General features: G+C 59.7%; 7 protein-coding genes, 1 long non-coding RNA gene and 1 other non-coding gene across 32 annotated transcripts; 4 read left to right on the forward strand and 5 right to left on the reverse strand.

Moving 5' to 3' along the window:
- The first annotated feature begins 2,628 nt into the window (after positions 1 to 2,628).
- Positions 2,629 to 5,477, forward strand: HGH1 (HGH1 homolog). Its single transcript, XM_032609351.1, has 6 exons — positions 2,629 to 3,327; positions 3,400 to 3,500; positions 3,599 to 3,697; positions 3,900 to 3,991; positions 4,095 to 4,217; positions 4,303 to 5,477. The coding sequence occupies exons 1-6, from the start codon at positions 2,702 to 2,704 to the stop codon at positions 4,480 to 4,482; spliced, it is 1,221 nt and encodes a 406-aa protein (XP_032465242.1). The 5' UTR covers positions 2,629 to 2,701; the 3' UTR covers positions 4,483 to 5,477.
- Positions 5,478 to 5,730: 253 nt separating this feature from the next.
- On the reverse strand, positions 5,731 to 15,165 carry LOC116742269 (serine/threonine-protein kinase par-1-like). The gene is made up of 10 exons (XM_032609595.1): positions 15,123 to 15,165; positions 14,938 to 15,042; positions 11,604 to 12,207; positions 7,959 to 8,198; positions 7,472 to 7,598; positions 7,112 to 7,305; positions 6,964 to 7,028; positions 6,509 to 6,644; positions 6,320 to 6,435; positions 5,731 to 6,004 (listed from the first exon to the last, which is right to left on the reverse strand). The coding sequence occupies exons 1-10, from the start codon at positions 15,163 to 15,165 to the stop codon at positions 5,778 to 5,780; spliced, it is 1,857 nt and encodes a 618-aa protein (XP_032465486.1). The 3' UTR covers positions 5,731 to 5,777.
- A 10,096-nt stretch (positions 15,166 to 25,261) lies between these two features.
- Positions 25,262 to 79,290, forward strand: MROH1 (maestro heat like repeat family member 1). Of its 14 annotated transcripts, none has more exons than XM_032609463.1 (42): positions 25,262 to 25,298; positions 26,236 to 26,381; positions 31,873 to 32,004; positions 32,398 to 32,560; positions 32,789 to 32,887; positions 37,703 to 37,854; positions 38,234 to 38,374; positions 38,621 to 38,713; positions 42,308 to 42,386; positions 42,616 to 42,729; positions 46,964 to 47,037; positions 48,484 to 48,606; positions 54,158 to 54,265; positions 54,377 to 54,521; positions 54,612 to 54,652; positions 54,964 to 55,105; positions 55,431 to 55,483; positions 56,025 to 56,132; positions 56,530 to 56,649; positions 56,868 to 56,990; positions 57,768 to 57,914; positions 58,007 to 58,033; positions 58,926 to 59,048; positions 59,166 to 59,245; positions 59,313 to 59,424; positions 59,507 to 59,602; positions 60,110 to 60,214; positions 62,158 to 62,293; positions 62,407 to 62,519; positions 63,610 to 63,762; positions 69,464 to 69,618; positions 72,595 to 72,760; positions 73,369 to 73,565; positions 76,274 to 76,411; positions 76,779 to 76,893; positions 77,173 to 77,319; positions 77,508 to 77,696; positions 77,873 to 78,028; positions 78,111 to 78,245; positions 78,320 to 78,422; positions 78,497 to 78,562; positions 79,008 to 79,290. In XM_032609463.1, exons 1-42 carry the CDS (start codon positions 25,277 to 25,279, stop codon positions 79,091 to 79,093), a joined length of 4,923 nt encoding a protein of 1,640 aa, XP_032465354.1. In that variant the 5' UTR covers positions 25,262 to 25,276; the 3' UTR covers positions 79,094 to 79,290. The 14 variants fall into 14 exon arrangements, 11 of the variants coding, with proteins under 11 accessions (XP_032465354.1, XP_032465358.1, XP_032465357.1 ...); XM_032609467.1 differs by having other exon boundaries at positions 76,848 to 76,893; XM_032609466.1 differs by lacking the exon at positions 78,497 to 78,562.
- Positions 49,537 to 49,667, reverse strand: LOC116742829. The gene has a single exon (XR_004346602.1). It is a non-coding gene; the product is annotated as a small nucleolar RNA SNORA18 (small nucleolar RNA).
- Positions 79,291 to 79,369: 79 nt separating the features above from the next.
- BOP1 (BOP1 ribosomal biogenesis factor) lies at positions 79,370 to 100,499 on the reverse strand. 2 transcript variants are annotated; one of them, XM_032609477.1, is made up of 16 exons: positions 100,243 to 100,499; positions 98,579 to 98,776; positions 92,550 to 92,630; positions 82,160 to 82,314; positions 81,944 to 82,061; positions 81,764 to 81,865; positions 81,462 to 81,674; positions 81,227 to 81,388; positions 81,058 to 81,138; positions 80,915 to 80,984; positions 80,704 to 80,836; positions 80,445 to 80,625; positions 80,067 to 80,355; positions 79,909 to 79,993; positions 79,725 to 79,832; positions 79,370 to 79,613 (listed from the first exon to the last, which is right to left on the reverse strand). In XM_032609477.1, exons 1-16 carry the CDS (start codon positions 100,333 to 100,335, stop codon positions 79,460 to 79,462), a joined length of 2,223 nt encoding a protein of 740 aa, XP_032465368.1. In that variant the 5' UTR covers positions 100,336 to 100,499; the 3' UTR covers positions 79,370 to 79,459. The 2 variants fall into 2 exon arrangements, with proteins under 2 accessions (XP_032465368.1, XP_032465367.1); XM_032609476.1 differs by lacking the exon at positions 98,579 to 98,776 and having other exon boundaries at positions 100,243 to 100,393.
- SCX (scleraxis bHLH transcription factor) lies at positions 82,267 to 85,928 on the forward strand. 3 transcript variants are annotated; one of them, XM_032609489.1, is made up of 4 exons: positions 82,267 to 82,405; positions 82,500 to 83,101; positions 83,876 to 84,606; positions 85,550 to 85,928. In XM_032609489.1, the coding sequence occupies exons 3-4, from the start codon at positions 84,034 to 84,036 to the stop codon at positions 85,586 to 85,588; spliced, it is 612 nt and encodes a 203-aa protein (XP_032465380.1). In that variant the 5' UTR covers positions 82,267 to 82,405; positions 82,500 to 83,101; positions 83,876 to 84,033; the 3' UTR covers positions 85,589 to 85,928. The 3 variants fall into 3 exon arrangements, with proteins under 3 accessions (XP_032465380.1, XP_032465381.1, XP_032465378.1); XM_032609490.1 differs by having other exon boundaries at positions 82,318 to 82,405; positions 82,910 to 83,101; XM_032609487.1 differs by having other exon boundaries at positions 82,325 to 83,101.
- Positions 100,484 to 119,999, forward strand: HSF1 (heat shock transcription factor 1). Of its 7 annotated transcripts, none has more exons than XM_032609481.1 (14): positions 100,490 to 100,776; positions 114,625 to 114,733; positions 115,077 to 115,213; positions 115,454 to 115,578; positions 116,876 to 116,951; positions 117,020 to 117,081; positions 117,170 to 117,266; positions 117,347 to 117,483; positions 117,564 to 117,833; positions 118,184 to 118,267; positions 119,008 to 119,113; positions 119,185 to 119,250; positions 119,330 to 119,399; positions 119,474 to 119,999. In XM_032609481.1, the coding sequence occupies exons 1-14, from the start codon at positions 100,660 to 100,662 to the stop codon at positions 119,677 to 119,679; spliced, it is 1,662 nt and encodes a 553-aa protein (XP_032465372.1). In that variant the 5' UTR covers positions 100,490 to 100,659; the 3' UTR covers positions 119,680 to 119,999. The 7 variants fall into 7 exon arrangements, with proteins under 7 accessions (XP_032465369.1, XP_032465374.1, XP_032465372.1 ...); XM_032609479.1 differs by having other exon boundaries at positions 100,499 to 100,776; positions 115,421 to 115,578; XM_032609480.1 differs by having other exon boundaries at positions 100,499 to 100,776; positions 115,421 to 115,578; positions 119,354 to 119,399.
- LOC116742186 lies at positions 104,059 to 107,806 on the reverse strand. Its single transcript, XR_004346394.1, has 3 exons — positions 106,796 to 107,806; positions 105,307 to 105,395; positions 104,059 to 104,771 (listed from the first exon to the last, which is right to left on the reverse strand). It is a non-coding gene; the product is annotated as an uncharacterized LOC116742186 (long non-coding RNA).
- Positions 120,000 to 121,389: 1,390 nt separating the features above from the next.
- On the reverse strand, positions 121,390 to 130,945 carry DGAT1 (diacylglycerol O-acyltransferase 1). 2 transcript variants are annotated; one of them, XM_032609485.1, is made up of 17 exons: positions 130,570 to 130,945; positions 126,347 to 126,434; positions 124,229 to 124,269; positions 124,049 to 124,134; positions 123,914 to 123,966; positions 123,566 to 123,671; positions 123,307 to 123,420; positions 123,129 to 123,203; positions 122,943 to 123,046; positions 122,816 to 122,854; positions 122,673 to 122,714; positions 122,554 to 122,598; positions 122,364 to 122,476; positions 122,211 to 122,276; positions 122,031 to 122,118; positions 121,884 to 121,946; positions 121,390 to 121,792 (listed from the first exon to the last, which is right to left on the reverse strand). In XM_032609485.1, exons 1-17 carry the CDS (start codon positions 130,764 to 130,766, stop codon positions 121,637 to 121,639), a joined length of 1,476 nt encoding a protein of 491 aa, XP_032465376.1. In that variant the 5' UTR covers positions 130,767 to 130,945; the 3' UTR covers positions 121,390 to 121,636. The 2 variants fall into 2 exon arrangements, with proteins under 2 accessions (XP_032465376.1, XP_032465377.1); XM_032609486.1 differs by lacking the exon at positions 121,884 to 121,946 and having other exon boundaries at positions 130,570 to 130,855.
- Between the last annotated feature and the right edge of the window lie 2,079 nt (positions 130,946 to 133,024).

The raw sequence follows: 133,024 nt of genomic DNA on the forward strand, positions 1-133,024 counted from the left end.
CCCGTGCGCCACAACTACTGAGCCTGAGCTCTAGAGCCCGCAAGCCACAACTACTGAGCCCACATGCCACAACTACTGAAGCCTGCGTGCCTAGAGCCCATGTTTCGCAACAAGAGAAGCCACCGCAATGAGAAGGCCGCACATCGCAACCAAGAGTAGCCCCCGCTCACCGCAACTAGAGAAAACCCACGCACAGCAACGAAGACCCAACACAGCCAAAAATAACTAACTAAATAAATAAAAACACACAGAAGCTTCCTTAAAGGGGCTCCCACTGGCCAAATTGAGGATCAAAATAATGACAGTAAAGTATTATATTTCTTTGAATAAACTAGGAATCCATGAGACTACATTGACATAAATAGGTAAAGAGAAAGCTTTTTTCCCTACAATAAATGATAAAATTAGAAAATAGCCATTTGGAAACCATCACAGTAAAAACTAATTCAGAGAAAAAAACAATACATGCAAAAACTAGGGAGTGAAAGGTGGATGAGGAACAGAGTGTTTACATAGCCTCAAAGCATCCCCCCATAAAATACTTACTAAATACAAGAAGAAAAAGAGTAACCTGACAGGGAAGAAGCTTGGGCCACTCCATCATAATTAAGTGATCAAAATAAGCCTCTCCCGCGCTGAGACAAACTGACATTGTGCCACCTGATTGGACAGGATGAAAAGAACCCAGGATTTCCTCCAGAGCATTCCTGCCAGAAATGCACAACCTGAATCTAATCAGGAGACAACCAGACAAATACAAATCGAGGAACATGCTACACAATAGCTGGCAGTGGTCTGTCTCAAGGGCATGAAGAGCTGTTCCCACGTGGACACAAGAGGTGAGACAAAGGTCATTACTGGGGTGACCTGGGAATTTGAGGTCTCAGGGTCAAGGCTATGTGGGGGTTCTTTGTACAGTTCTTGTACCTTTAACTTTGAAATCACTTCCAAACACTTTGGATCTTTTAATTCACCGTGGGCATATTTAAGGCTCCCTAGCTGGTGATTACTGTAAACACATCCTTGATGCAGTCAAATCACGGGCCTGCTCATTAGTCCCCTGCTCACGCCAGTGGGCCCTGAAGGTGCACATTTCTGTCTCAGTCAAAAGTACCCACCAGGGCTTCCCTGGTGGCGCAGTCGTTGGGAGTCCGCCTGCTGATGCAGGGGACACGGGTTCATGCCCTGGTCCGGGAAGATCCCACATGCCGCGGAGCGGCTGGGCCCATAAACCATGGCCACTGAGCCTGCGCGTCTGGAGCCTGTGCTCCGCAACGGGAGAGGCCACAGCACGGAGAGGCCCACGTACCGCAAAAAAAAAAAAAAAGTACCCACCAGAGGGCATCATTTACCTAGGCTATCCACAATATTCTAATTCCATACCTTGAGGAATTTTCAACTCTTATGGCCTGGCCGGGATCTGTGTGTCCCGAGGATGTGGTTGCCTTGGAGAGGTGGCACGTCCTTGGACTCATCCATCCTCTTCCTCAATTTCCATGGGACTTTCAGGAAAGTTTAGATTGGGATTGAGGCTATGGGTCTCAGGCGGGGCAAGTCCCGGCTCTTGGACGTTATGACCGCCTGACTTCAGGGCCATATTTTTCCCTGTAAGTGGCTCTTCTGGGCATCACTGCCCCTAGAGGCTTCGTCCTAGCCCTTAGTGTGAAACAAAAATAATATCTATTAAGAGGCTTATAACCTATGTAAAAGTAAAGTACATAACAAATAACCCATGACTCAGGTAATAAGTGGGGGGAAACCCCGATATTAGAAAAGAAGAAAGGTCTCAAATCAATGACCTCAGCTTCTACCTTAAGAAACTAGAAAAAGAACAGCAAATTAAACTCAAAGTAAGCAGAAGAAAGGAAACAGTAAGGTCAAAGTAGAAATCAATAAACTTGAAAAAGAAAACAATAAAGAAATGAATTCAAAAGGTGGTTCTTTAACAAGACCAGTAAGGGCTTCCGTGGTGGCGCACTGGTTAAGACTCCGCCTGCCAATACAGAGGACACGAGGTCGAGCCCTGGTTCGGGAAGATTCCCACATGCCGCAAAACAACTAAGCCCGTGCGCCACAACTACTGAGCCCGCACGCCTAGAGCCTGTGCTCCGCAAGGAGAAGCCATCGCAATGAGAAGCCCGCGCACCGGGACGAAGAGTAGCCCCCGCTCGCCGCAAACAGAGAGAGCCCGCGCGCAGCAAGAAAGACCCAACACAGGCAAAAATTAAAAAAAAAAAAATTTTCGCAAACTGAACACAACCATATATAAAACCGAAAATATATCACGATCAAACGGAGAGTATGCCAGGGATACACTAGAAAGGCAATCACTGTAATTGATCCTGCTTTTCTTCCCGCGAAGACGGATGTTTGACAATCATGAAGAGGGAATGTAATCGGTCTGCTATCAGCGGCTGGCAGGACCCCCAAGGGACGGTGCCATGCCGGGGCCCAAAGCTTGTCCCTGCACGACCCCCACCACCGCGCAGAGCCCGAGGTCCCCGGCTTCCGGGCGGCAACCAATCCCACAATCCCCCGGGCTTGGCGTGGCCCCGCCTCCGCGCGCCGGTCCCGCCCCTTGCGCAGAGTCGGTAGACTCGGATTGGTCACCGGGGCTTCCGGTACCCTGGTGGGCGGGGCCGCTGCCCACCTGTAGGCGCACCACAAAGCTGAGCTAGCGTGGCGGAGCACGCCGACAAGCATGCGGGAGGACGAAGGGGTCGTTGGTGGGTCAGCCGGTGGCCTCGCCTCCGTAGGGTCGCCGATACTGGAGGCCGGCCCGAAGGCGGAGGCGGCGAAGCTGCTGCCTTTCCTGGCGCTCGGGGCGCGGGCTGACCTGCAGGCGGCGGCGGCGCAGCATGTGCTGGCGCTGACCGGCTCGGGGTCCGGCCGCACGCTGCTGGCCGGCCAGGCGGCACTGCTGCGGGCTCTGGTCGAGCTGGCGGTGGCCCCTGCTCCAGCCCCGGCCCGAGACGCCGCTCGCGCGCTAGTCAATTTGGCTGCCGACCCTGGCCTGCACGAGCCGCTGCTGGCGGCCGAGCCCGGACTACCTGCCCGCCTGCTGGGCTGCGCTTTGGACCCACAGTGGCCCTGGGCCGAGGAGGCGGCCGCCGTGCTGGCTAACCTCAGCCGCGAGCCGGTGCCATGTACTGCGCTGATGGCGGCGCTGGCGGCCGCTGAGCCCGGGGAGTCGGGCCTGGAGCGGCTGGTGCTCGCGCTGTGCACTCCTGGCTACAACGCCCGCGCGCCCCTGCACTACTTGGGGCCGATGCTCTCCAACCTCAGCCAGCGTCCTGCGACGCGCGCTTTCCTGCTGAATCACGACAGGTGAAGCCCAGGGCGCTCGCGGGGAGGGCGTGGAAATGAGCAGGGACGGCACTGAGTGGTCTTTCCCTCCAGGTGCGTGGTCCAGCGGCTGCTGCCCCTTACCCAATACCCGGACTCCTCGGTGCGCAGGGGCGGGGTGGTGGGGACACTGCGAAACTGCTGCTTCGAGCACCGTGAGTGGTGGCGAGGAAGTTGCCGTGTCGGGGAGTGGGAGGAATAGACTGGACCCTGGGGCCCCTCTGGACTGGCCTCCATTCCTGTTTCTCCCCAGGACACCATGAGTGGTTGCTTGGGCCTGAGGTGGACATTCTCCCCTACTTGCTACTGCCCCTGGCTGGGCCTGAGGACTTCTCCGAGGAGGAGATGGAGCGTGAGTGGCTTGGGTTGAGCCTCAGGGTTGGTCTGGCAGGAGGGGAGGCCAGTGGGGGGAGAGGCAGAAGGAAGTGTCCAGATCAGGGCCCCTTCTGAAACCTTCTAGCAGGGAGTTGCTGAACACAGATGGGCCTTACAATGGCAGGGTCTTGCCTAGCAGACCAGGGGCCAGCATAGGGACCCAGTGAATTCACTCCTAGGGCTGCCCGTTGACCTGCAATACCTGCCACAAGACAAGCAGCGAGATCCTGATGCCGACATCCGCAAGATGCTCATTGAGGCCATCATGCTGGTGAGCCGGAGTACTGCTACGTTAACGTCACCCCCCCCCCCCCCACACACACACACTTATATATTAGCACACTGATGTCTGGATAACCTCTGCCGTCTCCCAGCTGACAGCCACGGCACCTGGTCGGAAGCAGGTGAGGGACCAGGGAGCCTACTTGATCCTGCGCGAGCTGCACAACTGGGAGCCAGAGCCCGATGTGCGGGTGACTTGTGAGAAACTCATCCAGGTGGGTGCAGGGTTGGGGGAGTGGTGGATGTCCACAGTGTGCCAGCCAGCTGCTCACCTGCTTCCCCTGCCTGCCCTGCTGGCAGGTTCTCATTGGGGATGAGCCAGAGCATGGCATGGAAAACCTGCTGGAGGTACAAGTACCTGAGGACGTTGAGCGACAGCTGCAGCAGCAGGACCGCCAGGAGCAGAGCAGCGCGAGCGGTGCGGCAGCAGCTGGAGCTGTGGCCCCAGAGACGCGCTCAGAGGGAGCTGCACCCACCTGAGGCCCGCGAAGCCTGCCGCCAGCTCTGGGCCCACCTTTGCTCGCCATCCGTCCAGGCCTCCCAGACCGGGTCTGTGTGCAGCCGCCCGCAGGCCTCTGGGTCCCCTGGCTCTGTGCTCTGTTGGCTCCAGCAAGAATGCTGGTTGCTCAGAGGAGGACTGTTCAGCCAGAGCTGGCCCAACCCTATGACTTGCTCAGGTATCTCCACGGGGATGGCCAGCAGGACCGGACAGAAAAACACTGCAAGCCCAAGGGGCTAGCTGGAGCTTCCCAGTCCCAACGGTGCTACAGGGGTCTGGGCATAGGGGGGCACCCAGGTGCTTGCAGTGCCCCTTGGTACCAGTCCCACCCCAGGCCCCTCCATCCTGGGGCCCTGCCTGAGACCCAGCCTCAAAGGGCTCACCTGTTGAGGTTTTCACCAGCCACAGCCTGTCGTGGGGTCTAGCCAGGGCTGCACCCCTGTGGCCTGTCCTCGGAGCACTTGCTGGGTGTTCCCTCCCCTTCATGCTCCCCACCTTTCCACTTGACCTGTGCCCAAACCTGCCCTTCGCTCTTTGCAAGCTCCTCAAGTCCTATTTCCCAGTCCTGGGCTGAGCTGATGCCCTCGCTCTCCCCCACTAGCTAGGCCCTCTCGCTGGTCAGCTTGCCTGAGCCTCAGCTCCCCAGAGCCCCTTGCCTGCCAAGCTGAGAGCCTCCCTGATGTGCCTGCAGCCTTGCCCTGGGCTCGTCTTTCCCCTGACCACCCTCCAAAGCTGGAGACACTCCACTGGCAGGCCCGTCAAGGCTGGCTTCTTCGTGGGTGCCGGGTGCCTCCCTCCTCTGCGGTCCCCTCTCTCTTCCCTCCCTCCTGCCAGATAAATGAAAGCTCTGGCCTGGAGGTATGTGGACTGTTTTCCAGATGCCCCAAGGCCCGCGGCCCTCTTCCTGCGATGAGAAGTCCACACCGTTGGCTCCACAGAATAAACGCTCTATTTGGCCTCACCCCCACCCTCCCGCCCGCCTTCAGTTAACCAAGTAGTGTCCAGGCACGGTCCGGATGGCAGACATGGAGCATGGCGACAGCGGATGCCTGGAGGGGCTCACCGCACGACTGGCTGTCTCCGTTCTCCAGAGTCCCAGCCCGGCAGGGTCGCACCTCGTCTCGGGGGAGACTCCGTGGGCTCGGGCGCCGGACCAGAGGCACTCTCAAGGGGGGTGCACTGTTGCTGGGGTCGCCGCAGGTGCAGGAGCGGCCTTGGGGGATCTGAGTCCGCGCTGGGCTCCACGTTGTCTGGGGACGTTGGGAGCTCGGACTCCTCAGGCTTCTTTGCAACTGACCGGAGTGGGAGGGTCAGGTGGGGCGCTGAGGAGCCACCCACCTGCCCACACTGGTGGGCATGCAGCACCTGGTGTGATGCCGCTGAGCACGGTGCGGAAGAGCGCATGTGCGGCGGGCAGCCTCCCGTGCTGCGCGGCCACCTGCTGCAGGCCCAGGCGCGCTCGCGGGCGCAGCTGGCGCAGGCCTCGGATTAGGTCCTGGCACTCTGCGGGTGAGGGCTCAAGGATGCGGCCTACAGATGCCACTGCCCTCTCGCGCCCCAGCCCGCAGCCATCACGGCCAACAATGCTGGCAGCTTGGAGGGGTCATCCCATTCAGTCTTCCCAAACGGCCGTAGGGTGCCCGTGTTTCACATGTGGGGAGACAGGCAGAGAGAGGTGAGGCGGCCTGCCCTGGGCTAGTGCAGGGTTCAGGCTTAGCGGGGCCACCAACACATTTCCACCTCTCTGGACCCAGCTCTCTCTTGCCGCCCACCTGGGTGCGGGCTGGGACCGGGGAGGGACACGGTGGAGGCGCTCACCTGGGGACAGGCCTAGCCGTAAGGTGGGGCCCCGGCGCATCAGGTACAGCATGCGGTGGGGCTGGCGCTCCTTGAAGGGCAGCTTCCCGGTCACCATGGCGTAGAGGATGACACCTCTGGGGGCGTGGGCTTCCCAGGGCGTGCCCCCTCCCCTCCCCTCCCTAGGGGTCCTGGAGCCCATGAGGTGGCGCTCCCCGGCTCCACGGGTCAGCCTGCTCCCCGCTGTACTTGCGCGTGAGGACCGCCAGGGCTGTGTAGGCCACAGAGCCGCAGAAGGTGCTCAGCCGCGAGTTCTTAAGCCCCTGCCGATTGGCAAAGCCGAAGTCTGCAGGGAGCATACTGAGAGGGCATGGGGGGGGGCGGGTGAGGGGCGGGGTGTAAGTGGGCTCCTGCGGGGTGGCTGTGTGGTGGGCATGGGGTGTGTGGGGTGACTGCAAGTGTGGCTCTGGGCGAGGGTGGGGTGTAGGCCTCCTAGGGGGATTGAAGGACAAGGCAGACTGGGGTCAGAAGTTTGGAGCAAGCCAGTGTAGACACTGGGTGCCTGGCTGGGGCGAGAGTGGGGTATGCGTGGCCCGTAGAAGTCGAAGACCTCAGTCAGTTGGCGCAGGCTGGGGGCAGGGTTGTGGGCTGGGCCGCAGGCTCACCGCTCAGCTTTAGGAAGCCTCGGTCATCTAGCAGGATGTTCTCATGCTTTAGGTCCCTGCATGGGGAAGCGGAGGTGAGGCTGGGCCTGAGCTCAGGCGGCTCTCTCCATGCGGTGGGCGGGTGGGCTGGGCGGCGCCCTCAACTGCCATGCCTGAGTTGGGGCAGTGCGCGACGGCACTGACTAGCTGCCGGAACAGCCTGTGGGCCCCCTGCTCCAGCCCCGGGCAGCGGCAGTCGTCGGACACGGCATTGGTGTGCTCCGGCAGGTCACCACGGGCCGCTGGCTCCAGCACCAAGTAGGCGCGCCAGCTGTTCCGGTAGGTCTCGTAGAGCTGCACGTACTGGATCCCGCCCGCTTGCCATCACCCCGAGGAGGGGCCGTCAGGTGCACTGGATTGGGGTCTCAGGATGGGGCTGGGCTCGAGCGTAAGGGTCCCAGGAGGGGAAGGCGGCAGGCCTGGGCTGGGCAGGAGGGGACCAGGATGTCTTGGGGTCTCTGCCCACCACGTTCAGGTGCTTGTAGGTAGCACTGAGTGACGAGATCTCACGGGGCAGGAACTTGCAGGAGAACTCCACAGAGGCCTCAGCGGTGGAGACGATCTTGATAGCCACCTGCGGGGGTGGAGGGTGGCCACTGTGCGAAGACAACAGCCCCTCAGGGGCGGGATGTGGCAGAACAGGCCCTGTGGCCTTTGTGCATGTTGCTGACCTTGGCCGGGGCAAGGCTCGGTGAGCAGCGTCCTTGGCGGGCAGCTCTGGTCTCCTGCTCACTCCTGTCCCAGGCACTTATGTGTTCAAGGGATCCAGGAACTGGGAGTCATCAGCCTGCCCGAGCCTCGGCCTTCAGGGAGGATGCAGGACCAGGAGGGGGCCAGAGCACCTGGGAAGTGCCTGAGTGGGGTTAGGACAGGGGCCTCAGGGCTGGGCTGGAGGGTGAACCACGGATCCCCCACCCCATGGGGAGGAGGCGGCCTGCCTCTCCGTGGTGTGGCACGTGCCCCGCAGGTCAGAGGCCAGCTTGGAGTTGTGCTGTGTGCGCTCCTGCGTGGCATAGACCAGGTAGACTTTGGAGAAGGCCCCAGAGCTGATCTTCTTGGAGGAAGGCAGGTAGCTGTTGTCCCTGCATTCGCATACCTGCTCCATGAAGGCTCTCTGGTCCATGAAGGTCTGGTCTGACCTTCCGGAGGTCAGGGCACTGCGGAAGGGGTTGGGGCCATCCAGCTCACCGCAGGGCCTTGGGGATGGGGGACGGGAGGCGTGACTGAGGCCTGAGCTGTTAGCGGGACAGGGGTGATGGGGCTGCAGGAGGCCAGCTGGGACCTGCGCCCCCTCAAGGCTGCAGCCAGGTTTCTGAAGTCTTCCTGGGACTGGGGCAGAGACACGGGAGGGACCAGGACTGAGAACTCGGGGTGGGAGGCTAACACAGCTGCACAACCATAGACTGGCATGGGGGAAGGCAGGCTCTGGGATAGCAGGAGCAGATTCTAGAATGGAAGGTTCTGTAGCTGTACCTGCAGTGTGCCCTCGAAGGGGGTGTCCTATCCCCTAGGACTTGCTTGCCCTAAGAACATCTTGCTGGAACCAGCCCTGCCCTGCGTGAGGCCCGTTCTCTGGGGTGAGAACCCCAAGGGCCAAAAGAGGCGTTTTTTGGACGGTGCTGTGAGGCTTGCAGGATCTTATTTCCCTGACCAGGGATTGAATCCAGGCCTTTGGCAGTGAAAGTGCAAAGTCACATCCACTGGCCTGGCGACTTCTCTGGTGGCACAGCAGCTAAGAATCCACCTGCCAATGCAGGGGACATGGGTTCAAGCCCTGGTCCGGGAAGATCCCACATGCCATGGAGCAACTAAGCCCGTGCGCCATAACTACTGAGCCTGTGTTCTAGAGCCCACGAACCACAACTACTGAAGCCCACGCGCCTAGAGTCTGTTCCACAATTAGAGAAGCCACTGCAGTGAGAAGCCCACGCACTGCAACGAAGAGTAGTCCCTGCTCGCCGCAACTAGAGGAAGTCCATGCGCAACACTGAAGACCCAACGCAGCCAAAAAACAAAAACAAACAAAAAAACCACTGGCCAGCCAGAGAATTCCCAAAGCCACCCAGCCTTCCTCTGCTCAGGCCTGGAAGCTTCTGCCCAGGCCAAGACCTGCTGCAGAGGCCTTTCCCCCAGAGCTGTCTACACACTTGATGACACATCCCCAAGCAAGCAAGTAACCCTCGCCCCCGCCTGGGTCCACCTCAAACCCCCAGCTCCAGGAGAGATGCGCCAGCACGGTCCCTCCCTTCTCCTGGGCCCTGGAGTCTTCCGTGAGTGCTTTTACCATGGGGAGCCAATGTTTCCTAAGCGCCTGCTGTGAGCCAGGTGCTGTTCTAAGGGGTAACTACCAGCTCCCAGAGTCCTGCTCCTGTGTACAGACCGCACCGACGTGCCCGTCCTGTGGTAGGCAGTTCACACCCAGGATTTCAAATCTGAGTAACACCAAGCGATGCCCCCTTTCCAGACGACACAACTGAGGCCCAAGTCGTAGTCTCTCTTCTGTGAGCTGGACGGCACAGTGGCTGGGGGCTGCCGTCCTGGCAGTGGCTGGGGACTGGACTTGTCCCCACTGGGATCCACAGTCCACAGGGTACTCCCACTGCAGGGAAAGCCTTAGAATGCTTGGAATTGAACTGCTGTGACGCATTTTGTTATCCCTGTTGGACTGTGAGCTGCTTGAGAACAAGGCTGGCGTTTGATATTCCGTTGCTCACCCACAACCCTTGTCTAGCAAACTGCCTGGAGTATAGAAAATATGGGCAAACTAACTGGTTTGCTACTGACCTAGGGGTTAGGAAAAGAGAAGCTGCGCCAGGTGTTTCAAGGGGAGGGTAACGTTATATTTGTCTTTCTCTGTCTGACTTACTTCACTTAGCACGATAATCTCTAGGTCCATCCATGTCCCTGCAAATGGCGTTATTTCATCCTTTTTATGGTTGAGTAGTATTCCGTTGTATATATGTGCCACATCTTCTTTATCCATTCATCTGTCTGTGGACACTTAGGATGCTTCCATGTCTTGGCTGTTGTAAATAGTGCTGCTATGAACACTGAGGTGCATGTATCTTTTCAACTTATAGTTTACTCCAGATATATGCCCAAGAGTGGGATTGCTGGCTCATATGGCAACTCTATTTTGGGTTTTTTGAGGAACCCCCATACTGTTTGCCTTAGTGGCTGCACCACTTCACATTCACACCAACAGTGTAGGAGGGTTCCCTTTTCTCCACACCCTCTCCAGCATTTGTTATTTGTAGACTTTTTTTTTTTGCGGTACACGGGCCTCTCACTGTTGTGGCCTCTCCCGTTGTGGAGCACAGGTTCCGGACGCGCAGGCTCAGCGGCCATGGCTCACGGGCCCAGCCACTCCGCGGCATGTGGGATCTTCCCGGACCGGGGCACGAACCCATGTCCGCTGCATCGGCAGGCGGACTCTCAACCGCTGCGCCACCAGGGAAGCCCTGTAGACTTTTTAATGATGGCCATTCTGACTGGTGTCAGGTGGTACCTTATTGCAGTTTTGATTTGCATTTCCCTAATTATTAGCAATGTTGAGTATCTTTTCATGTGCCTATTGGCCATCTGTATGTCTTCTTTGGAGAAACGTCTTCTGTGCATTTAAAAAAATAAGTGTATTTATTTTATTTATTTTACTTTTGACTGAGTTGGGTCTTCATTGCTGCCTGCAGGCTTTCTCTAGTTGTGGTGAGCCAGGGCTACTCTTCGTTGTGGTGTGCGGGCTTCTCATTGCAGTGGCTTCTCTTATTGCAGAGCATGGGCTCTAGGCATGCTGGCTTCAGTAGTTGTGGCACGTGGGCTCAGTGCTTGTGGCTTGCGGACTCTAGAGCACAGCCTCAGTAGTTTTGGTGCACGGGCTTAGTTGCTCCGCAGCATGTGGCATCTTCCCGGACCAGGGCTCGAACCCATGTCCCCTGCATTGGCAGGCGGATTCTTAACCACTGCACCACCAGGGATGTCCTTTCTGTGCATTTTTTGATTGGGTTTTTTTTTTTTTATTGATTTCTATGAGCTGTTTGTATGTTTTGGAAATAAAGCCCTTGTTGGTCGCATCATTTGCAAATATTTTCTGCCATTCCATAGGATGTCTTTTTGTTTTGTTTATGGTTTCCTTTGCTGTGCAAAAGCTTTTAAGTTTGATTAGGTCCCATTTATTTTTGCTTTTACTTTTTTTTTTTTTTTTTTTGTGGTACGCGGGCCTCTCACTGTCATGGCCTCTCCCGTTGCGGAGCACAGGCTCCAGACGCATAGGCTCAGCGGCCATGGCTCACGGGCCCAGCCGCTCCGCGGCATGTGGGATCCCCCCGGACCGGGGCACGAACCCGTGTCCCCTGCATCGGCAGGCGGACTCTCAACCACTGCGCCACCAGGAAAGCCCTATGGCTGCTCATCTTGATTCCCACGGTCTGTTGGCATACTGGACGTGTGCCTCCGGTTTGCGTGTGTGTACCTTTTTGCGGAGGGTTCCTCGGCCCTGGGTCTCTCGGGTGTTGGTTGGGTGTTCAGTGTGTGTGCATGTGTGAGAGATATAGGGCATGACAGTGCCTGTGTGTGTCCAGGTCAGTCCCACCTGGCGTGCGTACCTGGACAGGTATGTGCTTGTGAGAGGACCGGCTTTGGGCGCACTGACGCGCCGAGCCGGCGTCGCCGATGCCTCTCCCGGTATGTGGGGCGGTGTCTGTGTGCCGGGATCATCGCGGTGTAAATGTCGTACGAGGACACGGCAGAGTGGGAAGGGAGCCGCGTCCTGCGCCTGCGCAGTGGCCGGCCGCACGCCTTGAGGCCGACAGGGCTGCCCTACTGGCGCCCAACAGTCAGGTGTGGCGGTCACGGGGCGGCCGGGGGCGGGGCCGAGCGCGAGGCGGAGTTTGCGCACTCTCACTCTCTGGGGTTCGGGGGACCGGGTGGAGAGGGCGAGAGGGCACCTCCGACCAGTGAGCGCAGAGATCGCTTGGGGGCGGGGCCGGGCTGCCGCGCGCCGGGCCACGGTTGGCTGGTGGGGGGGCGGTGGGCTCGCCGCGTGGCCCCGCCCACTCCGGTCAGCGGCAGGCGCGAGGGCGGATCCCGGGCTGCGGCCGCCGCGGCTCCTCAGGTAGACGGGGTTGGGGCCGGGTTTCGGGGCTGGCGGCGGTAACTCGGCGAGGCGCCCCTGGGGGAAGCCTGGGCTGCGGACTCTCGGGTCGCCCCCTTGGCCAGGCCGCCGCAGGAAACCGAGTCAGGGGGCGCCTCTCCAAGGTCACCAGGGGAGCGCGGAAAGGGTCCCGGGCGTTGCGGGGCCGAGCCCACCCCCTCCCCCGGGCTCAGGTGCCGCCCAGCTGCGCGCGGAGCCGCATTTGCCGCGTCACAACCCGGAAGAGCGCCCTGGGAGCCGAGCCGCTCACATTCTTCGTCGCAACGGCATGGGGAGCCCGGCCCCCGTGCCCGTCCCCTCCCAGGGTGGGACTCGGGGTACCTGGTCTCTGTGCCCGTCTCCTCCCTGGGGGCCGCTCGGTCCCCAGTCCTAGCGCCTGTCACTCCGGAGGCGTGTGGTCCACGTCCTTGCTTCCCCGGGGGGGAAAACGGGGTCCTCCCTATGGGAAGCTAAGCCTGAACCCGAGAGTCCCAACGCGCAGGGGCCGTTGTATTCGTTCCATTTTCTCTTTGACTGTAGGGCAGGGAGGTACTTTGTCCACAGTCCTGAGGATTACTGGTCATGTAAGGTAGGCGTGAAGCTAGAGGGCTGCAGGAAGTCCCGCTCTCAATCTAGGTGAGAGCTACGTGGTGCTAGGCCAGGGCTGGCTCCCAGTCAGCCCCTGGGCCCTTAGGCCCAAGTTTGGGTTCTGGTTTTCCTGGAGCACCAGCACAGCTAGGGCCTGAGGTTCCCCTTTGCCGGCCCAGCCGGGGTGGGGGTGGGGCTGACTGGTAAGCTCAAGGGCAGTGAGGCACAAAGGGGTGCGGGGGGGGCAGAGGGGGCGGGTGTGGGGATGTAAGTGGGAGCGGCTGCCTGGTGCGGGGGGCAGGTGGGGTTTGGGGTGGAGGCTGGCTGAGGGGACCACCCTGGAAAGGGATGGTGGTAGAGGTGGGGAAGAAGGTGGTCAGTGAGTCACTGTAGGGTGTGGGGAGGGAGATAGAGGAACAGGAGGGGGTGATGCTGACCTCTGACCCACGTAACTGAGTGCACGATGACACAGGAAAAGAGGCAGGTGAGGTGGGGGTCGGGGAGAAGTCGGGGTGACGATGGTGTTAGAGCTGTTGAGTGTGCGTGGCGATGGTGGTCCAGACGGAGAAGGCCAGCAGGCGCTGGGCCCCAGGAGACCCATGCGGGAATCATCAGTGTGGGACACTTGAGTGGTGGCATGATTGTGACGTGGTTGCCCCTGTGGTCCTGGCAGCCAAAGGGCCTGGGGATGCTGTTGTCTGCAGGGTCTTCGGCCATCATGGCTCCCGCGAGCACGTGTCTCTCGTCTCTCTTTGGTGTCAGAATAGGATCACCTGGAGCTGAGCTGTCTTGGTTACCTTGAAACCGACGTCCACGCTGTGGTGGATTGTTTGGACCTGCGTCTTGCTGTTTCTCGCTCCTCCAGGGCTGTTTGCTGCCTGCTGAGGGCCCTCAGGGGATCAGAGGTGGAGCCCGTGGCTGCTTGCCTGCTCCCTCACCTTCACAGCTGCCGCCTGTGCCTGGAAGCAGGTGTCTGTGCTTAGTTCAGACCCAGGGTCCACCGAGGCCCAGGTGGACAGCCGGCTCGCTGCTTGTCTGTGATCAGCAGCCCCAGATCTCGTGAGCCCCTTCGTGGAGCTGAGTTACTTGATCTTCTCGAGGTAGGGCCCCAGGAAGGCTCCTGCTCGGTGCTCACGGAATGTTGGCTGCTGGACGTCATGAGAAACGTGCTTTCTCCACTGAGCTTGAGGGCTACCCAGTTTTGGGGTGACACCGCTTAGCATGGCTTATGTTGAGAAACGGTGTTCTCAAAGGACTGTGCTTCCTGGGTCATCTGCCCAGGTTCTTGTCGGTGACTCTGGAAGTTGATTCCTTCTCTAGCTCCTGTGCTAAGAGAGGGGAAGACCCTGGGCCTTGTGTGTGGGTGGGGGTGGGGAGTTCCCGTGACCCCCCAGGGCCTCCTGACTTCCCAGTCTCCCCTCACACACCTACCCTCCAGACCAGCTCCTGGCTGCCTCTGGGCTGGGCTGTGTGTGGCCTCCTTGGCCTCCCACACCCACTTCTGACCCCCCTCCGGCTCAGCAAAGTTGACCCAGCACCTCTGTTAGCGTGTGCCAGTTCATGTGGCAGCCATAATACAAGTGGGCATCTTTCAGGCCAGGGGCTCTGTGGGTGGGGGCAGCACCTGGTGGGCATTACTAAATGCCATTGAATGAATGCTCAGTACAGGTGAGCGAGGAGGAGGGGTGGGAGAGGGAGGAGGGAGCTGCTTCCACGCTCACCCACAGCGTGTCCAGTGTGAGAGGACCCTGTTGGCCCTGCTCCGTGCCCTGTGCTGGGAGCATCTGGGCAGGTGTGGAGGAGGGCAGTGCAGGAGCCAGTCCCGGCGGAAGTCCCACCCCATCGCTGACCAGCTGCTGACAGCACGTCCCTCGCAGACCTGCTTGGCCGTGCAGATTAAAGGAGATGGTGCCTCTTCAGTGCATCCTGTGGGACGCGGGGAGCCTCCCAGACCCGTCCCGTCTCTGCACCCCCTTCCCCTGCAGCATGTTCACCTCGATTTGCCGGCAGCTCTGTGCTCACAGGTCTGTCTGCTCCACAGACCTCCTGGCCTGGGGCAGGGGCAGCAGGTGGAAACTTACAAAACCGGTCAAGCCCGGCTCTTCCACCAGCCACGTAGTTTATACTTACTTGACAACCACCTTTTTCCAGTGCTTGCTTTTTAAAAAGTCTAACGAGATCCCTGATTGACACGTGTGTTTTCTAATATCTGCACTCACGGGAGGGCTTCTGTAGACGATGTCGAGAGGCGGGTGACCCCGTCACGCAGCGCGACCATTTGGGCTTGTGGGGGACACTCCACAGGCTCTGCTGGTTGTCCGCACCTGTGTGGTGGCCACGGCACTGACAACGTCTGGTGCTGGCAGAGCGCGGCCGTGTGCAGGCCTCACTCCCAGCGGCTCACTCGTGACGCGGGCGGAGCCCAGTCCTGGACTGGCCGTCTGCATGCCGCCCTCCTTCTTGTTGGTCTTGTTGCGGATGAGCTCCTTTGTGTTAGTATGAGACAGATTAGCCTCTTGATTATGAACGGTTATGAACGGTTGGACCTGCTTTGTCTTCTAGTTACTTTATGCTCCACTGAGGATGGGGTGAGTTGTGAGAGTGTGGGGTTGTGGGCTTAGGTGTATGTGTATGGATATGGTCTTCAATTTATGTGTGTTTTTGACTTTCAGAAATTAAAAAATTTTATATAGTCCAACTGAACAACATTCATCAAGGTGTGTGGGCTTTTGTGTCTGGCTTAGAAAGTCCTTTCCTACTCCAAGACTATAAAACGTGTACTTGTATTTTCTACTTAGGACTTACATTTCATTTTTACATGTAACACTTGTATCCATCTAGCATTTATTTTGGGGTAAGGAAAGATGTAGGGAAGACTAATACTTTTCCCTAAGTCCCTAACTAGCTGTTCCAACACTATTGGCTAATGTCTTCATTATTTAAAACCCTCCCTTTCTTTTTCTTCCTTATTGGTGTTTATTTCTGGACTTTCTATACAGTTTTGTTGATCTGTGCACCTCTTCTTAGAACAATAGCATAGTTTTAATTACGGTAGCCTTTTAATACGTTTTAACATAACATAGGACAAATCCTTTTCACATACTTTTCAGAATTTAGTTGGCTACTTTTGTCTGTTGCTTCTTCATATGAACTTTGGAACCATTTTATCAAGTAGCCTGACTCACATATTTGTAGATGAAGGAAAATTGACAGTTGTACAATATTGAGTCTTGTGGGAGGATTTTGGGTCATTTCCTTCAATGAACAGCTTTTGTTTGTTTGTTGAAATTGCGTGCATACTAAGGATATAAACCACAACTTTTCTCCCCACTCACAGTGCGCTGGAGCAGACTGGCACGCACAACTGTCACTGTTTGGAACTGATGCCACAGTCCCCATAGGAGCCAGGGCCGCAGGAACACTGGGTCACCCGCTGGAGGGGTGTGCTAAGGGACTGGCCCTTGAGGAATGAGTGGGTTTCCCGGGGTGGAGGGGAGGGCAGGGCACGGTACTTGTAGGGACCAACAGAAGCAGAGGTGCGAGAGCCGAAGCCCTGGCCCAGGGCATTCAGGTGCTGGACGCCTGCAGCGTGAGGGGTGAGAGAGAAGCAGAGAGGGGCTTGGGTCTAGGTTGTGACAGCCCTCGTTGAAGGTGTTGGTTTGATTCTGTGGGCAACAGTGAAGATCAGTGAGAAGCGGTGTGACGTGATGTGACCTGCGTTTGACAAAGGCCAGCACTCAGCGTGGAGGAAGTGGCCAAAGGCAGGGTTAGGTGAGGCGGCCAGCAGGGATCAGCTCTCAGAGAAGGAGCAGGGCACCTGCTGTCTGGTGTGCGGGGTGGGGGTGGAGTGAGGAGGGTGGGGGGGGCGCTGACGTTGATCGTGGCATGTCTGTCACTGAGTGGTGGCCTCAGAGGTGTTCACTCGTTCAGTTGCCACTCCCTTAGCAGCATATTCAAAGAGCAGTGCTTGGACAAATGTCAGTTTATCAAGTTTTTCTTTTATAGATTTTGCTTTTGGTGTCAGTCATGGATATTTTCTTCCATGTTTCTTTCCAGAAGTTTTATAGTTTTAAGTTTCACATTTAGGTCTGTGGGTCACTTGGAGTTTTTGTGTGTGATGTGAGGTATAGATTGGAGTTTACTTATTGTATGTGGGTGTCCAGTTGTTCAGTACTGTTTGCTGAAAGACTATCTGTTCTCCACTCAGTTGCCTTTGTACCTTTGTTGAAAACTGGACATATAAGTCCTGAAGTCAGGTAGTGTAAGTTCTCCAATTTTGTTTGGTTTGCTTTTTTTCAGAGTTGTCTTGGCTATTCTAGGTCCTTTGCATTTCCATATGAGTTTAGAAGCAGTCTGTCAATTTCTACAAAAAACATTCTGGGATTTTGATTGGGAATGCCTTCAATCCGTAGATGCATTTGCAAAAAATTGTTATCCTTGTACCATATTTCTCTCCATTTATTTAAGTTTTCTTTACTATCTCTCACCAGGTCCATCTTTTGTCAAATTTATCCCCAAATATTTCATATAATTTTTGCTCAGTGGCAAATGGTGTGGCTTTTTCAATTTTTGTTTATTGTTAGTATATGGAAATACAGTTGCTTTATTGTTCTTAATTTTTTAAAAATTTATTTATTTTTGGCTGTGACCCTGGGTCTTCGTTGCTGTGCGCAGGCTTTCTCTAGTTGAGGCGAGTGGGTGCTACTCTTCATTACGGTGCGTGGGCTCCTCACTGCGGTGGCTTCTCTTGTTGGGGAGCACAGGCTCTAGGTGTGCAGGCTTCAGTAGTTGTGGCATGTGGGCTCAGTAGTTGTGGCTCGTGGACTCTAGAGTGCAGGCTCAGTAGTTGTGGTGCACAGGCTTAGTTACTCTGTGGCATGTGGGATTGAACCCATGTCCCCTGCGTTGGCAGGTGGATTCTTAACCACTGCGCCACCAAGGAAGCCCTGTACGTTGCTTTTTTAATGTTAATTTTATATCCTGTGATCTTGCTAGCTGACTTATTGATCTGGTTCCACTTGTAGGTTCTGTAGGATTTTCTGCATAGATGGCCACATCATCTGTGAATAAAAACAGTTTTACTTCTTTTTCAATTTGGATGCCTTATATTATTGTTTTCCTTGCCTTATTGCATAGGCTAGAGCCTCCAGTATGATAGTGAATAGAATGGGTGAGAGCAGACATCCTTGCCTTGTCCCCCATCTTACAGGGATTGCATTTAGTCTTTTACCATTAAGGATGTTCTTATAGGTTTCCCTTAGGTGCTTTGTCAGGTTGTGGAAGTTCCCTTCTATTCCTGTTTGTTGATAATTTTTATTATAAGTGGATGTTGGATTGTGGCAAATGCTTTTTCTGCATTTATTGAGATGATTATATGGTTTTTATTTTTTGGTCTGTTAATGTGACTTACATTGGCTGCACTTAAAAATACTCAACCAACCTTGCATTCATAGGATAAACCCAATTCAGTCATGATGTATTATCCTTTTTACATGTTGGATATGATTTGATAAAATATTGTCAAGAAATTTTGTGTCTATGAGGGATATTGGTCGATAGTTTTCATTATTTGTAGTATCTGTGTCTGGTTTTGTTATTAGAGTTATGCTGGCCTCAGAGAATCAGTTGGTAAGTGTTTTTATTTAGTTCGTTATTTAGTTTTGGCCGCATTGAGTCTTTGTTGCTGGGCGTGGGCTTTTCTCTAGTTGCGGCGAGCAGGGACTACTCTTTGTTGCTGTGCGCAGGCTTATTGCGGTGGCTTCTCTTGTTGCATAGCACGGGCCCTAGGTGTGCGGGCTCAGTGGTTGTGGCTCGTGGGCTCTAGAGCGCAGGCTCAGTAGTTGTGGTGCACAGGCTTAGTTGCTCCGTGGCATGTGGGATCTTCCCGGACTGGGGCTCGAACCCGTGTCCCCTGCATTGGCAGGTGGATTCTTAACCACTGTGCCACCAGGGAAGTCTTGGTAAGTGCTTTTTATTTTCAGTTTTCCTGGAAGAATTTGTGTATAGTTGGTATTGTTTCTTCCTTAAATGTTTGACAGAATTCCCCAGGGAAGTCATCTAGGCCTAGAGTTTTCTCTGTGGGAAGGCTTTTAACTACAAGTTCAATTTCTTTATTAGGTATAGGGCTATTTAGGTTATCTGTTTTTTCTTGAGTGAGGTTTGATAGTCTGTCTTTCAAGGAACTTGTCTATTTCTCTTATTTATTTATTTTTTGTGGTACGTGGGCCTGTCACTGCTGTGGCCTCTCTTGTTGCGGAGCACAGGCTCCGGACGCGCAGGCTCAGCGGCCATGGCTCACGGGCCCAGCCGCTCTGCGGCACGTGGGATCTTCCCGGACCGGGGCACGAACCCACGTCCCCTGCATCGGCAGACGGACCCCCAACCACTGTGCCACCAGGGAAGCCCTATTTCTCTTTTTAAATTTTTATAATTTTTTATTGAGGTATAATTGACTTGTCTATTTCTTTTAAGTTGTCCAATTTACTGGCAAAAAGTTATTCAGAATATATTCTTACTGTCCTTTTAATATCTGTAGAATCTGTAGTGATGTCACTGTTCTCATTCTTAAGATGGGTAATTTGTGTTTTCTCTCTTTTCCTGATCAGTCAGGCTGGAGGTTATCAAATTGACTGATCTTCTCAAATAACTAGCCTTTGGTACTTTGATTTTCTTTTTCTATTCTTTGTTTTTATTTCTTTGATTTATGTACTGATACTTATTATTTCCTTTTGCTTCTTTTGAGTGTCTAGTTTCTTAAGGTGGAATTTTTTTTTAGAAATAAATTTATTTATTTATTTGGCTGTGTTGTGTCTTTGTTGCTGCACGTGGGTTTTCTCTAGTTGCGGTGAGCAGGAGCTACTCTTCGTTGCGGCACACAGGCTTCTCATTGTGGTGGCTTCTCTTGTTGTGGAGCACGGGGTCTAGGCACACGGGCTTCAGTAGTTGTGGCATGCGGGCTTAGTAGTTGTGACTCGCAGGCTCTAGAGTGCAGGCCTAGTAGTTGTGGTGCATGGGCTTAGTTGCTCCGTAGCATGTGGAATCTTCCCGGACCAGGGCTCGAACCCGTGTCCCCTGGAACCCGTGTCCCCTGCATCGGCAGGCGGACTCTCAACCACTGCGCCACCAGGGAAGCCTCGAGCAGGCAGATTCTTAACCGCTGAGCCACGAGGGGAGTCCCTTAAGGTGGAATTTGATGTTGTTGACCTTAAAACTAAAACAGCCAGTTATTTTACCAGCAAAACGTGTTTACTTGGGAATAGCAGAGAATTGCAGCCATGGTATAGCAAAAACTATAGGCTAGTCCAGCAAACAAAGGAGAGGAAGTTACTTTACAGAGAAAAAGGAGGAAGTTGGGAGGGGCTGCTCTGAAGGAAAGTCCATGGGAGGGATGGGAGAGTTCAGGATGGTGATGGCTTCCCGGTGCCTGAGCTGAGAGGGCTCCCATCTGCTGGGCTTGTTGCCGGGCAAGGAGAGATCGTCCTTCCTCTTGCCAGGGTCCTAAAGTAGAGACATCTTCCTGCTGGGAATGCAAGCCACGACTCTCCTGCTGGGTCTGTGACTCACCTGGAGCGGTAGTGCACAGGAGCTCCCACGCTGGCCTCCGCACTCCCTGCTAAATTAGGTTTCTTTTATTCAAATTCACAGTCATTCTTCTTTTTTGATACAGACACTTGGTGCTATACATTTCCCACAAATTTTGATGTCTTCCTTTTCATTCATTTCAAAATGCTTTCTAATTTCATTTTTGATTTCTTTTTTGACTCATGCATTATTTGGAAGCATATCCCCTAAATACTTGGGGATTTCACAGATAGCTTTCTCTTATTGATTTCAGATTTAACTCCATGTGCTCAGAGAACATACCTTGTGTGACTTGAATTCTTTTAGGTTTATTGAGACTTGTTTTATTGCTCAGAATATGGTCAGTCTTGGTAAATGTTTCATGTGATTTTGGGAAAAATACAGATTCTACTGTTAATGAACACAGTGTTCTATAAATACTACTTAAGTTGGTTGACGGCACTGCTCAGGTCTCCTGTGCCTTTAGCAATCTTCTGTACACTTGTTCTGACAATTACCTGTGTTTTGGATTTGTCTCTTTCTCCTTGCATTTTTGTTAGGTTTGGTTTTGTGTATGTTGAAGCTCTGTTATTAGGTGCATAAATGCTTAGAATTGTGTCTGTAATCCACTTTGTCTAATATTAATATAGTCCCTCCAGCTTTTTTATGACTAGTTGTCAGCCTCGTTTTTCTTTTCCCATTCTTGTACTTTAGCCTTTTTATGTTAACATACTCAGTGTTTCCTGTGGTTTCTTGAATATATGAAATGCAATTATAATCTAAATGTCCTTAACTACTAATTCTTTCCTCTGTATCATTTCTGGGTCAGTGTCTATTGATTGATTGATCCTCATTATGGGTTGAGTTTTCTTGCCTGTTTGCATGTCTGGTAATTTCTTTTTTTAAATAAATTTATTTATTTACTTACTTTTGGCTGCGTTGGGTCTGCGTTGCTCTGCGCAGGCTTTCTCTAGTTGCGGCGAGTGGGGGCTACTCTTCGTTGCGGTGCACGGGCTTCTCATTGCAGTGGCTTCTCTTGTTGCAGAGCACAGGCTCTAGGCGTGCAGGCTTCAGTAGTTGTGGCATGCAGGCTCAGTAGTTGTGGCGCACCGGCTTAGCTGCTCCGCGGCATGTGGGATCTTCCTGGACGAGGGATCGAACCCGTGTCCCCTGCATTGGCAGGCAGATTCTTAACCACTGCACCACCAGGGAAGTCCCCACCTGGTAATTTTTGATTGGATGACAGACATTGTAGTTTTACTTTGTTAGTGCCAGATGTTTTGGTGTTCCTAGTGTTATTCTCAAGCTTTGTGCTGGGTTGTGGCTAAGTTATTTGGGAACAGTTTAATCATTTCAGGTCTTGCTTTTAGCTTTGTTAGGTGAAATCAGAATGGCATTTAGCGTCGGGCTAATCTTACTTGTTTTTTTTCTTTGTCTTTTTTTGGCTGCATGGCACAGCTTGCGGGATTGAACCCAGGCCGTGGCCGTGAAAGCCTGGAATCCTAACCACTAGGCCATCAAGGAACTCCCTAATTTTACTTCTTTACTGAGCTGAAATCTTTTTTAGTGCCCTTCCCAGAACCCTGTGAGTTTCCCCCGGTTGCTGGGAGCAGGCCTGTTCCTGCCTCATTGTGAGCTCCAGGGATTATTTGCTGCTAATCCTTTTGGGTGGCTCCTTTCCTGGCCTTGCGTAATTTCTTCTTCTTTTTTTTTTTTTTTAAATAAATTTATTTATTTATTTTTGGCTGCATTGGGTCTTCGTTGCTGCGTGCAACTTTCTCTAGTTGAGGCGAGCCAGGGCTACTCTTCGTTGCAGTGCGACGAAGACCCAATGTGACGAAGACCTCATTGTGGTGGCTTTTCTTGTCGCAGAGCTCGGGCTCTAGGCACGTAGGCGTCAGTAGTTGTGGCACGCGGGCTCAGTAGTTGTGCCTCGCAGGCTCTAGAGCACAGGCTCAGTAGTTGTGGCTCACGGGCATAGTTGCTCCACGGGATGTGGGATCTTCCCAGACCAGGGCTCGAACCCGTGTGCCCTGCATTGGCAGGGAGATTCTTAACCGCTGTGCCACCAGGGAAGCCCCCGTAATTTCTTCTTAAACATCGTGCTTGTATTGGTTTTCTATTGCTGTTGTAACAAATTACTACAAATTTAGTGGCTTAAACAACACATATTCATTATCTTAAAGTTCTTAAGATCAGAAGGCTGACATGGATCTCATGGGGCTCAAATTGGGTTGCTAGGGCTGTGCTCCTTTCTGGGGACTCTGGGGAGGATCTGTTTCCTGCTGTTTCAGATTGTAGGCAGAATTTGGTTCTTTATGGCTGTAGGACCAAAGTCCGTGTCTTCTTGCTGACTGTAAGCTGAGGGTTGTTCCCAGCTTCTATAGGTACCCACATTCGTTGGCTCAGAGCCTCCTTCCTCCATCTTCAAAGCCAGCCATGGTGGGATTTCTTCCCATGCTTTGATTTTCTCCCCCTTTTTCCATCTCAGCTCTCTGACACAGCTGGGAAAGGTTCTCTGCTTTTAAGAACTTAGGCTGGTCTCACCCACATAATCCAGGGTAATTTCTCCACGTCAAGGTCTGTACCCTTAATCCCATCTGCTAAGTCCCTTTGCCAGATAAGGTAACATATTCACATTCTGGGGATGAGGGCATGGGCATCTTTGGGGACATTATTCTGTTGCCCCTGTGCTGGCCAGTAAGTCAACTGAGTGACCAGGAGACCCTCTGCAGGTCTCTGGACTTCTCTCTGGTACTAGACCCTCCAAACTCCAGCAAGACTCAGGCTTCCCGATATGCTCCCCGTCCTAACTCTGGGCCTTCCTGAGTGTCCTCGGCTGGATGTGCCCTATAGGTGACGAGCTGGAGTGACCTCAGGGTTTCCTGCCCTTCGTTTCCTGTTGACCAACAGCCTGAGAACTATGGCTTCACGTGTTTTCTCCAGTTTCTTAGTTGTTTTGGTTGAGATGGCAAACGGGTCCATCCCTCCCAGGTGGGCTGGGGGCTGACGTCTCTTATGCTTGTTTGCGTTTGCTGCCACTTGAGTCGAGTGAGCACAGCTGTCTGCACTTGTGTGAAGGATGTTCCAGCTGGAGCTGGTTAGCCCCTTTTCTCTGAGGCGTGGACATAGCTGTATCTTTCCACAGGGCAAAGCCTCTGCCCCAGGAGCTGGCTGCTTGCCTTGTAAACTCAGACCAGTTCTGGGAACTCAGGATGTGGGTTCCATGTGTGGGGGTGCCTGCCTCTGAGAAGTGTCCTGTGGGCTTTCTGAAGCCTGTGGCTGGTGCACCTCACACCTGCCTGCCGGCTGTGGCGCTTCTGCCTTTCAGCTTTTCGGGCGGGGTGTTTTCTGCCACCTTCTTGCTGTGCTGCCAGTGGAATATGTGTTTTTATTTCTTGTTTTCCTTGTTATTTTCAGATCTTTCCAGAAAAGGGAAACACCTTGCTGATGCCACCAGCTTCAAACCAGTCCTCTCCACCTGCTTTCTGTCTGCCTAGGATTCCTGGAAGCTTCTGGTCTGCTAATTTTATCTTTTCTTGTTTTCTAGTGCTCTTGTGGGTTTGTTCTTTTAAAACATGCATCTTTTCTGTCATTTCACTGAGGTTTTGGTGGGATGGGTGAATGCTTAGGACCAGTGTGCCTTCTTGATCTAGAATTCTCACTTATTTTTTTAAAAATTAATTAATTATTGATTGCGTTGGGTCTTCGTTGCTGTGCACGGGATTTCTCTAGTTGCAGAGAGCCGGGGCTACTCTTCATTGTGGTGCATGGGCTTCTCATTGCAGTGGCTTCTCTCCTTGTGGAGCACGGGCTCTAGGTGCGCAGGCTCAGTAGTTGCAGCATGCAGGCTCAGTAGTTGTGGCTCACGGGCTCTAGGCGCACAGGCTCAGTAGTTATGGCGCACGGGCTTAGTTGCTCTGCGGCATGTGGGATCTTCCCGGACCAGGGATCGAACCCGTGTCCCCTGCATTGGCAGGCGGACTCTCAACCACTGCGCCACCAGGAAAGCCCTCTCACTTATTTTTAATTCCACCCCCAACCCTGTCCCCGCATTAGGTGACTTCTCACTGCCCCCTTCCCGTGTGGCCGCAACCAAATGAGCACATCCTCCATGCTCAGGAGCAAGGCCAGGCGTCTCTCCTTTGCTGCCTCCACCTTCAGCCTTTTCTGAATAGGTGGTGACTGGGGAATGAAGGGTGGTGACCAGCAAATCGAGGACACTAGCGTGGGAAAGCGGCACTGTACAGGCCCTTGGAAAGAGTGCCATAGGGCAAAGCCCTCAGAGAGAGTGCCATAGGGCAGAGCATGTGACCGCGTGGTGAAGCTGGGAGCCGCTTGCGTATTTCATGGGCTTTATCCTTTGGGTCCATCTGTTGCAAGTGGCGCTTCGAGGCGTGTGGTGTTTGGATCCCGTGTGCTGTTTGGATGGTTGGTTTCAGGCGCCAGGGAGCCCACCAGATCCCTGTGCTGCCCGCCCAGTCTCTCGGCCAGCAGGAGGCTCATTTAACATTGCGCTGGGATCTCAGGCATGGGGAGTCCCGGCCCCGCAGCCACCAAGGCAGTTGCTCTTGGCTCTCAGGGAGGGTGTCCCTGCTCCGCACAGACGGCCAGGAACACCAGAGCTGATGCGCACAGAGTGAAGGGAGATGCTGTAGCTGGAGGTGGTAACACGCTTGTCCAGGCCACCGTGGGCCAATCAGGACCGGCCCTAGTGGGCCGGCCACGCATCGGCTGGGCTGACAGCCGCTGGGGTGGAGGAGAGCCGGTGACCATTGCGGGGACGGTGCCTCCCGTCCTCCGCACGCCTTTTAGCCAAACTGTGGCAAAGACAGTTCCCCCAGGGCGAAATTGTTTAAACCTTGTGTTTTACACAAACACAGTAACTGCTCAAAAACTGAGGAGGCTTATGACTTAAATGTTGCACGTCTTGTTGCTCCAGGTTTGAAGACAGCTGTCCATGTTCACACCGGGCGAGAGGAAGCCACGGCCACAGCAATGAGCGAGTCATACGTGAAGAGTGAGTGTGTGGGGCTCTTGGCAGGTCTCCATGTCATGCCTGCCGGTTTCTGAGTCTGGGACACAGAGGAGCCCGTGGCATTGAGTAAACGTGCTTGGAAGGAATGGCGCTTGCACGAACACACTTTCTCTAAGTTTCCGTTAGAAAAAAAAAGAAAACAAAGCTCTCATCTCTGCAGATGCTGACGCAGAGGTCCAGATTTGGCCACAGGCGCAGTCTGGCGTGGGGGACGGCGTTTGCCTGGCACAGGGGGCTTCTTGCTCCATGTGGGAGGGTCCCTGAGCCTTCGTCCCTTCTTACAAAAGCCCCAGGGCTGGCATCCACTCTGGCTGGCCGCTCTGCTTGCAGCCAGGGCCAGCTGTTTGCTGAGGGCATGGCCCAGGGCGGGGCAGAGGCTGGGAATGGTGTTCCTGCCCCAGAGGTTCCATCCCCAGGGTGAGGGTCTGCGAACCGCTGGCGGGCACACGCCCGGAGCTCTCGGGGCACTGAGGATGGGGGGTCCTGTCCGTGGGGCGGAGGCCTGGATCTGAGTGTGGGGAGTCCCCAGGGTGAGGAGTCTGCGAAAGCAGCTGGTGGGACTGGGGTGCCGCCTGGCAAGCACAGGGCAGAGCGTGGGCCAGAGGGCCACCTGGGGCAGCTTCCGAAGGGGCCCTGAGTCTGCACCGCCTGCCTTTTATAGGAGCTCGGATCCAGCGGGGCCGGAGACATGGAGCAGACGTGGCCTGGGCTGGAAGGTCGGGGTACAGGTGGCTGGAGTGACCTCAGAGCAGGCGGCCAGTGGGTCCCAGAGATCCCGGCCAGCGCAGTGGAGGCTGCAAAGCGGCCAGGCGGGCGCGGCGGTCTCCTCCAGCTGTGGGGCCGAGTCCTCAGAGGCTGAGCGTAGCGATGGTGGGGTCGGGGCTGGGCCTGACTACGCCACTGGGCTTTGTCATGGCAGGGCTGTTCACCATTCTGCTGGACGCTGTCACCGACAAGGACCCTCAGGTGCAGGAGCAGGTGTGTGGCGCCCTGTGCGCCCTCGGAGAGTCACAGCCTGAGGAGGCTCTCCGCGCCTGCGAGGAGCACCTGCGGCTGCACGAGAAGGTATTGCTGCTCCTGCCGGGCGGGGCCTGCGGGGCGGGGTCTGCGCCAGGGGCTGCCGGCTGGCTGGGTCCGGAGTGCAGAGCCGTGCTGCTGTGGGTAGAAAATCGTACCTGCAAGTCCAAGCCCCCTCGAGGCGGGCAAGTCCAGCATAGATGACCCTCTTTGCCTCATGGCCTGTGGGTTGGTCCTGTCGTGGAGGGACCGGGTGGTGAGCACTGCAGCGTCCAGCCGCTCGCTCGCAGGCCCAGTGCCGCCATCCCCTTTCGCTGACCCGCTGGAGCCTGGACAGCCGTCCTCGCCGATGAGAGAGGGCAGCTCGCGTCCACCGCGGTAACGGGAACACGTGGACGGGCCTCGGAGAGGGGCTGTGGCTGGGTGGGCGCGCCGACTGGTCTCCGCAGAGATTGCTCAGAAGGGGCTCTGCCAGCTCCCCCTCTCCCGGGTCTCGGCTCCACGGTTCTGTGATGCTCTCAGCTCCTTGTGGTGGGAAATTGTTTCAGTTTTCCCCAGTGCGTGTTTTAGGCTCATTCCTGGGAGTTCGACTTTCGGTCTCAAAAGACCATTTTTCTTTTTGCTTTTGCCATTTGCTCAGTAAAAGAGAATCCCTATACGATATAAGTTATTTCTCTCTCATCTGTCAACTGCCGTCTCCTGGGGGAAAGAGCCGAGTCCTGCTGAGCGGCTTGGGCTGTGGCTTGATGACCTCTCCTCGTGGGGAGGGTCCCCTGCCCCCGCCCCGCTGTCCTAGCTGTTCTGGGCCTTTTACGTGTTCGTGGACTGCTGTTGAGACTGGGGGTACATAGGACGGGAAGGGCACCCTCGCGCTTGGGCGCGTGTGTGTCTACCCAGGCTCCTCGGCTCACGGAGCTTCACGGTGCGTGCACGCTGGGCGTCAGGGCCCTTGTCTTCGTGGCCGAAAGGCTCCATCATCGTGACCTGCTGAATTCAGCGTCTGATTGTTAGACAAAGATGAGGACCGCCCTGGCTATCCGAGGAGATGGCCTAGGAGTACTAACGGTGGCTAAGAAGCCTTTGTTAGTTCACGGTTCATGGCAGGGTTTAAGTGTGCTTCAAACTTGTCAGTTTCTGGCTCATTTATGATTTTACCCCTTTTCTAGCCTTTTTAGTTTCTTCAACCAACTTTAAAAACCAGCTTCCTTCACAGTGGCCCTTTACAGTAAGCGTGTCTGGAGTTGGAAGCCCTGTCCCTTGCAGTGGATCCCTTCCCAGCGCCTCTCCCCCCGCAGCCGCCACCACTGCCTCATCCATCATACCCTGCTGCTAGCAGCTCTGGGCCACTCACTCGTGTCTCTTCACAACCGGACGTCATTGGGCTGCATCTTAGCATGTACATTTCGAATCCCCTTGATTCTCCAAAAAGACGTGGGATAGCAGAAGAAAGGTGTCCAGCACTATCTGGTCATCGTAGGTCAGTGCAGCGTTTTGAGATGCATGCGATACTTTGTAGATATCAGCTTCTCGAGGCTTCAGTGTGCCTGGGGCGCTGGGGCGTGTTCGCTGCTCCTCCAGCCGGTCCTGGTCTGTGTTCCTGGACGGTGGTGGGCCGCACAGTTTTAGACAGATCCAGTCTCCTTCCTGTTGGCCAAGTCTCAGCATAGGAAAGGTGAACACAGGGGCAAGCAGGCTCCTTCGCAAGGGCTGTCAGGCCAGTGGGCAGGGAAGTGATTTGGGGAAGAGAGGCAGAAATAGTTGTCTTAGCCCGCTCTGGCTCCTATGACAAAATGCCACAGACTGGGCGGCTCTTAGACAACAGACTTGTGTCTCCCACAATTCTGGAGGCTGGAGGTCTTAAGATCAAGGTGCTGGCAGATTTGGTGCCTGGTGAGCGCTTGCTTCTTGGTTTATAGATGGATGTGTCCTCCCTTTGTCCTCACCTGGCAAATGGGGTGAGGGAGCTCTCTGGGGTCTCTTTTATAGGGGCACAAATTCCATTCATGAGGGCTCCACCCTCGTGGCCTAATCACATCCCAAAGGCCCTGCCTCCTAACGTCATCCTGCCCGCAGGTAGCCTAGTCATCCAGTTCGTCCATTTAGTGGACTCAGTCAGTTCTGGGGGTGGGGGAAGGGCAGCAGGGGTGATGGGCTCATTGGCCACCCACCAACACATCAGAATGGTTGAGCCGGAAATCTCACACACACCTGCCAAGGGCAGGTATCATCAGAGAGCTGCCCCACCCCCCCACCCCCCAACCCCGTTCCATTCCCAGTGTGCTACCTGATGGGGCTGTGGCTACATAATGCTGCATGAGGGCCTGGGCGAAACCCCCTCCCTCAGAGGGAGTGCTGCACATCTTCCTTTGACGTGGTTACTGTTCTGCTCATTGAACTCTCAAGAGCAACGTAAAGTGGGAATAAAATCTTAAAAAATAAGCAGCTGTTGCAACTTTGTAGAAGTAGAAGAACCCATCCTAAAATTCATAGGGAATCTCGAGGGATCCTGAATAGCCAGAACATTCCTAAAGAAGAAGGACAAAGCTGGAGGCCTCCCAATTCCTGATTCCAAAATTGACTAGAAAAGCTACAGTAATCAAGCCAGTGTGGCACTGGCATAGACAGACACATAGACCAATGGAGTAGAATAGAGCCTAGAAATAAACTCTCTCATATACGGTCAAATGCTTTTCAACAGGGGTGCCAAGATAATTGAATGCGGAAAGGATAGTCTTTTCAACAAGTGATACTGGGAAAACTGGATATGCATTTGCAAAAGAATGAAGTTGGACCGCTACCTCACATCATACACAAAAATTAACTCAAGGGGTCAAAGACCTAAACGTAAAACCTAAAACTGTAAAACTCTTAGAAGAAAACATAGGACAGAAGCTCCTGGACGTTGGACTTGGCAATGATTTCTTGGACATGACACCAAAGGGACAGGCAACCCACAGCATGGGAGAAAACGTTTGCAAATCACATATCCAATAAGGAATTAATACCCAGGATATATAGAGAACTCTGAAAACTGAGCAACAAAATACCAAACTACTCAATTCAAAAATAGGCAAAGGACTTGAATAGACATTTCTCCAAAAAAGATATACAAATGGCCACTAAGAACATGAAAAGATGGTCAGCATCCCTAATCATTAGGGAAATGCAAATCAAAACTACAGTGAAATACCACCTCACATCCATTGCAATGGATACTATCAAAAAAAGAGAAAATAACAAGTGTTGGTGAAAATGTGGAGAAATGGGAAACCTTGTGCAGTGGTGGTGGGAGTGTTAAATGGTGCAGTGGCTATGGAAAACATTATGGAGGTTCCTCAAAAAATAAAAATAGAATTACCATATGACCCAGCAGTTCCACTTCTGGGTATATACCCAAAAGATGGAAAGCAGAGTCTCAAAGAGATATATGCACACCTTTGTTCATAGCAGCATTAATCACATTAGTCAAAAGGTGGAGGCAACCCAAGTGCCCATCAGTGGATGATGGATAAGCCAGATGTGGTCCATCCACACAACGGAATATTCAGCCTTAAAAAGGAAGTGAATTCTGGAAACTCCCTGGCGGTCCTGTGGTTAGGACTCAGCCCTGTCACTGCTAAGGGCCCAGGTTCAATCCCTGATCGGGGAACTAAGATCCCACAAGCCGTGGTGGTGCAAAAAAAAAAAAAGGGAATTCTCACACATGCTACAACATGGATGAACCAATTTTTTTAAAAAAAATATTTTTATCTAGGGATACATAGGACTTTTAAAAAATAAATTTATTTTTATTTATTGTTTTTGGCTACATTGGGTCTTCGTTGCTGTGCGCAGGCTTCCCATTGCGGTGGCTTCTCTTGTTGCGGAGCCTGGGCTCTAGGCGCACGGGCTTCAGTAGTTGTGGCTTGAGGGCTCTAGAGCACAGACTCAGTAGTTATGGCACACGGGCTTAAGTGCTCCGAGGCATGTGGGATCTTCCCGGACCAGGGCTTGAACCCGTGTCCCCTGCATTGGCAGGCGGATTCCCAACCACTGCGCCACCAGGGAAGCCCCTGAATGAACCTCCTTGAGGACATTTTGCTCAGTGAAATAAGCCAGTCACTAAAGGACAAATACTGTATACTTCTACTTCTATGAAGTGTCTAGAATAGTCAAATTCAGATACAGAAAGTAGAAAGGTGGGTGGCAGGGGCTGAGGGGATGGGAATGGAGAGACAGGGCTCCAGTTTTATAAGATGGGAAGAGCTATGGGGAGGGGTGGCACTGACGGCCACACCACCAGCTGAATGTAGTTAATCCCACCGCACTGCATGCTTGAGAATGGCCGACATGGTAACTTTGTCATGTGTGTTTAACACAATTTAAAAAAGCGACAAACAGAACAAAACAAACCAGTAGGGCTTCCCTGGTGGCACGGTGGTTGAGAATCCGCCTGCCGATGCAGGGGACACAGGTTCGAGCCCTGGTCCGGGAAGATCCCACATGCCGCGGAGCACCTAAGCCCGTGCGCCACAACTGCTGAGCCTGCGCTCTAGAGCCCGCGAGCCACAACTGCTGAAGCCCGTGTGCCACAACTACTGAAGCCCGCGTGCCTAGAGCCCATGCTCTGCAACAAGAGAAGCCACCGCAGTGAGAAGCCTGCGCACCGCAACAAAGAGGAGGCCCCACTCACCGCAACTAGAGAAAGCCCGCGCGCAGCAACGAAGACCCAACGCAGCCAAAGATAAATAAATAAATTTTAAAAAAACCCAGCAGCTGTGAATGACCCCATCAGTAGGACATTGGTACTTTCCCCAGGTATAAGCTGTACGTTTCTACTTGAAATAGAGGGGTTCCTGCCCTCCCCTCTCGCGTGCAGGGCTGAGTGACCGGGTAGTGTGGGCCACCCCCGTGAGGGCTGCTAGCAGCCTCTGCAGGAGGGAGCGTGGTGGGGACGTCGTTGGCAGGGGGCCCGAGGGTCACGAGCACCTTTTCTCAGGCCTGAGCAGCTCTGCAGAGTGCAGCCAGCCTGAGTCGCACCCTTTCTTGCCCTCTTTGCTCCCGTCACGTGGCCTGGGCACTCCAGCTGCACTGAGGTTGTGCCCCCTCGTCTGCACCCCCTGTCTGGACGCTGCATTCCCGGGGGGAGGGGGGAGGGTCCTCAGGGAGCAGCGGGTCTTGGTCTTTCCTGGCTCCCTATTTTCTGTCCTCACCGCCGGTCTCCGTGACGCCCGGGACTCCCGCAGGATGAAGCCCTTCCCTTGGCTGGGCTCTGCTCATGTCGCGGGGTTTTCTGTCATCACCGTGACATGCCCTCCACCTGTCACGGCCTCCGCTGTGGTCTGCGTGTCCTCAGTGAAGGCGAGGATGATGCGTGCTGGACGGGGGCGCTGCAGGGACATGGCTGAGGAGAGGGCTGCACCAGGACATATGGAGAGCTCCCCAGGAGGCGGGCCACCCAGAGCGACGCCGTCAGGAGACCAGGGCTCTTTCTTAAGCTCAGAGAGGAGCCGTGAGAGACAAGCAGGTTCTGGCCCTCCCTCCATGGTTCTCTCCTCAGCTGGCGCATCCGTACCGGACAATGATCCTGAGGGTCATGGAGACGGTCGTGAGCAGTCACGTCGGCGAGCTGGACAAGGGCTTGGCCAGGGCCAGCATCCTCCTGGCCTCCAGCGAGATGACCAAAGTGAAGGTCCGTGGGGCTGACCAGGTCCTGGCTTGGGAGGGAAGCTGCCTTCTGAGGCCTTTCCTCCCAAGTGCCTTAAGGGTGTGGGTTTGTGTCCGGCTGCCTCGGCTTGGCCCCTGGGTCCTGTGCCCTGACTGCCCTCCTGGGATGGGGAGGGTCACCCCACAATGGGAACTGGCGCAGAGAGCAAACTCCCCGAACCCTCAGGGCACACGCGGGGGCGGTGGTGCCCGGTGTGTGGAGGTGCTGGGCTCAGCAGGGAGCCCTGCTCCCAGCAGCAGCAGCGTGTCCCCTGGCGTGACGGAGGGCAGAGCGTCTCGTTTCGCTTCCTGGGCAGTTTCAGGGCGAGGTCTGCCTCCTTCGGTCTGGGTGCCACTTCAGGTCTTTTGGGGGGGGTAGGAACTGGTTTGTGACTGGCAGCAGGCCGCCAGCAACGTCCTGGTGGCTTTGGGAAAGCGTTTCATCAGCAGCGTGATGGAGGAGATACTGAGCAAGTTCCAGCCCGGGGTCCTGCCGCACCATTTTGTCGTGCAGACGCTCGCCAACCTCTCAGTTTCCAATGGTAGGTGGCGGCCCAGCCCCTTCGACCCGTGTTCTGAGCGGTCGTGAAGACCTCTGAGAGCCCGCCGGCCTCGGTCCCAGCAGCTCCACCGTGAGCCCCAGGCTGTGCAGAAGGAGCTCAAGGCGTGTGGCTGGGGTGCCCTCTGCCTCCCCTGGGGCACAGGGCCCGAGGGAAGGACAGGCTGGGTGGGGATGGCAGTGGGGCCCCCGTGACGTACCCCTCTTGCAGTGTTCGGCATGGTGCCCTTCCTCACGTCCATCTTGAGCACCATGCTGCCCATGCTGAGTGCAGCCAAGCCCGACTCGATGAGGGTGGTGTTCTGCTGTGGTAAGACGGGGCCTCTGCGGGCGGGTGGGCCTCCGCGGGCAGGTGGGCCTCCGCGGGCAGGTGGGCCTCCGAGGGCAGGTGGACCTCCGCGGGCAGGTGGGCCTCTGCGGGCAGGTGGGCCTCTGCGGGGCAGGTGGGTCTCTGCGGGCAGGTGGGCCTCTGCGGGGCAGGTGGACCTCCGAGGGCAGGTGGGCCTCCGAGGGCAGGTGGGCCTCCGCGGGCAGGTGGGCCTCCGAGGGCAGGTGGGCCTCCGCGGGCAGGTGGGCCTCCGAGGGCAGGTGGGCCTCCGCAGGCAGGTGGGTCTCTGCGGGCAGGTGGACCTCCGCGGGCAGGTGGGCCTCTGAGGGCGGGTGGGTCTCTGCGGGGCGGGTGAGCCTCTGCGGGGCAGGGGCTGGGTGCAGCCTGTCCACTCCTGGACCTTTTGTCTCCGGTGCCCCTTTGTGGGGCTGTGGGTCCTCCAGGCTGCAGGAGGAGGGCGGGACATTTAGAGGAAGGGTGACTGCAGGCGCGGGCTGGGTGGGCACTGCTGCAGATAGAGACCTGGCCTCTGCCGTCTGACTGCTTTTCTCTCCTGCTGGGGGCCCCCCTGCCCAGGACTTCACACTGCAGTCCCTGAGCCCTGGACGCTTGATGTGGGGCGGGAAGAGACTTACCCAAAGCTGCAGCTGCTTCCCATTTCTCTCCCTGCCCCGTGCTGGGAGCGTGACCATTCCCTGGGCATCTTGGGATGGGGTATTCACTCTCCCACCTTCTGTGTGCGGCCCTCCGCGTGCCTGGGCAGGGGACGGTGCCTCGCGGCATGACTCTTGGGGGAGAGGAGGGCACTCGTGTGGGAGGGAAGCAGAGGGTCCTGAGACCCGGCGGCTGAGGGGGCCTGGGCCTCTTCTAGCAGCCACCACACTGCCCTTGTCCTTCAGCTTCCTGGTGTCCCTAGTGTCCCCACCAGTCTCAGGGAGACTGCCGGCCGGTACTGAGGGGAGGGAGGGAGCATCTAGGCCCGCATGAGGACTGGACCCTTTTTAAGCCGCAGCCCAGCCTGTTAGCAGGTGCTGGGCTTCCCCCCCAGGCTGCCAGCTAGGGAGCATGTGATGAGGCCGTGGCCGCGCTGGGCAGGGCTCAGGGCTGGGGTTGGGGGCTGGTAGCCGGAGGATCGGTGTTTGGGGAGGGTTCCTAGGGAAGCTGCGTATCTTGCACACACCTGGGGACTTTCCTAGCCAGGGCCTAGAGCTTTGGGCCCCAGGCCTCCCTGTTCACAGTGGCTTTGGGTTCAGGGTTCCCCTAGGAGGGGCTCCAGCCCCTGCCAGCCCTCCTCACATTCCCCCGCGTTCCGCATTCTCTCTATTCCCTGCCACGGTCTCTTTGGTGCCTCTTGCAGGCTCCCGACTGTGTGTGATTGGCAGGCTGCTTGGGCTGAAGGGCAGAAACCCTCCTTGGCCTAGTTTTGGCTGAAGAGGGAAATTGTGACAGGATCCCTGATCAGCTGGGTGGGAATCACCGCTGAGCTGGGAATGCAGGAGCAGGACACAGAAGGGGCCGAGGCAGAGCTGAGGGGCTGGGGCTGTACCTCAGGTGCGCCGCACACGGGGAGAAGACCAGCCTAGGACAGAGCCCGTGTCGGAGCCGAGGGCTTAGGTACCGGCCCCAGGCAGCTCCTCTGGGAGGCACTGGCCTCGCTCCGGGAGGTGCAGGGCCCTGCACAGAGAGCTGACTCGCGCTTCTCAGGCGCTCTGGTCCCAGCCCTTCACGGGCCAAAGGCCCCTGCAGTTCCCACCTGTTGGTGTGTCGTGTATGAAGCAAGTGCGTGGGCCAAGAGACCTGCCCGCAGGCTGCCCTCCTGCTGAGGTGTGCGCCCCTCACCGCAGACAGAACGTTCAGGGTCGGGTCTGCAGTTGGAGGGAAGAGTGGTCCTGCCTGCTGGAGGGGCCTCAGTCGGGCCAGGAGGGTCCACAACAGCCCATCAGCGGCCTGGGTGGGCCACGAGAGGGCTGGGGCCTCCTGTCCTTCCAGACAGCCTCTGGTTCTGGGCAGATGTCTGTGTCCACTGCCGGAAGGCGGCACAAGTGGGCAGCGGCGCTGGGCCGAGAACAGGAGCACGTGCACACTTGAAGCTTCTCGTCCAGTTTGCAGTACGCTGTGGCCAGGCAGGGGAAGAGTGGGCAGGGAGACCCAGAGACTGTGTTGACATGCCCCAGGCAGCAGGGTACACGGCTGGCCTGGCCACACTGTCCAGCACCAGTAGCGGCCAAAAATCACTGCCCACGAGGAAAGTCTCTGATAGGAAAGGTGGCCGCAAAATAAGCAGAAACCGAGACTTGGGGAAAGCAGACGGTTCAGGGAGGAGAAGACAGGCAGGAAAGGAAATCTGTGGTTAATGTCCTCCGGGAGCTAAGAGAAGATGCGTTCAGGAAACAAGAGCGTGTGGCCGTGAAGAAGCTACATTCGGAGAATAAAATTAAGCTTTTGGGAATTAAAAACATGATGAAAATGGAAGGCAGAAATGGAACAGAAAGTTGAGGAAATCCTCCAGAAAGTAGAGCAAAAATGCAAATATATGGAAAATAGGAGAGAAAAGAATTAGCAAGCTAGGCCATGAAGCCAGCATTCGAATAAGACAACCTGGAAAGAATGAACGGAGAGAGTGGAGTGGGGGAGTCGTGCAGTAATCCCTGAACCTACCCTGCAGCAGGAGCTGTTCCTGATGGAGAGGCCCTCCAGGCACCGCACCAGGAAGATTTTGCAGGGGTGTGGGCAGGGATGGTCCAAGGGGAGGCTGAGGAAATAGGGTGGCCTTGCCTTCTCTCGCTCAAGCGAGAGCGCCAGAAAGCTCCAGTGGAAGGCACCCTCTGAGAATCAGAGCCCTGCCCAGATGCTACTTGAGCAGGAGGTAAAGGCTCTTGTGGAGAAGCCACGATCAGGAAGGGTGCGGTCCCACATGGGGCCGAGGGAGCCCCAGGGTGTGCGGCAAGAGATGTGGAGGTCGCCTTGGTGACTCGTGCCTGGAGAGCCAAGGAGACTCAAACCGCAGTGGTCGGTTACTCTGGGAAACAAAGCTGCTCATGGACGGAGTGCGTGGGCTCTGGCAGCGTGGGTCTGGAGGGATGGACGGGAAGGACTGGCCCTGTCCTTGCGGGGAGTAGGTGAGGAACATCGTGGACACGTTATTTATCGAGAGATAGATTAAACCCCGTGTTTGCTTCTGGAGCAAGGGATATTGGGCTGGTGGAGGGTGTGTGAGAAGTGCCCTTTACTTTATGCCTGTGTGTGTACCTGATGAAACACTCAAGCCTAGTAACAGGTCCGGGGGTGGGTTTCTGCTTCTGGCCATATGGTAGCCTGTTACCCTGAAAGACCTTCCCACGCAAAATACCTAGGATCCCTGATCAGTTTGACCAACAGCCTGACTGAACAGCTCAAGGAGGCAAAAGAGTGGGGGGACGAAGGGGCCATGGAGGAGTGGGGGGTTGAGAGAGGAGCTGAGGGTTCTCGGGGCACCTGCAGCCCCGGTTTTAGCAGCCGTGTGGCAGGGAGGGGACCAGAGCCCACCTCGCCAGACCCTCCAGGGGCCCATCCTCAGTGGAAGGGCTGCCCATGACACAGAAACCTTCCCCCAGGAGGTAGTTTTCTTTCAGAATTTCTTTATGTTCTGTCTTGAGCACGTGTGAACATGGCTGCCCTCCTGTAGATGGAGGGTTAGGGTTAGTCTTTCTGCTGGGCTGCAAAGCCCAGGCTAAGAAATTAGCCTTACAAGTGGGCCAGCTTTGAGTTGTGAGCTGGGGCAAGTAAAGACCCCTGGGGCAGCTGCTGCAGCCCCTGCCTGGGCGCCGGGCTCTGCCCTCGGGAGGCCCGGCCGGGAGCCGCCGCCTCTCCGGGCCATTGCATCCTCATCTCCCCCTCCACTGCCCAGGCCCCGTGGCCAGGGCCTGGCCTCCGACTCTCCTTCGTGGCCCCATCGTCTCCCCTGACCCAGGGTCCAGGTCCTGCTGACCACTCGCAGGTCTGCAGCAAAGCGAGTCCCCAGGCTTACCCGCCTGGTGTCCACAGCACAGTCCCTTCCACAGACACAGACCCCCAGGCCAGCGCTCCCCACCCTCGGCACCCCGCCACCGTGCCCCCAGGTCTTCTTCCTACACGTGTCCTGGGGGGCCCACGCCTGCCCGGCACAGCGGCCCTTGAAAGCGTGTGGCACGCATCTCTGTGAGGGGAGAGGTGGGCACAGCAGACTGGAGTGGGCCAGGCGTGGTGGCCTGGGGGCATTTTGGGGAGGTTGGTGCCTGTACTGGTTTCCTTGGACCACCTCAACGAAAGACCACAAATTGGGGGGGTTAAAACAACAGAAATGTGTTCTCTACGGCTCAGGAGGCCAGGATTCCGAGAGCAGGGTGTTGACAGGGCCGTGCGCCCTCTGCGGCTCTGGAGAGAAACCTTCCAGGCCCCCTGGTGTCTGGAGGTGCCCGTGCATCCTGGCGCGTTGGCTCGAGGCTGCAGCAGTGCTGCTCTGCCTCCGTTGTCCCCGCGTGTCTGTCTCTCTTCTTGTGAGGACACAGTCCTGTTGGAGTTGCCCCCCCCCACACTGTGACCTCGTCTTGACTCATTGCATCTGCAAAGACCCTATTTCCGAGAAAGGTCACGTTCTGAGCTTCTGCGAAGCATGCGAGTTGGGGGACCCTTCACGCCCGCACAGCGCTTTGGTCCCGAGCTTGGCCGGGTGCTCTGGAGCGTGTCTCGCAGGCAGCATGGCATGGTAGAAGGGGCAGGCGTCGCGTGGAAGCTGTGTGGCCATGGGCCGGCCGCCGCTTACCGCGTGGGTCGCCACAGCTCTGCAGCGCTTTAGCGAGAGCACCCTGGAGTACCTGGCCGACCTGGACCAGGCCCCCGACCCCACGGTCAGGAAGGATGCCTTCGCCACTGACATCTTCAGCGCCTACGACATCCTCTTCCACCACTGGCTGCAGAGCCGGGAAGCCAAGGTATGTGTGGCCCGTAGGGACTTGTGGCCTCACCTAGCTGGCTTTCCTCTCCCACCCACAGCCTGGAGGTACTGCTCCAGTCACCTGGGCCTCTTCTGGGGTTCTCGGGTGTCGGGGGGGAGATCTGTCTACATGTGCCCCTCCCTCCGCTGCCCCACAGGTCCTCACAGAGTAGGGCTAGTTTTCTGGGGCCCCAGCGCTGGACCTCTCCCTGTAGGCCCACTCCCTGCACCCCTTTAGGACCTCCGCTTGCGGTAACCCGGGTCTCCAAGTCCAGCTGTGGGGTCCTTGGGGAAGGGCTCTTTGCACATCTCTGCCTCGGGCTGACGGGCGTTGCCGGCCGGTCCGCACGTGAGCGCCTGTCCCTGTGTCCCCCCAGCTGCGGCTCGCTGTGGTGGAGGCCCTGGGGCCCATGAGCCACCTGCTGCCCAGCGAGAAGCTGGAGGAGCAGCTCCCCAAGCTGCTGCCTGGAGTCCTCGGCCTCTACAAGAAGCACGCCGAGACTGTCCACGTGTCCAGGGTGCGTTCAGGAGTTCAGCTGCAGGGGGCACGGGGTCGGGGGGAAGCCCTGGGGGCAGCCAGCCTCAGTGGGGGGCGCGGACAGGAGCCGGGAGCCAGGCCCACCTGGCCTTGCCGCGCGCCCCCTTCCCGGCCCTTCCCCACGAGCGAGCGCTGGGGTGGAGGGCTGGGAGACTCCCGCAGCCAGCAGGGGTGGGGCTGGGCCAGGAGGAGGCCCTGACGGCCCCTCTCCTCCCTCCTCGAGCAGAGCCTGGGCCAGATCCTCGAGGCGGCAGCGAGTGTGGGCAGCCGCACGCTGGACGTCCAGCTTGACTCACTCCTGGCTGCCCTGCACGCTCAGGTGGGCTGGGGGCCCAGGGAGGGGTGGGAGCACGCTGGGAGGTGCCTGCTGAGGGTCAGGGAGCAGGAGGTGGGGCTGAAGCGCCGTCTGCCCAGCGCTGGGGCTCGGGCCGCGCGACACAGCACAGCCCCGCCGTGCAGGTGCTGGAGCGGGCAGCCAGCAGGCCAGGGGCAGCTCTGGGGCCATCTGCACTGGCTGTGCGTCCCGAGGGCCCGGGCTCAGGTGGAGACCCCCTCCAGGGGTCTTGATGGCTCCGATGGAGAAAGGGCTTCGAGGAGGCTCCGCAGCTGTGCACACCCTGCCCCCCCAGGTCAGATGAGGGGCATGGAGGTCACGGGGAGCTCTGGGGGGACGTTGCGTCCGGGGGACTTTCTGAGTGGGAGAGAAGGCCGGAAAACCAGAGAGAGCGTGGGCAGGCGGCTCTGTGAGAAAGAGGAGCAGGGAGAGTGGACTTACTTCCTTGCTCCCCCGCCCCCGGGGCATCTCTGGGCCTGCTCCACTCCCACACCTGCTGGGATGCCAGCCTGGCCCGCCGGCCTGAGCCCTCACCTGCCACACACCGACGGCGCCCTGCGAGGGCCGGGGGTCGGGCTGTGGTAGAGAGATTAAATAGTAATTTTAGTGTGTGAGCAATGGTAATGAACTTGAAAAACGGTATGAAGTGGATAGATTCCTAGAAAAATCTTTAAAATGTCAAAATTGGCAGAGAAGAAATAGAAAACTTGACTAAACCAGTAAAGAAATGGAAACAACATTCCAAGCCCTTCCTTTCTGAAAGCAAACCCAGGACCCACATGGTTTGAAGGTTGCATTCTTCCAAACTTTTGAGGGACAGCTAATTTCCACCATACACAGGTGGGCTTGGAAATGAGAGAAGGATCCAGAGCTGCCTGATGGATTCTTTGAGGCTGGTCGGGATTCCAAATCCAAGTCAGGACCACACAGAAAAATCTAGGTCTACTACTGTGAGGCTAGATGTGAGGATCGTGTGCTCAGTGAAGGGAGTTGCCCCGCACTGCGCTCCCAGCACTGCGCCCTCACCACCGTTCCCTCAGCACTGTGCCCCCAGCACTGCGCTCCCAGCACTCGAGGGGTGCAGGGCCCAGCCGGGGGGATGCACCGCGCTGAGGCCAGTCAGCTCACCTCATCGTGGAACAAGATTCCCGAAAATGTTCTCTGATATCAATCAATGCAGAAAAAGTTTCTGATAAAGTTCAACACCTATTTGTCGCTAAAGCTCTTAGCAACCAGGATCAGAAAGGAACTTCTCTAACTTGATGAAGTTTAAATACCCAGACTCTCCGCGTACATCATAGTGAATGGGAGACAGGTACGTTTCCTCTAGTGTCAGGAGTAGGAAGGAGCCCCACTCTCAGTGTTAATGGGGAAAGGAACAGAAATGGGGGGAGTGAGGACCGACCTGCCGTTCATCTTCTCCCGGCCACCCACCCTCCGTCCCGGTCCCCTCTTTGCCTTTCCCGAGGTCCCGAGCTCCTCTTAATACACTTAGCGACGGGTGGGTTGCCACTCGGGTCTCCCCAGCGAGAAGGCACAGGCCTGAGGGGGAGGGTTCGCTCTGTTCCGTTCCCTGCTGTCCCAGCACCGGTGTGTGTTACCCGTGAGCACTCAGTAGATGTTTGTTTTATGGATGGTTGATTTATTCATCCAGAAATGCACTCATATATGAAGTGAGTCGGTTCACAAATACCAGAACTAAGTTCGGCAAGGCTGCCAGCAGGGTTGCTCCTGTAAAAACCAGGAGCGGTCTTCTCCGTCAGTAGTGACTAAGCACAAAAAAATGACCATTTACGACAGCAACAGAAACTTACCGTAAAGCATCTGGGAATTCACCTAACGAAGAATGCCTAAGACCTCTATGGAGAAAAAGTTTACAACTCTGAAAAAAAGTGAGAGATGTAGCACAATATCATCTACTTAGTATAAAAATGCTTGCGTAGGATTATAAAAACAAACGATGGTTACCTGTGGGGTGGGGGTGGGGCTTAGAGGGGAAGATAAATATATGAAAGCTGAAAAGGCAGAAAAAATGTGATATTTCCTTCTCTTAGAGCTTTCCGTTCACGTCTTTTGTTTTTCTGTTGGTTTTTAGAGGTTTCTTTCATATTGATCTGTAGCAGTTATTTATAGTCTCATATCACGTATGTATAAATGTTTCTACTTTGTCCGTTATCTGTGGCTCTGTTTATGTTTTTTTGTTTGTTTATTTGTTTTGCGGTACACGGGCCTCTCACTGCCGTGGCCTCTCCCGTTGCGTAGCACAGACTCCGGACGCGCAGGCTCAGCGGCCATGGCTCACGGGCCCAGCCGCTCCGCGGCATGTGGGATCCTCCCGGCCCGGGGCACGAACCCGCGTCCCCTGCATCGGCAGGCGGACTCGCAGCCACCGCGCCCCCAGGGCAGCCCTGTTTATGGTGTTTTTTGCCATATGCAAAATTATTTAGTTTTCACACCATCATTTACTCATCTTTTATGCTACAGTTCAGCTTTTGCTATACTTGGAAAAGGCTTTCGAGTTCTGCAATTAATTTTTAGCTTCTCTCATTTTCCCCTATACTTTTACTGTTTAATCCGTCTGGAGTTTATTTTAGGGAGAGAGTGAGAAGTTTTATCTTTTTTCCAGATGACTACCCATTTGCGCTAGTTATCTATTGCCCTTTGACCGATCACTCCAAAACTTAGCACGTGAAAACAGCAGCGGTTTACTCTCTCCGAGTCACTGCGGAGTCCTGAGCAGCTCAGGCTCCCGCGTGGTCACGGTCACGCATCTTCTGAAGGCTCCCCGGGGGGCGGGGGTTCTGCTTCCAAGCCAGCTCCCTGCTCCTGGGCTGCCTGAGCGGCTGAGCAAGCCCGGGAGCAGGTAGGAAGCCGCGGTGCCTTTTATGGCCAGGTTCGGTCTTTGCAGTGGAAGTGACAAGCAGCACCCTGGGGGCCTGGAGCAGAACCCGGCTGCCTGGCACTCACCTGGTCCTGCACTCACCGCTGGTCACTTCTCACCTTAGAGCCCTGTGCCCGGAGGCCCTGTGGGTGTCCTTTGTTGTGACCTTGAGGGGTTGAGTGGGGACTGGGGTGCCACCCAGAGCTCAGCCCCCAGTAAGTGTCACCCGCTGAGGTGCAGTGGAGCCCAGAGACACATGTGCCAACAGCCTCTGTTTTTACTTTTACTAGTGCAGCTCCTTTTTCTTTTACAATTTTGAACGAATGGACTCGAGGTATTTTGGTTTCCAGTGCTTTCTGCATTCTAGAGGTCCGCGGTGTCCAGCCCAGGATGTCATGCCCAGGAAAGCGGGAAAGTGTCTCCTTTCTCATCAGGGAATGTGTCTTGGGAGTTTGTTTTCCTGGCTGGTGGTGGGAGGGGTGGGGTATAGACGGAGCCAGGACTCTTTTCCCTTGAGAGAGCCAACTGGAAGATGTGGGCTGAGGTCACCAGGGCGCTTCCGGCCACAGGCGAGGGGCTCCTGACCCAGGTGAGAGAGCGCCTGAGGGACCTGCCCCTGGGCCCAGCATCGTCAGGGGACCTGTCCCTCCCGTGGCCTTGCTGGGCCCCTGTGACTGTGCCCTCTGTTCCCGGAGCAGATCTGCGTGCCCGTGGAGTCCTCGAGCCCTCTGGTGATGAGCAACCAGAAGGAGGTGCTGCGCTGCTTCACGGTGCTGGGTACGAGGCCGGCGGCCTGGCTGCTCTGGGGGGCGGGGGGACCCTTTGTCTCATGTGCTGCCCGCCTGTGTCTCTGGGGAGCATACAGCCAAGGCCTGGCTGGGCCGCAGCCCCGAGCGTCCGGCCTCCCTGGCCGCCGGGCCTAGCTTGTCTTGGAGGTGCAGACAGCCAGCAGGGAGCAGAGGACAGCTCGTTACAAACAGTTCTCTGATGAGCGCTTGCCCTGCAGCCTGCTGCTCGCCTGACCGCCTGCTGGCCTTCCTGCTGCCCAAGCTGGACACCGGCAACGAGAGGACCCGTGTGGGCACCCTCCAGGTCGTGAGGCACGTCATCAACTCGGCCGGTAAGTGCCCTTTGTGGCGCAGAGACGGAAAGGGCAGACGCTGTCCAGCTTTTAGGTGAAAAGGAACGTCTTGCTTTGAATTCTTTAAATATTTTTCCCAACTTGCTAGTTTGCAAAATTCCAGACTTTTTGAACAGCTGCAGCAATAGTGCTCGTCTGCCTCCCAGCAGGCGTCCATCGCTGACCTTTGCCCTTGACGGCTGGCTGCGGACGCTGGGACACGGCGCCCCTGACCCGGGGCCCGGCAGCTGCCACGTGCCCGCCGGCCTGGTGGCTCAGTCCCGCTGCCCCGTCACGCTGTCTGCCGCAGCTGCCCCTCAGCGTGGGGTCTGTGCACGGGCATATGTTACCTAGTTGTGTCTTAGACGTGGACCTTTGGGAAGAGTTGAGGCCGGTTCTGTAGACAGTCCCTCAAGTGCCGTGTGTCTGATGATTTCCTCACAATTGGATGGAAGAATTCGGGTTTCTTGCTTTTAAGGCTAATTTTTTTTTTTTTTTTTTTTGCGGTACGCGGGCCTCTCACTGTTGTGGCCTCTCCTGTTGCAGAGCACAGGCTCCGGACGCGCAGGCTCAGTGGCCATGGCTCACGGGCCAGCCGCTCTGCGGCATGTGGGATCCTCCCGGACCGGGGCACGAACCTGTGTCCCCTGCATCAGCAGGCGGACTCCCAACCACTGCGCCACCAGGGAAGCCCTTTTAAGGCTAATTTAATCAGCAATAGGCTTGAACAGTTTTCGCACTTAAGTCTGTTTTTTCCGGTGAGCTTGGTTGCTAAACAGTGGCCATAGCCGTGGGCCACGCCAGGCCTGCAGCCTGCTTCTGTACAGTCCTGAGCTGAGAGTGGTTTTCACATGGCAACGGGCTGTACAAGCAAACGAAGAAGAAGATGTGACGGAGACCGCTTGTGGCCCTGGAAGCCCAAGTGTTCTCTGCCTGACCCTCTATGGAACGAGCATGTGGACCAGGTGGCACCTGTGGACTCGGCAGCTCTCGGGTTTGGGGAGTGAGGGGGCAGCACTCGGCGGGCAGGGCCGGGTCCTGCCGTGAGCCCAGGAGCCCGTGGCTGGTGGCTGCTGGGGAAGGGTGGTGCTGGGACAGAGAGCAAGGCCTCTTACCTGAGCCACAGCGCCCTCGGGAGCCCAGGTGCCTGCGGGCCTCGTCTGGGCCTCGTCTGGGCCTCGTCTGGGCCTCGGCCGGGCCTTCGCTTCCTCTCTGATCTGCTGTCCGTGGTCATTAGCGGTGCTGAACGTTTTTTACGCAGTTTAGCCTCGCTTGCCTCCCCTTTGTTAGTTAATTCTTCTCTCACGATGATGTTCCAGGGTCACTTCGTATCCACTTGTCTTTCACTTTTTCCTTTAAGTTCTTTCTCTGGCCATAAGTGTATATAAGTATATATGGTTAGGACTCGGTGCTCTCACTTCTCAGGCCCCGGGTTCAGTCCCTGCTCAGGGAACTAAGATCCTGCAAGCCACGCGGCGTGGCCAAAAGAAAGATGTTGTACATATAAAAAATGGAATGCTACTCGGCCACAAAAAGAACGAAATGCTGCCATCGCAGCAACATGGATGGACCTGGAGATGGTCATACTAGGTGAAGTAAGTCAGACAAAGACAAATACCATGTGATATCCCTTATATGCGGAATCTAAAATATGACAGAAATGAACTTACTTACAAAATAGAAACATACACACAGAAAATTGTTACCAAAGGGGAAAACTGGGGGGAAGAGATAAATTAGGAGTTTGGGATTAACAGATACTACTATATATGAAATAGATAAACAACGTACTCAGTATCTTGTAATAAACTATAATGGAGAACAATCTGAAAAAGAATAGATACATAGGGCTTCCCTGGTGGCACAGTGTTTAAGAACCCGCCTGCCGATGCAGGGGACACGGGTTCGAGCCCTGATCTGGGAAGATCCCACATGCCGTGGAGCAGCTGAGCCCGTGTGCCACAACTACTGAGCCTGCGCTCTAGAGCCCACGAGCCACAACTACTGAGCCCATACACCTAGAGCCCGTGCTCCACAACAAGAGAAGCCACCACAATGAGAAACCCGCGCACCGCAGGGAAGGGTAGTCCCTGATCACCACAGCTAGAGAAAGCCTGCGCGCAGCAACGAATGCAATGCAGTCAAAAAAAAAAAAAAGGATACGTTTATGTATAACTGGATCGCTTTGCTGAACACCAGCAATGCTGTAAGTAAACTCTACTTCATTAAAAAAGTAAAATTTTTAAAAATTATATATATATAGATAGATAGATAGATGTAAATCTTGCCCTTTTGGGGGGCTTGGCCCTTGGTGGTTTCGTTTGCGTGTTTACAATTGTGGTAAAATACACATTCATAAAGTCTTCCGTGCTCATCGTAGGTGTGCACTCAGCAGCGTTCAGTACATTCACATTTGCTGTGCAGCCGCCTCCAGGACCCTTTTCATCCTGCAAACCTGAAACTCTGTCCCCGCTAAACAACACTCCCCACATTTCGGTCCCTTTTAAACCGCGGGTCTCCTGTGCTCTTTTCTTTCCATTGTAATTTATCCGTGGAAGAGCCTAGGCCATTGGACCTGTGGAGTTTCACACGGTCAGCTTGGTGGGCTGTGTTCTCGAGGTGCAGACTGAGGTTTTCTCGTCCGTCCGGATTTCCTGCAAATTGGCAAGAACTCAGACTCCAGTCGAGTCCCTTTGGCAAGACTGTAGGGGGCACAGTGTATACCGGGCGGCCTTGGCAGCACTGCCGCTCTCCGCCTGGGGCACGGCTTGTGCTGCGCCGATTCGCTGGGTGCCGTGATGAAGAGACGCTCTTCACCTGCCGCTCAGCCATGCAGAAGTGTGGCTCACGTAGGAACTGCAGGCTCAGCTGTTGGCTCCTTTGTTTTGTCAGTTTTCAAGATAATACACTGGTCCCCTATCATCTTCTAAAGGTGACCATTGCTCTTTAAAAATATCAAAGGGACTCATGAATTCAAACATATTGGAGAAATTTCAGTTCATTGCAGTTATCACCATTATTTTTAATTAACTTTTATTGGAGTATAGTTGACTTACAGTGTCATTTTAGATTCTGCTGTACAGCAAAGTGAATCAGCCGCATGTATCCGTATATCCCGTTTTTTAGATTATATTCCCATCTAGGTCACCACAGAGCACTGAGTAGAGTTCCCTGTGCTAGACAGTAGGTCCTTATTTGTTATCTATAGTTATTACCATTATTGGAGCTCAAATTGTGTCATCTCCGGGGAGTGGGGAGACTTCTTCAAGTTCCGAGTCCTTTGATGATGAACTAAGCTCGTTGTGTATATTTCTTGCCCCAGACCTGGAATCAGCCATTCCAGGCTGTGAGGCCTCCAGTTCCCTGCGTGAGGTGGGATCATGACACACCCCTCCCCTGGGGCTGTCCTTGGAATGACAGCGCCATCGCCGTGCTCCCAGTCTCTGTTTTCATTTACAAAATTGTTTTTGGCCACACCACGTGGCTTGCAGGATCTTAGTTCCCGACCAGGGATCAGACCCGGGCCCTCGGCAGTGAGAGCGCAGAGTCCTAACCGCTGGACCGCCAGGAGGTCCCTCTTTGTTTTTATTTTTTTTAATCTCATGACCACTTCTTGGTATTCACTTTTTACCCCCATTTAAATGTCAGAATGCGACTTCCCTGGCGGTCCAGCGGTTAGGACTCCGCACTCTCACTGCCGAGGGTCCGGGTTCGATCCGTGGTCCGGGAACTAAGATCCCACGTGCGGCGTGGTGCGGCCCCCCACCCCCGAAAATAACTAAAATAAATAAATATCAGGAAAGGAAGGGTTATACAGCTGGTTCTCAAAGTGGGGTCCTCAGCGCCAGCTCACCTGGGAATGTGTGAAAAGTGAACGCCTGAGCCCACCTGGGCCTGCAGGTTGGAGTGGGGAGAGGGGACAGCGGCTGGTGGTGCCTAACGAGCCCCGGGAGACCCCCTGACCCTTGCACTTGAACTGGGATACCTGCTCAGCCCGCTCTTTCTCTGCTGCCCTAAACTACAAACCTCCTAGCTTTTTAATTGGGTGAAATAATGTTATTTGCTGAAAAAGGTCATTTCCCCCTCCCGCCCACCGGAGAGAAATGGGTGGGCCTGTGCGTATGCGCCCCCCCCTCCTGCCACGTGGAGGGCCACACTGAGGCCAGAACCCCGGCAGTGTGGCCTTGGGCCTTGTGGTGGCGGGCGGCCTGAGCCATCTCTCTGTTTCCTGTAGCTGCGCAGATGGAAGTCAAGCAACCCTTTATTCTCTCCTCCATGAAGCTTCCTCTTCTGGACACCAACAGCAAGGTAGGTCAGCGGGCAACCCTAGCTCCGCCGTGAGCAGCTGCGGGCAGTGTGGCCACCATGGACCCGGCAGCCACCTCTCAGCCAGGCCAGACCTCAGTGGGCGCGTGCAGGCCTGGGCATCTGGGACCCCCAGCTTCCTCCTGACGTAGTTAACCAAGTATGAAGTTAGGAAGTGGTCCCCAAAACCACCCTGGGGTTCAGTCGTTCTCTAGAAGAACCCCCAAACTCACAAGAGTCGTCATACCCACGTTATGGTTTATTACACCAAAAAGACACAGGCTAACATCGGCCACAGAAGAGGCACGAGGGGCAGGAGGCCCAGGAGGGTCTGAAGTCGGAGCCCCGCTGTCCTCTCCCTGTGGAGCCGTGGGCAGCCTGGGCTCCCTGGCAGTGCTGTGCCGGCTGCCCCCCAGGGAAGCCCCCAGCCTTGTGTCAGGGGTCTCTGTCAGTCCTCCGTCGTGGAGACCTCAGAGTCCAGCCCCTCCTGGCCCGAAGCCCCCACCCTCAACCATCAGGTGGTTAGGTGATTCAGCATGGCCAAAGCCTCAGGGAAGCGAGGACCCAGGGCTCAGGTGGGACATCCAAGGCCTTGGGGGCGATGCCCAGAGCCGGGGGCAGGGCTGCTCCTCCCTCCTGGGCTCAGCGGCAGCAGGGCCCCTCGGCTCTGTCCTGGGGCTGCCCCAGCCTTTGTGCTCATCCTGGGGCCCTGTTCTTTGGGACCTTCTGTGAGAGTTTCAGAAGCTACTGAAATGGACCCCAAACCACCTGCATCTGTTTCAGGCCCCCCGTGCCCTGGGTCACCCCCAAGGGGCCGCACCTTGTGCCTCCAACAGTGTTAGTGGCCAGACGCACTCAGCCTGAGCGGCCCTCGTGCTACCACATCGCCCACTCCCTCCAGACCCGTCAGCCCCACGGTCCCTCAGGACACACGTGTAGCTGGGGGCACAGGGCAGCGATGTGCGACCTGAGATCCGGGGGAGGAGAGGCGTCACCGGGACACAGGGAAGGGTCCCCAGGGAGGGGCATCGGGCCGGGGGGCGCCAGCCCCGGGAAGAGGGTGCTGCTTCCGGCCGCGACGGCCCAGCCATTCCTTGGAGCCGCCAGACAGAGTTTTCGAAGGGGCTGGACAGCAGGGCACTCAGAACTCTCAGGAGTGTTTGGGTGACAAGTGCAGACCCCGGGGCCTTGCCCGGAAGGGCAAAACGGGGTCGGGAGATGCCCAAGGAGGCGCCGGGAGGGGAGGGGCTGCGGGAAAGAGGAGGAAGAGGCCTTCCTCTGGGGGGGTGGGCGTGGCCGCAGGCTGGCCTTCTTAGCAGGCGTCTGGGGAGAAGGTGGGGGCAGGTGCGGCGCAGGCAGAGGGAAGGGTGAGATTCCACCGCCCAGCTGGGCCGGCGTGCTGTCCGGCGCTCCTCTGAGGCCCTTGCCGCTCTCCCTTGGTCCGGGCAGGTGAAGCGGGCCGTGGTGCAGGTGATCAGTGCCATGGCCCATCACGGCTACCTGGAGCAGCCTGGAGGCAAGGCCATGATCGAGTACATCGTGCAGCAGTGCGCGCTGCCCCCCGAGGCGGAGGTAAGGGCGCGGCCTCACCCTCCTGCTCCTGGGCCCCTGATTCCCCACCTCCGTCGGGGGCGTTGTCACATGTGCCAGTGATTTGTTGTCTTACTGCTGAGTAGCATTCCGTGGTACGGACGTGCCAGTCTGTTCTCCACTCTCCAGAGGAAGGAGACTCCAGTTGTTTGCAGTGTGGCAGTTAGGAAAAAAGCCACTGTGACCGTGTGGGTACAGGTCTCTGTGGGAGCATGCGTTTGTATGCCTGGGTAAGCGCGAGTGGAAAGTGTGCATTTAATTTCATAAGAAATTTCCAAACGGTTTTCTGAAGCGGCTGTGCCATCTCATGGCCCCAGCAGCAGCGGATGAGAGGCCCTGTGGGCACTTGCAGGCTCGGGTCCAGGCTGTTTGTTTCTCAAGCTGTCCTGACGGGCTGGCATCTCACCAACGACCAATGTTTGCCATCCCTATGTCTTTTTTTTTTTTTTAAAGTAAAGGGTTTTTTTATTATGTGTAACACAAAGTTATTTAAGTCAATAAATTTTTAAGGAATTTCACACATTCTGATTCTTTCCACTGCCAATCATCTTAGTTCCTCCAAACTCATAAATCTTCAAGATAAAACAGCCCTTTCAAAAAGAAGTTATCATGTGAGTCAGCCCACAATTCTTTTAGTTAGGCTTCTTTGATCTCCAATCAAATATGGACACACTTCAAAATTCTTCACCTGTAATCTTTAGGATCCAATTTCCTCAAGTGATTTACTTTAGGACCATGTTTAGGGTCAGGAGATGGATCTGCCTGGTTCTGAATTTGACACCCTCTAAAAATGTATTAGGTTCAAATCATATTCACTCCTAAGCCATCACACCCTAGAACAGTACAGATCATTGGGATATGCCAATACCTAAGATAAAAAGTTCGTTAGGTTTTTCATAGTTTACTTGGCAGCTCTGTCTTGTAGTTCTTTCCCACAGATCTAACAGGTAGTTCTATGAGTAAAGGAAACCACACAGTTAATCTATGAGGCGTTTCCAACGATGTAGGTTTACAGAAAAAGCCCCATCGGGATAGACCTCAACCCTATGTCTTCCTTAAGTGTCTGTTCACAGCTTTTGCCTATTCTTGAGCTGTTTACTTTCCTATTATTGAGTACAGAGTGTTCTTTATATATTTTGGATGCAAGTCCTTTATCAGACTTACGGCTTGTAAATATTTTCTGACAAGTCTGTTGCGTCATACTTACCTTTTTATTTTCTTCAAAAGGTGGATATTTTAATATTTTAGAAGTCCACTTTATCAGGTTTTTATTTATAGCTCTTGCTTTTGGTGTTCCAGCTAGTAAATCCTCTCTTAACCCAAGGTCACAAAGATGTTCTGCTATGTTTTCTTCTAGAAGTTTTAGCTTTGAGGTTTTACATGTAGATTTGTGATCCATTTTGAGTTAATATTGTTTAACGTGAGGTGTGGTTGTCGTTAAGGCTCATTGTTTTGCACGTGGATGTCCAGTCGTCCTGGCACTGTCTGCTGAAAAGACTCTTCTTTCCACGTGGATGAGTTGCCTTTGCATCTCTGTCAAAATCAAGTGACTGTGGACTCTGTTTTGCTCCACTGATCTGCGTCTGTCCTTTTGTCGGGACCACACTGTCTTGCCTGAAGCTTTACAGTAAATTCTGGAGCAGAGTAGCATGAGTCCTCTAACTTCAGTCTTCTTTTCTAATTCGTTTGGCTATTATAGTTCCTTCACTTATCCATATAAGTTTTAGAATCATCTTGTTGATTTCTACAAAAATAAACCTTTTAGAATTTTATTTGTTGGTTTATTTGTTTGTTTTTATTTTTGGCTGCATTGGATCTTCATTGCTGCACGCGGGCTTTCTCTAGTTGCGGCGAGCAGGGGCTACTCTTCGTTGCAGTGCGTGGGCTTCTCATTGCAGTGGCTTCTCTTGTTGCAGAGCCTGGGCTCTAGGCGCGCGGGCTTCAGTAGTTGTGGCGCACGGGCTCAGGAGTTGTGGCTCACAGGCTCTAAAGCGCAGGCTCTGTAGTTGTGGCACACAGGCTTAGTTGCTCCGCGGCATGTGGGATCTTCCCGGACCAGGGCTCGAACCCGTGTCCCCTGCATTGGCAGGCGGATTCTTAACCACTGTGCCGCCACGGAAGCCCACCTATTATAATTTTGACTGGGATTGTGTTGAATCTGTAGACTCTTCGGGAAGAATTGATATCTTTTGACGAATTGATGTTGTTTTCCCATCTATGAAAATGGTGCATTACATTTACTTAGGTCATCTTTGATTTCTTTCGTCAGTACTTCGTAATTTTAAGCATATAGATCCTGCACATATTTTGTTAGATTTGTAACTATGGTTTTAGTGCTATTGTAGTAGTATAGTTTTGTTAATTTCAATTTCCAATTGTTCATTGCTAGTGTGTAGAAATACAGTTGATTTTTACATATTGACCTTGTATCCTGTGGCCTTACTTTTTATAGATTCTTTGAGATCTTCTACATGGAACGTCATGTTTTCCAATAGACAGCTCAGTCTTCCTTTCCAATCAGAATGCCTTTTATTTCTTCTTCTGGCCTTATTGCCTCGGTTAGAATCTCCATTACAATGCTGAATACGCGTGATGAGTGCAGACATCCTTACTTTGTTTCCGTTCTAAGGGGAACACCTTCAGTCTTTTAATATTCAAGATTCTGCTTTCAATTCTTTTCAATTTGAAATGGACATAAGTGATTGCTTTTTAGGTATTGAATTCCTTGCAGTGCCAAGATAAACCACACTTGGTCATGATTTATAATGCTTTTACTATATTGCTGGATTTGATTTCCTGATACTTTGTTGAGAGATTTTGTACCTCTTCAAGAGTGTTATTGGCCTGTACTTTCCTGTAATGTCTCTCTCTGGTGATCCTTCATTAGGTGAGTTTGGACGTGTCCCCTCCTCTTCTAACTTACGGAAGAGTTTGTGAAGATTTGGTATTTTTTCCTTAAATCTTTGGTAGAATCCCTCAGTGGAACTACATAGGCCTGGAGGTTTCTTTGTTGAAAAGCTTTTAACCATGAATTGTTTACTAGACAAAGAACTATTTAGGTTATCTGTTTTCTTGAGTAAGCTTTGATGGTTTGTCTCTGGGTAAAGGGTCCTAAGACCACCTACGTGCTTGGTGGTTCACTAGAAGGACCTGTAGGACTCAGAGGTAACTGTACTCGTAGCTAAAATCCATGTGCAGGTTTCCTGTGTGCTCCCAGGAGGGGCCACACAGAGCACACTCCCTCCTGCATCAGAGAGGTGCAGCCCAGGGAAGCCCATCTGACAGCCTGAGTCACGGCTGTCACTGGAGGTGGGCACCTTCTGCCACAGCCAGCAAAATGCCAGCCTCCCGGGGGAGCCCGTGTTCGCTGCTCAGGCAGCCAGAACAGCCTTACTTCTCACTTAGGGAAGTTTCAAAAGATGAGCTCCCGGATGTAAAGTGTTTCAGGTGCTGTGGACAGAATTACCATATGATCCGGCAATTCCACTTCTGGGTATTTACCCAAAAGAAATGAAAGCGGGATCTTGAAGAGATACTTGCACGCCCATGTTTGTAGCAGCGTCATTCACGATAGCCAAGAGGTAGAAGCAGCCCAAGTGTCCATCAAGGGATGACTAGGTAAACACGGTCTGCTCTATCTATATAGTAGAATGTTACTCAACCTTAAAAAGGAAGGAGATTTGGACACATGTTACAACATGTGTAAACTTTGATAACTTGCTGATTAAAGTTTTCCCTACTAGTTTTAGCATCAGTTGTTCATTTTCTAACTCCATTAATTTTCTATACTTATTTTTTTGGCCTTCTGTTGTAACAAAGAGCTTTTCGCTAGCTTTTTTTTTTTTTTTGCGGTACACGGGCCTCTCACTGTTGTGGCCTCTCCCGTTGCAGAGCACAGGCTCCGGATGCGCAGGCCCAGCGGCATATGGGATCTTCCCGGACCGGGGCACGAACCCGTGTCCCCTGCATCGGCAGGCGGACTCTCACCCACTGCGCCACCAGGGAAGCCCCGGCTTTTTGCTGTTTTTATGTTCATATATAATATCTCAGTGTGGATTCATGGGTTACTCTTCCATGCATTTCTGTCGTTGGTTTTGGTGGTCAAATTGTTCTGAGTTTGGCCTGTGGGAGCCCCCGTGGAGCGGGCTCCTGTGTCCTTGAGGCACGGCGCGTCTCCATCATTTTTTGAGTTGAGCCTTTCCTTGTTTTCTGGCACAAGAAGGTGTTCCAGGCTCACCTGACCTGTCCTTACCTCTAGCTCTGTGGACACTTTTCAGAGGAGCTCTTTTTCTCTTTTATTTCTGGGGGGAATTAGCCTCCTTTATGTCTTTAGTTTTTTCTTGTTCTCCGTTTTTCTCTCTCGCCCCGGCACTTCTGTTACCTGAATGTTGCCCTTTAATATCTTTCTTCTTCATTTCCCTGAAGCCTTCAATCTGTTCTTCCACGTCAGCGATTTCTTTCTTAACTATTTCACTATTAATTTCTTGAATCCCATTCTGTGTTTAACTGTTACACTCTTTCACATGCTTTTCTTGTTCTTGGTTCATATTAATATTTTCCCACCGATAGTATTTTTCAGCTTAAGTTAATGTTCTTGGTCTGTGGGTCCCGGTAGTTGTGCCTTTGTTGGGCTTTGTATGTGTCCTCAGTGTTCACTCTTGGGTAGTTTGCGGTTTCCGTGTGGATTCTTTATTAACCCAAAGTTTCTTTCAGGGTGTTTGAAGTTTTCTAGGTGACTCGCTTTCCGTGGCTGCTGTGGGTTTGTAATTTTGTTGCGTTCTCTGCGCTGAATCTGGCCACAGGTTTATTGTTGCTTCTGAGAGTTCGTTGAGATCTTCTTTTTAGCCTAATAGGTGGTCAGACTTTCAAGTTGTTTGTGTGTATTTGGTATTAAGATTTATCTATGTTTTTAGAGCGTGCTTTAAAAGTTGCTATTTAGGCCCTATTAAACACCTCTATTTTTTCTACTCCATCTTTGATTTCTCCGGGAGAGGTGTTAAATGTCTCCTACAGTCATTGCAGTTTTCCCAATTGCTCTCGGTTTTCAGTGTTTGCTTTTTGGTATTTCAAAGCGTGAGTTGAAGACTCAGAGTGTTTGGAGAGCAGAGTCCTTTTCCGCGTGGAAGGTTCCCGGGGAGCCGGGCCCTGGAGCACTGTCTGCTCAGGTCTGAGAGAAGCCACTGGCCCATCGGGTTCCGGAGCTTGTCTCCGTTCTTCGTAGCAAATGCCATTTTCTCAGCCTATTATCAGGTCCACAAAGGGCCTCCGGTTTCTGTGGACGTCGGCAATCCCATCAGGACGGAGTCAAGGTTCCCTCTGTTCTGGTGGCTGAACCAAGCCTGGTGAGCCGGCTTCCTTGGGCGATTTTAGTGCAGAGTGAGCTTCCTGCCCGTGACAGGTGACATGGGCGTCCACTCAGCGGGGGCTGGGCAGGGTCTGTCCTGCTTCGCTCAGGCCGTGTCCTCAGGGCCAGAGCCCACGATGGTGTAACCTGGAGAGCAGAGAGCACACCCTCCGCCCTCCCCTCCTGCAGCCTCAGAAGCTGGGCGCCAACAGCGAGGCCCTGGCGGCAGACAGCGTGCGGGCCATCAGTGTCAGCACCCTCTACCTGGTCAGCACCACTGTGGACAGGATGGGCGACGTGAGTGGCGCCCACCCACCCCCTGGGACCCACCGCGCCCCTCCTGACCCCTCAGCCCGGGGGTCTGCTGCCCGCCCACCTGGGAGCAGACTCCCATGCTGCTGCCCCCAGGTCCTCTGGCCATACCTGTTCGAGTTCCTCGTCCCCGTGCGCTTCACCGGGGCGCTGACCCCGCTCTGCAGGAGCCTCGCGCACCTGGCCCAGAAGAGGCAGGAGGCGGGGGCCCACGACCTCCTCATTCAGTACAACGGCAACGGTGCGCCCCCGGCCCTGGCCCGGCCCCCCAGCCCACCTTGACCCCAGGGCGCGGGCGGCCCTGAGTGTTGCACGTCTGTCTCCCCCGCAGTGACCCTTCCGTCTCCCTACGCCATGGCCACCAGGCTCCTGGTAAGCAGCGCACTGGGGGCTTGCCTTCCCAGAAGCATCACATCCCCAGGCAGGTGGCCGCTGGGCAGCTGCGCTCTGGGGATGACGGGGAGGAGTGGGCTCTTGCCTTTGTCCCCGTCCTCACGCTGTCACTGCTGTGAGAAGGACACTGTCTCGCAGTGGGGACTGTCAGGTGCTCCAGGCGGGGTTTTGGGGAGCTGCGTCTCTGGGGGCTTCTTGCCCCACCTGGGAGGCCGTGCTCGGCCTCGTGTGGGGCGTTGGGGCGCTGTGGCCCTGGGCGCCGGTGGAGAACCCACTTCTGGCTCCTCCAGGCTGTGTCTTCCAGCCCCTACCTGGGGGACGGTCGCGGGGCGGCCTCGCTGCGCCTCCTGAGCGTCCTTCACCGGGACATCCATCCTATGCTGGGTCAGCGGTGGGCGACCGCCATCCCCCTGCTGCTGGAGCACCTGGACGGTGAGGCCCAGAGGGGGGCGGCGCCGCTCGTCCTCTGGTCGCGTTTTTTCAGCCAATCGGCACCAAGCCTGGCCAGTGGGGACCAGGGTTTTGAAAGTTGGAAGAAATGGCCTCTGCTGTGGTTCAGGAAAGGGCCTGGACAGTGGGGCTGAAAAGATGCTCCCTGCCGGTTGTCACCTGGGAGCACACTGGATGTGGGCGCAGCCCTTTCTTCCTCTGTGCTAGCATTGATGGGGCCAGGCTGGGGGCGGTGCTCTGAGCACTGCACTCCTGCCTGTGAGCATGGGTCTGTCTGCTGGGCTGAGTGAATGACTGGTCGTTTCAGGACATACGGAGGAAACCCTGTCGCGGAAGGAATGGGAGGAGAAGCTGCTGATGGTGAGAGAAGGGAGAGGAGGTGGGAGCGTAGCCTGTCTTGGACCCAGGGGCCCTTTCTGGCCTGGACGGGGATTGGACCCAGGGGCCTTTTCTGGCCTGGGCGGGGAGAGCTTGGGGCAGCCACGCTAGGGGAACTGTACCTTCCCAGGGCTGTGATGTTTGCCTTGGCCTAACGGTGTGGCTGGGGGAGGGGCAGAGGGACAGGTGGGTGTCTCTAGGGGGGAGCCCTGCCTACTGACCTCACAGATTGTCGCCCTGCTGTGATGGAGTCAAATTACAGGGGCTTTGAGCTGCTCTGGCCACTGGAGCCTTCTCTCCTCTCCCCTGCTTGGCTCAGAGCTGTCTGTGACCCTGTGTGGTACGTGTCTGACCCCCCAGAATTTGTTTTGTCTGGGCTCGAAAGTGATCCACAACCCTTCAGAGCCATGGCACAGGACCCTGAGGTCCCTGCCCGGGACACCGCCAGGCATTGGGTCCCTCCCCAGCCAGCGCAGTGAAAGGCCGAGCTCCGGTCCCTCACTGCTAGAGCTCCTGCCCACAGTTCCTTCGCGACACTCTAGCTGTTGTGTCTGACAACACGTGGATTTGCCAGCTGAGCCTGGAGATGTGCAAGCAGCTGCCCAGCTACAACGGGACGCCCCTGGAGAAGGTGCAGGGGGAGGGGGGAACGCCCCTGGAGAAGGTGCGGGGGGAGGGGGGGGGAGGGCAGCCCGCCGGCTGCTGTGGGCGTGGCCCTCAGCTCCTGCTCCTTGGTGCCGTCACTTGCTCCCTGCGCCTGCCTCTGGTGGCCCCTGTGGTCCTGGCAGAGGCTGGACGGGAAGGCCCGGGAGCCTCCTCGTAGTGGCTGACGGCTGGGAGACGCAGGGGCTCCGCACCCACCTCCTGCTCCTCAGACGCTGCCCAGAGCCCATCCGGTCCTCGCGGCGATCAGTGTCGTGGGTCCCACGTCTGCTGGCATGCACTCTGTCAGGGGCAGCGCTTTGGTAGTGCTGGGCATCCCTCCACTCGGGAGCCAGGCACAACCCTGTTCTCTGGCTTCGCTGCAGAACTTCCTGTATAAATGCATAGGAACTACCCTGGGTGCTGCTTCAAGTAAGGAGGTGGTGAGAAAGCGTCTGCAGGAGCTGCTGGAAACCGCCAGATACCAGGAGGAGAGCGAGCGTGAGGTGGCCGCCCCTTCCCCACGGAAGCCCGGGTGCCCACAGGCTTGCTGGCAGTGTCACTCTCTGTCCTCTCGGACGTGTAGCCAGCGTGTGTACCTGTGTGTGTGTGTGTGCGTGTGCGTGTGGTGTGCACAGATGCACCGGATGGTGTGCGCATGCATGTGTACTCCTCTCCGTCCCCGACCTTGCCCAGGCGTGAGTGCACCTGTGTGCCTCCCCAGGGCCTTGCCTGTTGCTTTGGGATCTGTGCCAGCTCCCACCTGGATGACACCCTGGCCCAGCTGGAGGACTTCGTAAAGTCAGATGTGTTCAGAAAATCCGCCGGCATTTTCAACATTTTTAAGGTACAAAGGTCAGGCTGACAGCTGAAGGGGAGGTCTGGGGTGGGCCTGGCCTGTGATTTTGTCTTAGCCGTGGTACCCTGCATTTTGAGGTTCTGTGGGGTGGAGGGTTGGTCCTGGCACTTCCTGGACTTTGGTGCCTCGCACGTTGGGGGTGGGTCAGGGAGCTGGCATCCGGTCGTGGGCGGGGCTGGCGGATGAGGGCTCCCTCCCAGCTGGTGACTGGGGCAATGAGAGGGGCTCTGGGCAGCAGGGATGGGGGCGGCCACCTTCCTGTCCCACCGCCTATCTGTGCGTCTTCTGCCCCCTGGTGGCCAGTGGAGGCTGTGTACTCGCTGAAGCCCCATTGGGGGCTGGACCCCCGCTGTGGGCCTCCACCCCAGCCCTTGTCCCTAGGTTTTCAGTCTCCCTGTGCCTGGGTCAGCCGGTGACAGAGTCTCAGGGCTGTGTAGTGTGAACAGGCCCTGAGGACGGAGGGGGGCCCCCTCCCTCCCCCCAAGCGAAGGCAGGGACCCCACCTCTGGCCCTTCCGTTGCTCTCAGCCCCCCAGCTCTCCCTCCGGCGTGCCCCTCCCACCTTGGTCCCCAGCAGGCCCGAGCCTGCCCAGTCCTATCCTGTCCTGCTGTTCCCGGCCTTGGGGCTCTCTGGGTGGGGTGGCGCCTTCCTCCCAACCAGCTGTGCCCTCCTTCCCGCGCGCGCGCGCGCGCGGGGTTGGAGTGCTGGGCTGCTGCTGGGGGGCGTGACTGTGCCACAGCCCCGCTGATTCCTCCCGCCTCTCAGGATCGGAGTGAGAGCGAGGTGGAGAAAGCGAAGAGCGCGCTGATCCTGTGTTACGGGCACGTGGCAGCGCGGGCCCCCCGCGAGCTGCTGCCGGCCAGGGTGGAGCCGGACATCTTCCGGAACATGTCCCAGTGCTTCAGCACCAAGGTGGGTGCCCGGCCGTGGCGCGGGGAGGGAGAGGGGGAGGGGTGCCGCCACTGGGGCCTCACGCGCTGACTCCTGTCCCCTCTGTCGTTCAGGCTCTGGGGATAAAGGTAGAGACCAAGGTACGGTGTGCAGGACTGGAGCGGGGGCTCCGCTTTCCTCTCTCCCCCGGCTGGGCCGTGAGCTGCCGGCGGCAGCCAGGAGTGCTCACTGGGGCTCGCTGGTCCCAGTCCAAGGGCAGAGCGTTGGGGCCTCCTCCGGGGCCTGTCCCCACCGCCTCGGAGCAGAATGGGGGCCCAGGAGCTCCTTCTCTGGCCCAGGCCCCGGACGGGGGCTGGGAAGGAGGGGGAGGCGAGGGCTCGCAGGCGGGGCGCGGGGCCTCGGCCGCAGCCCCTCTGCTGGCTCTGCCCCCTGACGCCCACGGCTGCCCTCTTGGCAGCGCCGGGGAGGGGTGCGTTCTGCAGCAAGTGACAGTGGCCTCTGGCCTCACTAACGTGCTTCCCTCTGGACTCTCGGGCACTAACCTGGAAGCCCCCTCTGGGTCGGCTGGGTCTCGCCTTAAAGAGAGGGCCTCCTGCAGTCGGCCGGGTGGTGGGGCTGTGCTGGGAGTGGTCGCCCTGACTGAGTGGGGGGCAGCCCCCCTCTGCCGGGGCTCTTCTTGGGCAGCAGGCTTCCCCTCCACCTGGGGAGCACCTCCAGCCACCCCACCGGTGGATAGAGTGGGCGTCCGCCTATGGCGTCTGCCCATGGCCGTGACCCGGGGTCCCCCAGGCCCAGGCCGGGCAGACAGCCGAGGGCCCCAGGTTCCCTCACAGACCCCCCGTGGCCCACGTGGGGGGCTGACCAAGAGCCCCAGACTGGAGGGGAACGTTTCTGGCCTTGGCGGAAAGAGCGGGCCGGTGGTCTGGTCTCACTGCTGTGGGCAGCCCCCATCCTGGCTCAGCCCCATGGGCCTAGAGGGAGCGGCTGCTGCCTCGGGCCTTGGTGCCTTCCTGCAGCCCAGCGTCCCCGCAGGACCTGGGCCTGAGGCTGTGCCTCGCGCAGAGCGTTTGCATGGCCAGCCAGGCCGTCTGCAGCGGCTCCCACGGCAGCTCCTTCCAGCTCCTGAGGAAGCCGGAGCTGGTGGCGCAGATGATGGTGAGCACCGGCGGGGCCTGGGGAGGGGCCTGAGCTCCCCAGCGGGTGAGGGGCGGCAGCTGCCTGCGAGGCAAGCCAGTGCTGTGGCCAAGGGCCATCCTGCGGCTGCTCCCCCAGGAGTTCATCAAGGCCGAGCCCTCGGACTCCCTGAGGACGCCCATGCGGAAGAAGGCCATGCTCGCCTGCACTTACCTGGCGTATCCTTTCCTCCGGGGGCTGGGGGGCCCCTCTGCGTGAGTGCTGGGCCCTTAACTCGAGGCTCAGCTCCCTGGAGCCGGCGCTGGAGGGGCAGGCGCAGGCGGACTTGATCCACAGCTGCCTGCACAGCATTATGGCCGTGCCGCCTGAGCCCGAGGGGGTGGACGGCCACCAGGAGGTATGAGCGTGGCCCTGGCCGCATGGGTGCCCGTGCGCGGGTGGCAGGGTCACGGCGGGACCGGCCGCTTCTCTCGTTCCAGCCACTGTACCGGGACACCATGCAGGCCCTCAAGGACTTACTGACAAGCCTCCTTCAGCGAAACATGACCCCCCAGGGCCTGCAGGTCATGGTGGAGGTGTGCGGTGGGTGTGCGCTTCCCCGGGGCGGGGGCGCCGTGGGGACCGTGTGGTGTGCTATGCAAGGAGGTGGGGGGGGGGGTGGTTCTGTGAGCGGCGGGGGGACCCCCTCCTGCCTGGGCAGGTGTGCAGATGGGTGTAGTTCCCAACCCAGATGGGGGCCCCGAGCTGGTTCTCCCCGCCCCCCATCACATGCTGCTGGGATGGAGAGACCCTGAGGTGCCCCGGACATGCCCTCCTGGCCTTCTGGGGCCATCGCGGCATGGCTTCCTGCCCTTTGCAGCACTGCGGTGGGCTGGGGCAGGGCCGACCCACTCCTAGGAACACCCTGTCCCTCTGTATGCCTGGCTTGCTCTGGGTGGCCGTGGCCGTGAGCCAGGCCAGCAGGACGGAGTGACGGGGTGGGGGCACTGCACAGGGGGCTTGCTCTGACCTGGCACGCTGGCCCCCCCACCCAGAAGGGTGGCTGTAGGCAGGGCACCCATATGAAGCCCCCTCTTCCCCAGCACCTGAGCCCATGGATCAAGTCCCCGAGGGGCCACGAGCGGGTGCGGGCACTTGGCCTGAGCGCCTGCCTGCTGCAGCACTTCCTGAAACACCTGCACATCAGCGTGAGTGCCAGGTGGTGACCCGCACGGCCACTCCCTTGCCCTGGCCCCATTCCTGGCCCCTCGGCTTGGGGGCCACTGCCCGGGGCCCTTGCGTCTCTGAATGCCAGCACGCCCTCTGCCCTTCGGCCAGCTGCTGCCTGGGCTCATCCCGCGTCCCAGCGAGTGCCACCGTCCTCTTCCTGAGCCGTGGACGGAGAGCCATGAGGGCCAGGAACTGTCCTCAGGGCTGGCCGCCCGGTGTCGATCTGATGGGCACCCTCGTCCTTGGGAGCGGGATCATGGGCCGGGACTGGCGCCTGACGTGCTCCCCGGAGGAGGGAACGGGTGATGGGGGCCTGGGTGTGAAAGGAGAGAAGGAGGGCGTTCGCGGCAGAAGCAGCAGTTTGAGCAGAGGGAGGGGGACGTGAACCCACGAAATGCTGCGGAAAAGGCAAGTATTATTCGGTGGTTGGAGTGGGGGAGAAGGAGCCTGGTCCAAGAACCGCGCGGTTATTCTGCGTTTTAATATTTGCTAAGAGTAAGCAGCTCCTTTTCACGTTTTCAGAACTTCACAGTTCTTTCAAGGCCATTAATCAGGTGGTTTTAGGGTAGATTGGACGCAGTCCTCAAATGCTCCCAGCGTGGCTTTATGGGGGCACGCACCCCACATTTTCGTGTGTCGAGCAGTAACGTCTTTTAATAATGGGCCTTTCCATCCGGGTCCCCCTGGGCCCCTCAGAAGCAGGTTCTGGGTCGCAGGTTCTGTTGCCGTTGTCAGCGTAACTTTTTCTTCCACTGTATTTAATAATTTGCTGATTGCTGGTAGGCAGGAAAACTATGGATTCTTGGGTATTTAGGAACTGGCTAGTTTATAAGATTCTGTTGTTGTTTCTAGTGAAGTTTTGATTAGTTCTCTGTGCTCCTCAGATACAGTCATCATAGTTTACAAATGCCGCGACTTTGGCCTTTCTCCCCCGATGTTGATGCATGTTAGTCCGTGCTGCCGCTAGCAGGAAGATGAAAGCTGGCGGCAGCCCCAAGCCTTTACGGTTCACTCTTAAGCGCGATGCTTGATTTGGTTGGCAGTATTTCTTTTTCGTCGTGTTCCAGAAGCATCTGTCTGTTTGCTCGCTTAGACGGCTTTTCCCACCCAGGTTCCCCTGTGGCCTGTTTTTCATGTAACCCTGGTCCAACCAGAGTTCATGTTTGTTTGTGATGAGACAGAGCTCTGCCCTCTCTAGGAGAACAGCAGCTGGGGGGTCCTCTGTCCAGCGCTCCAGCCTCCCCGCCTTGCGCAGGTCCCCTCTGGTGACTTCTGGGAGAGCAGCAGCCTGGGAGCCCTGCACGTCCTTAGGAGCCCGTGCAGGGCGGGGGCGGGGCGGGCTGCTTCCCCGGGGAGGCCTCTCGTGTGGGGGACTGACAGCAGGGTTGTGGGGCCGGGAAGGCCGAGGGCTGTGTGATGGCGGGGGCGGAAGGTGACGTCCCCAGGTCCAGGGCATAGGAAGCAAGGCCCTTTGCTAAGAGCAGGGTCGGGAAGGCTTAGTATTTGAGGAGAGCAGGAAAGGCTCTGAAGGGTGGGACCAGGACCCAGTTAGGAGGAGAGGGGTCTCACGCAGCAGCCCCCTTACCTGACGGGGGGCTTGCCTTCTGGGGCGGGGGCTTCCCGTGTGTCTGCCGAGGCAGCAGAGCCCGACCGTCCCTCTGCCTGCACACACCTACTCGCCCGGCCCTCCTCCCCTCTTAGGGACCCGCACTTGGGGGGTGGGGCTCGCCGTGCAGGAGGAGGAGCTTGACAGGGGCCCTGCTGGCCACAGGGGTGGACAGGGGCTGCCCTGCTGCTCACACCCCTGCCCGAATCTGGGTGTGGGTGGCACCTGCCCACCGCAGCATCTCCTGAGCTCCAGCCCCCATCTCTGGACCTCTGCCCCCGTGCCCCTCCAGCACCCGCACATCTGCCTCTCCAGGCCCTGGTGCCCTTCCACAACCTGGGCCTCCTCCTCGGCCTCTTCTCCCCACGGTGCGCGGACCTATGGCCTGCCACCCGCCAGGAGGCTGTGAGCTGTGTCTACTCCCTGCTCTACCTCCAGCTGGGCTACGAGGGTGAGCCCCTGGCTGGGCAGAGGTGCAGGGGGTGTGGTGAGGGAGCAGAGTCTGGGCCTCTGGAGGCCAGGGGAGGCCTCCACCCAGCCCTGCGCTCCCTCCCGCCTCTGCAGGCTTCTCCCGCGATTATCAGGACGATGTGGTTGAGCAGCTCCTCACCCTCAAGGACGGCCTGGGGCACCCTGACCCCGCCATCCTCTTCCACACCTGCCACAGCGTAGCCCAGGTACCTGCCAGGGCCTCTGCGAGGGAAGGAGGGGCCGCACCGTCGGGGCCCAGGAGGCCTCTGCGGCAGCTCCTCTCGTGCACTGGCTCCACGGGTGCCGGGCCGGGCACGCGGACGGGTCTCACTCAGAGAGTTCAGTGTCCAGCACCACCTCCCACCCCCTCCTGTGCTTGCTGGGGTCCCCCCTCCCTCCGAGGCCCAGCGGGGAGGGTGTGGGCAGGAGCTCAGCTCTGGCTCCAGAGGGTAGAGAAAGCTGCCCCTAGCCCACCCCGTGAGCCCCCAAGCCAGGGCGGTGCTGTTGTTCCATTTGGTGACTGGAAATGGCCCTCAGGGGTCAGGAGGCTTTCTCTCCAGCCAAAGAAGGAAGGGAAGGGGGTCAACAGGGCCCTTTGTCGGGGGGGGGGGGGGGGGGGGGGTGAGGGGGGGTGGGGCTCAGACATTGGGAAGCAGAGGCCCCGCCCTGGGCGAGTCCAGGCACAGCGGAACTCTATGTTTGGGATCAGACTTCATGGATAGTCAACCACTTTTATTTCTTCTTTGTACAAAGTTCATCTGCTTTAACTTCTGGTTGCTCTCTTTTATGTGGAGGGAAGGACAGGGGCTGCAGGGGGAGCTGAAGGTCCATAGAGTCTTGGTGGCCGGGCGGTCCAGGGTGGAACATGCCACCATCTACCCTTGACTCTCTGCATTCTAGAGAGTTCTAGAGAGGCTGCACCACCAGGGCCACTCCCAGCCCACCCCACTGGTCAGGAGGAGCCTCAGGGAGGGCACACTGACCTGGGCCCTGCAGCTGCCCGGGGACCCCCCTTCCAGGGGCCTGGGCCTGGAGGCCCTGGAGGCTGCCTCCGGGACCTGGCCAGGCTTCAGTCTGGGGATGGGGGTTTCCGTGCATGGGCCACCCCACCCTTGCACTGGCAGGAGCTCCCGAAGGCGTACAGGGCTTGTATGAGGGTGGGAAAGGCTGGAGGAGGGATTTGAGAGGCTGAGATTTGTCAGCCCTCCCCCGGAAACTCGAGCCCCTGGGATGTTACGCCTGGAAGGTGTGCTGACGCTGTGCTCTCAAGCCTTCCTGACGCAACTGTCCTCCTAGATTATTGGCAAGCGCCTCCCGCCAGATCAGCTCATCAGCCTCTTGCTAACGCTGTTTGAGGGCCTGGGAGACCCCGACCAGAACTGTTCCCGAGCCGCTACAGTGATCGTCAACTGCCTGCTGAAGGGGCGGGGCCACGTGCTCCTGGAGAAGGTGGGGCTGGGCGCGGCTGGGGCTTGGATGGGCGGGGGCGGGAAGGGGCGTGGCCGGGGCCGGGGCGGGGCTCGTCAGGGGCCAGGTGTGGGCGTGGTCTTGTCTGGGACAGGCCAAGAGTGTGGGTGGGCGGGGCTGGGTAACTTGGGGCGCCCCACCCCACTCCCTCACCCCCAACCCGTGCTCTGTGGAGGTTTGGCCCTCAGTGCTCAGCTCCTTTTCCCTGTGGGCCTGATTTGGACAAATCTTTCTCTTCTCTTTGAAGACAGAATTAAGTGAAAGTAACTGCTGAGAACTTAAGGGTAGAAAAGGCAATCGAGAGGGAAATGTCAGTGCTAGGGGCTATCACTTGGCGCCGAGCCGACACTGGCTGAGCTCCCTGCTCACATTGCTGGTGGAGACGCAGGTCCAGAGGGTCCCCGGGTGTCTGCACAAAGGGTTCCACGGTGGGTCTGGCCCAGAGCAGAGGTGCCCGGGACACTCAGGTGCTGCCCTGCCCGTCGCCTCTGAGTCCTTCTGGCCGTGAGCTCACGTGGCTGTCCACATAGTTCCCAGACATGCATCGGCAGCCACCATGACAGACGTGCCCAGGTCCTCGTAGGTGTAGGTCTGAGGCAGGCTCCAAGGATCAGGGGATTTCTAGAACGCGTGTCTTTGAATCCTGGAGAGCCAGTGGCCTGGCAGGTGGGGTCCCACGTGCCTAGAGGGAGAGTTAAGCTCCCCATTAAAGTGAAGCATAGCAGCAGGAAAGGGGGTTTGTCCTAAGTGCATGGCCTTTTATGTGGAGGGAAGGACAGGGGCTGCAGGGGGAGCTCGCACAGGCAGGAGCAGAGGTCCTACCCACTCCAGAGTCCCTTATACCCCAGCAGACGCTCTGCAGCACAGAGCATGCCTCGGCACGCACCTCATGTAGAGGGGCCTCACGTCTGCCCCACATGGCGGTAGCCTGTGAGACGGCGGGCGCGTCTCCCGGCCTGGCCCCAGCGTTGCTCCTCCCCGCCGTGAGGGCAACGTCACGCACCCACCCGCCTCCGTGAGCGCTTGGGCAGTTCCCAGTCTGAGCACCGAGAGTGCTGCCAGAGCGCGGGTCCGTTGGACCTGAGGGTACATTTTGGTTGGAGACACACCCAGGAGAGCGACTGGGGCCTGCAGGAGAGGCCTCCGTGCAGCTGTCCCAGGGCTGTCAGATGGCGCTCCGGGCCGTTCAGCTCCCGCATGCCACGCCCCTGCCGACGCCGTTTCTGTCCCTTCTGGTGGGTGTGTAACGGCTTCCTGGTTGGGTTTTGTTCGCGTTTCTCCGGCGGCTTATGCAGTGGCACACTTCCTGGCTGTTCAGACGTCGTCTGCTGTGAGGACACCAGCCTTGCCCATCTTTCTTCTGGCTTGTCTGTGCTTTGCTTATTGATTTGCAGACGCACTTTGTATATTCTGGGTGCAGGGCCTGTACCGCGTGGATCCCAGGGAGCGGGGGAGGGGCCGCAGTGCGCGGCTCGGCGCCGGGAGGGGAGCATGCCATCGTGGTGCACTCCTCCTGGGAGTGGAAACGGGCTGGGGGAGGAGGAGGGCGGCACAGGGCACGGCTGTGAGTCCTCGTCGGGGTTTGATGGGCCAAGGTTTGGATCTTATTTTGCACTCAGTGGGGCTTCCGGGTCAGGCTGGAGTGGTAGAGCGGTGCCCTGGTGGCTCTGTGTGGGGGGAGGGGACAGACCAGGCCGCAGGCAGTGGCCACCGGTGGTCCTGGTGTGTGTGTACACACGGCACATTTTGTCTGCTTGTTCATCTGTGGATGGACACTTGGGCCGCTTTCGCCTCCTGGCTACTGTGAATGGTGCTGCTGTGACCGTGGGTGTAATACATATCCCTTCAAGATCCTGTTCTCTTTTGGGTAAATACCCAGAAGTGGATTTGCAGGATCATAGGGTAGTTCTATTTTGAATGTTTTGAGGAACTGCCGTACTGTTTTCCTTAGTGGCTGCACCAGTTTACATCCCCACCAGCAGCACACAGGGGTTCCAGTTTCTCCACATCCTCACCAGCACTTGTTAATACCTGTTTTCTTTTTTTTAACGTTTTATATGTATATATATATATATATTTTTTTTTTTTTTACATAACGAAAGTTCTTCAGGAATGGACATTTTCCCCTAAGCCTCAGAAGTACAGTATGGCATATTATTTTAATTAGCTAAACGAGGAAATGAACAGACCTCTATAATTATTAATATTGGTAATATTCTTTCATTTAATATTTTTGTATATCGAGTGTCTCTGGTAACCTGTATTCTGTCTCTCTAACCACGGCTCCCTTTAAACACCTGTTGATATATTATCTTTCATTTACTATTTTTGTATATCAAGCGTCTCTGGTAACCTGTATTCTGTCTCTCTAACCACGGCTCCCTTTAAATACCTGTTGGTTTGATAGCCGCCGCCCTGATGGGTGTGAGGCGGTGTGTCGTGTTGGTTTTGATTTGCGCGTCCCACGTAATTAGTGTTGTTGAGTGTCTTTTGATATGCTTTTTGGCCATTTGTATGTCTTCTTTGGAGAAGTGTGCGTCCTTTGCCCATTTTTAAATCAGATTATTTGATTGTTTTGTTGTTGTTGAATTGTAGGAGTTCTTTATATATTCTGGATATTAACCCATTATCGGATATATGATTTGCAGATATTTTTCCCATTCCATAGGTTGTCTTTTCACACTCATGACTATGTCCTTTGATGCATAAAAGTTTTAAAGTTTGATATAGTTCCACATGCCTGTGTTTGCTTTTGTTGCCTGTGCTTTGGGCGTCACATCCAAGAAATCATTGCCAAACCTAATGTCCTGAAGATTTCCCCCCGTTTTCTTCTAGGAGTTCCTTAATAGTTTCGGGTCCCATCCGTCCTTGATAAACCCAGGTGCCTCTCCTTGGGCCCAACACACCGAGCCTGCTCCTGGCCTCTCAGGGAGCTGCTGGGCTGTCTCCTCCTGGCTCAGGCTCCCAGACACACTCAGCACACCCACCCCCGGTGCTGTGTTCCTGACTTAAACCTTCAGCCTGTCTGCGACGTGCCACCTCTGTCTCATGTGGCATGGTCACTGGTATCAGTACCCATGGGGGCAGTGGGGCCACCGTTTTCTTTCCTGCCCTGAGAGCCTGGCAGGGGGACCCCCTAGGGACACCTGGACACTGTTGGACTTTGAGTTTCTCTGACACTGAATCAGAAAAAGTGGTCCTAGCAGGTGACCCGTGACCGGGCTGAGCCCCTCCTCCAGCAAGCCAGGCTGGTCAGGTGGAGGGCGGGACGGACATGCCGGGAAAGAACAGACTCCTCTTAATAAACAGTGGGCATGGGAAGTGAAGCCGCTGCTGCAGAGAAGCCCGGCAGGCGTTAAACACAGAAGCGCCGCCCAACCCAGCAGTTCCACTGCTAGGCGTGTACCCGAGAGAGGTGGGCCCACGCCCATGGGAACCTGTACGGACACGCGCCTGGCAGCCCAACCATGGCAACAGCGCAGACGCCCATCAGTTAGTAGCTGGATCTGTCCGTTCAGCGAAACACTGCTCAGCGGCAGGAAGGAGTGACGGGCTGACTCCTGCCGCAGCGCGGAGGAGCCTGGGAAACACCTGGCAAAGTGAAAGAAACTGGTCACAAAAGGCCCCATAGAGTGTGATTCCATTTCTCTGAAATGTTCAGAAGAGGCAAATCCAGACAGGGAAAGTGGATTCGTGGTTGCCAGGGGCGGGGCGGGGGAACTGGGGAGTGCCTGCCGGTGGAAATGAGGTTTCTTTTCGGGTGAGAGAAATACTCTAAAATTGACAGAGCCCTGTGAGCGTACGAAAACCACTGACTCGTACACTTAAACGCGCGAAGTCTGCGGTGCGCAGTTAGAGCTCCGTGAGGCTGTTGCGAGGAAACGGCCTAGACCAGGTGTGAGGGGAGGTTAAAGGGCCCCCGCGGGGCTTGCCACCGAGAGACGCGGGAGCAGCCCTGCAGGCCTAGGGTGCGGCCCCTGCTCACCAGTCCTGGGAAGCCGAGAACCCGGTGCCGATGCAGCCCCAGAGCCCGCCACGCCCGAGCGCCCGGGCGCTGCCATCACGGTTCGCAGGAAGCAGATCTGCTCACAGGCGCCAGCGGGGACAGCCGCTGAGAAGAACATGCAACAGCAAAGACGGCATTAGAGAAGAAGATGGATAAGCCCAGTGAAACAATTAGGAATGAAGCTCTGCCAAGACAAGCCACAGAAGGAGAACCAACGTCCAAGAAAGCAAAGTGAGAAAGGGGAGCATATACATAAGAGGTTCGACATACCATGAAGCATATCTACGGGCAACTATATTCCAATACTCGAGAACCTGGGGCGACAGGGACAGGCTTCTGCAGGGAGGCCGCTCTCACCCGCGTCTGCGCAGGAACCGCTCGACTGCCTGAGTCTGCCAGGCCTGCACATCTTCAGGCGACCAGTGCCCCTTGTGGCCAAGAAAGAGCCCGGGAGACTGGAGAGGAGCCGTGCCCCTGGCCCCAGAGACGGGCTGGCCTGTTGCAGTGGCAGCCGTGGACTGGAGGGTCCCAGCACATCTGTCTGCGAACATCGCCGTGCCCACGGCCAGCGGGTGGCAGCGGCCCAGCGGCTGCGAAGCTGCCCCACTGAAGCACCACTTCCCCGCCCAGGTCCGCAGGCAGGAACACGGGGAGGCCGTTTAGTGCGGCGGCCTGTCTCGTCAGGGAGACGCAGCTGGGCCGGCCGAGGGCCTGGGCAGGCGGGCGGGGGCAAAGCAGAGAGGTTCAGGTCCGTAGAAGGAGGTGCGGATGCCTGTGAGCGGGGCTATCGACCTTCTGGACTCGAGGTCATAAAAAGAAAACAGCCTCGTTACGCTTACAAGTCCTTTGAGAAACGGCGGCGGCAGTGCCCCTCCCTGGGGCCCAGCCCAGGCAGCACTGGACACGCAGCGCCGCCTCCCCTGCCGAGGACCACGCCCCGTGCCCCCGCGCCGGTCCCTCCCGCTGCTCCTGCGGCGCAGGTCCCCGGGCAGGTTCCTCGGCCAGCCCTGCCCAGGAGCCCAGGGTTGGCGGGGCCCACGGACTGCCAGCTGCCCGTCCCGGGGACCTTGTCCCTGGGGCCGTGTCCAGTGCTCTGTCATCAGCTTTCACCTTGCACCAGGGTGCTTCCCAGCTGCGCAGCCCAGACCGTCGTGGGCAGCACCCCCGTGGCGCGGGGCCCACGTTGGCGACCGTGCCCTGGGTGCCCGTCTGCGGCCTCTGCAGCAGCTGCAGCCCATGAAGCCTGCCTGAGGCTGCCGGCCCTCTCCCGGCCCAGCTGTGGCCTCGGTCTGGGCACAGGGCTGCACGGGAGGTGGTGTGGGGCAGCGCAGCCCGTGTGTGTCCTGCCTCCAGGGACGCGCTGGCTCACCCCGTCAGCCTCAGCACTCACCCCGGGGCCTTCCCGTCCCGCTCTGCCCTGCACACGCCTGTGTGTGTCTCAGTGCCTCCTCCCGGCAGGCCCCTCTTGGGTCCCCGTCGCTTCCCGTGTGGAATGTGGGATTGGCTCCCTTGGCCCCGAGGACGCCGGCAGCAGGGAGCTCCGATCTCACAGGACTTCCCTCCCCTCCCCTCGGCCAGCCTGCCTCCCCGGGGCCCCTGCACCCTGGCCACGGGGGACTGGCCCCTGGTGTGGGCGTGTCCCCGCCGTAGGCCTAACCGCGGCTTCCTCGCCCGCAGGTGCCCGAGATCGTGAGCGCGCTGCGCTCCAAGCTGCAGGAGACGCACGGGGAGCACGTCCTGCAGGCCGCACAGCACAGCGTGTACATCCTGGCGGCCCGGCACCACGCCGCCGTCGTGTCCAGCCTTCTGGGCAGCCCCCTGCCCTTTGACAGGTGCGTGGTGCCCACTAGCCTGAGGGGCGGACGGGGCTCCAGCCGCCTGGGCTCCACATTCCGGGGTCACTCCCACCCTCTGCATGGGAGCCTGGAGACCCCGGCCCTGGACTGGGTAGACAGGCTCACTCTCGGGCTGTGCTGGCCAGTCCTCAGGGCTGGTTCTCTGGAGGGCGTCCACCATCATCTGTGAGCAGACCCCTGGGGCCAGGCCCCCTCCTTGAGCCAGGAAGGGGGGATTCGTGGTTGCCAGGGGCGGGGCGAAGTGTGGGAGCTCTGACCCGCCCCCCACTCGCACCCCGGTCCCCGAGCTCCCATCGGTGACCCTCAAGTCGCCATCCTCGGGCTCTCAGGGCAGGACTTCTCCGCGCCAGGGCCTGTGCCCGGCCCCATCTGTGGACCACAGTCCCTGGGGTCCCTCCCCTCCTGCTCCGAGGCCTCCGGGTGGCCGTTGCTGTGGTCCCAGTGCTTCCAGAGCTCAGGGCCCGCTGCTCCTGCCTTGGTTTGCTGTCCACGGCGTGGGTGGAGGCCGGCACCCGTGGCCTCCTGGAGGCCCCTGTGCGGGGAGGCAGCACAGCCCTTCCCCGTGGCCACGGCCCGGGTGGCCGGACGCGCCTGCACCTGCCGTCAAGACGTGGGCTCGCGCTGCCTGCTCTGCTCTCACTTAGATGCCGGCGCCGCTCTGGGCCCCCGGTTCCAACGTGTGTGGCTTCTCCCCAGGTCACGCCTGTCAGCGTCTGCCGCTGTCACCTCTCCCGGCCCGTCACTGTCAGCCTTTCTTTGCCCTCGCAGTTTAGGTGTGTTCCTTTTCCAGGGTAAATAGACGCTCTTGGTTGCTGAGGTAGTTGGGGTTAAACCCACTGTGATATTTTGTGTCTTCTCTTGGTCTTTTTTCTGTATCGTCTTCATTGTCCTTTTTAGATTGACAGGGTCCTTTTTACAATTTCATCTTCCACTCAATTAGTCTGGAAGTTGCACACTCTGTGTTCTCCAGCGGTGGCCCTGAGAACGACCGCGTGGGCACAGCGTCCCTGGGCAGTGCAGGCCCCTGAAGGGGCGGCCCCCTGCCCTGCCCGTCATCGTCGCGGCTGCTCTGTGCAGGCGGTGTGTCTGCCCACACACCCGCCCCTCAGCTCTGCGTCCCTGCCTTTCATGGGTGCGGCTCACGCAGAGGAGCACGCACACTGCCACAGGCCCTGGGGGGGCCTCAGCCGCGCGCAGCGGGAGACGGGGCAGGCATCCAGCCCCTACTAGGCTCCGCGCCTGCTCGGTCGAAACTCCCTGAAAGGTCGCCGCTGTCTGACTGCCGTTGCCAGAGGTGTGTTTTGCCTGACCTTGAACGTGGCGTCAGTGGAGCCCTCTGGACTTTCTCCTGCTGCTTCTGCTGTCCTCGGGGTGCCCTGCTGTCCCTCCTTTCCTGCTGTGCCAGTGCTTCGCGTGTTCATAGGAGCGGGGTCGTCAGGGCAGGGTGGGCACAGTGCGGCCAGGGCCCAATCTGCCCACCACCCGCTGCCTCTGAGCCAACGATGGGCTTTACACTTGTAAACGGTTGGGGAAAAGTCCAAAGAATTATATTTCATGTCCGGAAAGTCACATGCAACCGGAACGTCTGTGTCCGGGGTGGCGTTCCGGGAGCGAGCACACCTTCGTTTCCTTGTCCGTGCCCGTGGCTGCCGTCGCCGCGTCACAGCAGAGCTGCCTGGTGTGCAGAGACTGGGCGGCGAGGGGCCCTGGCGCCCTCCCGCTGGAGCGCACCCCCCAGAGCCCCGTGCAGCTCCTGGGGGCGACAAGCCCCACTTCCGTGCGTCTGAACGTGCATTTATTCAGCTGTCCTTCTCGGAGGTTATTTGCCAGAGTTTGGGACTCGAGCTGGGCGCGTGCTTTCTTTGAGTCTGGGTAAGAGGACGTGTCCTTTTCTGGCTCCTGTGAGTCCAGGTAGTGCCGAGGTCGTGAGGGACACGCACCAGGTGCCTCTTGTCTATGGCGCTCTGCACCTTTGGGGGTGGGGAGCGTGGGTGTCCATTCCTTGTCCTGCCAGGTGGCTACCGGGCTTCCTGAACCTGTGAGTTGGTGTCTGTCATCAGCTCTGACCGGTTTTCAGCCCTCCTCTTCAGACACTCTCTCGAATGTCTGCCAGACCTTTTCGTCCCACCCGCTACATGTCTGTTTCTGAATTTCCGCCGTGATTGTTCTCTGCTGGGTTCTGGGTAACTCCCTCCATTTATCTTCCAGTTCATTGTTTCTCTCTCCTGCTGTATCCAGGCTGGTGCCAAATATGTCACTGAGTGCAGGGTTAGGTGTCTCAATTCTTTTCTTTTTTTTGTCTTTTTGGCCACACCGCGTAGCATGTAGGATCTAGTCCCCCGACCAGGGATCGAACCCGGGCCCCCTGCATTGGGAGCGCAGAGTCTTGACCACTGGACCGCCAGGGAAGTCCCTGTGTCTCATTTCTAAAGGGCTGTTGGTTGGCTTCCAAATGTGCTCTATTTTTAGAATTTCCGGGTCCAGTTAGATATCTGGAGTCTGTCACTTCTCTCCGTAAACGTGACGCACAGCCGCCTCCCGTGTGTCTGCGCGCCGGGGTCTGCAGGCTGCTCGGGCCTCCTGCGGCCTCCGCCTGACCTCACTCACATGCCTGCCTGCCTTGGCCACGCGCCGCTCGGTGCGGGAAAAGTGACTTGTAGGCGCCCCCGAGGCCTGGGGTGGCGCTGCCCCCCTCCAAGGAAGTCCAGTGTCTGCTCTGGCAGCTCCGGGGACGCCTCCTCTCCCTGCCCCTGTACCAGGGAGATCTTCTGCCCTTTCTTGCCAGCTCTGCTCAACCCCGGGCCGCCTGACTGCAGGCCACTGGGTCAGAGGAAGGGGTGAGTTCGGGTCTGAGGTCAGGGTGCCGCTCGTGGCCTGGCTGGAGCTGAGGCTGCTGGGCACGACAGGGGCCGACAGTGGCCTCGGGGTGACCGTCCTCCTGCCCCACTCCAGCCACACCTGCACCCTGTGGAGGGCGCTGGCCGTGGAGCCCGGCCTCGCCACACAGGTCCTGGGGCTGCTCCTGGAGAAGATGAGCGGGGACGTGCCGTTCAAGGAGAGCCGGGCCTTCCTGCTGAGCAGCGCACCCGACCGCGTGGCCACCCTGCCGCCCCTTGCGGTGAGTGAGCTCTGGGGCGGCATGCCTGGCCCCTCCCCCATCCCCCCTCCCCGCTGCTCGTCCAGGAGGCTGGTAAGGGGCCGCGTGGCCACTGCGGGAGGGCCCCTGGTGGGGGGGGGGCCTGGGTGGCACCCCGCAGGCACCTGGCGGCTGACTGGGGCACCGGAGCAGGCGAGCTTGGAGCCCAGGCTCGTAAAGGCCCTGCAGGTGTCGGTCCCCGAGGGAGCGCCCTCTGTTTCACCCTGCAGAAAAAGAATAAACCCAGCTTGGCAGCGTTTCCACAGTAAAGCAGCTGTGAGAGTTTCCTCCCCCTCCTGCTAAAGCACCGAAAGCAGATGCTGGGAGCCCGTCCCACCGCGGCCACACTGCCCTGGGCCCGCCTCCAGCCCCCGGGCTGAGCTCCTCGTCCCGCCCACCCAGCCGCCCCTCAGGCGCCTCCTGCTGCTCCCAGGGCCCAAGACTTCTGGGGACACGGGGTACCTGCTAAGGAAGTGGGGCTTCAGGCTAGCTTGGGTCCTGGGGTGCAGGGTCCAGCCTTCGCTGTGGCCGGCCTTGTTAGACCTGGCCTGGGGCAGGGAGGACTGAGGCTGAGGTGGCACCGTCCCCAGGCCACCTGTGCGCTGTACGAGGTTGCGTCTGCCCCGGCGTCTGGGCCGGCGGTGCTGGAGCTCTACCCCCAGCTGTTTGCGGCGCTGCTGCTGCGGGTCAGCTGCACCGTGGGTGTCCAGCTGCCCAGGAACCTGCAGGCCAAGGAGAGGAAGAGCGCCAGCTCAGGCCTGGCCTCACCGAGCCTCGAACCCTGCAGGTAAGCGGGCCCCGCCTTGCGCCCCTGGCACCCTCGTCTGTGGGCTGCTGTCCCTGCTGGGGGTGCAGCTTCCCTGGGCTGCAGGAGGGATGGGGACAGTCGGGGCGGGGCTTCCTGGGGACATCAGATGGGTCGTGAACTGCGCCTTCTTTGGGAGGGCAGAGCGCGAGGAACGCTTGGGCACGGCAGGGTCTGCGCGAGCCCGCTCTGTGTATGTGACCTCAGTCTTCAGCTCCAAGTTCTGGCTCTTCCTACACTTGACTGGGGCCCCCCCACTTTCGGACAGAAACTCCGCAGCAGCCTCCCTGCCTCCCCTGAGCGGCCTCTCACCTGGGTTGGCCCCGGCCCCCAGCCCTGTTGGGGAGGGCCCAGCTGCCACACGGGTGATGCCGGGTTGGCTCAGAGCCAGGCCCCTGGTGCCGCTGGCCTGTGCAGGCACCTTCCCCTTGCCTCTCGCTGGGGTTTGGGGCCCTGGGTCCTGGGTCCTGGGGCAGGAGCCTGGGGACGGCGGGGTGGAGCTGTTTCCTGGTCCCCCCTGGTGGCTCTTCGGGGCTCCGAACAGCTGTCTAGGGCCACAGGATGGACAGAGGAAGCTGACGCCCCGGGGCCACCGGAGCCTGAGTGACGGTCAGCCTGGCCGCCTCCCCACCCTTCCCCAGTGTCTGGCTGGGGACACACGAGGGACAGAGTCAGCCCTCCCCGCCCCACTGCGGGGCTGCCCCACCGCAGAACTAACACGTCCACTCCAGCGAAGGCTGTGTGTCAGGAGGCCTGGCCTGACTGTGCAGACCGGGTGGAAATGTGAACGGCCCAGCGGACACGGCCCAAGCGACCCCGGGCCTAGCACATGGGCTCCAGCACCGTGGTCTGAGCTGTGGGGCCTACAGCCCCATGGCCCAAAGAGGGGTTCTGGGGGGGCCACCCCTGAGCCAGGATGCGTGCAGTGCCAGGCACAGGCCTTGGCTCTGACGGGGGCCATTAGTCAGCAAGTCAGACCCTTGCAAACGCCACACCCCCAGAAAGTCTGGGCAGTAGGGTGAACAGGCAGGGGAGGCACCTCCTCTGAATTGTCGACCTGCTCCTCGGCCAGACCTGCCCCTCACCACTGCCCGTTCGCCGTAGCCAGGGGGTGCCTCTTCTGGGCCTTGAGGCCTGGAGCAGGGTGTGGAGCCAGGGGCAGAGCTGCTGGGCCCTAGCTGTGGCCCGGCCCTGCCCACACCGTGCGGGACTCCTTGGCAGGCACCGTGGGCATCTGCCCGGTGACCGCGTGGCTGGAATGGTTTTCTGCGCCTGCAGTTGGTGTGGGCGCCCCACATCCAGGGGCCCCCCTGTGTCTGGGCCTCTGCTGGGATTGCAGAGCTCCTGGGACAGTGGGAGCCACCTTCCAGTATCTTCCCTGGTGTGAGGACCCAGCTGGGTATAGTCTGTGGACGCACAGCCGGGGAGCCTGTCCAGCTGTCGGTGGACACCAGATCCCTCCCCGCCCCCACGAGGGGCACCCCCACAGCCCTCATTCCACCCCGGGACGACCGTGAGGCTGGAGCTGGGCCCAGGTGGGGGCCGTGGGTTGTGTGCATACGGCGGGCTCGGAGGAGTCTACCAGCATCTGCTTCCTGGGCTGCCGGGACCCCTGGACCAGGACCAGTCACGGGGCCTCCAAAAGCGCGTCAGATTCCCCCACAGCCACCCCCGCCCCTCCCCAGATGTGAGGCCTGTACTGCACGGCTGGCGAGACCTGGCCCTCACGCTCCAAGCGCCTAGGCCCCTGGCTGCCCCTGCACCCCAGCGGCTGAGCCGTCGAGGTCCTGGGAAGACCCCGTGCAGCTGACGCCTGACCGCCCCGAGGACGGTCCAGCGCACTGCCCTGGAGGCGGGCACGGCACCTACGTTGACGCACACTCACGTCTGAGGGCCCACACGGGCCCTGACACGTGAGGCGGTCGATGTCAGGAGAGAGGGGGTCAGCGCGGGGCTGGGGGCCGCGGCCCTGAGGCCCTCCCTGTGCGGCCCTGGGGATGCTGACGTGTTGTCTCTCCGGGCCGCAGGTCGTGGTGTGAGTCTCTGCCAGGTCCATGTTGGGCCAGCACTGCCGTCCCCAGTCCTGTCTGTGGGGTCCTGACCCTGCTGCCCGCTCACTGGCAGCCCTGCACCCTCTGAATTGCCTGAGCTGGGGAAGGGTTCATCAGATGAGGGGCGGACGCGCAATCCCGGCTGGTTTCTGCCTCCTTGGGGCCCTCCCACGAGAGAGAGGGCCAGCTGGGCGTGGCAGACGGGGCTGCCTGGCGCAGGCAGGAGTCAGGCTCTGAGCTGCCTTTTGAGTTCATTTTTATGAAGGGTTTTCTCCATTTTCTTTTTCACCTTTTTTTTTTTTTTTTAAACTAAATGAAGGTCTTTAAGGCAGGTGAGAACAGCTGATTGTTACCCTAAAATTAACCTGAGGGCCTTGCCTGCTCCAGGGGGCCTAGGGGACACTACCTGCAGCGCCCCCAGCTGCCCCTCACGGGGGGTGGGGAGACGGGAGCAGTCTGCCTGAGACTAGAGGGTCCACAGTGGTGCCCAGATGAGGGGGAGGGGAGAGCCCAGAGCCTGCGCCCCCCCAGGATCCTGCTGGTAGGGAGCAGGCTGGGTAGCCCCGGGGCATGTCTGCCAGCAGCACAGGTGTGTGGCCTGAGCCGGGAGCCCTGCCAGCCGCGCCCGTGTCTCTGCAGCTCCGCAGTGGATGCGCTGCAGGCCGTGCTTCTCCGAGGCGGCAACGACGACGTGGTGCAGCGCATGGAACTGGAGGGGGGCTGGCAGCTGCTCAGGACCTCGGCCGGGCACGAGGAGGGGGTCACCCGGCTGGCCAGGTGAGCAGGCCCGGCCGGCGCACCCCAGTTCTGGTGCCGGCTGGGCTCTAACAAGCCAGGTACTGTTCAGGTACCATCCGGGGGCCCCCAGTGGCGCCTGGGAGGGGGCCCAGCATGAGGAGCTGGTGCGTGGGGGCAGCGGGGTGGCCGTGAAGGCAGCTGTGGTCTCTAGGCGCGGCGGGCTGGGAGGGGCGCGTCTGGAGGGGGAGGACGTGCGGGGCCCGGCAGCCGGGTGGAGGGCTCACGGGCCGGAGGGCGCAGACAGTGCAGGCTGGGAGGCAGAAGCGCCCCCAGGCCCACATGGGAGCGGGATGTGCCCGGGGGAGGCCTGAGGCCCCAGCCCTGCCCAGCGTAGCCTCCTTCCCAGCGCCATGGCCAAGTTCGCGGGCCCCCGGCTGCCCCCGATGATGAAGGCGCTCTTCGCCACACAGAGCAGCGCGTACGAGATGCAGAGGGTCAGCTCCACAGCCTTCCTGGCCGAGGTAGGAGCCACGTGCTCCGGATCACGAACAGGGACAGCAGGGGCCCCTCCCCGACAGGCGGGCTCGGGCCACCCCCTGGAAAACCTACCCCAGGCCGTGGCAGCAGGGGCCAGGGTGGGGCTGGGTCAGGAGCTCCAGGGAGGCCAGGAGCCCAGGCTTGGCACACAGGCCTCAGCTGGCCTTCGCCACGTCCCCGCCTCAAAGTGACCCGCGACTGGGAGGGCTGCCCCGTGCAGCGGTGGGGAGGGGGCGGGGCGGTCAGAGCGCCTCTGCCCCCAGCTGCTTGGCAGCAACACGGCGAACGACCTGATGCTCCTGGAGCCCCTGCTGGACAACCTGCTGGCGCGGCAGAAGGACACGTGTGCCCGTGTGCGGAGACTGGTGCTCCGGGGCCTGGCCAACGTTGCCTCGGGCTCCCCGGATAAGGTGAGGGGCTGGCCAGCCCTCTGGGGCCCTGTCCCCGGGAGAGAGACGGCAGAGCTGCAGCCAGCGAGGAGACCCAGGTGGACGCGGTGCGGGCGGTGGGCATGGGCATGGAGATGGCACCGGGAGGGTGGGGGGCTGGGCCATTCCACAGCATGACCCGGGCACACAGGTGTGTGTGGCGTCCCCAGGTACGGGCCCACGGCCCCCAACTCCTGACGGCCATGATTGGTGGGCTGGACGACGGTGATGACCCGCACAGCCTGGTGGCCCTGGAGGCCATGGTGGGCCTCGCGAGGCTGCTGGACCTGGTGGAGGCCTGGGACCTGCGCTCGGTGCTGCTGCACGTTGCCATCCGCATCCGGCCCTTCTTCGACAGTGTAAGCCCCGCCAGCCCCGCCCCTGGCCATGCCGGCCTGGCTCCTGCCCCTTCCTCTCCGGGCCCCGCGAGCCGTGTCACCACCGCACGCTCAGGGCCGGGCCCCGGGGTCGACGGATGGGCAGCTCTGGGGAGGGCCCCATAGGGTGACACCTGCCGCCCGCCACCCCGCCCCAGGAAAAGGTGGAGTTCCGTTCTGCGTCCATCCGCCTCTTCGGGCACCTCAACAAAGCCTGCCAGGGGGACTGCGAGGACGTCTTCCTGGAGCAGCTTGTTGGCGGGCTCGCGCCCCTGCTGCTGCACCTGCAGGACCCCCAGCCCCCAGTGGCTGCTGTGAGTAGCCAGAGGGTATGGGCAGGCCGGGCCGGACTCACTCAGGGACTCCGGGACTCAGGGCTCGGCCTGTGCCCTGCAGGCCTGCAGGTTCGCCTTGCGCATGTGCGGCCCCAACCTGGAGTGTGAGGAGCTGGCAGCCATCTTCCAGAAGCACCTGCAGGAGGGCCGGGGCCTGCACTTCGGAGAGTTCCTCAACACCACCTGCAAGCACCTGGTGAGGGGCGGGGCGGGGCGGGTGGGGAAGGGGCGGCGGGGCGGGGGCGGGGCCTGACCGAGGGCCTCCTGCAGATGCACCACTTCCCCGACCTGCTGGGCCGCCTGCTGAGCACCAGCCTGTTCTACTTCAAGAGCAGCTGGGAGGACATCCGCGCCGCGGCCCCCATGCTCACAGGTGAGGCTGCCCTGGGCCCCCCTCCCGCTCCCCACGGCGCGGGCCCTGACCCCGGCCCCACCCCCGCCCCGCAGGGTTCCTGGCGCTGCACGTGGAGGCTGAGCGCCGGCCGCAGGTGGACCTGGAACAGCTCCTGGCGGGTGAGCCCCAGCCCTGGGCCCCGCCCCCCCACGGCGCGCTGGGCCGCGCTGACCCTGTGGGCACCAGGGGGGACTAAGTGATTTTCCTGGATTTCAAGGATTTTTTCCCTGTCACTGGTGACCTCATCGTCTCTAGTAATTCACGGAAACTTCTTAACTGTTCCAAAAGAGCTTAAAAAACACTAAAAAAGGAAAAACTATCTTTCCGTTGGCTCCTGAGCCCTCCCGGCAGAGGCCTGTCTTAGGAGGGCGGTGGGCGGGCGGCCCCCACGCACAGGGTGGGGTGTGAGCCTCGGGGTCCTGGCCCCCAGGCTCAGCGCGCCAAGAAAGGGGGGCTCAGCCTTAGCCGCAGCTGCTAGCGGGGTGTGGGCGGGACCGCGGGCTCGGACGTTCAGTTCTCAGGGGGCCGCAGAGGAGCCCCCAGCAGCGGCTCCCTGTCCCCCAGCGCTCCAGCTCCTGCTCAAGGACCCGGCCCCCGCGGTGCGCGTGAAAGCTGCGGAGACTCTGGGCCGCCTGGTGAAGCTCGCCTGAGGCTCCGGGGGCAGCGCTGCCCCTACACGCAATACCGGCCTTGCCGGCCCGAACCGAACCTCCGAGATGGGGCCCTAAGGAGCCCCCTGCCCGAGGGGAGCCCCCAGGCCCACACAGCAAGGGAGGGCCGGGGCCACGAGGGTGGGCAAGGCGCTGTCCCCCCCCCCCCCCCCAATAAAGCCATTTGCTGCTCAGCAGGTGCCGCAGTGACGTGGCCTCTCCTTCTGGGCAGGTCGGCAGGCCCCCTCCCCCGTTAGGCATCCTGACTCAGAGAAGGTCACGCCAGCAGGAGAAACGCCTCTATTGAGTGACCTGAGCACACACCCAGCCCAGCCCCACCTGCCCCGCCCCGGGAAGCAGGGCCACCTAGGTGAAGAGGCGGAGGGTGCCGTCGGCCCCGGCGGAGAAGACCCACGGCTGGGTGGGGTGGAAGGCCACGTCCAGCACCCCCAGGTCTTTGGTCAGGCTGTGCCCCTTGAGCACCTTCACAGGCACCAGCAGTGGGTTCTGCAGCAGGTCGCTGTGGGGAAGGGAGAGGCTCAGGACGTGGGCGGCACAGTCCCTACCGGGGGGGGGGGGGGGGGGGGGGGGGGGGGGGGGGGGGGGGGGGCGGGCGGGCACCGGCACTCACTTGTACACCATCCCGTGGCAGACGATGACACTGCCGTCGTCGGAGCCAGATGCGAAGAGCGGGTACCGGGGGTGGAAGGCCACGGCCCGGAGGGCCTTCTTGTGGTGCCTGAGGGGGGGACCAGGTTGAGGGGGGTCGGGGGGGGGGCGAGTAGGGAGCAGCCTGCCACCCGCCAGCACCTCACCTCAGCACCCTGTACGGCCTGGTGGACAGGTCCAGGTCAAACCACACCAGCTTGCTGTCATAGCTGCCACAGAGGACGTTGTCGCCTGGGGGAAGACGCGGTGGTAGGGCCCTGGTGGCCCCCTCACCTGCCCCCCACCAACCAGGGCGCCCCCTCACCTGCCGGGTGCACTGCCAGGCTGGACACCCACTTGCAGTTGGGCGTCAGCTTCTTGGTGAGCTCCTGGCGCAGCAGGTGGTAGAGGCGGACGCTGCGCTGGGAAGCCACGAGCAGGAAGGGCCGCACGGGGTGGAAGGCCACGCGCTGCACCTGGCCGTGGCCGCGGCGGAAAGGGCTCTGGCTGCGGCGCCGGCTCAGCTGGTGTATCAGCACCTGGCTGTGGCCCGGGGTGGCCAGCACCACGGCCATGTAGTCCCCACGACCGTGCCACGTCGCCTGCGTCACTGGCTGCGGGAAGGGAGGTGGGCTCAGCCGCGCCCCCCCCCCCGCCCCCGCCCTCCCCCACAGCCCCCCCCCCCCCCCCCCCCCCCCCGCACCTTGCCGTGGCAGATGCGCAGCCGCAGGCCGACCCGGCGCTCCTCCTCCGAGGCTTCCAGCCAGTGGGCGGGCTGCGCGGCAGGCTCCACGGGCGGGGTGAAGGCACTCAGCAGCTGGTCCGTGCTGCCCACCACCAGCCGGTCCCCCAGGGCCGGGTTCAGCAGCAGGACCGCGTCCTCCCTGCGGCCAGAGCCCAGTGAAGGCCCCCGGGCACAGGACCACCCCCGCCGGCGCGGGCACCCCCGGCCTCATACTCACACTGCCACGGCCACCAGGCAGACGTTCGGGCGGGGGTTCCAGGCGACACTCTTGACCACGCCCCCCACGGGCACGGTCCTCACGCAGCGGGCAGAGGCCACCTCCCAGAGCCGCACAGAGCCATCGTCTGAGCCTGAGCACAGCGGACGGCCTCTCAGCACCCGGCCCCCAGCCCAGTCCCCACGGCAGGGCTGCCCCACCCGAGGCCCACCTGATGCCAGCCACTGGCCACCCGGGGAGACACTGAGGCAGCGGACGAGGTCGCTGTGGCCCCTGTAGACCTGCAGAGAAGGGGCAGTGAGGGACGGAGCCCCGGAACTGTGTGCTACCAGCCACCCCGCCCTGTCTGCTCACCAGGGCCTGGCACGTGGGGAAAGGCTGCAGGTCGCGTGGCCGGGGCAGTCTGGGGATGAGGTCCTCAGGGTCCACGTTCACCTGGGAGAGGAGCACGTGGGGTCAGCTGTGTCCACCCCCACTCCCCGACCCCGCCCGGGAGCCCCCCCACCCCACCCCCACCGCACACCCTCATCTTGCGCTGGCGTGGGCACAGGTAGAGGTCAAGGCAGCGCTCGAAGCGCTCCTGGATGAAGCGGCCGTACGCAGGCACAGCCCGCAGGCTCGGGAACCGGCGCGGCAGGAAGTTGAGCCTCCTCTCGTCGGGCTCTCGCTGCTCCCAGGCCATGCGCTGTGAAGGCAGGAGTGAGCCCGGAGCGCGGGGCGGGCGGGGGCAGGCAGACCCCAGCCCGCACCAGGCTCACCTCCTCCTCGCTGGGCAGGTACTCGGGAGGTGGGTTGTAGGACTCCGCGTGGCCCGGTAGGGCCAGCTTGGGTGCAGGCACGTGCATCTTGTGGCGGCCCAGCACCGCGTCGGGGTCCTCTTGGGCCCACAGGTCGTAGAAGCTGGGGGTGGAGTCCCGAGGACGGCGAGGCTGGATCCAGCCCATCTTAATGGCGTGCACCATGCGGGAGACCTGCAGAGGCGGCAGGGTCAGGGCGGGGGGCGGGGGCGGGGGCGGGGGCGGGTGGCCGGGGGCGGGCCGGAGGATGGGGCCACACCCACCTTCTCCTTCTCCACCAGGGACGGGATAAAGCTGCGCTTGTCAGCAGGCCGGTTGGTCACCGGGTGTACCATGAGGTCCCCACTGAAGAAGTCCACAGCCGGCTGCGGGGACGAACAGAGGGGTGTGGGCCCGGGCCCCGCAGGTGCCCCCAGACCCTGGGGACAGCGGCTGCCCCTTACCTCGTACGGGTTGAAGCTCACGTCCCCAAACTGGCCCCTCTGCAGTCGCCGCACCAGGGCCACCTGTTCATCTGTCAGCTGCACGCTGTGCCCCGTCATCCGGTCCCGCACCGTACGCCTAGGGGCTGCCCGTCAGAGCCGAGGCCCTGCCCCATCCCGCCCCGCCCCAGCCCACCGGCCCTGTCCCACCCCACAGTCTCCGCCCCACGCCCGCACCAGTAGTCAGGGTTGTCCATCTTGTCCAGAAACCGGTCCAGCTCGTCAGGGGTGCGCAGGGGCTTATAGATGCGCCTGCCGTCCAGGTCGTAGCCCACGTGGGGGAAGTCATCATACCACTCCAAGGGCACGTTGCCCACCGTGTTCCGGATGTCCTGGGGCAGGAGGCCAGCATATCGGCACTGGACACCCACTGTGCCCACCCGTCCCTCCAAGCCCCCCAAAAGATACAGACGAGGGGGAAAGGTGAGAGCAAAGGGACTGGCTTCAAGGCTAGCCAGGGGCAGCACCCGGGCTAGCACCCTGACTTGTGCCTTCTCCCTGGGGTGTGACGTGGCAGGGCAGCCGGCACTGTCCCCCACCACCCCCCTGACCCTCAGAGGCGCCGGAGCTGTACCTTCACATTTTCCACTGAAGTGGTGCCAACCCCAGAGCCTCCCCCCTGGATTCCTTGGCCAGGGCTCTGGGCAGCCACAGGCAAGGGTGACCTCATCGCCCGTGGGCTCCCTCCCCTGGCGGGGGGCCTTAGGCAAAACCGGGTAGCCACGGGCAGGGACTCAGGGAAGACCCCACCAACCCACTACGAAGGGAGGCCGAACCCGCCGCACTGTGACCTGCAAGCGTCCAGGGACTCCCCAGCCCCCAGCCCTGCCCCCACCCCACCCTCAGCGGGCAGAGCAGCCACATTCCCGGACACACATTCCTGGTCGAGGCCCCTGCCAGCCACCACCCTCCCTCCACCCAGCACAGAGACTGCTGCCCAGGCGCCGCTTCCTGCAACAGTAGCCCCGGGAGGAGTGGCCCCGATGAGACAGCACGGCCGGGAGCCTGGGAACCCCTCCCCCTTACAGCAGGACAGGACCCTCTGGGAGCTGCCCCTCTGCACCTGCCCCCAGCCCCCAACCTGCCGACTTCGGTTCTCCCCGCTTGCCCATCCTCCAGGTGTGCCCCCGCGTGTCCCTGCCGTTGCTAGGAATGCCCTTCCTTCTCCTGTGACCCCCAAGTCTACACAGCCATCCCTGAATTGGGCAGACAGGGGGTGGGGGGTCGGTGGCCCAGAGAAAAGGCCCACGGGAGCACTCAGCAGGGGAACGGGGTGCTGGTGGGGGGTTCTCCAGAGCAGGAGCGCAGGCAGGACCCGGTAAAGTGGCCACACACAGCCTGGGCCAGACCTGGAGGTTGATGCCAGGAGGGGGCAGGTGCAGGAGACACAGGCTGTGTCATGAGGCGACCCCAGGCACAAACCTGAGAGGGGGCGGCCAAGGGAGCTGGGGCTGAACTCCAGCCCCTCAAAGCTGTTCTCTGCCCCCTCCTCCGGGCACAGAAGGCCCAAGTGTACATGGGAGGGAGAGACAGACAGGGTGTGGCTAGGCGCTGGGGCCAGGGCAGCTGGGTTAACTTGGTCATGCCAAGCAAGAAGGCCCGGGTCATGGGTCCTGCTTGACCCTCCTGCCCCCCCCCCCCCCCCCCCCGCAAAGAGGGAGGAGAGGAGGCGGCACAGCCCTGGTACCACCCGGAAGGGGGCTCCCACTTTCCCCGCATCCCCCAAAGACAGCAAGATGCTCCAGGCCCCTTCACCGTGGCGCGAGAAGGCAGAGGGACAGAGGGCCCCTGCTCCAAGCGGCCTCCAGGGGCTGGGAGGCGGGGAGGAGGGCGGGCCGGCGCGGGGGAGGGGCCGCCTCGGCTATAAAGGCCCGGCCCGCGGCCCTGCTCCAGCCCGGGACGCACACGTGCGCGCGGCGCCGCAGCCGCCACCGCGGGAGCCCTGAGACCCCGCGCCCCCCTGGCCTGGGCGGCGGCGGCGGCGGCAGCGGCGGCGGCAGCGCCAGCGGCATGCACGGCGCGCCGCGGAGCTGACGGCGGCCGCCGGCCCCATGTCCTTCGCAATGCTGCGCTCGGCACCGCCCGGCCGCTACCTGTACCCCGAGGTGAGCCCGCTGTCGGAGGACGAGGACCGCGGCAGCGAGAGTTCGGGCTCCGACGAGAAGCCCTGCCGCGTGCACGCGGCGCGCTGTGGCCTCCAGGGCGCCCGGAGACGGGCCGGGGGCCGGCGGGCGGGGGGCGGCGGCCCGGGGCCTGGGGGGCGGCCGGGCCGCGAGCCCCGACAGCGGCACACGGCGAACGCGCGCGAGCGGGACCGGACGAACAGCGTGAACACGGCCTTCACGGCGCTGCGCACGCTCATCCCCACCGAGCCGGCCGACCGCAAGCTCTCCAAGATCGAGACCCTGCGCCTGGCCTCCAGCTACATCTCGCACCTGGGCAACGTGTTGCTGGTGGGTGAGGCCTGCGGCGACGGGCAACCCTGCCACTCGGGGCCCGCCTTCTTCCACGCGGCGCGCTCTGGCAGCCCTCCACCCCCGCCGCCCCCGCCCCCCGCCCGCGACGGCGAGAACGCCCAGCCCAAACAGATCTGCACCTTCTGCCTCAGCAACCAAAGAAAGTTGGTGAGTGTTGGCCGCGGGTCGTCCCCAGAAAGGGAGGCGAGGAGGATGGGGCGCCCCCCACCTCCAAACCACCCGTGCAACCCACACCTGCCTGGCAGAGAGGGCGGGGCCAGAGGCAGGCAGAGCTCCCCAGCAGCACCTGTTAACCCACGCGCAACCCCGAGCCCGGGGGGGGGGGGGGGGGGGGGGCGCAGCACGAGGAGGAGGGCGCAGCTGGAGCAGGCGGGGCCGGGCCTTCCCTGGACATTCTCCCCACGAGTCCCCTGGACACAGGCTCCCACGGGGACCAGACATGGGCACCCAAGGCCAGATGGGGGAGGAGACCGAGGCAGGGCCGACACCAACTTGGAAGCTAGGGGACCAAACCAGGGTTGGATCAAGCAACTCTGACCACCCACCCTGCCCCCAGGGGAAGGAGACTCAGGGGCAGTGGGATCCACTTGCTCTGCCACTGGCCTAAGGCTTATCGGGCACCTGCCCGCCCTCCCCTGGCCCCTGCCCCTGGGGCTGCCCACTCGGACACCAGTGCAGCTGTGGGACCCGCTGGCAGGAGCGGGCAGGAGACCTGGGGGCTGGGGGAGAGGCCCCGCTGCGGGAGACGCTGACTGGCCGTGATTTACGGCTTCTGCTGTGCTTGGTGGCACCGGAAAAGCAGGGTGAGCAGGCAAGAAGAAAATACGGCGCGGCTCTCCCCAGTCCCCACTTCCTCTCCAGACGGCACGCGCAAGCTCCTGGGGCCTGAACATCTGGGAAATTTAATTTCCCAATTTCGGCTGTGCAGCAGCGTACTCTCCTCCCCGAGCCGCTTGGGGAAGCTGGGCTGAGCGTGGAAGGGGGGTGCTTTCAGCACCCACCACCCGAGACAGCACCCAGTGGGGAAGCCCAGAGGTGCAGGCTGGCACTGGTCTCTGAGCGGGCCCTGACACTGCCCTCCCCTCTGCAGAGCAAGGACCGAGACAGAAAGACGGCGATTCGGAGTTAGAGGCGGACGCTGCTGGGCCATCCACGGAGATGGATCCACCCATGGACCTGACTGGGGCACAGGCCTCCCTGAGGGCACCCCCCAGGCCAGCCCTGCCCCAGCTGTGAGCGGGGCCGATGGACAGACAGGCGGTGGGACTCAGAGTTGGCCCAGCACTTGCCCAGCCCCACTGGAACTTTCCGTGCTGGCTCCCAACCTGGTTTTCTTCTGGTCACTATGTGCTGGCATCTTTGATATGATAATATAAAGTCTGGAAACTTTGTATAATTAAAAACAAAACAATTATCTTCTAACCACGGACGCACACTGTCCTCTCCAGCAATTGAGAATCCACCCTGAGCCGGAGCCCGAGCCCGAGCCCACCCTCCCACCCCTCAGGGCTCCGTGGGCCAGGGTACCCAGTTCTCGGGGAAGGTCCCCCACTTTCCAGGGCTCAGGGCCGGCGCGCCCAGCACCCCCGACCAGGGAACTACGGCATGGGGTCCGAAGGAGACCTGTGAAGGGAGAGGAGGGCGAGGGACCGAGCAGGACACAGGCAGCCCAGGCCCGGGAGCAGTGTCACCCCACCCCCGCTCCGAGAGCCTGCCTGGTGTCCCCGTGCCCTGAAGGGTCCTCAGTGCTTGCGGTATGCAACTCACTGGTCGGTCTTCAGGGCCTCGGCACCTCAGTCTCTGCCCACGGAGCCCCACGAAGTGGGCACGTAGGGGAGGGTAAGCGAGGGGCACTGTGTGGCAGAGTGAGTCCCCAGGCCTGAGGGCATGGACCAGGTGGCAGCTGCCTGTGTGTACCCCTGGGGCCCACCCCTGCCCCCAGCCCTGCAATTTGGCCCCGGCAGCACTGCTCACACCGGGAGGACCCCTGGCTGCCCACCACCCACCCACCCACCCAACTCACCCAAAGGCCCCACCTGCCCATGAGGAGGGCAATCCAGGCCTCTCCCCGAGCTGTGCACAGCTGGCAGACCATTAAAATCTTGCAGGTGACAATTATAGACTAGTGGCGTGAGCTCCACGGGCACAGCAGAGAAGAGAGGTGGGGGCGGCTCTGTGCAGGCCACCCCAGCACCCCCAGGCTGGCCAGCAGCCTGACTTCCGGCCAGCGGGCGGGGAATGGCCATGAGCGCCAGGTGCCAGCCCCGGGCCCTGCGAGCCCTCAGCGCAGGCTCAGGGACCCCGGGAGAGGGCAGGTGCCGAGGCCCACGTGGGCACCGCAACAGGGCAGGGCTAGAGCCGCCCCCTCCTCTGAACAGACGGGCTCCAGGGAACCGAGAAGCAGGAAGCGATGGTGTAATTTTGGAGGAAATTCTCAAAGCCAGAGCCATTAAGGACTGGAAGGGGGCTGTGTCCAATCTGATAGAAATATAACAGGATAAAAAGTCACAACGGCAGGTTCCACTCAGAGAGAAACCCAACCCCAAATTTCCTCTCCTTAATCCTGCAGGAGCTTACAGCTGGCATGCTCGGTCACCCCCACCCGCCTGCCTGGAGAGCCAGGACCCAGGAGGAATGTGGGGGTCTGCCTGGGGGATGAGAAGGGCACCCCTTCCGCCCGGGGGCACTGAGGACACTGCGAGAACGCGACCCGCAGGGGGGCACGTGGGCAAGCAGGGACGCCCCTCAGGGTCTCCGGCCTGCCTCCCCTGCTCCCCGGGGCACCAGTGCAGTTCTGTGGGGACGGTCTGTGGCCCACCTGCCGCTCACCCACCAGCCTCACCTCTCCATACCTGGGCTAGGTGGGAGTGCACCCTCCCTCACAAATCCTCCCGAAGACGATGGGCGGCAGGGGGCAGGGGGCGGCATGCCCTGCACAAAGGCCTGAGAGAAGAGTGCGGGGCGAGGGGGACAGGCAGGGCGAGGCCGGAGGGGCATGGGTGTCAGGGGCCCTTGGAGCCGGTGCAGGAGAGAAGGGGCTGAGGGAGCCTCGGAGATGCCAAGTCGGTAGGAGAGGACAGGCCGTTGGGACAGTCCCCAGGGGCCAGCAGGTCCTGGCACAGGGCGCGTGGGCCAGGCCCTCGGCTGCTGGGCCTGTGACTCCGACAGCGGCTGCAGCTTGGCCAGCCTCGGGCCCGGGCAGTGGGCCCGGTCGCTCCCTGAGCTGCACCGGTAGCAGCAGAGGCTGAGAGCCTGGCCCGCCAGCCAGCAGGAGAGGGAGGGGAGGGGGCGGGGAGGGGCACGCCGTCACCCTCCACCGCTCCAGAAATTCAAACCAGACTGGGGGTGGCGGGCCGGCCCGAGCCCCTGCAGCCCCACGAGAGCCCACTCAGCTACTCACGGCAGCCGCCAGGCCCCCGTCCACCACAAACCCCACTTCCTCCCCAGGACGCCAGCCTCACCCCTCCACCGAGCCTCCGCGTGCCAGTGCCCCACAGAGGCGGCACGAAAGGAGGGCCCAGCCCGCACCCTGGGCCAGCAGCCACCTCTGCGGGCCAAGCAGGCCTGGAAACGCTCTGATGGCCATCAGGGCCAGGCTGTCAGCTCCCTGTCCCCAGCCCGGGGAACGAGCTGCTGGCGGCACCACGTGATCCATCGCCAGGCCGCCTGCGCCCGCAGGCCAGCCGGCCCCCACCCTGCGCAGCACCTGCGGGCTGCCAGGAAGCACATGTGACCCCGTGGGGGCGGGAGCCCGCCGACCCCTCCAGGGCCCAGACAGCCCCCAGCCTGCGCTCTCCCAGGGGGCCGCCATGCCCCAAGGACGAGCCTTCGGGCAGCAGGGGTCCCCCACCCCCCAGGCTGCACCGGACACGGGCGGCCACAGGCTGATGTGTCGGCTGGGATTTTTCCGCTCTCGCAGAGCCCCCCCCCTCCCCCTCCCCAAAGTGGCTGCAGCTGTCAGGACCGCAGATTGGAACTGCAGGTACGGCGCTGGCCCGCTGCCCACCTCCCTCCCGTGTCTGTCTGAGAGAAAGGAAGCCGGCCCACCTCTGGAATCCTTCACTCTCTCCTCGTTCCGCCTCTCCCACCTGTCCCCGGGGAGCGCGGGGTCAGCCGCCCTCGCTCGGGCTCTCTCTTCCCCTTGCCCCTCTCCGATTACAATGCCGGCAGTGTTCCCTCAGCTCCCCCGACACGGAGCCCCCCCCCCCGCCCCCCGCCTTCCTGCGCCTCCTCTCTCCCGCACTCCATGGCGGGAGGAGGACAGGCCACGTGCCCCAGGCCACCTGCTGCAGCTGAACCCACACAAGGTGCTGGCAGGATGAGTCCCGAGTCCTGGTCGACGGGCCCAAGGGGAGAAAGCCAGGTCCCACTCGGCCTCTTCCTGTCCCAAAGGCCAAAGCCAGCTGAGGGGATCCTGGCAGGGGTCGGGGTCAGAAGCAGGGCCCACCAGCTGTAGCCAGCCAGGCCAGGGTGGGGCGGGCGAGAAACTCGGAACCCCCTTCCCAAACCTCCTCCGTCAGACTGTCCCTCCCAGTTGCCGTCCTCACAGAAGCGCTGCTGGCCCGACCCACCCCTGAGCCGTCGGACGTCGTGTGGGCACAGGGCCCCTCCAAGGCCACTCCTTGACCCCCTGACCAGTGCCTCCACGGCTGCTGGGGTAGAGGGAAGCAAGTCCACTCCCCCGCCAAGGGGTCCATGGGGGAGGGGGAGAGGGCACCGAGGTTGCCCCTGCTCTTGGGTCCTCAGATACCCAAGACCCCCACCCACCTGCCCCTCCCCCTCCTGGGGTTGGCCAGGGTCCAGCGGGCATTCCCACGTGGGACACCCGAATCTCGGCTCCCTGCAGGCAAGGGCTCCCAGAAACTCCTCTGGGAATGCTGGAGGTGGGCACAGGCTTGGGACCCCCTTGCTAAGTGCCAAAGGCCCACTATGCTGCTTCACACATCCCAGCCCCAGCCCCTCCAAGACCTCATTCGGGAGGACTCGCCCCGAGCCCCTGCCCACACACGGCCAGCCCCCCACCCCGAGCCCTGTCCTCAGCGAGGCAGCCGCGGCCTGGGCTGGGACACGTGCTGGCCCTGCTCAGCAGCCGGCCGCTCACCCGCCTTTCCTACACAACTTGCGCCCCACAAGCCTGCCCAGCCAGCCCCAGTCTACGGCCACACCTCCAGCCCTAGGGCGACACCCACCCCACCCCCGCCCCGCCCCAGGCCCAGCACGCTCCCTCCCACCCGCCTGGCCCAGGAAACTGGCTCCAGTGGGCACAGGGCAGGCCAGGGCCTCTACCACCCAGGTGCCCCAGTGAAAGGGAGGGTGCTGCTATCCTCCAACACCCTCCGCCCTCCCCAGGGGGAACCCTGTCTCCCAAGTGTGACAAGTGGACCCGGGGGGGGGGGCGGCGCTGGCGGTGGGGCACCCCACACACACCCAAACGCAGCGGGCCTGGCTGAGAGGTGGTGCCTGGCAAAGGCAGCCAGGGGCGCCCTGAGGTCACAGCCGCCACACCCACAGCCCCCCACGGCCACCTGTGAGGCCACGGTGTCATCGGGGCCCTCCCAGGCCAGGCGGCCGGGGCGACCCGAGGGTCTGTCGGAGCCTGGCCGTGGGGACGGGGGCCCGCCAGGGAGGCCGGCGGCCCGCGAGGCCGAGACGCACGCTCTGCGCAACAGCTCGAAACCCGAGCCGCGGCTGCGCTGCCAGCAGCGAGCGAGCGCCGGGGGCCGAGGGCCGAGGCCGCGCCGGGGGCTGGGGCCGGGGGCGGGGCCCGGAGGACGCGGCTGCCGCTCAGTAGCCGGGAGGCCATTAGCGGCGCCTGGCGGGAGAGCTGGGAGGACCGCAGCCCGGACGCAGATGCGCCCGCCGCCCGCCCACCCTCGCAGGGCCGGGACCCCGGGGGCTCGCAGCCCCGCCCACACCCCACCCGCCCAAGGCCTCAGCTTCTCCCAGGCCAGAGGCAGGGTGGGGGAACCCCGCTTCTGCGAAGGCCGCCCAGCCCCCCGCCCCCGCCCCTCCTCGCGGGGCGGCAGCTGGATGAGATCACGTCTGTGGGGGAGGGGTGCAGTGGACTTGTGGGAGCGGGGCTCCCCCCACTCACGGTGGCCAGGACCCCCGCCACGCGTGGCCTGGCAGCACGTTCAGGGGCTGCAGCCCTGTTGCTGCCTGGGATGTGAGCTGGGGGGAAGGTACGGAGAAGGCCAAGGTGCGGAAACAGGACCCAGGTCTCCCGAGAACGAAAACAGTTGCTCACCCGTCAGTGCCTGGGGCCGGGGTCCCCCAAAGCCATGCACGGCAGAGGCCGGCGGTCAGAAGGCCTAGAAACCCCGGGCCTCAAGCCCAGGCCTGAGGGGTGGGCAGGACAGGGGCTGGGGAGGGGGAGGTGGGCACTGCCACACCGCAGGTTCTCCCCCAGGAGCACGCCCTGTCAGGACACCACTGCTGGAGGCTGGCCAAGGCCCGAGTGGAGTCCTGGCACCACCGGCCACCTCCAAGGATGCTGCGTGGAGGAGGCGCTGCCCGACACAATGCGACCAAGTATTCGCAGACGGTGGCCCCTCCCAGGTGCCAACCACCCGGGCACAGCCCCGCGGTGGGGGAGGCTCCGCGCTCCTCGCGCCCCTTGGTCTCCCGAGAGGACTGCTCGCCACCCCACCTCTCAAGCCTCGTCCCTGAAGCCCACCCTGCTTTGCACAGACGCGGCGACAAGTGTGTGTGTGTGTCGGGGGGGGGGGGGGGCCGGGGCAGCACTTCTCAGGGAGGAGAGCATCTGTCAGGCCAGCCTGGTCCCTGAAAGCCGAGCTCTGCCGCCCCCTCGAGCCACAGCCGGCTGTGCTGGCAGAAGTACGGCTCCCTGTCACTCAGGCGACATATGGGATAGTCATCGCCGGAGGAAGCAGCCCCCACCCCGGCGGCTCCAGCACAGCCCCGGCCAGGAGGAGCGCCTCCCCGCGGGCGGGCCGAAGCCCCTCCCCCGGCCTCTGCACTCCATTTACAATCATCATCGATTTCTCAAAATACCGAATATAAAAAAGTAGCCGACAGGATGTGGCTGCCGACAGCCAGAGCCCCTGGGAGGGGGGGAGACAGGCCGGGAGCCGCGCTGCACCGGCCCCCCCTCACCGAGCACGCCCGCTGCTCCGGCCAGGAAACCAATTTATTTTGTTTTGTCTCTGTTCTCTGAGCGCACAGAGACCGGGTCGGGCGCGCAGCCAAGGCTCCTGCAGCCGCTGCCAAGAGAGCAGAGGATGGGGGTGGAAGCTGTGCAGGGGAGGGGGCGCGTGTCTCCCCAGCCGGGGACAGCCCCTGGCAGGCAGCAGGAAGAGCCACCGGGGGGCGGGGACCGCTGTCTCTGCAGGACCCCCAGCCCGAGGAGGCACACACCCGGAGGGCTCACGCCAGGGCAGTGGGCATGGGGGCCGCAGCCCCGCCCGGTGGCCAGGACACATCAGGGAGGGGGCGGCTGGGCGAGCAGCATGACCACGTCTACCTGGGAGGCTCCTCAGCCCCAGCATCCCCCAGAACCCACGGGCAGCTCCGGGCAGCTGAGCCACAGCAGCCTCTGGCCAGACCGAGCACCCCTAGCCTGGCAGCAAGCTTTCCCCTTGAGAGCGTAAATGTGGGAAGGACGACCGGATTCACTGAGGGCCCCAGCGGCCCAGGCCTCCAGGATGCCAGGAAGGAAAGGGGCAGAGAACCGGGGCCACCCGTCTCCTGCCCTCAGTGCCCAGTGCAGGTGCCCGCGGGGCCTGTCACTGCACCCTCACCCCCGGGGCCCAGCCCAGGCCGGCTGGTGTCGGGGAAGCCTCCCCGGGCCTGTCAGTGCCCGCCCAGAGCACAGGGGCGCCCACCGCCTGCCAGCCCCGCTGCCCACCCCCCAGGGCCCAGGGGTGGCTGCGAGGTGCCCAGTGCCCTCCCCTCCCCGCGACGACACACACCCCTGCAGTCACGTGTACCCGACCCTGAAATCGCTCTTCCATACGGGGACTGGGGCCCCAGGCCAGGACGCCCACTCAGGCCTCGCTGTGGCCTGACCCACCTCTGCCCAGGCAGTGCAGCCCACCCTGCGAGCGAGGAGGCCGCGGCCCCAGCCATACCTCCTCGTCAGAGCTGTCCTCCACATACTCGTCCTCAAACCGCACACTCGCCACCTCCGTCCTCGGCGAAGGGGTCCCGGCCTGGGAAGGGAAGGGGAGAGCAATTATGTTATGTCAGGACACTGACGCCCTGTGCCTGGGGCAGATCGCGGGTCCAGGACGCCCGCACCCTCCTGCCAACGCTGAGGCCTAGGTTCCCACACCCCAGTCTCTAAGCGGCTCCAACCTGGTCCCACCGCAGGTCTAAGTGGGCCTCTCAGGGAGGGGGGGGTCCCACCCAGGGTCATCCTCTGTCAAGGGCTGGACCCATCATAACGTCCAAGCTCCGGGGGAGGACCCCAGGGAGGGGCTGACACCTGGCAAAGGAACACTTAGCCACCCCCGCACCCCTTAATGCGAACAACGGCTGCAGGGCTCCCGGCCCAAAGGCCCAGCCGAGCCCAGAGCCAGCCTGGGCTCCGGGGACAAGGCCTCTCAGCAGCCGTTCCACCGAGGGGAAGGCCATGGTACTCGCTCTTGGCCACTGGCAGAGGGGCCACAGCCGACCCACTCCTAGGGCAAGACCCTTGCCCCGAGGAGGCCACATCCAGCGCAGCCGGCCAAGGGCCCAGAGAGGCACCCACACTCTCAGACTGCTGGGAGGACCCGGCCCCAGGCTGACCCCGCCCACCGGGCCAGTGAGTGGGTGCCACTGTTCGCTCACACCCCAACCTGGAAAACAGATTCTCCCCTTGTGGGGCGGGGGGACCTGGTGTACCGGAACTGGGATTGATGGGGAGAACAGCCCGTCTCTCCCCCCGACTCCAGGGGCAGTAAAGTGTAGCAGGGGCCCCCCACCCCAAGCACGGGCGCCCCGCCCAGAGCCCCGCTCCCCCTGCCCGGGCAGGAGCCAAAGGCCCGCAAGGCAGCTCTCCCTCCCGCCTGTTTTTCCCTCGGTGTGAGGAGGGTGGGAGAGTAACTTTCTTTCCAGGCCAGGAAAAGGCGAGATTCGGTTTCCACGTCTCTCCCACCCCTTGCTCCCTGAGCTGTGCACTGCGGGAGCCCTGCCCGCTGAAAGTGGGTCAGCACTGCCTGGGGGCGGGGGCAAGCGGGGGGCGCAGAGGGCCAGCCTGGGACCCAAAGCTTTCCTGCCGTCCTCACCCATAGCAGCAACCAGCGGACACACCTGCCCCAGGCCCTGGGCTGGCAGGACCCCAGGCCGGGCCACTTGCAAGTCTCTCAACAGCCCCCTGATGCCAGCCCGTGGCTGACAGGCCACTGGTCGCAGCAGGGTCGGCAGTGCAGGCTACGGTGCTCCAAGGCTGCCAACCGCCAGCCAGTCTGATGCCCCCCACCAGGCACCGGACCCCAGGAGCCCAGCACCACCTGCACGACAGGCCACCATCCCGGGGCCCTGGCCAGCCCCAGTGATGCCTGGGGAACCAGACACAGGCGGGACCTCAGCAAGCGGAGGGGACACCCAGCAGCGGGGCTGTGAGTTCCTGGGCAAAAGAGCTGGACACCCGGCAAGGAGGGCCCTCCCTCACGGCACCAGGGCTCTGAAGCCACATCCTCCCTCCAGAGGTGACGCTGCAAGGCAGATGGTGGCCACCAGGGGGCTGCCGTGATGCGGGGCGTGGCCCAGCTCCTGGGACCAGGAGGACCTAACAAACCCCGCCCCTTCAAAGTTTAGAGGTACCGTAGCCGGGCAGTGGCCACCGTAAAAAAGGGAGAACTCGCACAGCGCCGCCCTCTCTCCGCTTTCTCAAGCGGCCCAGCCCCAGCCCCAGCCCCCAACATCCTCAGGCACGGGCACCAGGTGGCGAGGGTCTGCCCAGAGCCGCCAGCGCCCACCCCAAGACGGGGTCAACGCCACGTGCTGCGGGCTCGCAAACGTGTCCATGTGGATGGCTGGGGGCCCCCGGGCAGGACCAGAGGGAAGTGCGGTTCTGTAGGCAAATGTCCCAGACCAGGGGACCAAGGGAGGCAGGACGGGCCTCTCCTGGGAGGGGCTGCAGCCTCGCATCATGACGGCGGCTCCACGGCCAGGTGCTGCTGCACGGCTTGCTTGCTCTTGGAGCCCTGAGTCCCGAGAGGGGGGACAGGCAGGCAGAGGCGAGATGCCCAGTGACAGCCAGCCACTCAGGTCACCCCACCCAGACGTGTGAGTGAAGCCCAGAACACGGGATGTGATCTGAGTGACCGCCCTCCGAGGGCAGAACATACTAGAAACCTGGGGAGGGTACAGGAGAAGCTGACGTGCTTCACAGCTGAGGGGGGGCCGTGGGATCTCCCAAACCCACTGATCACGTCACCCCAGATGCGACACCACCCCACCTGCCCTGAACTCTGATCCCCAGAAATAAGAGTGTCTGACGCTGGGCCACGGCCGGGGCTCTCTGGGACAGGCCCGGGCACATCCTGCCTGAGGTGGCCTCCACTGACTGGGCCCGCTCCCTCCCCAGGAGCCAATGCCCAGACCCCACAGTGCACAGGCCTGGGACTCAAAGCTGCCACTGGTCTCCTGGCGGCCCTGCCCACCACTCCCCAGAGCTGAGTGAGACCCAGATGGGCTCCTCCTGCCCAAGGGTTTGCAGTAAGCTCCGAGCACAGACAGTACAGGCAGGACTCTTAAGTTATCTGGGAGATGCTAGTTGCACATTAGGCATCGCTACTAGGTCTTCTGTTACATTCTTTTTTTTTTTTTTTTTTTTTTTTTGCGGTACGCAGCCCTCTCACTGTTGTGGCCTCTCCCGTTGCAGAGCACAGGCTCCGGACGCGCAGGCTCAGCGGCCATGGCTCACGGGCCCAGCCGCTCCGCGGCATGTGGGATCCTCCCAGACCGGGGCGTCCCCTGCATCGGCAGGTGGACTCTCAACCACTGTGCCACCAGGGAAGCCCTGTTACATTCTTGAACGTGGCAAGCAGATTCAACTAGTGAAGATGGGAACTTCTGTACAAAAGAATAAGAAAACAAAATACGGGAAAACCCACACAAATGAGAAAGGACCAAACCAAACAGGACAAGCAGAAGAAAAAAATGGATCTAAACAAGCACAAAAATGAAGAAATAGCCGTCAGCACCTAAATCCACTCAAGGTGAGAAATCAAGAGGAGGCCCAGCAACGCGAGACCTATGGGACCGGAAAAGCCTGCCCAAAAGCACCACCAAGTGCTACTGGGGGGACACAGGGAAGCAAGAGGCCCTGGGTGCCCGGCAGCAGGAGCCACCACCTGAGGGTGGAAACAGGAGGCGTGTGGGCGGCCAGTGGGGGAGGGGCCCGGGGCTCCCCTCCAGCTTGCTCGCAGGGAACAACCCACGGGCTGGGGCAGGTGAAGGTGGGTCGGCAGACCCTCGAGAGGGCCCTGAACTAGCGGAACTCCCCAGCGTGGCAGGAAGGTTCTGCAGGTTAGCAGCCCTGCAGTAGCTGCAGGACGAGAGGAACAGGCTGACTCGGGGGGCCCCGATGCAGAGCATGACAGGGCCGTCACGGAGGCCGCTCCTGGGTGTCTCGTGCGGCCAGGCTCGGGGGGAGACAGGAGAACACACAGGAAGCACTGACTGGCCTGTTCGTGAACAGGAGACGGGGAGAATCGCCAGCTCCACCAGGTGGAGCGGTGGGTGGCTTCTGAGGAACGGATGGAAGAAAATGGGAGATGGGGGGACATCCACCAGGAGTCAAGAGCACACCCACCTCTTCAATTCCCGCTCTTGGCCTGGACGAATTCCAACCCAGTACTGAGGTCCCCGCTTTAGAAGAAAATACTCCAACACCCCTCAGCTACAGCACGAAGAAGCCAGAGACGTGAGTGCCCAGGCCAAGCAGGTTCCAGGGAAGCTGGCAGGGCTCCAGGACGACCCACAGGGCATGCGGATGGGCGCTAAGAGCCTGCGCACGCGCGGGGAGGGGAGCACGGCACCGGTGGGAGACAAGGCGGGGTGAGGGAGCACCGCCGGCCCAGCGGAGCACGGAAGGGAGGGCCCGAGGGCCTGGCTGCCAGTGGGGGACGCCTGGGGAGGGCGCAGAGCCACAGGCAGCCTCACCCCCTCTGAGGACGCCCCCACCCAGGTGGCCTGGGCCGACTTCCTCAGACAGAGGGCTCAGAGGGCACCCCGGAGGGCCGAGGGCCAGGGGCGAGGACGGCTCCCCACCCTCTGGAGAGGGTGGGCATGGAGTCTCTGCTGAGCTGCAGCTCAGCACCCGCTAAGCCGGCCGCCAGCAGACCCAGGACAGCGGCACAGCTACCTCTGCGGAGCAGCACGAGTCCAGTGGCTCGCGGGGCGCAGGTGGTCAGCCTCGAGACGCCTGCACAGCAGTGCCTCACCTAGAGAATTTCAACTAAAAGTTCTTTTTATTAAAAAAAGTTATTTAACTTTTAAAAATCATTTCTAAAATTTTGTTTATAAAAGAGGATAAAAATCCTATTTTAAAGGAAACAACTTAAGCGTGTGGATCCTTAATTTTTTTTTTCTGAATTTTTTTTTTTTTTTTTTTTCCGGTATGCGGGCCTCTCACTGTTGTGGCCTCCCCCGTTGCGGAGCACAGGCTCCGGACGCACAGGCTCAGCGGCCATGGCTCACGGGCCCAGCCGCTCCACGGCATGTGGGATCTTCCCGGACCGGGGCACAAACCCGCGTCCGCTGCATTGGCAGGTGGACTCTCAACCACTGCGCCACCAGGGAAGCCCTGATCCTTAATTTTAAAAGAGGAGGAAAGGATCCAGGAAGATAATTTAACCATGAACTGTGCTCACCAAGGAGAGTGAAGGCAGCGAATGGAAACGTCCTTTACTGAACAGTGTTGATCTAAGATTTAACGTTTTGTCAAGGATGGAATATTTTGTAAATTTAAAAAGTTAAGGGACTTCCCTGGTGGTCCAGTAGTAAAGAATCCGCCTTCCAATGCAGGGAACGCGGGTTCGATCCCCGGTCAGGGAACTAAGTTCCCACGTGCCGCGGGGCAACTAAGCCCACGTGCTACAAACCACAGAGCCCAGCGCTCTGGAGCCCACACGCCACAACTAGAGAGAGAAAACCCGCACGGCACAACTAGAGAGAAGCCTGTGAGCCGCAACAAAAGAGCCTGTGTGCCGCAACTAAGACCCGATGCGGCCAAAAATAAAATAAATAAATAAATAATGAATCTTAAAAAAAAAAGTTAAAAAGGAGAAAAATCTGCCCATAAGCCCATAAAGCACGGGCAAGGCAGCCTGTGGACCATCTTCTCTTTGTGCACCAGCGCTACAATTAAAGCTTGAATGGGTGGAGAGTTTAAATTGGATTTAAAATCTTTTCTTCCCAGGAAACAGATCAAATAAGTATGGCTTTTGGTTTCCATCACGGTCCTAACCTCCAGGACGCCAAGGCCATTCAAAGTATAAACAGTCACAGGATCGTATCTAGGACGCTCTGAACAATCAGTGTTGTGTTTTACTTAAATGAAGCTTTTCTGCCATTTTCCTCACTTAAGACAAGAGCGGGCTTCGCCTTTCCCCATCGTCACAGCAACAGGCAGGACAGCAAAGCCTCACGCGGCGGCCAGCTGGCTCCTGCGCCCCCGAGACCAGGCCAGGTGGACGGAGCTCCACTCGCTCCCACAATGCGGGGCCACCAGCTCCCCCCAGGCAGGCCCCTGCAAACAAATCCCACCTTGGGCTTTGCCCCTAGGAAACCCAGCCTACAGCTGAGTCTAGCAATGTGCCCTGAGCCTCAGGAGAAGTGGCATCAGAATCACCGGGGTAGGTGTGGGGGCCCAGGCAGGTAGATTTTTGGGGTTCCTATGAACAGAGCACATGACTATGCTTGAAAACTGGTGCCCTAGAGCTCAGAGCACCTCAGCTCCAAGTAAGCGTCCTACCCAGCCCCCACCAGCAACACCCACCCCCTCCCCTGCCCCGCTGCACCAGAGGAAGGACGAGGGCCTTGGGGTTCCCAAGGAACAGGAGAAAGCACTGCCAGGAGCCCCCAGAGAGCCCGATGCCTGGCAGGCACTTTCCTGGCCATGGTCGTCCAGGGGGAGAGCCCACCAGGAGGCTCCTTGCCTACGCACCTGCTGCCCGGGGGGCTTCTCCGTCCTGCTGTGCTGCTCATTGCTGCTGGCCCCATCCTCCTCCTCAGCCGCAGTGTCGGCCTCACTACTGTCACTGCCGGAATCCTCCAGGCCTGAGAACACACTTTCCTCGCTGTCGGAGAGGCCAGGATCGCTGCCAGGCCCAGGGCTGAGACCAGGAGCACCGAGGAGAGAAGGCTAAAAGGAGCACGGCGTCAACAAGCCCACAGCCCACGCAGCAGGCACCCTGCGCTGACCCACAGCTCTGTGTGGCCAGCCTCCAAGGCCATAGCCCTCAGGCCACAGCCTCCACCTCCACCAAAACCACCTACCCAACCCAGGCCTCCCTCACCACCCACCTCCGCCGACAGCAGGCCGCGTGCCCTCGGAAGAGACATTCAACTCCTAGCATCTCACAAGGCAACGACTTTTCAAGGAGCTCAGTTCCCATCCCATCACATCACCCACACCGGCCCCCTATCCTCCACACCCCACCCTGGCACTTACAGACCCAGAGCTATGAGGACACTAGGGTGGGGTCTGGGGCAAGCAGAGGACCCCAACCTGAGGGCCTTTTCCCACCTGAAGCAGAAGACTCTGTATCCAACCAGATTGGGACTGACAGTTGATCAGTAAATTGTAAAGCTTGGTTGAAAAGACATAAAAACTACACAAGCTTTACTTAAAAGCAAGTGTTTCCATTCACCCCCTCAAGGGGTAGGACCAGAGCTTCCCCAGAGCAGAGCTCTGCTGAGCAGACACTCCCCGATCCCTAAGTCTACAGGACGCAGTGCACGGTGTGGACCTTTTAGAAGTGCAACAAGAACTTGCAGACTTTTAGCAAGCATTTATCTGAACGGAGAATTCGCTGCGTTTCAATTGTTAAGAAGTCTCTCACCTAATTGGACAGCCTGCACTCACCAATTACTTGGCAGCACTCAGCTTCCACAGAAACGACTCTGACACACACTAACTACTCCAACACTTAGGAAGCCATACAATTAAAACAGCAAGTGAAAATGGCATAAATGATTTGGGCACAAGTACAAATGGCTGCTGATGGGTACAGAGCCAAGAGGACTTGTCGCAAAGTGAGCGGGCAGCCTGACAACCCAGCAACGTGGAGTCCCGGCTCAGAGAGGCTCGACTGTACAAGCCTTCGGCGGCTTTCTACCACCGAGATTTGATGACACCCCACAACAGCTGGGGTCCAGCTGGAAATCAGGAGTGGCCATGAGTCCAGCTGAAACGATACATCCCGTGCAGCAGGCACTGCCTTACTATTCTCGTACCCTCTTTTACAATGTGTGCGACGTATTAGTAACGTATCAACAGACAAGTAGTTACTGCAGGCTCATCCCTTTAACGCAGGAAGCACAATTCAGAGGGCTAGGGAGGCTGCCGCACGGGATGCCAGCCCTCCTTCCTAGCTCTCTCCGGCCCAGACGTTCTTCCAACCGCAGAACAGCCCAGCCCCACACCGGCTACCCCTCGCGCAGGGGGTGCTCCCTGCCCAGGACGCCCCCACAAGGCCACCGCCAGCAGAGGACAGGCGACCCTCCTCCCCGCTTTCCCCGGCCTGGCTCCCCGGGGCTGGCGGCCGAGGAGCCGCCACGTGCGGCCCAGATGCACCTCCCCGTCCCGCTCGCGCAGCCCGCGATCACCTCCAACGGCTCCGGCTCCGGCTCCGGCGGCCGCTTCCCCGGCAGCGACCCAGCCGCCGCCGCCTCGCGCCCCACGCCCCGCGTGCCCGCCATGGTCCAGGCCAGCCCCGACCCGCGCCGCCACTTCCGGCAGCGACACGACCGCGTGGGCCTGGGGGCGGGGCCCTCAGGGTCAGAGGGCGCGGGGCGGCCCTGGGTGGGGCGGGGCCGGCGTGCGCGCGCCGTGGGGACGGGGGCGGGCGGCGCCGGCGGGAGCGCGCCCGTCGCAAGATGGCGGCGGCCATGCTAGGGCTCGGGGCCGTGTGTGCGCAGCGAGCGGCGGCGGCGCGGCCCGAGCGGGAGGCGCGGCGGCGGCGCTAGCCCGGCCCTCAGCCCCTCCTCGCGATCGCTACCTCCGTTTCTCCCGCCTCGCCCGCTATGGATCTGCCCGTGGGCCCGGGCGCGGCGGGGCCCAGCAACGTCCCGGCCTTCCTGACCAAGCTGTGGACCCTCGTGAGCGACCCGGACACGGACGCGCTTATCTGCTGGAGCCCGGTGAGGGGCTGGGCGCGCCGGCCCGGGGCTTTTGGGGGCGGGCAGCAGGGCGTCGGGAAAGAACGTCCGAGGCCGCCCCTCGTCGCTCCTGCCGCGCGCTCCCCTGGGCTGGGCAGGAGGGGCCTCTCCTCCTCGGTCTCGCGCCGACTATGTGCGGGACAACTGCGGAAGCGCGTCTGGCCTTAGGGCAGCGCCCAGTTTCGCTGGCGAGCGTTGTGCCCAGGTGGCCCCTGTAGCTTCTTAGATGAGTTACCAGGGTGGTGGGGTCGGCAGCCTTTGGGAAGAAATCAGGGCTTGACGCAGGAATTGGAGGGCGTTACTCTAGTGGAAAAGGAAAAGGAGCGAAAACAGAAAGCAAAACGTCATAAAGTTCCAGTGGGTCTTGAGCCCGTGTCTGGAGACCAGAGCCGGGTTTCCCAAGAGCGACTTTGTTTTTCGTTCCTCTCGGGACGTCTTCGTTCGCGTCCCTACCTCCAGTTGCCTGGCAGCAGGCTCGTTTCCGTGGTCTGACTCTGCAGACCGGACAATTCAGGCTTGCAGAGGTACAGCAGAGACTGTCTGGAGTTGCGGCCGAGAATCTGCCGTTCACGTCCGGGCTGTGACGTCGTGTCCGGGGAAGGCCAGAGCCATAGCTCAGGGCCGGCAGATGGGTGGCCTAGGCCGCCCTGGGCTGCGGAGCCTCTGGGCGCCTTCAGACATGCTTGCTCTCCTGAGGGTCCAGATGCTGGCTTTCTCAGACTCTCCTAAGTACTTCTCTTTCACAGTCTTAAGCCCTTAGGAAGGAAGAACAGTCAGGGCTGAAGCGAGCCCAGAACTGGAGGCTGGGTCCTCTCGTTCCTGGGTTGTCTGCTGAAGCTCTGCCTCAAGAGGGGGAGAGGGAGTAAAGAGACTAGAAATCCTGCCGCGTCCTTGTGGGGGACACTTCGTGTTGGTCCAAGTAGCACATCCATGTGGCACTCTGCATTCCCACTGCTTGTCTCTGTGATGGTGGGCAGCATGCCCAGAGAGGGGGCCGTGCTTTCCTAAAGCTTGTCCTGTTACCACCATCCCTTCGCTGCAGGCCTTGAACTTTGCAGACCCAAGGAAATGACCCCATGTTTCTGTCATCCTTCCTTCTTCCTCTTTCCCCTTTCCCTTAACTCCCAGGCAGCACTCTTACCCGGTTTGGGGAGGGGCATCAGAGATCTTTTGGGATGTTCCGAGCTTAGTCCTGCTGGGGTGATCGCCCCACCTTTTGACCTGCTCACTGCTTCTGCTTAAAGATCGTGAGGCAGCCCCACCAGCAAGTTCTCCAAGTCCCACTGCCTGTGCTCTGGGCAAGGCCTTGGAGCAGGAAAGCGGGAACCATCAAGCCTGAGACGGCCTCGTTCACAGTGGCTGCACCACCTGCCGGCCCTGCTGGTACTTTCTCCTGGGGGTAGAGGGGTGCTGACTGGAGCCTGTGCATTTGAGCCCCCCTGGTCTGTCCACAGGCGCTTGGTGCAGGAGGTCTACAGAGCTGCCCAGCCCCGAGAAAGGAGACAGCCCCCTGCCTAAGGCCTCAGTGATGCACATACAAGCCCCGGGCCTCTGTCAAAAAGTCCTCATGGAGACTTCTGCAGACTTGCAGCCCAAAGTCCAGCTTCCAGAGACCTTGGAAGGTTCTGGCATCCGTGCTCTCAGTGCCTTCCCCCTTGTGCTGGAAGTTTTCTCCCCATTCTGCCAAGAGGACCCTCCCTGCATTTGACCCAGGGGACCAGGGAAAGGCGGTGGTGGGGTGGCTGACCCTCAAGGCTGAGTAATGCGGGGGGGGGGTGGCTTCCGGCCCCAGAAACTCTGGCCGGGGGGGCCAGTCCGGCAGTGTTGTGCGGGCTCTGCACAGCCCAGCGGACGGCCAGCACGTCGCTGCCCAGAGAGTCGTGTTGGCTCCCCCCGTTCCAGACCCCCTGCCAGTTACCAATGCGCTTGGTGTGGGGCCACTGCTGAATAGGCCGGGGCTGCCCTGCAGGACCCGAGGCCCCGCCACCCTCGGGAGGGAAGCTGGCGAATGCAGCGGCTCTCCTGACCCAACTCCCACGGGACAGGGACGGGGGGAGGGAGCGCACAGGTGAAGGAGGCTCTCCTGACCCCACTCCCACGGGACAGGGACAGGGGAAAGGAGGGCGCAGGTGAAGGAAGCTCTGCTTTTAGGCTGCAGGCACTTCGAGGCCCTGAGAGCGAGGGCCTCTTTCGCCTAGGGTGGCCCGTGTGAGCACGGGCGGTCAGAGGGTCACACTGGAGGGGCTGGCTGGAGAGCAGTCGCTGCAGTCAGGTCGCCAGCTCCCTGTGAGACCGACCCTTCGAGGAGGGTCCTGGTCGCACCTGGCCACTCCGAGCTGGCCAAGGACCATTTTCGGGGCTCCCACGACAGGCAGGGCTGCTCCTCCACCCGACCTGGGAGCCAGGTGGGCCCCAGCAGGCCCTCCGCCCCACCCTCGGGGATGGGCAGTGGCCCCGAAAGGCCAGAGGCGCACCCGGTGCAGGCTGTGAGGGGCGCTGGGGGCCTGGAGGCTCATGGTGCCCCCTGCACCTGCCAAACAGGACACGGCTGTCCCTATCCAGTCCCTCTGCACAGCAGGAGGCCCAGCCCCTCGGGTATCGGTTCCCCTCCTTCCACAGCCCCACGTGGAGGTGACAGCCGGCCTTTTAGAGACACGGGAACTGAGTCCCAGAGACATCAGGAAACAGACAAAGAGCTGGGGGACTGCTGAGCAGGACCCGAAGTCCACGGTCTCTCGCTCACCTCTGGAGCCAGAGGCATCCAGCTCTGGCTCACGCCTGCCCTCGCCACGCTCCGCGTCTCCCGGGTAGAGGGCAACGCGAGGCCTCCACCTGTGGGGTCCGGGCTCCGGCTCCACCCCACCTGTTTGCTTTCTTTTTCTTTTCTTTTTTTTTTTTTTTTAAATAAATTTATTTATTTACTTATTTATTTACTTATTTATTTTTGGCTGCCTTGGGTCTTCGATGCTGTGTGCGGGCTTTCTCTAGTTGTGGCGAGCGGGGGCTACTCTGTTGTGGTGCACGGGCTTCTCATTGTCGTGGCTTCTCTTGTTAGGGAGCATAGGCTCTAGGCACATGGCCTCAGTAGTCATGGCTCGCGGGCTCTAGAGCGCAGGCTCAGTAGTTGTGGCGCACGGGCTTAGTTGCTCCGCGGCATGTGGGATCTTCCTGGACCAGGGCTCGAATCTGTGTCCCCTGCATTAGCAGGTGGATTCTTAACCACTGCGCCACCAGGGAAGTCCCTACCTGCTTTCTTAGCTTGACCCCAGCCACACTCGGACTAACCAGTACTTGGTGCTCATAGAATTGTAGTTTGTATTTTTACACTAGAGTCCCCCCCTTCCCATTCCGTAGAGATTTATAGGTATATGTATAGATGGATGGATGGATGGACGAGACGGGCAGAGATCTATAAACGGCAGGCTATGTGTGTGGCCTCCTGTCTCTTTCCTCCCTCCACGGTCCTGGGGTGGGCGGGGGGTGGTGAGGAGGGGCACAGGGGTCTCAGAAGGGGCTGGAGGGAGGGTAGATGGGCACAGCACACCTGAGCCTGAGCCTGCCTGGCTCCACTGGGCCGCGTGTGCTCAGAATTCTTTATTAAAGGACCAGGGAGTGGTCAGCAGGGTCCTTAGGACCCACCCTGGAATGAGCGGTCAGCTCCCATCAGATATCACAGGCGCCGGGCTAAAGACCCCAGAGCCTGCACCTTTGGCTGCAGGGTTTCCTTGAGACCTGCAGGGCTCGCAGGGGCTGGCTTTGCAGGCTGTGGAAGGAGGGAGGCCGGCTCCCTGAATGTTTCCCGATCTTGGAGGCGCTGGCAGCTGCCCCACAGTCTCCTCCCACTGGGAGGGCGCCGGCAGTTACTGAGTCAGCAGTCACCCGTGTGCAGATGTTCAGCTGGGCCTGGAGACCCGAGCATGGGGCCAGCGGCCGGACATGAGCGGGGATGCTTTGGTCATGGGGCCTGTGCTGCGACCCTGAGCAGAAATAAGAAAATGACATGAGGATGGTGCAGGTGGTCCTATCCTCAGTTGAGGACAAGACGAAGGCCGGGGAGGGGACTGAAAGCGAGCTCCCCTCTGCACCCCGCCTTGTGCCTCCTGTGTCCTCCCGCCAGGCTGCGTTTCTCTGCTGCCGCGTCCACGCGGCTCTAGTGCTCACACTGCACGTGGGTGCCAGCTGCACGCCCACTGCTCCCGGAACACATCACACACACCAGTCTCTTTGGCTGGGGGACTAAAACGGGCCTTTTTTTCTGGGAATATACTTGAGAAGTACAGGAAGGCCTCTCGTGGAATTACCGTGGATGTTAATCCTATTGAGTTGTGGGCACTTTGAGAAAATATTCAAAGACAGAGATCCTCCCTCTGTAAAAATGTACTTACATGCAAAACTGTGTATACGTTTCAGGTGGTTCACAGTTGTGTAGGAAATAGGGCCACAGACTCTGAATTTACAGTAAGACTTGATATTTACTAAGAACTGCACCACAGGGGCAAGGGCATTGCTCACCAGCCAGCAGCTGGGCAACAGCTTCTCCCTGGTCCCGCCGTATTTCCCGTCACTGGTTTCCGTTATATCCAAGGGTAAGCCAGGACTTCCTGCAAGAATTGCACGTGGTCAGCAGAGGAGGAGGAGACATCGGGCTCTGCGATGGACTCACCAGAAGGCCCTCTCAAACTTCTAACACACCTTAAGGTCAGGCTGGCAGGACACATTCAACATGGACTCAACCCACCAACAGTGTTCAGGATTGTTAAACAGGAAGGACAGGTGAGCCCTCCAGGTGCCTAGGCTTTCTATCTGGAAGCAGTGTTCAGACTCTGAGAGCCTGGCCTTTGGAGAAACTGAGACAGCCAGAATTTGCAAGGCCTGGTACCAGAGAGGAGGAGCTGCACGTGAGCCCCTGAGGATCTCGGTCGAGTGCTGCTTTGCGCATCCGTGTGAGGAGCCTGGGAAGCCGCCCGAGAACTTCCAGGGAAAGAACAGCCACTGAGGAGCCGTGTGGTGAGCCATCACCAGGCTCACCTAGAGCTGGCCGAGTCATCTGATTCCTCACAGCCGGAGGGGAGAGACTGCTCTAACATGCAGAGCCTTTCACTGACCTCAGAACAGCCACGCCTTGAAAGTGGGGCTGGATTAGCCCCAGAGAAAAGGCTACCCAAATGCAGTGTAAACGAGCTTAAAAACAAGCCTTAAAAGGATCAGGGCGGGCTTCCCTGGTGGCGCAGTGGTTGAGAGTCCGCCTGCCGATGCAGGGGACACGGGTTCGTGCCCTGGTCCGGGAGGATCCCGCATGCTGCGGAGCGGCTGGGCCCGTGAGCCATGGCCGCTGGGCCTGCGCGTCCGGAGCCTGTGCTCTGCAACGGGAGAGGCCACAGCAGTGAGAGGCCCGCGTACCACAAAAAAAAAAAGGATCAGGCTGATCCTTTCCTGCAGAACTGAGGGTGCAGTACTCTTGAAAGGAAGACAACTAAACTCAGACACAATGTAGTAAAATTCTTCGTGTCCAGGATCTAGTCAAAACTAATAGATGATCCACTTGGCATGAGAATGTGACCTGTAACAAAGAAGGGAAGAGTCATAGTAACAGATCCAGGTGTGATGGAAGTGGCGAGCAAGGACATTAAAGGCGTTATTAAGATGCTCTGTTTGCTCAAAGAAGTAGAGAGAAAACGTTAAGACAGAGAAATGGAAGATATAAAAAGGAAGGAAATTGAACAGAATATCTCTGGAACAAGTGTCCCATGCAGAAGAATTCCACATTATTTCTGTTGACTCCCTTCAAAGAGGTGACACGTAATTCCCACCCTTCAGTGTTGGCTGCACACAGACTTCCTTCTGAGGAGTACAGGAGTGGGTGGGGGGAGATACTGTACAGTGGAGACGCCTGACAGACAGGCCTCCGCCAGCAGTGATGAGTCACGTTGACGGGTGTGCCCTGCCGTGCTGTGATGGGCAGTGCAAGCCACCTCTGTGGTCTTCCTCTCCAAAAACTTACATAACCCCAACTCCTCATGAGGGGAAAACATCAGACGAATCCAAGTTGAGCAACATCCTACACAGTAGCAGCCCCGTCCTCAAAGCTGTCAGGGGCGTCAGGAACCAGGAAAGTCTGAGACTGTCGAGAATGACGTAAGGAGACACGCGTGGAATGTAATGTCTCAGATGATTGTCCTGGAATAGAAAGACCTATTAGGTAAAAACTAAGGAAATCTGAACAAAATGGGGACTTTGGTTAAAAATAAACTATCAATATATTGATTCGTTACTTGTGGCATATGCACTAATGCGGGGTGTTAATAATAGGGAAATGGGGCGTGGGATATATGGGAACTCTGTACTGTCTAGCTTTTCTGTAAATCTAGCTTTCTAAAGTTTAAAGCTTGTTTTTATAAGTCACTGGAGGGGATTAAACAGCAGATTAGAAACTGCAGAAGAAAAGATCACTGAACACTAGACTAGCAAAAGAAACTATGCCCGGTGATCACAGAGAGGAAAAAAAGACTGAAAAAAGTGAGCAGAGCCTTACGGGGATAATGTCACGTGGTCTGACACACAATTTAAGTTCCAGAGTAAAGGAGGAAGGAGAATTTTAGAAATACTGGTTGAAATTTGCTACAGTTTTTTTTTTTCTTTGAAAGCTGTAAATCCACAGATCCAAGAATTTCAATGATTCCCAAGGAAGATAAAGCACAAAAATAAAAATGATAACCAATGCACATCACAATCAAATTGCTGAAAACAAGCAGTGAAGAGAAAATCTTAACAGCAGCCAGACAGAAGAATAGGGTAAGAATGAGACTGACTTCCGATCAGAGACAGCATGAGGCCTGGGACTGGAAGGGGCCCTGTAGGTGGAAGTCTGGTCAACACTCAAGACCTAGTGTAACTCACCACATCAACAGAATGGGGAAGAAAAGCCACACGATCTTAACAGAGGCAGAAGAAGCATTTAACAAGATTCAATATGCATTTCATGATAAAAACTCAGCAAGGGACTTCCCCGAGTGGCGCAGTGGTTAAGAATCCACCTGCCAGTGCAGGGGACACGGGTTCCGTCCCTGGTCTGGGAAGATCCCACATGCTGCGGAGCAACTAAACCCATGCACCACAACTGCTGAGCCTGAGCTCTAGAGCCCGCAAGCCACAACTACTGAAGACCGCGCGCCTAGAGCCCATGCTCCGCAACAAGAGAAGCCACCACAATGAGAAGCCCGCGCAGCGCAACGAAGGATAGCCCTCACCCGCCACAACTAGAGAAAGCCTGTGTGCAGCAACAAAGACCCAACGCAGCCAAAAATAAATAAATACATTAAAATGTTTTAAAAGCTCAGCAAACTAGGAAGGGAAATTCATCGATCTCATAAAAAGCTCGTACCAAAAAAACCCTACTGCTAACATTATACTTAATGGTGAAAAACTGAATACTTTCCCCCAAGGCTGGAAAAGAAGGCAAGGATGTCCGCTTTTACTGCTTTTCCTTAATATGTTTGGGATGCCCTGGTCAGGCAATATGGCAAATCCATAAGTAAAAGACATCAAGATGGAAGTACAAGAACTAAAACTCTCTATTCGTAGAAAACATTATTGTTTACTTAGCAAATCCCAAAGAACCTACAGAAAAGTTATTAGAACTAATGAATGAGTTTAGTGAGGTCACAGGATTCAAGGCCAATATACAGAAATGGAGTATATTTCTATGTACCAGTAATGAGCTGTTGAAGATGGAAATACAGTGCTACAAAAACCACAGAACACTTACTGGTTGCATTACCTGTGGCTGTGTAACCAGTCACCTCCAGACTAACTGCCTAAAGCAACAAACCCTTGTTATCTCCCAGTGTCTGAGAGCCGTGAGCTGGCTGCCTCAGGATCTCTTGTGAGGGTGCAATCATCTCAAGACTCAGCTGGGGGGACTTTCCTGGTGGTCCAGTGGTTAAGACTTCGCCTTCCAATGCAGGGGGTGCGGGTTCAATCCCTGGTCGGGGAGCCAACGTCCCACGTGCCTCTCGGCCAAAAAAACAAAAGATAAAACAATTAATACTGTAACAAATTCAATAAATACCTTGAAAACGGTCCACATCAAAAAAATCTTAAAAAAAAAAAATAGACTCAGCTGGGTGCTGGCAGCCTCAGTTCCTCACCCTGTGGACCTCTCCTTAGGGCTGCTTTCAGCATGTCACCTTGCCTCTCCCAGGGCAAGAAGCAATCTGAGAGAGCGGGAGCCCAAGGTGGGCTTGTAATGTGTTCTCAAATACCATCATGTCTGCTGGATGTGGTTGGTCATAGAGAACACTTTTGGTAGATCATGGAAGGGGACAGCACAAGCTGTGAACTCCTGGAGGTGGGGATCCTTGGAAGCCATCTGTAGGCTAGTTATCATGGGGTAGATCTTGCAAAATGTGTATATATATATATATATGTATGTATATACACACACACACACACACACATATATATATACGTGTGTGATTTATTCATTGAAAACTGTAAAACGTGGCTGAGAAAAAGACGTAAGTAGATTCCACACAATCCCAGTGAAATCCAAGCAGAAATTTTTGTGTGCACTAACCTTCAGTTTATGTGAAAAAGCAAAGGACAGAGAATAGTCAAACTTTTTTTTTTTTTAAGGAGAACAAAGTTGGAAGACTCACACTATCTGATATCAAGACATACTGTAAAGCTATAATAATACTGAGTGATATTGGCATAACTATAAACATACAAATAAGTGGAACAGACTAGAGAGTCCAGAAGTAGGCCCACCCATTCAAGGTTATTTGATTTTTGACAAAGATGCCACTGTAATTCAATGGAGGAAGAACTGTCTTTTCAACAAATGGTGCTGGAATAATTGGACTTCCACAAGCACAAATGTGAGCCTGTCCTGTGTTTAATACTATATACAAAAATTAAACATAGACTGAAATATAAGAGCTAAAACTGTATAACTTCTAGAAGGAAAAAACCGGAACACAAATGTTCGTAGCACTTAGTTATAATAGCCAAAAACAGGGCACAACCCAAATGTCCATTAACTGGTGAGTAGAAGACAAACTGTGGGACATCCCTACAATGGAATACCAGTCAGCATTTAAGAGGAACAAACAGCTTACCCTTGCAACACTATGGCTGCATCTCAAAGGTATTACGCTAAGTGAAAGGCCACATACAAACACAAAAGGCTACATACCCTGTGATGCCACTTACATGACATTCCAGAAAAGGCAAAACTATGGGGACAAAAGATCAGTGGTTGCCTGGGGATGAGGGAGGGGGTTGACTGCAAAGGGACACAGGGGTGGTTTGGGGGGTAGATGGAAATGTTCTCTGTTCCTCGCTTGTGCGAGTAAACAGCTGTGTGTCAGAAATGGAGAGCTGTTCGTTTAAAATGGTAAACTGTATATAGATTATAGCTTCCTTTTCAGAGATACGGAGGTACATCCCAGACGGCCAGCCGTGTGGAGACACCCAATCAGTCAATAAGGGTAGAGCTCAGCAAGCAGTCTGGCCTAGGGTGAGACAGGATGTGCTTGAGGTCGTGTGGGTGAATGGTAGATGCCACGTGGGGAGACTGAGGCACAGCGGCAGCCTGCAGATGCCACCATCAAGACTCGCAAGAGTGCAGCCTCCAGAGGAGTGCTGTTTTCTTCCCTCATTTTCCATCTGACGGGATATCCATCTCCTGTGCCACAGACATTTCCCAGCAGTCCACCAAACTCTTCCTGTCTGAAAATGTGTGAGATCCACATAAAGCAGTGCTAAAAGGGAAATTAGAATGGCTTCTGAGCTTCCACATTAAAGTAAAAAAGAGCAAAATAAGCCCAAAGCAAGCAGAAGGAAGGAAATAATAAAGACAGCAAAAATCAATGAAATTGAAAACAGTAAAACATGATAAATGAATTCAAAAGCTGAATCTTTCAAAAGATTGAGATCGGTAACTTGTGGAATGACTGACAGAAGAAAAAAGGTAAATTACTAATACCAGGAATCACAGAGGATATATCACTACAGACGTCACAGGCGGTAAGAGGATAATAAGGAAGTACTACAGACAACTCTATGCATGTCAAGTTGATAAAATGGACCAATTCCTTGAAAAGCACAAACGGCCAAAACTCACCCAAGGTGAAACATAACTATTAGTGACCCTGAGTCTATTAGAGAAATAGAATCCCTAGTCATAAACCTTCCTAGAAAGAAGTTTTCAGGCCCAAATGATCAGACAAAAACAGCCCAATAAAATTACAGACCAATATCCTTCATAATGTCTTCTATAAAATTTTAGCAAATCAAATTTGGCAGTACATAAAAAGAATAATGTCGCAACAAATGGGATTTATCCCAGGAATGCAAGGATGGTTCAGGGTTTTTAAATCAATATAATCCACCATGTTAACAATCTAGAGAAGAAAAACCACATGATCATATTATTTGATTCAGAAAAAGCATTTGACAAAATTTGACATTCGTGATATTAAAAAAAAAATTCCTCAGGAAACTAGGAAAACTAGGGCTAGCAGGGACCTTCCTCAGCTTGATACAAAAGGATCTCTAAAAAAAAACAACACACACAAAAAAATCCTACACCTAATATCATACATAATGGTAAGACACTGAATGCTTTGCTCATAAGATCAGAACAAAGCACAAAGTCTGTTTTCACCAGTTCTAGCTAATAGTGTACTGGAAGTCCTACCCAGTACATTAAGACAAGAAAAAGAAATTAAAGGCTAACTGGGGTGAGGGTAATTGAAGCCCCAGTATTCTCAGCCTGCCATGCCTGGGGTAGAGCCTCCATTCTATAGGCGGGGGCAGAATGGGGAAGAGGACCCTCAACCTCTTGGCTGCAATCACCAGGAATTTAGCCTCTTCACCTTCAAGTTGGACAAGATGAGAAATGCTGGTGGCCTGCCCCTCAGCAAGATACAGAAAGCCTTGGCTGTAAACTGAGGAGAAAGGAATCCTCACCTCTAGGCCATAGCCTCCCAGAGTGTCATATCAATCCAGGTGAACTTGTGTGAGAAAGAGGGAGTAAGTTATGGCTAAAATGCTACAGACTCACTGTTCCTACTGAGTTTTAGGTTTTCTTGAATAAATGTTTCTTCATTTGTTATATGCCTTTAGGACAATTTCCAGAGACTTTAGATGACTTAAATAAGCTTCGTTTTTTTTCTCCTTGGAGTGGTTCGCTGGATCTCCTTAGCTGCCTTCGCAGACAGGGAAACCTTGCCTTTATCTTTAGAGGATAGTTTTGCTAGATATCGAATTCTTGGCTGACAGGTTTTTTTCTTTCAGCACTTCTGGTATGTCATCCCACTGGCTTCTGGCCTGCATGGTTTCTGATGACAAATTAGCTGTTATTAGGGATTCCTTGTACATGATGGGTCTATTCTCTCTTAACTGCTTTCAAGATTCTTCCTTGGTCTTTTGCTTTCTTCAGTTTGATTATGGATATCTAGATGTGAATCTCTTTGAGTTTATCCTTGGAATTTGTTAAGCTTCTTGGATATTTTTCATCAAATTTGGGAAGTTTTCTGCCATTATTTCTTCAGATATTCTTTCTGTCCCTTTCTCTCCTCTCCTTTATGCATATGTTGGTCTTTGGTGGTGTACCGCATTGTCTCCAAGGCCTGTTCACTTTCTTCATTCTTTTCTCTTTCTGTCTCTCAGCCTAGGTAATCTCAGTTGAATATCTTCCTTCACGATTCTTTCTTATTCCTGCTTGGATCTGCTCTTGAGTCCTCTAGTGAATTTTAAATCTGAGTTGTTACACTTTTCAACTCCAGGATTTTTTTTTGTTCGTATTTATAACTTCTATCTTTATTGTTATTCTTTGTTCTAAGAGATATCATTCTTAATGCTTTCCTTTATTTCTTTAGATGCCATTTTGTTTTGTTCTTTGAACATATTTCAAATACCTGATTTTAAAGTCTTTGTCTAGTAAGTCCAACATCTGAGCTTCCTTAGGGACAGTTTCTTTTGGCTGCTTTTGTCCCATGTATGGGTCATACCTTGTTTCTTTGCATGTTTCGTAACTTTTTGTTGAATGTTGGACTTTCCATTAATATAATGTGGCATTTGTTAAACTCAGTATCAGATTTTCTGCGCTCGCCAGGATTTGTCGCTGTTTCTTGCTGTTGCTGTTTGTTTGTTTCGTGACTTTTCTGAACTAATTCTGGGCAGTTTGTGTTCTTTGTTATGTGTGGTCACTGAGTTCTCTGCCCAGCTCATTGGTCAGGGAGTAAAGGGAGCAGGAACGTCATTCAATGCCTGGAGACAATAACCCTCCCAGCCTCTGCAGCGGACTCTGTATGTGCTGGGCGTGCCTTCACCTCCCAGCCAGGTAGTTAACACCTTGACTTTCTCCTCCACTTCCTGCTTATGCAGAGCCTCAGTCAGCCAGAGGTGAGAGGGCCTTTTCAGGTCTCTCTCAGGCGTGCACAGAGCTCTACATGTGCATGTGACTTCTAGATCCCCTGGAATATTTTGGAGCTTTTCAAAGCTCCTCTTGATCTCTCATTCCCCAGCTCTTCCTTTTAAGTTTTCTGGTTAGCTTGTTTTTCCCCGTCTGCTGTCCACTGTCTTAGGCAGGCACAGGTTTCAAAATTGCCTCTAGATGTTTTCAACAAACATCCCGAGGAAAAGGCTTTTTATACTAAGAGAGCTTCCAGTCAAATCAAACAAAAACAGCCTTGCAAGTGGAACCTTCCAGGGAGTTGCCGTACAGGCCTTGAAGGAGCCCCAGCCCCATTCTCACCCTGTGGCTGCCAGAATGCTGATTCCCCCACGATTTCAGCTGTTGGTTTTCACAGCTACGGGAAAGGAGGCGGGAACAGGGTGAGTTTGAATGCCACAGCTCACTGATCTTACTGAGATTCAACCATTTCTTGAATAAATTCTCCCCATGTTGGTGCAATCCTTTGGGTGAGTTTCAGGGTTCTGAAGAAGTTGACTAAACATTTTTTGCTAGTTTTCTTATTGCTTCTTTGGAGGAAAAAAGCTTTAGCGGTCTCTCTTCCACCATTTCTCCTCACCTCACACTTACATCTGTTTATTGTCCCGTCTTTGTCCGTGTTGAGAAGCGCTGCTGCGTCCTGGTCACCGCCATGGGGATCTTCCGGCTCTTCCCTGTCCCTCATCCCAGGGGAGGACTGCACCCGCTCCCGGGCCCTGCCAGCACAGAGGGCTGCCTTGTTGCCCTTCCAGTAGCTTTTGGACTGAGGGCAGAAAAGAAATGGAAGAGCAGCGTAGCAATTTTTTGGTTTCTTTTTTTGCGGTACGCGGACCTCTCACTGTTGTGGCCGCTCCCATTGCAGAGCACAGGCTCCGGACGCGCAGGCTCAGCGGCCATGGCTCACGGGCCCAGCCGCTCCGCAGCATGTGGGATCTTCCCAGACCGGGGCAAGAACCCGCGTCCCCTGCATCAGCAGGCAGACTCTCAACCACTGCGCCACCAGGGAAGCCCAGTGTAGCAGTTTTGTTCATCTCTGTTTTTTTGTCTCTGTTGCCAAAAGAAAAACAAAGCTGCGGTTCTGAACGTGACTGTGTTGTTTTCCTCCAGAGTAACTGAAATCAGGTTCCCGTTTTCTTGGCTGCCTCCGTTTGGGGTCTTGGCTGTTCTTAGGGGAAATTTGCTGATTAAAGCTAGCACGAGGCCCCCTGAGGGAGGGGCCTGCCGTGCTCTGAGGTGCTTCCTGAACGGCCCTCTGCAGCCTGGGTGAGCGGGCCTCAGCAAGGGTGCTGGGTCCCAGGGAGACCTCCACCCTGGGTGGGGGCACAGCCCCTGCACGGAGGCGGCTGCATGACCCCCACGTCTCCTGGCAGAGTGGGAACAGCTTCCACGTGCTGGACCAGGGCCAGTTCGCCAAGGAGGTGCTGCCCAAGTACTTCAAGCACAGCAACATGGCCAGCTTCGTGCGGCAGCTCAACATGTGTGAGTGCGCTGCCCCGGGGCCCCGCTCGCCGGCCTAGTGCAGCCCCCAGGCTCTGAGCCCTGGTAGCCCGGGGGCGTGACCCGGATCCCGCGCACCTGCAGGGGGAGGGGCTGTCGTGGGCGGATCCCGCGCACCTGCAGGGGAGGGGCTGTCGTGGGCGGTGTGGAGCCTCCCTGAGACTGAGACCACCCAGCCGCCTCAGGCAGGGCTCCCAAGAGGGCAGTGCTGGGCATTTCCCCACTTCCCCAGCCTCCCTCGTCCTCCAGCGGGGCGGTGGCCGTGCCGGAGTGAGGGATGGGTCCCCAGCCCTGAGGCAGCACTGCCCCACCCTGTCGCGCGCAGATGGCTTCCGGAAGGTGGTCCACATCGAGCAGGGCGGCCTGGTCAAGCCAGAGAGGGACGACACCGAGTTCCAGCACCCGTGCTTCCTGCGCGGCCAGGAGCAGCTCCTGGAGAACATCAAGAGGAAAGTGACCAGCGTGAGTAGCCCTCCTCCCTCCCCCACGTCCTCGGACTTCCCTCCAGGCCATCAGCAGGAGCAGCGTCCACCCCCTGTCCTGCTGGCCTGGCCTGGCTGCACCGAGCCCTCTTCCTGCTGGCAGCCCCTCCTCCGTCAGCCACCACAGCGAAGGCCCCTCCAGACCGGCAGCCCCTTGGCCCTTTCTGCTGTATCCCGCCCCCCCCAGGCCATCTCAGTGACTGCTCCCCTGGGGACCCAGGTGTCCACCCTGAGGAGCGAGGACATAAAGATTCACCAGGACAGTGTCACCAAGCTGCTGACTGACGTGCAGCTGATGAAGGGGAAGCAGGAGAGCATGGACTCGAAGCTGCTGGCCATGAAGCAGTAGGTGCTGGGGCGCCGGGCAGGGGACGTGCTGGGACCAAGAGGCCTCCTGGGGAACAAGCAGAGGAGGGGGAGGGGGCGCCAGCGGAGGGTGTCTCCCCCCAGTCCCGCCCCGCAGGCTCCGAGACAGACACTTCGGGCCTTCCACTCTCCAGACAGAACTAGGTTCAGGCTTGCACAGCCTCCCACCCTGCCAGGTTGAACTCGTTTCCAGAAGGTGGGGTTGGACCCGGTTCCCATGACAGCAAGCAGAGCTGGGCCCGGAGCAGCGGCCACACCCTTGGGCTCCTCACGCATGCCTGGCATCACTCAGCACGGGTGTCGCCTCTCCTCAGGCCTGGGAAGCAGGAAACACTTCGGGTTCTTTCTGGAACCCCTGCCCCTGGGGCATGTGTGGCCACCACAGAACCAGCTCTAGGCTCCCCCGAGCCAGGACCCCTATGGAGCCTGGCTTAGGTCTCCTCCCATGTATTTGGGGCCCTGGGGACCTCAGGAACCCCAGCCCGGGGTGGCTGTCCGTGTCTCGGTGCGGCCTCAAAGCCGCTCAGAGGGCGGGCCGTCATGCCCCCCAGACCACGGAGGATGCTCCTGGGCCCCGACTACTCACATCAGGGCCCAGTAGAAGCCCCTGGCTGGGTGATACCCGGAGATGGAACCAGGTGAACTTGGCTTCTGGGACATGGACACCTCTCAGGGTGAAGCCAGGAGGGTCTCTTGCATGTCAACAGGACATGCTGGGGGCTGAGCAGGGCTGGCCCCCTGGAGTGGCAGACCGTGGGCTGCTCAGGTGGCCCTTTCTGCTCCTCGGGGCCACCTCTGGTCCCCTCAAGGCACGGGACAACCCCCCCACATGCCGCCCTGTGGCCTGAAAGCTGTACTGCCCCCTTCCCCTGGACTCCCCTCCCATTCTCAGCCTCGGTCTAGGGAGAGTCGGCCAAGGGTGGGGGCCGCCCTCAAGGCTCTGCCACCTCGACTGTCACCGAGAAAGCCCCGGGGGTCTCGGCCCAGATCCTGGGGCGCACCAGCAGGCCCTGCCCAGGTCTCCACCACAGCCCCGCTGCCCCCGCAACTGGCACCCCTGCGCATCCTCCCCTCGCAGCGCAACAGCGCGAGGAGGGGCAGGGGCCCTGGGCTGGCCCCCAGACCGTCCCACAGCCTGTGCTCGGGTGGGGTGGGGATGGGCCGGCAGCTGGGCTTGTGGTGAGATGCAGTCCCCCACGGCCCTGCTCCTGCCCGGGTGGGGTGGAGTGTCCGTGGGGCTCCCTGCAGCCCCCCGACGGCGCCTGGTCTGTTGCAGTGAGAACGAGGCCCTGTGGCGGGAGGTGGCCAGCCTGCGGCAGAAGCACGCCCAACAGCAGAAAGTCGTCAACAAGGTGCGACGCCGGCGGGCGGGGCGTGGGGTCCCTGTCTGCAGCCAGGCTGACCACCTCTCCCCTCGCAGCTCATCCAGTTCCTCATCTCGCTGGTGCAGTCGAACCGGATCCTGGGGGTGAAGAGAAAGATGTGAGGCGCTAGGCATGCCCACCTCCTGTTGGCTGTGTCCTGGGGGCCGCCGAGGCCGGGGACGCAGCTAACCTGCCTCTCCCCACAGCCCGCTGATGCTGAGCGACAGCAGCTCCGCGCACTCCATGCCCAAGTACGGCCGGCAGTTCTCTCTGGAGCGCCTCCATGGCCCGGGGCCCTACTCGGTGAGCGGCGGGTGCCACGCGGTGCGGGGGGGTTGAGGCGGCGGCAGGTGCTGCATGTGGTCACCTCCCTCTGGTGGCAGGCTCCGTCCCCGGCCTATAGCGGCTCCAGCCTCTACCCCCCAGACGCCGTTGCCAGCTCCGGACCCATCATCTCCGACATCACCGAGCTGGCCCCCGGCAGCCCCTTGGCCTCCGCGGGCGGGAGCATAGCTGAGAGGTGGGCCCGGCACCTTCCCAGCAGGCGGGAGCGGGTGGGGCTGGTGGAGGCGCCTGCTGACACGTGCGCCCCCTGTGCAGGCCCCTGTCCAGCAGCCCCCTGGTTCGAGTCAAGGAGGAGCCCCCCAGCCCACCTCGGAGCCCCCGGGCAGAGGATGCCAGTCCCAGCCAGCCGTCCTCCGTGGTGGAGACGCCCCTGTCCCCGACCGCCCTCATTGATTCCATCCTGCGGGAGAGCGAGCCTGCGCCGGCCGCCTCGGCCCCGGCCCTCGCCGATGCCGGGGGCCACCCCCCCTCGCCCCGGCCTGCCTCGGCCCCCGAGAAGTGCCTCAGCGTAGCCTGCCTGGACAAGTGAGTGCCGTCCGCTCACCCACCGGCCTCTGGAAGCACGGCCGGGCCTCTGACAAGAGCTGGACACGGCGGCCGTCAGGCCTGCGGCTTAGGGCTTGCTGGGGATGAGCTCGCGGACCTGGCCCTGAGCACAAAGCTCAGGGCTGGGGAGGGAGACAGATGCCAACCAGGTGGTCCCACGGCCCTTCCACCGCAGGAGCCCAGGCGTGTGGCCAGGCCGCCCTCTCCAGCAGGCTGCTGGGTCCCTGTGTCTGTCCTGCTGCCCCAGAGGTGGGCAGGCGAGGGTGGGGCCTGGGGGTCTGCCCGGCCCCCACCTGCAATCCGGGGGCTCTTGTCTTTCTATCTTGCAGTGTGGCTCGCGCTCCACAGATGTCTGGGGTCGCCCGCCTCTTCCCCTGCCCCTCTTCCTCTCTACATGGCCGAGTCCAGCCAGGGTTAGCGCTGTCCCACTGGGGAGGGAGGAGGGCTCTGCCAGAGCTCGGGCCCCTCCCCAGCCGCGGACCAGACCCCAGCCCGGCTGGGAGCACTCAGCCCTGCCTGGTGAATGGGCGCCCCAGGCCCTCTGCGACAGGGACTGGCCCCCCCGGGCTCTGGGGCCCCTGCCAGCACCCTGAGTTGCCGACTGACAGAGGGTGGCCCAGGTGTTGTGCTGACCGGCCTTCTCTAAGGAGAGGGCAGGGCCTTTTGGTTCGCAGCCGCCAGGCCTGGTCTTTCCAGGCGGGCACCAGGGGAGAGGCTGGCCCAGCCACCGCCGAGCACGGCTCCTAGCCGCCTCCTGCTGTCTTCCGGTGCAAAGGCCCAACCTTACTGAGCCTGAAGATCTGGGTGCCCACCCCATTCTGAGCACTGACCTCCTCCTTGGCCCTCCTGCCATCTTGGCCCAGCCTGAAATGCTGCCAGAGGCCTTCTGGGGCCTCACGGTGACCGGTGACGGCAGGGCCTGAGCCACTCCCCCAGGGTGGCCAAGGATCCCGGCCCTGTGCACACTGGCCCGCCGGGCCCGGGCTGGCAGCGCAGAGGGGCCCTACCTTGGAGGGCCTCCCGTGTGCCCGAGTAGGGTGGGTGGTGGCCGAGGGGAGCCCTTCTCTGGCAGGTGGGTGTGAGCGCTGGCAGGAAGGTGCCTGGGTGGGGACGCCCGGGGTGCCGCTTCACCCGATTCCCTCCGTCTGGCCAGGACCGAGCTTAGCGACCACCTGGATGCCATGGACTCCAACCTGGACAACCTGCAGACCATGCTGACAAGCCACGGCTTCAGCGTGGACACCAGCACCCTGCTGGACGTGAGTCCCGGCCCCGCCCCGCCCCCCGCCCCGCCCACAGGCACAGCTTGACTGCCCTCCCTTCCCTGCAGTTGTTCAGCCCTTCGGTGACAGTGCCTGACATGAGCCTGCCCGACCTTGACAGCAGCCTGGCCAGCGTGCGTAGAGCATGGGGGTGGCAGGGTGGCGGGGGGAGAGGATCCGGGAACCCTCACCACGCTCCCTCCGCCCCGGCAGATCCAGGAGCTCCTCTCTCCCCAGGAGCCCCCCAGGCCTCTTGAAGCAGAGAGCAGCAGCCCTGACTCAGGTGAGCTGAACCTGCCCGCCCCCGCCCCCGCCCCGTGCCCTCGCGCCAGCACGCTGACCTGCCCGCCCCCGCAGGGAAGCAGCTGGTGCATTACACGGCCCAGCCCCTGCTGCTGCTGGACCCTGGCTCCGTGGACGTGGGGGGCGGCGACCTGCCGGTGCTCTTCGAGCTGGGAGACGGCTCCTACTTCTCCGAGGGGGACGACTACGCAGACGACCCCACCATCTCCCTGCTGACGGGTTCCGAGCCCCCCAAAGCCAAGGACCCCACTGTCTCCTAGAGGTCCCAGGAGGAGGGCCGGCCTGCGCCCCACACACCCCCACCCCACCCCCACCCCCCAGTGCAGGGCTGGTCTCAGTAGTACCGGGCCGGCTGGGCGGGCATGGCCCCCAGTCAGCACCGAGGGCCCAGCCCCATGAGCAGTTGCCTGCTGGGGCCTTCACGGCCACACTCGGACTGACCGGTACGCGGGTGCTTCATAGGATTGTATTTTGGATTTTTACACGAGAGTCCCCCCTTTCCCATTCTGTAGAGATATACAGGCATATACGTGGACGGACGGACAGACGAGACAGAGATCTATAAACGACGGGCTGTGTGTGTGGCCTCCCAGTCTGTTTCCTCTCGCGGGGGTCCTGGGGTGGGTGGGGGGGTGAGGGGGGACACAGGGGTCTCAGAAGGGGCTGGAGGGAGGGTAGACGGGCACAGCACACCTGAGCCTGAGGCTGCCTGGCTCCCCTGGGCAGTGTCCACGCAGCAGTCTTTATTAAAGGACCGGGGAGGGGTCAGAGGGCCCCTAGGAACTCCATTGCCAGGTCTGCACCAGGTGGGACACAGGTGGGTGCCCCGTTGTGTATCTGCCCAGCAGAGCCACCTCTGCTCTGCACTCACATCACGAGGGGCCGGGCTGGCTTTGGCAAAAGGGAGGCACGGGGTCCGGCAGAGGGGGGAGGCAGTGGGAGCACAGCACCGCCCCCGCGTCAGGCAGCCACTGGTAAGCACGTGCGTGCGGCACGGGGCAGGGGCTGGAGCAGCCCACCCGACGTCCTGCCCCACCCGGCTCACGCGCTGCTCACCATTCTCCCAGCAGCCGCCAGGAGGCAGGGGTCGGGGAGATGCGGCCTGTAACCCCTTGGACGCAAAGGGCACCCCCAGGTGGCCTCCCTCTCCCCAAACCACCACCATGACCCAGAGGAGGCGAGGACCCGGGGCTGAGCAGCTTCTGGTTGGGGCAGGGGCAGCATGGCTCCGAGACCAGCACCCAGTCACCTCCTCAGACGCCCACCTTGTTGGGCTGTGGCTGTATGTCAGGGCACACCTGGCCCAGCACAGCCTCGGGGTTCCACCAGAGGTGGGAACAGGAGCCTGGGGCTGCCCCCACCTCCCTGGTAAGCTCTGGGAGCAAGGTATCCCGAAGGCCACACTCAGGATGTATCAAGTGGACCATCCAGCCCAGTCAGTGCCAGGAATACTGGGCAGGGCTGGGAGGGGGCCGGGGAGGCCACTGAGAGGGAGGGCCAGGACGAGGGCTGGGTCAGGCCACCTGCCTCATCCCAGAGGCCTGGAGCCCACACCCCAGGTGAGCGCCCCAGCACGTGGCTGCCCCTCCCCAGGGGCCTGGGCACTTGGCCTTTGTGTCCTCTGCAGCCTTGCCTTGGAGTCTCTTAGCCCCTCAGGTCAGTCCTGATTCTCGGCCTCCGGCCCCACCCCAAGCTGAAGTCCACTTCTGGGCAGCCCTCAGGCACACGGGGCCTGGGAGTTCTGAGGCCCCACCTTGCAGGACAAGAAGTCTTGGGATGCAGGGAGGTTGCGTCCTATGCCGCGCCCCCCCTCCCCCCAGCCCAGCCGCAGCCAGGCAACCGCTCCAGGTCCTGGGATGCCGAAGGGACCCAGATCCCCCTCCCATGGTCCAGCCCAAGGGAGGCCACCCCCGCGGGACTGGGACGGCCACCACCTCCCAGCAGCCCCGTGCCCCGGAGGCTGAGGGAGCTCACTGTGGACAGCGCTTTATTGACACATTCAGACCCCTGGGCAGGATCGGCACAGCTCCCGAGTGCTGGCACCTCCCACAGGCCCAGTCTGCCATCCCTGAGGGGGCAGGAGGGTGCCCCATAGGGGCAGAGAGGCAGCATTGGCCAGCCAGGCCTCTCCCCAGCACGCAAGTGGGAGGCCGGCTCCAGCCACAGGCATTGAGGCAAGGCGGGCAGCCGCAGCAAGGAGGGCCGGCCTGGAGCGGCTCAGGCCTTGGCCGCCGGGGCCTCGTAGTTGAGCACGTAGTAGTCGTGGACGTACATGAGCACCGCCACCGGCTGCCCGATGATGATTGTCAGCCACACGGCCGCGTTGCCGTAGTTGCCACGGAAGAAGCGGCCCACTATCCAGGCCAGTGGGATCTGGGGACATGGGGGCCCGTTAGCAGGCCTCCGCGACCACGGGGCTGGCTCCCGGGCGCAGAGCGGATGCCAGGCCACGCGGGGTGCTCACCTGAGCCATCATGCCCGTGAAGGCCCAGAGGCGGAACATGCGCAGAGGGATGCTCACCAGGTACTGGGTGGGGGTGAGAGGGGCGTCAGCTTACCCCTCAGCCACCCCCGCCCAAGGTGGGGCCAGACGCGCCCACAGGGCACTGACCTCGTGGAAGAAGGCTGAAGCCAGGAACACCCCCGTCCTGGCTACCCACTTGCTGCTGCCCCTCCGGAGCATGGGCTTGTAGAAGTGTCTGCAAAAGGGAGCAGCCGTGGGGCGGGTGGCCGTGGGGCGGGCGCCCGGGCCACGTGCCGCCCGCCGGCTGGCTGCAGCGCCCACACCCACCTTAGGCACCACTTGTGTACGGGGATGTTCCAGTTCTGCCAAAAGTAGGTGACGGACTCAGAGTTCCTGGGGGTCGGGAGACGGCGGGTGACCAGGCTGCGCCAGGGCCCTCCCCCACCCCCAGCCCCCGGCCCCACACCCAAAGCCACCCACCACCAGTCCCGATAGAACTCCCGGTCTCCGAAGTGCATGAGCTCGGCCACGGCGTTCAGGCAGGAGTGGAACAGCCAGTAGAAGAAGATGAGCCAGATGAGGTGGTTGGGGACCTGCGGGGAGGCGTGTGCCAGGTTCCAGAACACCACCACCCCGCCCCCCACATGCCCCAACCCGCCAGGCTGCTCACCGCCAGCTTCAGGAGGCGCTCGATGATGCGGGAGTGGTCCATGTCCTGCAGAGACAGGGTGCAGCTGGCTCCCTCGGCCCCGCCCTCAGACCCCACCCCGCAAGGGCCTGCCTGCTCACCTTGAAGGGCTTCATGGAGTTCTGGATGGTGGGGACCATCCACTGCAAAGAGGGCAGGGTGTCAGCTCGCTGGCCGCCCGAGCTACCCTCCTCCAGCAACTCCCCCACCCCGCACAGCGCAGCCCCCAGCCCAGCCCGCGTACCTGCTGAATCAGCCCCACCATGAGCTGCGTGAGGAACAGCTGGAGGAGGAAGCAGAGAACAGCGGGCTGAGCCCCCCAGTGCCCCGTGGCCCCCCCAGCCCGCGAGGGCCCCAGCCTCCAGCCTCACCATCTCAAGGAGCCGACGCAGCAGGAAACGCTTTCGGATGCGGGCGGAGCGGGGGAAGTTGAGCTCGTAACACAGGGTGGGAGCAAAGAGGAAGTAGTACAAGTCTGCAACGGGAGGGTGGGGCTAGCAGGCCGAAGCCCTGGCCCCCAGCAGCGCCCCTCCCCCAGGCCCTGGCAGGGTTCTCACCTCGGTAAGTCAGGTTGTCAGGGTAGCTCACGGTGCACTGGGCGGCTCCCCCGTTGGCCTTCTTACCCGCAGCAGCTACGAGCAAGTGGCAGGGCGGGGTGAGGCTGAGATGCTGCCTGGGTCCAGCCCCACAGCAGGTGGCAGCCCCGGGTGGCCCCAGCCCCAGGCAGCCCCTCACCAGCCTTGGCCTTGGCCCTAGCCCTGCACTCTCGGCACCACAGGTTGACGTCCCGATAGGAGAACAGCTTGAGGAAGAGGATGGTGTACGCCGTCAGAGCCAGCACGGAGCCCACTGCAGGAGAGGCAAGCTCAGGCCATGCACCTCTCACACTGCCCACAGGAGAGCCACGGCCACAGGGGCAGCCCCTGTGGCTCGCCTAGGTCTCTCCTACGGGCCCCAGAGACAGGTTGGGATGGGGCTGAGATGGGTGGCCCACCTGGAGTGATGGACTCAAGCAGTAAGGCCACAGCCGCCGGGAAGCAGAGAATGGTGGCCAAGTTGACCACGTGCAGCAGCAGCCCTGCCTGCTCCGTCAGGGCACCCTGAGGTTCCGGGGGGGGGGGGGGGAAGCACAGCGCTCAGCCGGGGGCCCTCACCCCCGGGCCAGAGGGTCTCCCTAGGGCATGGCTGCCAGGCCTGTGGTGCAGCCCCTCCCGGGAAAGCCACACACAGCCCCAAAGCCTGGATGAGACACAGTGGGCCGGGCTGCTGGTCTGCCCTAAGTCTGGCTGGAGAGGAGGAGACCTCCGGGCAGGGCGAGGGTGGGCGTGAGGGCGCTGCTCACCACAGCCAGGCGCTTCTCCACCTGGAACGCAGCCACGGCAAAGACGTTGGCCACTGAGGACAGAAGCGCCACAGGGCAGGTTCAGGCCCAGGTCAGCCCTGTCCCCACCCGAGGCCTCCTGGGCACTCAGCTCACCAATGACCAGGCACAGAGCGGGCCAGCTGTAGGGGTCCTTCAGAAACAGAGACACCACCTGGATGGGATCCACCAGGATGCCATACCTGCAGATGGGCAGGTGGGGGATGAGGGTCTGAGCGGGGGAGAAGGGCGGGGCCTGAGCTGGCAGTGGGTGGGGCAGGGCCAGGGCCCACTCACTTGATGAGGTTCTCTAAAAATAACCGCGCATTGCTCAAGACCTGCAAGAGAGAGAGAGGGACACGACCCCGTCACCTCTGGCCCCGGAACAGCCACCCCAGCTCCTCCCGGCACCCGTGGGTCCCAGCAGCAGCCTCCATCCTGCAGGCCCAGCCCTGCCTGACCTCACGCCAAGCTCCAAGACTCGCAACCCACCCCGCGGACGCCAGCGCAGGGATGGGAAGCCCCTCGGCACTGCCCCCGGCACGCCAACGAGCCGGCCCCGACACCTGGCACTTCCCAGATGCCTGTGTCTTCAGCAGCAGACAGAGACCCACGCCGTCCAGCAGCCCGCATCCATCCCACCGAGCTGGTGAGGGCCCCAAGGCCACAGCAACAGTCCCAAAGTCCAAGCCTGCCAGATGGAGCCACCACCCACGCCCAGGGCACCGCCCTGCCAGTCAGGCCAGTCCTCGCAGAGCCTGGCTGTGTGGCAGGCGCTGCACCAGGAGTGCCCACGCCCTGTGGGCCAGAGTCCTGAGGGGCCGGGGGAAGCTGGGCCTGGAACGCCACACTGTGACTCACGCCCCTGCCCGCCTCGGCCATTCCTGCAACAACAGCAGCTGAGGATGGAGCCCCATCACAACAAGTTCTTGCCTTAGCCGCTGGCTGGGGGCCTGGCTTTCCTCTGCAGGGACAGGGACCTGCTCCCTCACCCCACAAGGCACAGGCCCCGTGCAGGTTACGGAAGGGTCCGCAGAAAAGTGATGCTTCTCCAGGGGACACTGGTGGGGTCCCTTACCTGGCAAGGTTCATGAGGAGGTGAACAAGCTCAGAGATGCAGGGGCCAGCTGCCACACCCTCTCCCAGTCAAACGCCTGAGCAGCCAGCTTACCAGGACACACGCGGCCCTACAGTGTCACCCCACCTGGCGGTGGCCTGTCCTGAGAGCTCACAGCAGGCGAGAGCTGGAGCTGCAAACAGGCAGCACCCACCTGGAGGCCCAGCCTGCAGAGGGAACGCAGCACGGGATGCGCGTCTCCTACAGGAAGGGTGTGGCAGAGGTACCAGAAGCAGGGGGAAGGCTTTGGGGCGACACCAAAGGGCCAGGCAGGCCCAGGGGCTGCAGGGGAGCAGACAGTGCCGCCCAGGCAGCTGGGGGCCCGCCCCGCACGACCCCCTCTTCACAAACCCAGCCTCGGCCGGCAACGGCCTCCAGAGACCAGGGACACGTCATCTCCTGGGTCTGAGCTGGCCAATGGCCCGCCCTCCCCTTGCCCAGCCAGCTTCTCACCCACCAGGCTGCATGGTGCCCCACAGCTCCCCAGGGAGCCTCCTGGGGTCACAGGCAGGGAAGGTGCGGGAGCCCCTTGCACACGGGCAGCCGCGGGAACCACGCCCAAGACAGGCAGACACGTCGGGTGGAGGGTCAAGGGTGATGTGCCACGTCAGCCCTGAGTGGCGGGGGCAGAGCCCAGAGAGGCCCCTGCCCCCTGCCCCGCCCGAAGGCTGTACCCTGGAGCGCTGGACTCTAGCTGCCAAATGCCGGGGGAGCGGGGCCCCTGAAGCAGTGGCCTCGACCAGGCCGCAGAGCGAGGCAGGCGCGGGGCTCCCCACTCTCACCCTCCTGAGACTGAGGGAGGGGGGGCCCGGGGCTAGAACCGTATTCTCACCCCTGCTCCTCCAAGTCCGGGCCTGCCCGGGGGCTCCACGCCCATGAGGGCCATTTGGAACAGAAGAGGAAACTCTTCACGGAGTCCCAAGACCACTCACGCGTGCTGCCAGGAGGCCCTGCGCCCACAGCACCCCTTCCACAGCCCCAAGGCCCACCAGCCTATCTACTCCTTCCTGCCCCCACGCCAAGCCAGAGAAGCCCCTCAGGAGACCCCAGCCCCTCTGGCACAGCCCACGGCACAAAGGCTCCCACGCTAGCCCTGCAGGCGTCTCCTGGGATTCAACACGGACAAGGGTTGAGTGTGTGCCCTCTGGGAGCCCAGTATACAGCCGCTGCAGGGACCGCCACCACGATCCCTCTCCACTCAGCCCAGCCACAAAAGCTCTGGCCACCCACTCCAGGGGGCAGAGCTCGTGCCCCACCTGGCCACAGGGACACCTGCTCCAAGACGCCACCCTACTTACCAGCATCACCACGCACCAATTCAGGATGCCACGGTAGTTGTTGAAGCCACTGTCAGAGCTGAACAGAGAATCCTGCAGGCGGTGGCACCTGGAAAGCAGAAGTGGGCACCCGCAGAGCCCCAGGCAGTGAGAACCTCAAGCGAGGCCCAAAGCAGGCCCACGCCTCCCAGCCCTGGCATACACCTGTGAACCTGGCCACGCCCAGCCCCTCACTCTGGGCAGCGCACGACCATCTGCCCACCAGCCTACTCCCCAACTGTCACCAGAGAGGGGCCAGGCCGTGCCAAGCTCTCAGGAACACCCAGAGGCCTGCCGCTCCATGCTGCGGGTGGGCGGGGCACGCCACAGGCAGGAGCTGGCTACGGGCCGGCTGGAGTCCCCCAGGCTGGGAGCACCCTTCCCCCCGCAGCTGCCTCTGGTTGCCGCCACCCTCACTGGCTAAGGAGTGGTGATGGGCCCACAGGAAGAGTCCACCCCAGGGGTCCGGGGGCCCATCCGGCAATGTTGGACAGATGGGGGGGTGCGAATCTGCCTTTGCAGTCGGCCCAGCCCACCACCCAGTGAGCCAAGGGCCCCACTCCAACCGCCTCCTCCCTCCATTTGGCCCACACAGGTCCCAGCGGGCACCGGCACCCAGGCGCTGGGCGCCTGATGGCAGGGAGGTCTACAGTAGAAGCCAGCGGAGGCACTTTCAGTGCCCCCCACCCATGAGCGCTCCCACCCAGCGCCGGGGTTGGGGGACACAGACGCAGACCCTCACGTCCCTGCCTGACCCTCAGGGCGAGGCAGAGGTGAAGGGGCCACAGCACGGCGGGGCAAGGCTCAGACCTCGTGCCGGTCCTTGGCTGCAGCCCCGCCTCACCCCAAGTGCCCAGCCACCAGGAGGCCTTCCACGGCATTGAGCAAGGCCTCCGGTTTTGTAAGAGAAGCCAGGGCCTCCCCTTCCCTCCCGTGGACACAGCTCCATCTCAAGAGGCAGCTGGGGCACAGGAGAAGACAGGGCCTCCGGGCGTGGCCCTGCCTCTGCGGCAGGCCTGGCTATGGCTGGGGTCAGCACTCAGACGGCCGCACCCAGGAGATGAGGGCCAGGGAGGACAAGACACCGCTCAGCATCGTCAGCCAGGGCAGTGCTGACGGTCTGACCTCTGCCTTCCCAGACCGAGGTCTGCCCACACCTGGCCCACCCGCCTCTCCCAGTCACAGGCCTGGCCTCCTCGCACCTGCCCTCCAGCGCCATCCTGGAGCACGCGCAGCGGGGCTGTGAGCTCCACCCCAGGCGCTCTGCCTTTCGAAGAGGCAAGCAGAGCTCCAAGGCCCAGCTCCCCAGACAGGACAGTCTCTGGGCCTCTCCGCTGGACGGGCTTGCCCAGAACCCTCCCCCAAATTCAAGCCCAGTCGCTTTTACTGGAAGCGTCCCAAAGCCACCTCATGCCACAAGCTGCCAACCGCCATCTGCATGTCCACGCCCAGCTCGACACGCCCAGGGGACTGTTTCACAACAACGTGACCCCTGCCCGCTTTGGGCCACCGAGAAGACCACGCTGACTTTATCTGCAGCAATCTCTAAGATGAAACTGGGGGTGGGGGAAGGGTGGCATTTTCCAAACCTGACAACAAATGACATTATAAAAGCTCTCCCAGATCGCTGCTGTCAGGCTCCTGAGGCCTTCCCCAAGCCACCCACACCCGCCCCTCAGGTCCCTCCACCGGCCTTCTGACCACCCCCAACCCAGGCAGCTCTGTGCCCCCAGAGGTCGGAGGGCCCAACCCAGGGAAGGAAGCCCACCGCCCACCAATCCCCCCAGAGGTCCAGCCTTGCCGATGCAGTCAGCTGCAGTGGACCAGAGGGCACCAGGCATGGTTGGCATGGACGCGGGGCCTGGCCGCCTTGCCCAGAGCTCTGTCACCCTCTCCCCTACTGCAGGCGCTGCCCACGCCTCTGTGCTCTCCAGCGGCCCGCCCACCTGCTCCCAAGTCCCACCCAGCCAGCAGGGCCATTCTAACTCATCACAGGTATCACCTCTTTCACCACCTCACACCAGCACTGGGAGGCGGGCACACAGGGAAACTGAGGCTCACTGAGGTTCAAAGCCTGCCCAGAGGCACAGCCCCAAGTGTGGACCACACACGCAGGACCACACGGTCCAGCTCCAGGGCCAGTTAGAACAAGGAGGGGGCAGGGTGCCAGCTCGCCTCCCAGCTGCCACCCCCTTGGCACTTCCTCCAGTTGGGTGGGCTCCCCGTGTCCTCAGTCCCTGCTAGAGAGGGAGAAACAGAGGACGCCCCTGGGAGAGCCCCACGACAAGAAGGCCCCGCCTGGAGGGCCCGTGAACCAAGGGCTGGAGGGCGCACAGGCGAGTGTGGTGCACCTGAAAGCAATGAGCTGAGAGGCAGGGCTAGAGGGGGGCCCTCCTTCCGGCCCCACCCAGAGCCTGACCGCGCCGGCCAGGCCAAGGTGAGCAGGAAGTGTCGGGAGGGGAGGGAGGAAGAAGGGGGAGGAACAAGCAGGGAGGAGAGGCAGCAGGTGAGAGGAAGATGACGGGGAGGAGGGGCCGCGGAGGCCAGATGCCAAGCGGGCAGACAGAGCAAGGCCTGGTTCTGCTCCAGGAGACCCAACCCCTGCGGTATCTGGCGTGAGGGACAAGCACACAGAGCCTGTGTGTCCTGCAGACCCGAGGGGACTGTGGCCCATCCCTGCCACCTCCAGCTCCTCTTCCCAAGGGTCCTGGCCTTGACGGTGGGCAGTCAGGGCTCCTGCTGGCTCAGCCCAACTAGCAGGTGTACAGGGGAGGCTTCTGGCCACCTGACCTGCGTAGAGCAGGAAAGTGACTGCCCGCCCAGGGTGACAGCTTGGCCCAAAGCTGGCACGCTCCCCCTATCTCATACAAAATGACCCCAAATCCCACCCCCTCCAGAGGGAGATCGAGCCAGCCACGCCCCTGCCTCCTGGAGAGGATAATGTGGGGAGATGGCAGAGGGGACTCCAGGACACTCCTATCCTTTGCATCCTCCCTCAGTCCCACCTCAGGCCCACAGGAAGCCAGCACCCCTCAGGAGAGCCGCCCTCATGAACTCTGCGCCAGACCTTTGCTCACACTGCTCAGCGCCGAGATTATCTTATCTCCCAGGTGAGCTGTGCGCACCCCAAGGGCAAGGACGGTGCCTGCACCACAGCTGCCTTTGCCCATCCCCTCCCCACAGTACCCAGTGAAGAAAGCCTCGGTTCTTCTTTAATGAGAGAGCAAATCCTTGCCAACCCACTGACAGGTTGCCCACTTCCTCCTTGATAATCTCTAGCTCTGGAGCTGCTTCCAAAGCCAGAGTCCCTGAGGGCCCCTTGGCCGGGAAGGCTCCGGTGGGGGGAGGGGGCGTGGAGGACGGCAAAGCGACCGCCTGGAGTCAGCTGCAGGACTTAGCCAATGCCCAGGTGGGCCAGGTCCTCGCCATCAGCCACAGCTTGCTCCCCACCCGCTTCCCATGAGTCCTTCAGCTAAGCAGGGAGACCACCTGTGGGTGTGCCCACTTCAAACCCCTCTCCTGTACCCCAGCCAGGGGTGAGAGTCCCAATACAGGACCCATCTCTGACCCTAGAGCAGGCATTTGTGCTGGTAATATAAGCAGGACCCCAAGCCAATCAATCGCTGGGTAAAGGATGAGGGACCTTTGTGAAGACCATTCTTGGGAGGGTCTGCAAGGGATGAGAAACCCTCTCGCATTGCCCCCTGCCCCTTTCCTCAGGCAGTCCCAAGCTCCTGCTGGCCCACTCCCCAGCCAGCCCACCCTCCTCTGGGAGCCTTATCTACCCACAAGGCACCCCTCATAGCCCTCAAGAGGGGTCCCCTTCATCACACAACGCCAGACGCCATCCATCTCCTTCCAGGAAGAAGACAGTACGGGTGGCTGGAACCAGCCCACCTCGGGCTCCAGGCTCTGGGCTCACCCTGGGAAAGAGCCTCAGGACCCACCTAAAGATGGGCAGAGGGGAGGCGTCTGGAAGCTGGGCCGGCGCCCCCACCTGTGTGACTCTGTCAGGCGACCCTCCACCCCTAACCTCTCCCTAAGTTTCCCCGCGGAGGCCCAAGGGGCACACCTGTCCACGCAAAGTCCGGAAGCCAGGCTCTCGGGCTCGGAATCCGAGCTGCGGCGGACACGCCTGGGGGAACAGCGAGGGTCGCGCAGGCCCCGGGTCGGGGTCAAAGGTTAGGGGTCAGGCGCACCGCTACCTCAAATCCCACTGGCCGCTGCCCACGTCGACGTCTCCGTCCTTGTCCTTCTCCGGGGCAGGCGCGTCCCCCCCGGCGCCCACGTCCCGTACCTCCTCTTCCGCCGCCGCCGCCGCGGGCCCGCTGCCGCCCTGGCTCGAGGGCCGCGACCCCGTCCTCCGGCGCCGGGAGCCGCTCGCGCCGCTGCGATCGCCCATGGCCTCAGCTCGCACCCAGCCGCGGCGGAGTCGTGGTCCACCGCGCTCGCAGCGCCCGAGGCCCGAGGCCCCGCCTCCGGTCCCTCGGCCAGAGGCCGCCACCGCCCCCTGTCGGCCGCCGTAGCCTGCGCCGCCAATCAGCGCGCAACCGCCGGGTCCACCCAGAGCCCGCGGCAGCGTCGCTCCCGGAGCTGCTAACTGGCCCGTGGCCGCGGCGCTCGTCCATGTGTAGCCCGCTGGCGCGCGGGGCACGCTGGGAGTTGTAGTCTCATGGCGCGAGCCGGAGCGCGGAGGCGGGCGCGCAGCCAGGGGCGGACGCTGCTCCCCGAGGGCCTCGGCGGAAAACGCGCGGCTTCCTGGCAGCTGGAAGCCCCTCCTGACCGCCGCCTGACCCTTGTCCCGCTCTTTAAACACAGGGTTTCGTCATGCCTCAGCCCAGGCGCGGGGTGTGGGGATGTAGGTTATTTATGAAATGCCTCGTGCGTTACTATCAGACAGACACTTAGGGCGTTGATGCTCCACGAGCCCTCTAGTTACTACCGTAGGCCCCCGCTTTTCCTCCGCTTAGGTTGTTCAGACAAGCGCCAGGCCAAAGAATGGAGCGAGAGAAAGGCCCCAGGCCCCGCGTCCCGGGTACCTCCGCCTGGCCCACCTACTCCCAGGGCAGCACCTCTCCCCTGCAGGCCCAGGACGGGGAAGGGCAAGGGTGCTGCCCTCGCCCCCACAATGGGCACGCCCGGCCCGCCTCTCCACCCAGCCGCCTTCTGCCCTCGTCCGCAGACTTGCAGAGCTTCCCGTGTTTCGCACCCGGGCCAGTTTTGCCAGGGCGTGGTGATCCTGAAGTGCCAATTCGCGGGGGCCCAGAGGCTTCTGTGTCATTGCACAGTCTGCAGTCATCCAGTCGTTAAATGAAGCAACTAATACACCATAACAACTGCACGGTGAGAACCGTGGGCGGGCAAGTCCGGTCCCAATTGGCTTGACCTGCATTTTGCAAAGAGCATGGAGTGTGAGTATCCTGGATTTCTGGATGCGAGGGTTCACTGGGGGCTCAGGCCTGGTTTACCCAAGAAACACCCCTAGCCGCAGAACCCACTCCATTCATTCCTCTGAGGTAAGCAAGGCTGAGAAGATCACCTCTCTGAAAGCAAATAAACCCAGAGGCTCAGCCTGAGGTCAGCCCTCCTTCCCGCCGGGCTTGCCCTGGATCCATCACCTCCACGGACAGGCACCTGGGCCCCCTGGTGACACGTGCTTCTGCCACCGGACCATTTGCGACTTATACCAGCCTGGCATCCCTTCCTGGCAGGCTGAGGCTACCTTGCAGGTGTTTTCGAGTAGCCTGCTAAAGGGGCCGCCCTCATTGGGCGCCAGAACCCCTCCTGCGTGCCCACATGGCCCAGCCTCGGTGGGTCAGGACCAGCCCCGTCTCTTATCCAGTGTCCAAGAACGTTCGTCTGTTCCTAGGCAGACCTGAGCCAGGGGGAGCTAGGCCTTTCTGAGTACTGATCCCAAGGGAGGTCGGACGCAGGAGAGGGTCCTCTCGGGACCCAGCAGCGTAGGAGTGAGCCCTGGGAGCTCTGGCCCTCCCTCCCAATGATCTCTCCCAGGCAGCTAGTGGTAAGCTCCCCACCCACGCCCACGTGTCTCCGCGCACCTTCTGGCCCCGCCATCCTCCAATACAGAGCCAAGACTAGAGGGCCGGCCCGGACTGGCACGCTGATTGGTAGAGGAGAAGATCGACGACTCAGGCTGCCAGTAGGCCCAGAGAGGCTGAGCGCAGTAGCCAACGAGGAGTGAAGGGCCGTGTTAGAAGCGGCTGCCTGTGTCCGCGTCCAGACTCCAAGTCGTCGGCAGACAAGAAGCAGTAGGAGTGAGGGGACCAGGGTGGACTGGGGGCCGCCAGAAAGGACCGATCTGACCGGGGCCTGTGGGGGAACCAAGGGTTCCACCACCGAAGTTGAGAGCAAGATGAAGGCCTCAAGCCAATGGGAAGGCAGGGGCTGTGAAGGCACCAATAAGGAAGAGCCCCTGTACCAGCGGGGTGCAGGGCCTGTCCGAGGGAGGCGGAGGCCTGTGGTTGATAGTGGGCGGGACTTCTAGGAGGGAGGTGGGGCCTACGCCAGCCCCGCCCACAGTCCCAGCACCTCAGGATCCTGGGTGCGGTGCGGCCCAGACCCACAGGGGAGAGGCAAAAGGTCAAGGTAGGTGAGGTTGTTTGGGGACAAATGTGTGCATGAGGAGTTGTCGAAGAAAGC

The sequence above is a fragment of the Phocoena sinus genome, chromosome 17, assembly GCF_008692025.1.
Source record: "Phocoena sinus isolate mPhoSin1 chromosome 17, mPhoSin1.pri, whole genome shotgun sequence".
NCBI lineage: Eukaryota > Metazoa > Chordata > Mammalia > Artiodactyla > Phocoenidae > Phocoena > Phocoena sinus.

What these genes read in the sequence shown, in the direction of transcription:
- LOC116742269 (XM_032609595.1), bottom strand. Translation starts at nt 15,165, where the DNA reads ATGCAGACGGCCAGTCCAGGACTGGGCTCCGCCCGCGTCACGA. An exon ending in GGGCTCCGCCCGCGTCACGA is followed by an intron (nt 15,043 to 15,122) that starts GTGAGCCGCTGG and finishes GCCACCACACAG; the next exon opens with GTGCGGACAACCAGCAGAGC. An exon ending in CACTGCCCCAACTCAGGCAT is followed by an intron (nt 7,029 to 7,111) that starts GGCAGTTGAGGG and finishes CACCTCCGCTTC; the next exon opens with CCCATGCAGGGACCTAAAGC.
- DGAT1 (XM_032609485.1), bottom strand. Translation starts at nt 130,766, where the DNA reads ATGGGCGATCGCAGCGGCGCGAGCGGCTCCCGGCGCCGGAGGACGGGG. An exon ending in ATTGGTGCGTGGTGATGCTG is followed by an intron (nt 124,270 to 126,346) that starts GTAAGTAGGGTG and finishes TCTCTCTTGCAG; the next exon opens with GTCTTGAGCAATGCGCGGTT. An exon ending in CTTCAGCCTTCTTCCACGAG is followed by an intron (nt 121,947 to 122,030) that starts GTCAGTGCCCTG and finishes ACCCCCACCCAG; the next exon opens with TACCTGGTGAGCATCCCTCT.
- HSF1 (XM_032609478.1), top strand. Translation starts at nt 100,660, where the DNA reads ATGGATCTGCCCGTGGGCCCGGGCGCGGCGGGGCCCAGCAACGTCCCG. An exon ending in AAGCTGCTGGCCATGAAGCA is followed by an intron (nt 115,579 to 116,875) that starts GTAGGTGCTGGG and finishes GGTCTGTTGCAG; the next exon opens with TGAGAACGAGGCCCTGTGGC. An exon ending in CATGGCCGAGTCCAGCCAGG is followed by an intron (nt 118,268 to 119,007) that starts GTTAGCGCTGTC and finishes CCGTCTGGCCAG; the next exon opens with GACCGAGCTTAGCGACCACC.
- BOP1 (XM_032609477.1), bottom strand. Translation starts at nt 100,335, where the DNA reads ATGGCGGGCACGCGGGGCGTGGGGCGCGAGGCGGCGGCGGCTGGGTCG. An exon ending in ACCTGCCCAGCGAGGAGGAG is followed by an intron (nt 81,389 to 81,461) that starts GTGAGCCTGGTG and finishes CTGCCTTCACAG; the next exon opens with CGCATGGCCTGGGAGCAGCG. An exon ending in TGCCACGGGATGGTGTACAA is followed by an intron (nt 79,614 to 79,724) that starts GTGAGTGCCGGT and finishes CCTTCCCCACAG; the next exon opens with CGACCTGCTGCAGAACCCAC.
- SCX (XM_032609489.1), top strand. Translation starts at nt 84,034, where the DNA reads ATGTCCTTCGCAATGCTGCGCTCGGCACCGCCCGGCCGCTACCTGTAC. An exon ending in TCAGCAACCAAAGAAAGTTG is followed by an intron (nt 84,607 to 85,549) that starts GTGAGTGTTGGC and finishes TCCCCTCTGCAG; the next exon opens with AGCAAGGACCGAGACAGAAA.
- MROH1 (XM_032609463.1), top strand. Translation starts at nt 25,277, where the DNA reads ATGAGCGAGTCATACGTGAAGA. An exon ending in CCATGGCCACCAGGCTCCTG is followed by an intron (nt 54,653 to 54,963) that starts GTAAGCAGCGCA and finishes TGGCTCCTCCAG; the next exon opens with GCTGTGTCTTCCAGCCCCTA. An exon ending in CCTGCCACAGCGTAGCCCAG is followed by an intron (nt 62,520 to 63,609) that starts GTACCTGCCAGG and finishes CTGTCCTCCTAG; the next exon opens with ATTATTGGCAAGCGCCTCCC.
- HGH1 (XM_032609351.1), top strand. Translation starts at nt 2,702, where the DNA reads ATGCGGGAGGACGAAGGGGTCGTTGGTGGGTCAGCCGGTGGCCTCGCC. An exon ending in AAACTGCTGCTTCGAGCACC is followed by an intron (nt 3,501 to 3,598) that starts GTGAGTGGTGGC and finishes GTTTCTCCCCAG; the next exon opens with GACACCATGAGTGGTTGCTT. An exon ending in CTCCGAGGAGGAGATGGAGC is followed by an intron (nt 3,698 to 3,899) that starts GTGAGTGGCTTG and finishes ATTCACTCCTAG; the next exon opens with GGCTGCCCGTTGACCTGCAA.